The sequence below is a fragment of the Gastrolobium bilobum genome, unplaced genomic scaffold (genome assembly GCF_033153095.1).
Source record: "Gastrolobium bilobum isolate Gb01-03AN ecotype WA unplaced genomic scaffold, APGP_CSIRO_Gbil_v1 utg1221, whole genome shotgun sequence".
Taxonomy (NCBI): domain Eukaryota; kingdom Viridiplantae; phylum Streptophyta; class Magnoliopsida; order Fabales; family Fabaceae; genus Gastrolobium; species Gastrolobium bilobum.
The window spans coordinates 576,973-721,151 of NW_026897257.1; the positions used below are offsets into that span (position 1 = coordinate 576,973).

The 144,179-nt window shown below is 33.9% G+C and overlaps 10 protein-coding genes and 2 long non-coding RNA genes across 18 annotated transcripts in view; 7 read left to right on the top strand and 5 right to left on the bottom strand.

The window, feature by feature from the left end:
* The first annotated feature begins 14,104 nt into the window (after window positions 1-14,104).
* Window positions 14,105-17,591, top strand: LOC133305464 (probable receptor-like serine/threonine-protein kinase At5g57670). Its single transcript, XM_061505692.1, has 7 exons — window positions 14,105-14,376; window positions 14,486-14,740; window positions 14,873-15,030; window positions 15,153-15,232; window positions 15,350-15,485; window positions 15,664-15,813; window positions 17,372-17,591. The coding sequence occupies exons 1-7, from the start codon at window positions 14,166-14,168 to the stop codon at window positions 17,531-17,533; spliced, it is 1,152 nt and encodes a 383-aa protein (XP_061361676.1). The 5' UTR covers window positions 14,105-14,165; the 3' UTR covers window positions 17,534-17,591.
* A 4,017-nt stretch (window positions 17,592-21,608) lies between these two features.
* LOC133305332 (uncharacterized) lies at window positions 21,609-31,345 on the bottom strand. The gene is made up of 15 exons (XM_061505515.1): window positions 30,983-31,345; window positions 30,281-30,460; window positions 29,002-29,410; window positions 28,500-28,618; window positions 28,311-28,388; window positions 27,723-27,863; window positions 27,162-27,206; window positions 26,875-27,041; window positions 25,647-25,725; window positions 25,480-25,565; window positions 24,828-24,957; window positions 23,949-24,081; window positions 23,536-23,681; window positions 22,536-22,728; window positions 21,609-22,384 (listed from the first exon to the last, which is right to left on the bottom strand). Exons 1-15 carry the CDS (start codon window positions 31,274-31,276, stop codon window positions 22,179-22,181), a joined length of 2,406 nt encoding a protein of 801 aa, XP_061361499.1. The 5' UTR covers window positions 31,277-31,345; the 3' UTR covers window positions 21,609-22,178.
* A 2,001-nt stretch (window positions 31,346-33,346) lies between these two features.
* LOC133305305 (uncharacterized) lies at window positions 33,347-43,417 on the bottom strand. Of its 3 annotated transcripts, none has more exons than XM_061505476.1 (5): window positions 43,326-43,417; window positions 35,422-35,664; window positions 34,674-34,771; window positions 33,665-33,732; window positions 33,347-33,581 (listed from the first exon to the last, which is right to left on the bottom strand). In XM_061505476.1, exons 2-4 carry the CDS (start codon window positions 35,660-35,662, stop codon window positions 33,679-33,681), a joined length of 393 nt encoding a protein of 130 aa, XP_061361460.1. In that variant the 5' UTR covers window positions 35,663-35,664; window positions 43,326-43,417; the 3' UTR covers window positions 33,347-33,581; window positions 33,665-33,678. The 3 variants fall into 3 exon arrangements, with proteins under 3 accessions (XP_061361460.1, XP_061361459.1, XP_061361461.1); XM_061505475.1 differs by lacking the exon at window positions 43,326-43,417 and adding an exon at window positions 35,818-35,884; XM_061505477.1 differs by lacking the exon at window positions 43,326-43,417 and adding an exon at window positions 35,776-35,782.
* On the bottom strand, window positions 37,324-43,818 carry LOC133305304 (adagio protein 1-like). Of its 2 annotated transcripts, none has more exons than XM_061505474.1 (2): window positions 43,336-43,818; window positions 37,324-39,420 (listed from the first exon to the last, which is right to left on the bottom strand). In XM_061505474.1, the coding sequence occupies exons 1-2, from the start codon at window positions 43,562-43,564 to the stop codon at window positions 37,832-37,834; spliced, it is 1,818 nt and encodes a 605-aa protein (XP_061361458.1). In that variant the 5' UTR covers window positions 43,565-43,818; the 3' UTR covers window positions 37,324-37,831. The 2 variants fall into 2 exon arrangements, with proteins under 2 accessions (XP_061361458.1, XP_061361457.1); XM_061505473.1 differs by having other exon boundaries at window positions 37,325-39,440; window positions 43,326-43,818.
* A 12,730-nt stretch (window positions 43,819-56,548) lies between these two features.
* Window positions 56,549-63,151, top strand: LOC133305511 (homogentisate phytyltransferase 1, chloroplastic). The gene is made up of 13 exons (XM_061505750.1): window positions 56,549-56,757; window positions 57,094-57,144; window positions 58,578-58,855; window positions 59,007-59,090; window positions 59,202-59,276; window positions 59,657-59,740; window positions 59,837-59,926; window positions 60,736-60,837; window positions 61,200-61,295; window positions 61,404-61,475; window positions 61,565-61,660; window positions 62,243-62,347; window positions 62,905-63,151. Exons 1-13 carry the CDS (start codon window positions 56,706-56,708, stop codon window positions 62,944-62,946), a joined length of 1,227 nt encoding a protein of 408 aa, XP_061361734.1. The 5' UTR covers window positions 56,549-56,705; the 3' UTR covers window positions 62,947-63,151.
* Window positions 63,152-65,176: 2,025 nt separating this feature from the next.
* Window positions 65,177-65,872, top strand: LOC133305316 (uncharacterized). Its single transcript, XR_009750759.1, has 4 exons — window positions 65,177-65,314; window positions 65,404-65,472; window positions 65,583-65,730; window positions 65,815-65,872. It is a non-coding gene; the product is annotated as an uncharacterized LOC133305316 (long non-coding RNA).
* Window positions 65,873-78,888: 13,016 nt separating this feature from the next.
* Window positions 78,889-85,866, top strand: LOC133305337 (plasma membrane ATPase 4). Of its 2 annotated transcripts, none has more exons than XM_061505525.1 (16): window positions 78,889-79,069; window positions 81,064-81,183; window positions 81,281-81,517; window positions 81,767-82,528; window positions 82,630-82,752; window positions 82,835-82,939; window positions 83,032-83,176; window positions 83,295-83,459; window positions 83,585-83,823; window positions 83,918-83,950; window positions 84,050-84,131; window positions 84,234-84,430; window positions 84,474-84,641; window positions 84,758-84,940; window positions 85,027-85,208; window positions 85,348-85,866. In XM_061505525.1, exons 1-16 carry the CDS (start codon window positions 79,019-79,021, stop codon window positions 85,442-85,444), a joined length of 2,889 nt encoding a protein of 962 aa, XP_061361509.1. In that variant the 5' UTR covers window positions 78,889-79,018; the 3' UTR covers window positions 85,445-85,866. The 2 variants fall into 2 exon arrangements, with proteins under 2 accessions (XP_061361509.1, XP_061361510.1); XM_061505526.1 differs by having other exon boundaries at window positions 84,234-84,394.
* Window positions 85,867-97,894: 12,028 nt separating this feature from the next.
* On the top strand, window positions 97,895-101,724 carry LOC133305515 (transcription factor bHLH146). Its single transcript, XM_061505758.1, has 2 exons — window positions 97,895-98,250; window positions 100,749-101,724. The coding sequence occupies exon 2, from the start codon at window positions 100,780-100,782 to the stop codon at window positions 101,398-101,400; it is 621 nt and encodes a 206-aa protein (XP_061361742.1). The 5' UTR covers window positions 97,895-98,250; window positions 100,749-100,779; the 3' UTR covers window positions 101,401-101,724.
* Window positions 101,725-109,891: 8,167 nt separating this feature from the next.
* Window positions 109,892-112,322, top strand: LOC133305416 (uncharacterized). The gene is made up of 3 exons (XM_061505635.1): window positions 109,892-110,170; window positions 110,360-110,530; window positions 111,933-112,322. The coding sequence occupies exons 1-3, from the start codon at window positions 110,004-110,006 to the stop codon at window positions 112,174-112,176; spliced, it is 582 nt and encodes a 193-aa protein (XP_061361619.1). The 5' UTR covers window positions 109,892-110,003; the 3' UTR covers window positions 112,177-112,322.
* Window positions 112,323-134,045: 21,723 nt separating this feature from the next.
* LOC133305473 (uncharacterized) lies at window positions 134,046-137,472 on the top strand. Of its 2 annotated transcripts, XM_061505703.1 has the most exons (3): window positions 134,046-134,593; window positions 135,729-135,967; window positions 136,618-137,472. In XM_061505703.1, the coding sequence occupies exons 2-3, from the start codon at window positions 135,731-135,733 to the stop codon at window positions 137,245-137,247; spliced, it is 867 nt and encodes a 288-aa protein (XP_061361687.1). In that variant the 5' UTR covers window positions 134,046-134,593; window positions 135,729-135,730; the 3' UTR covers window positions 137,248-137,472. The 2 variants fall into 2 exon arrangements, with proteins under 2 accessions (XP_061361687.1, XP_061361689.1); XM_061505705.1 differs by lacking the exon at window positions 134,046-134,593 and having other exon boundaries at window positions 135,798-135,983.
* A 2,311-nt stretch (window positions 137,473-139,783) lies between these two features.
* On the bottom strand, window positions 139,784-141,437 carry LOC133305306 (uncharacterized). The gene is made up of 3 exons (XR_009750757.1): window positions 141,386-141,437; window positions 140,564-140,654; window positions 139,784-140,043 (listed from the first exon to the last, which is right to left on the bottom strand). It is a non-coding gene; the product is annotated as an uncharacterized LOC133305306 (long non-coding RNA).
* A 1,360-nt stretch (window positions 141,438-142,797) lies between these two features.
* The window catches only part of LOC133305538 (peroxidase 16), a 3,134-nt gene continuing 1,752 nt past the window's right edge, over window positions 142,798-144,179 (bottom strand). For both annotated transcript variants that reach the window (XM_061505790.1, XM_061505789.1), the window contains exons 3-4: window positions 143,532-143,697; window positions 142,798-143,428 (exon numbers count right to left, since the gene is read on the bottom strand). In XM_061505790.1, coding sequence (XP_061361774.1) covers window positions 143,022-143,428; window positions 143,532-143,697 — 573 coding nt within the window. In that variant the 3' untranslated portion in view covers window positions 142,798-143,021. The remainder of the gene's footprint in view (window positions 143,429-143,531; window positions 143,698-144,179) is intronic.

Below are 144,179 nucleotides of genomic sequence, written 5' to 3' on the forward strand. Positions count from 1 at the left end.
TAAAATCTATTTGAATGTCTGCTTTTAAAAAAAGTAGAAGTCGTAAAAAAAGTCAAAAACTTACTTTTTTCAGAAGCTAAAAATTTTAGCTTCTAAAAAAAAGCATAAGTCAAAAGCCAAATACTTTTTTTCAAAAATCAAATATTTTTTAAAAATCTAAGTAGCTATAACTTTTATAGAAAGTGCTTTTAAAATAAGAAAGTCATAAAAAGGACTTTTTTTACAAGCCAATACAAACGAGCCCAAAGCCTATAAGCACGTCACTAAAACAGCCTTCAAATTTAACATTGTTTTTGGATTCTCTTTTTGATAATGGAATGACATGAAACTATTAGAAATATTGAATATAGAGAATAAGGGCAAAATTGATTTCATTGAAGAGTAATTAATTTGTATATAAATGAGGCTCTTATACAAAGGAGCAAAAGAAGATTCTAGAATAACTATGAGATTTGCATTTGTCATTTAACATGACACAACAAACTTTCCTACACATACAACATTTTGTGGGGCCTACACTTTTTGAAGAAAAAAGAAAATAAAAAAATTACGGCACGCAAAACGAATCTCTATAACATTACACAATCACTTTTCCTACAACATAACTCTTATAAAACCCAATAACTATATACCAAAAATATCCTAAATAATATTTCTATTTCTAATATTCTCGCTCAAGATGGATATTAAACACATTGAACTCCCATCTTGAACAAGAAAAAAAAAAAAAAACAATTGCAAAATATAATGAAACGTCAAAAATCTCCTTCTAAATGAGGAACCAAAAACAATGATGCTAAAATGGCGTGAGAATGGCCATCGAAGAAATAAAATGGTATCGGGATGGACATCGACAAGATCAACAGAGTTGGAATGAACATCAGCAATTTTGAACAATGCTCCCCTTGAATGGAGAACCAAAATTTGCAGTGTGCTGGAATGAGCTTCAACGAAATAATTGATACAGATATGGACATCGGCAAAAGCAACAATGTCAGGATTACGAAAAGAAATAGTGCCAGAATGAACATAAACAATAATGCTGGAATAACAATAGCACGAGAAATCCAATAATATGACTAAAATGGCCATAATACAAGCCACAAGCCAACAAAACACCAGAAAAATCAAACACTACAACAACAAAAAGTCATGAATAAAATTCATCAAAAACTACAATGACACTAGTATTGCAATAAAATCCATGAGCTCCATAAACCTTCACGGGCTTACAAAATGAGAAGAGAAAGAGAACAAATAAATAAATCCGAAAATAAAAAAAAATGTCAGAGAGCCAGATAGACATGGCTGAAAGATGGCTAAGAAAAAAAATGGTGTGGGAAACAAATAGCAACTTCATCCAAAATGGCCAAAACATGGATGGCATGGCATTCATGAATAGTGAAATAATGATAAAAGATCATGCGAGGACCTCTAGATAAAGGGAAGTCTAAAAGCATCATACCGAAAAACTTAACTAGATAAAAACCATTACCTATGTCAATAATGGTGATAATATCATTTTACACCCACATCTTTTGTAGCTTTCCTTCCGATAACTTCTTAAACCAAATCTTTCTTTCAAGTAAGTGTGGATTGTTTTCATAACTTGAACACCCTAACTGCCTCTTTTATTTATCTTTCAATAGTTTGTTAGGTAGTTAAGGGGAGCTAAATAAGGGAGACATACCAATAGAATCCAGTAAATATCAGTGAGCTAAGCAATAATTTATAGTAAAGGTCTTGATATTTCATTTAATTCAAAATCTCGAAGTAAACAAGTTTTTGGATTTATTCACTTAAATTGTTCTTGTTTAATCCATTTAAAACCAACATAATATTTTATTGTTCACATTTATTTATTTATTTTTAAAAAAACACACACAAACACTTCAAATAGTAATCATATTCGTGTTCCACGTATTCATGTAAAATGTGCATTCCAAGGACATTTTAGATATTCTAAACTGTATGTTATAATTTTATAAGAATATAAATTAAAATATCATTTTATTATGTCTACAATGACTCGAGCTAGCTTTTAAAACATCAATACTCTCTTTTGATTTTAGATTTGTATCAATGATATAATTAAGGGTTTTCCCTATAATTATATACTTATATGTTGTACTAAACCATGTCAAATTAATATTAAAATCAGTTGAATTTATTCGTACAGATCTTATTATATCCAGGTCTGGTATTGTATTGGTGATATTTCACAGAAATATCTATGTTCTTGCTAATCCGTAGCTTTATCTTTTACCAATTCTTCATCTTCTTAAGAAAAGCAGAGAGAAACCACGTGCGAAAGGTTGAGCACTACTTTTCAGAACAAGTTTGACACATTTTTAAAAAAAAAACAATTAAAAGTTACGTTTAAGTTTAAGTTAAAAAAAATTACCAAAAAAAAACTTTAAAAATAAAGTTAAAAATTGATTGACCATTATATAAATTTTTTAGCTTAAAAGTTATTTAAAAGCTATTAATTTAAAAAAAAAGTTGATACAATTTAAAAAAACTCCTCCTAAAAGGAGAAACTTTTGACTTTTTTTCTCATTATAAAAAAAAAGCTCTTTTTATTATAAAAGCTTTTGTAAATACCTGTTTGATCTAGCTAGGGGTGTCAAAAAGGGTTGACACAACACGAATTTGACACGACATGAATACATCAACACGAACACGACAAAAAAATTTTACGAGTTGATACGACACGAATAACACGTAAAATAGGGGTCAAAACGGTAATTGACAAAAAAAATTAAAAAATGGGTTGAAATTAAAAATAAAAATAAAAAATATGGGTCAGCACGAACATGGCACGATTTTTTTTGCAGGTCAATCCGAACATTGAATTTTCATGTCGTGTCGCGGGTCGACTCGCATGTCATAACCTATATTGACACCCCTAGATCTAGCCTCTGCTTATAAGGAGAACAGAAGCAACAAAAAAACCCCTCCGAAACAGACACTTAATATTATTTTTGCATCTTCTATGGAGGTCTTCTTCCTCAATAAAGGATGGAGCTTGGTACTCTACCTGAGATAATAAGTTTTCAACTTTGAAGTTGTGTTTGCAAACCGTAGGCGAAATAGCATTTGCAAATTTGTGATAAGAAAACAAAAAAACTATAAAGAAGTTTAGAATGTCCATTCCAGTATTACAACAATACATTTATGTAGAGGTTGTAAAGATAATTTTTAGTACTCCTATATTACTAGAATTATTTTTTTTTACCCTTTTGGCCTTAATTAAATAAAAAATAACCATTATACCCCCGTTCCAAAACACATCGCTTATGTGCCCTTCTTCAATCGATTAACTGAGCTATGTAATCGATTAAGTATCGAAAATTTTAAGTTAACAATTACGTAATCAATTAACTTATTAACAGGTATAAAATAAGTGCCCCTGTTTATAGCTTAACTTGGGTCATCAATTCTTAACGTTTTGGAACCAAGAAAAACCTATTTCTTTGTTTTGATGGTTTTTCTTTCTGCAGAGAGTCTTGTCTAATCATGTCATCATCCCTCGAGTGCTTCCTCGGAGACCAAATTAGAAAAAGAGAAGAGAAAGAGTTTCTTGGACCATATATTGACGTGACTGTTAACTTTTGTCAATTAAGAAAATACGATAGGCAAGGCACGAGAAGCCGCAACTTCTTTGTTTTATTACTAACTCCTATGCTGCAGTTCCCTGCATTATTTTCTGATATCTTTCTTTTCATCGGATTTCTCAAGGAAATTAGCCTATATGTATTCCCTAATAGAATGTTCATTGTTCTGTGTCTTTGATTGTCTTCTATGCTCTCATTCCATATATGGGTAGAAAACTAAAGCATAAATAAATAAATTGATTTATGATGAATATTAATTATATCATGAAAAGTTTAACATTGAAAATAATGATATATAATTATCCATATTATAGTATCATTTGTCTTATACTCATTTTAACCAATGGAGCTTATTTGAGATGGTAAAGTATCTAATCATTCTTGTGCTTTATGTATTTTTTATGGCAACTAAACAAAACCTCGATCATAATCGATGCATCAAAGTATATCGACAAACTAAAGCGAAAAGTAGAAAGAGTACTGAATCAAGAAATAACCTTTACTCCAGAAACTTCAAGCGACCATAATACCTTACCTATGGTATTTTCTTAATTGACAAAAGAAAGATATCAGAAAATAATGCAGGGAATTACAGCACGAGAGCTAGTAATAGAACGAAGAAGTTGCGGCTTCTCATGCCTTGCTTAGGGTATTTTCTTAATTGAAAAAAGTTAACAACCATATCAATATATGATCCAAGAAACTCTTTCTCATCTCTGTTTCTAATTTGGTTCTCCAATCTCTGGTCCAGATTCTCCAACTTTGGTGAAGCACTCGAGGGATGGTGACATGATTGGACAAGACTTTCTGTACAGAGACGAACCACCAAAACAAAAAAATGGGTCTTTTTTGGTTCCCAGAACGTTAAGAATTGATAACCCAAGTGAAGCTGTAAACAGGGAAACTTATTTTATACCTGTTAATAAGTTAATCGATTACATAATCGGTTAACTAAATTTTTTTGATACTTAATCGATTACATAGCTCAGTTAATCGACTAAAGAGGAGTACATGTGTGACATATTCTAGAATGGGGGCATAATGGTTATTTTTTATTTAATTAAGGCCAAAAGGGTCAAAAAGCCATAAAAGTCCCAATTATTTACCGAAAAAAACAGTTGAAATTACTAACGGAATTTTTGACCGAAAACATATTTCGTCGAAAATAGAAATGGAAATAAATTCCATTAAAATTAGAGACAGATCCTTTGACAAAAAATAGATTTCATCGAAGATTTTCAATGCAAAAATGGATTTCGTTGAAAATTTATGACGAAAAAAGCATTATGTCGAAAACTTGAAAAAAAATATTAAAGAAATTATTTTTGTGAAAATCTTCAACAAAAAATGGATTCCATTGAAAATCTTCAGAGGAAAATAGATTCTGTAGAAAACCTTTGACGAAAAATATATTTTGTAAAAAATCTTTGACGAGAAAAGCATTCCATCGAAAACTTTTGAAAAAAATAAATTGTTAAAGAAATTATTTTTGTGAAACTTTGCGAAGGAAATATATTCCGATAAAAATTTTCGAAGAAAATAAATTGTTAAAGAAATTATGTACGTGAAGCTTTTCGGTTATGTACAAGGTATTAAATTATGGTTGTGAAATTTCACCATATATATTTTTAAATAAATTGTGTATATATAGAAATAATATCATATATTTTTTAAAAATGTAGGATGCGCATATTGGTTACGCAGCTATAGGGTACGGTTGCACAGCAAGAGGAAAAGAGTGCATAACAAGATAGTCTCATGTTTATGATGCAGAGGCGAATGGAACAAAAGGAGAAACTTATACAAAGGATTCCTGTGGAATTGTTAGATAGTGTTGATGACGACGAGACTCAGCCCCTGTCTTAGGACCTGGGCGATGACCATGATCATGCATGACTTTTGTTAATACTGTTTGGATGTATTTGATTAGTATATGACATGGACTTTTGTATATTTAATACTGTTTGGATGTATTAGATTAGTATATGACATAGAATTCTGAACATTTAATTATATTAATTAAGATGTTTTGATTTTGATATGTTGTTTACTTTGATTATATTTGTTTATCAGGTGCAATACATAAATTTGTATTAATTTTGTAGAGACAATTTTTTTAAAAAATATCAAAAAAAATTCGACGGAATTAGCTTTTTGTCGAAAATTATTATAAGAGTTTTCAATGAAATTTTATTTATTTTCTGTCGAATTTTTTTGACAATAATCTTTTTTCGTCAAAAATCATTATAATAGTTTTCGATGGAATTTCATTCATTTTCCATCGAAAATCATCATAAGTTTTTGACAAAATTTCTTTCATTTTTGGTCAATTTTTTTTATGGAATTTGTTTTTTTGTCAAAAATCATTACAATAGTTTATAACGAAATTTCATTTATTTTCTGTCGAAAATCTTTAGTCAAATTTTTTTATGAAATTAATTCCTTCGAAAATATTGTTATCAACAAAAAGAATTTCGACAGCTTGAATTTCGTCGAAAATAAAATTTTTGACGGAATTTTTACTATTTTTGAAGGAATTTTTCCGTTGAAAAAATGATATTTTTAATAATGCACTATAATATAAATGACTTTAATATTGTACTTATTTAAATCAGAAACACATGATCACCTAATTCCCAACTGTAATTACTCTTCCCAAATTATTTATTTTTTCTTAACGCCACCCGAGTCCATAATTTATAATTTTAGTGTAAAATTACTATTAAATTTACTCCACTAATCAAAAATAAATAAATCGGTTGCATATGAATGTTTTATATCAATTATGTTAGGTACGTTCTTGTCACTCATATACCACTTTTCCAACAAATGCGTGCATACGCAAACATGAAATGCACTACAATTAGGATGGCATGAGCCATGCAAGTCATTGACTCGATCATTGGAAATTTATGGAGTCCTACACTCAAAATCGTTTGAATTCCAAGTTCATTAAGTGGTTGCCACATCATTGTCTTCTTTCTTTTCTTGTCTTTTTTTACAATAACGCGTTGTCTTTTTTTATTAATTCTTGATATAAAGTATATATTATACGCGAGGATAAGATTAAATTAGATTTGAATCAATATTTACAATCATTTTACAGCATATATACGTACTATAATCAAAATTGACAACAACATATAAGATAATCAGTCCAACAAATAAAATAAGTACTCTCGCGAGAAACCACATCCAAATAAAATATTTGTTACCTAGTCATTTTGGTTATTATTATTTTTATGTAGATAATGTAAAATATACACCCAACAACTAATGTTTTATATATATATATATATATATATATATATATATATATATATATATATATATAGTATCTGCAAAAAAAAAAATTAAAAAAAAATTAAGAACATAATTTGAAAGAGGAGGCATCATCATGGTTAATCAACTTATAACAATATAAATATATATATATATTTAATTAATTATTGATTTTATTTATATCTAACAATTTAATTTATTAATTATAACAAAAATAAGAGACCAGTAGAATTAACGATTAAGTGTAAAAGTCAATATTTTAAGTCAGTGTAAGATTGCTTTTGGTCCTTACTAATTAAGCCACTCAATTGGCTTACTAACAGGTCTAGATTCATTGCACGGGTTCATCGTAGGTAATTTTATGGTCAAGTATCAAGAAATTGCTAATTTTGTAAAGCCCATGTTCAAGGGATGAGTTAGGCTGAAACTGAACGGTGCCTAAGTTGGTGTTGGGTTTCAGCCTTCAACTCTCCAACTTGGGTTGAATTGACCAATGACAATCTTAAGGCCCGAATCTACATAATATAATATAGAGAAAAGTTCAACAATGTTTATATGGTTTATTTCAGAATTATTTATGTCTCTGTTATTATTATATATATCCTTGTAATTTGTAAAAGAGTATGTTTTTTATCATATATACTTCTATAATTTTTTATTTTTTATAAACTACAGAAACATAGGTGATAAATAAAAAATCACAAGTTACAAGTGAATTTTTCCCTATAATATAACCCCGTCCCCCTACGTCGGCATGCAAACCAGCCAGCCTAGTTGACCAACAAAAGAAAAGTGAAAAAGAAAAACAAAGCAGGCAGTCAAGGATCAGAAAAAAGACACGTGTAAAAGAACTAAAAATAACATACAAAAGTTTTTTATTTTGTTGAGATATATAAAATTATTGTCCCGGGTTCCACTGGCGGACCGGTGTTGTTGCATGAGACGCACATGCAGACACAAAAATCTAAAAAAAAAAAATTTAAAAGAGTGGGTGATTTAGGTCAAATAAAAAAAAAATATTAAGAAAATTGAAAAGAAAAAAGTAAAAATAGGTCCAAGCCCAACCCAACCAACTCATATAATTAAGAGCTTAAAGCTTAAACCTTACCCATTGTTTTGTCTCTTCTTCTTTTTTTAAACATAAATCTTATTAGCTCCAAACCTTAATGGATATCAATGATTCCTGAAATTCAATCTTCATCACATGGAGGAGAATCGTATTAGATTTTTCATATTTTTTTGTGAAGCAAAATTGGTCAACTTTGGATCAAATAGACATCGATAGAGGTTGATTTTTGATCAATTAACCCCTACAATTAATACATTTAAAATTTTCTTTAAAATTTTTTTTTCGGGGACGCTTCCCCCGAACCATCACCTTAAATGTGCACACATAAATTTTTTTTCTAGGTCCGCCTCTGCCGAGTTCGATCCTCACTGTCCCCCACTTTCTTTCAAGTGGAATTTCTTTCTTCGCACAGGTAGGTGGGCCTGTGCATTGTCCACCCTTCAAACCCGGTGGGCTTTCATGCGAGGGAATATGTTGAGATATATAAAACCATTAATATAGCCTCACCCAACATCTTAAGCTTTTGAGTTGAATTGGTTTTTTACATATTTATTTAAAGAGGGAGGATATTATTACAATCTAAAAAATTTATAATTTCTCATTAAATTTTAATCATTGATTTCATCAATTCAATGATTATAATTTATTAAAAATTAATAATTAATAAATAAGGATGACCTAATAAATTATAACCGTTAAATTAATGAGTCAAGATATTATAAAACTTCTAAGTTATAAGCATATCCTCCCTTTTACTTAAGATTATATCTTTTTCATTTACTTTAAATAAATCTCTAATACACACACAGGCACACACTTGTGTTTTCTTCTGGAATGAGTTTATCAGCAATTATATGATACAAGTTTTTTCTTCTTCTTAAATCTGTCATTTTCGATCAGTGTAAATGTGTAATACATGTATATGAGATATATTTGGAGAAAATAAAATTACAAGTACACTCGTTGTTACATATGTTAGATAAATTAAAGTTAATGTACAAAAACTTTTTTGATGATGTAATTTTTCTTATAGTTTATTTGTCCGTCCTATAAGTTTAAAAATCAAAATGGCGAACTATCTTATGCCTGCCAAACAAAGGAAATTTCTTCTGTACATAAGATATATTTAAACGGGTACATTTTTTTTTTGAAAAAGAGAAAAATATTCTCCCATTTGATCCATATTTTTTTAAGAATTTCCTCTCAAATCTCAAATTTTTACTTTTTTTTTTTACAAATATATGGCACATCTGATACACCAAAAAAGCACTCGCCAAACAAATGCATCTTCTATAGAAGGATTTTGATAAATTTCAACCCTTCTTAATTTGCAGTCACGGGGTCAAACACGTATCGAATTTGGCATTATGCAAACAAACCAAGGTCTTTATTTTAAAAAGTGTAGACTGGGCATACAAAATTGTGTCTTGAATTGATTCACTGACAATAAGCATTTCTTGCACGCGTAAACCAGCCTCTTATCTTTTATTGGTTATATTGATAAAAACAAGAAACCAAAATCTTGGAGAACACTAAAGTTTAAAGGTAACACATATTTATCCATCCAACGCTTCCAACAACCAACAGTGAAATTATTTCATCAAAATTTCATTTTTTTTTCTTCTCGCTAAAGGTCCTTCAGCCAAAGATCTTTTTTGACCGAAGTACGAAAAGGCAATGGTATAAATGGAAAGAAACAAATGAAAGACAAAAATCACATTTTTACACCACAGTGGAATAGTGCATTAATTTCATCCTAGTTTGTTCTTATTGTTCTCGAGAATTAATCCTCGTTGAAGGGAAAAGATACCTTATTTAAGAAGCGTGCTTGATTAGTTATTGTCCATTTTTTCGGTTCTCTCAATTTTTTGTTCCTTTAGGATTAAAATAGAAGAAGGTACCTAGCCACCTACCTATAAGGAGATATGTGAAACTCGTGAAGAGGGACCAAAGCAAAAAAGAAGAAGAAAAAGAGCGTCTGAGCATGGCTAGCATTTCCTGTTTTGAATTTTCAATGGAGACTAGTCATGTGCTCATATAGCTGAGGAGCACTAATGGCTAAAGGTGACCACACGCGAATGTTTACTCATAAGTTGGCGAGAAAGGGACTTTGTTGCTTCCAACTTCCAAGACTATGGTGAAAGGAAAACTAAATATCACCATTGATATTTCAGTAGTGTGGTCCTTTCGATCATATGCTTCATGCACAAATATATTTACACGTATACTAAAGAAAAGTAGATTTGTTTTTGCTCGTGACTGCATTAATTTCAAATTAAATGTGACTCTAGAAAGATTTGATCATAAGTAATAGTCTTGATTTAGAAAGTCATGTTACAACTTATTTTACCAACTTTACTTCAAATTTAAACCTTTCACAATCCAAGAAAAGACCATTTTTCTGCCTTGAAAAAAGAGAGATGGGGGAGCGAAAATATCTTTGATACTATGGATATATTGAAAATTCGGTGTATCTTTCATTTATATTGTGATACGTATCTTATTTTTATTAAATAAATAATAAATAATTTATTTTAAAATTAGGAGAAAGAATAATTTGATAAAAAATAAGACACGTGTCATATTGTGAGTGAACTTCATCTCTAGCACCAAAGAAATTTTCTGGGGCCGGGGGGTTCACAAGATTGAGCAAATTCGAAGACACTAACACATGGGATCAATGGCTCGTGAAAGATTAATATCATGAAAACATTTGCTCTTCGGATGTTAATGCTTTCAAGTACCTTCACTTGTCTCTATAGCCTCTTATAAGTGCGTCAAGTACCCGACAATGCAAGAGAAGCCATTGATAAAATACTAAAAATGGTGAATATTTTTGTCATTGGGATATATAGCCATTCTGCCCATTTCGTCAAGATAGAAAAGACGTAGTCTATCATAACCGGTTCCCGCCAAGAAAAAAAGTGCATGGTTTTAAGAAAATTAACTAGAAGAAATGATTAATGAAAATATTGGATTATTTAAGTGTGATGAATCTCATATTAGTTGGTAATAAGTTAAGCATATAAATGGAAAAAAAGTTTATGGTGCACCTGGACCACTGTGGTCCTTCAATTGAAATTTTGACATTTGGCTTAAAAAAAATTTAATTTTTTTTCTCTCCTCTCTTATTAGCTTTTTATTTCTTTCTCACTCATCCGCCCCACTGAATATTGTGTGTTCCAGGAGAACCCATTAACCCAGGATCTGCCTGTGGCGGAAAACCACTACCAATGGGCTAAGGCAACACCACCATATCAAGTGGATCCGACATCACATCTTAATCGAAAATCTTAAAGCATTGGGTTAACGAGTCCTCTCACTTATATGTATTTCACTTAGATCATTACCAACCAATGTGAGACTCATCACACTTGAATAATCCAATAATCTCTCCCCCAAGTGTGAAATCCACCATTGATACGCTTCCCTTCAATCGAGTACTACAACCCGCCTCATAGCCAAACACCTGGCTAGCCTAGGCCCAATCCAGTTCTGATACCACTGTCACACGAGTCAAGGGAAGCTCGAGGCAAGAGTCTACCACCAATTGACTAAGTGGTCCAAATACATCAAGTAGATTCGATACCACATCTCAATCTAAAACCTCGAGGCATTAGGTTAATGAGTTCATTCACTTATATTCACTTTACTTAATCTATTATCAATTAATATGAGACTCATCACACATAAATATCGCAAGAGAAAACAACCACTGGTATATATATCATAATCCAAAAACACCAAATCACCATCAATCATCCACAGAAAATTTGTTTATGTATTCATTCTCTTTATAATATTAAATTTGATTCATGAGAAGTTCAAATCATATATCACATTAAATTTGATTCACGAGAACTTCAAATCATATATTGTCATCATTAAGAGCGTAGATTATGTCATGGGTGAAATCAACTTTTGTTTGTTTGTTTGTTTTTTTATTGTGATACACTTCTATTTGGCTTCATGATGAGCGGATGATAACATTTCCCATTGCTTAAAATGAATACATGATGACTGGACCAGTTCAATAACTGTACGATTTGGTTAATTTGAACTTGATCTTTATCCGGTGTTGTCATTAGCTAGTGATGACTCTAGAGTTTTTTAGTTTCGTGGTTTTGTACCCTAAATCCTGAACCAGAAAATAAAAATAAAAATAAATGTTGATAGTTCATTTAACATATGAGAACTGAGTATGTGAACATGAAAACATAAAATATTTATTTGATCATTTTTAGTATTATTTTTAAAAAAATTTAAAATCTTAATTCTAATTTTGTTTCGAACTTCAAATTAATCAATCAGACCTTATTAAATTATTGAAAGATATTTTAAAAAGTATATTGATTATTCTGTAACATGCCGTACTTGAGAAAAAGAAAAGATTTATGATTTAAGGGCCTGTTTGGTGTGATGTATAAGATCTGATAGTATAAGCTTATACTATACGTTATGACATTTTCAGTTGTTTGGTGTGACCATCGTATAGTATAAGCTTATACAGCAGGATCCCTTTATACATCAAAATGATGTATAACTTAATCCAGCCTAGGAGTGGTGGATTAGGCCTGATAAAGGGTTGATGTATTAATATTGCTTACAAGTACAATTCCTAAGAGCTAATATATCATTTCAATATTTATATATTAAAATAATTTTTTTTAATATATTAATTTTTAAAATATTGAAGGATATTATCTTATACAATATCATACCAAACGCTGGATAGTATTAAAATTTAATCAGATCTTATACAATCAGGTCTTATACTATCAGGTCTTATACTATCAAGCCTTATCCTATACTATGCACCAAACATGCTAACTGATTCATATATAAAGGGATTAGGTCTTTATCGGAAAAATAAAAGGTACAACTTCTTCAGCTTCGAAAAGAGCAAAGACTTCCAAATAAAAATTTATAAAAAATTATTATATAAAATAGAATGAAAAAGTGATGATATACCAAAACATGTGTCACGTACTAACAAAGAGCCAACCTAACAAACTTCTAATACTTAGATGCAACACCTGAAAACAAAATTTTGAAGTATAAAAAAAGTGATTATTGTGACTTGAATTTACTATTTTTTTAAATAATTTTCAATCATTTTAACCGTCTGGACTAATCTCAGTATGGTGTCCATTGTCCAATATCCAGAGAGACATTTCATAAACTGGAGCGGTGATGCAATAAATATCGATTTTAACATAAACTTAGTCTTTCCGCTGAAAATAATTTGTAAGTAATTATAGAAGCAACTTTGCATTTTCCATCATAAATGCAAAGTAGTTTACCTGAACCATTACTTTAATTTCACATGGCTAATTATATCTACTCGTACCAATAGTAGCGCACTCAGAAAATGACATAAATATTGGGGTGAAGTGACCATTTTTTTCTTTCATTTAAAAACAAGGATTTGTTTGAACATTGAAGTTAATATGGTCAAAGGAGTAAAAAATTAGTGAGAAAAATAAATAAACAAACAAAAAAAATTAAAATATTACAAAAATATTTTATGACATCACATATTGAAGTAAAAGGCATGGAACAACATCTCTCACTTCATTAGAGGGGACTAAGAAAGATAGTTAATTCACATGGCATGCTTAGCAACTTTGATTACTATTACATTTGTTGCAAACATGGGTCTCCAATGGCAATTAGCTAAATTAACCAAATTCAAATCTAATTAAATTGAGAGGATAAAAGTGTGATTCCAGTTTAATCCATATTTGGTTCTCTTGACATGTTAAATTTTCTTGTCATTTATATCTTGAAAAGTGAAGATATATTATGCAAAGCATTTAAGTCCTATCAAATCAAATGATGATAGTTCAGTTTAACATATTAAAATTGAATAAGTGAGGTAAGAGCATGAATTTGATCCTCTCAAGTATTATTATTAAAAAAAAATTAAAGTCTTAATCCTATACCACCACAAAAGATAATTATCTATGGTCAAAGATACATGTTGGTTTATCAAAAAAATAAAATAAATAAAATAAAGCATTTAAGTCCCTTTAACGATATCTTCCAAGTACAGTACATGGCTCTTCTTCACGCTATAACCTTGAACTAAGAAAACCTGCGCGTGTCTCTCTATGTTTGTGACACTCAGAAACATATTTATTTCACTTGTCCTCTGCTCTGCATGAAACAGAGTCCTCTGTTGGATATTCATTGCAATGAGGTTTATTCGAACAAACAGCTTGAAGAGGCTCTTTTCCTTGAGAAGACGGGGTTTGGAGGAACAAGTTCTCAGCCCGAACGGTTCAACTTGTGAAGAAAACAATGAGAGCTTGAAGATTCTTCCTTATGAAGAACCTTCTGAAAGACCCACTTGGAAATGCTTCTCTTATGAAGAATTGTTTGATGCAACCAGTGGCTTCAGCTCAGGTGATTGAGTCTTGTTTTTTAAAATCATTAGTATCTTTTCTTTTCTTCTTTTTAGTTTTGGGGAATGAAAGTTGATTTTTTTTTTTAATTTTTTTTTTTTTTGTGACAGAAAATATGGTTGGAAAAGGAGGCTATGCTGAGGTTTACAAGGGAACACTGAAAGATGGTGAGGAAATTGCTGTGAAGAGGCTCACAAGAACTTGCAGAGATGAGAGGAAAGAGAAAGAGTTTTTAACAGAAATTGGAACAATTGGTCATGTTCGCCATTCCAACGTATTGCCTCTTCTGGGGTGTTGTATTGACAATGGTCTTTACCTCGTTTTTGAGCTATCCTCTAAAGGTTCTGTTGCATCTGTTCTACATGGTACTTAAAAAACTGAAATCTCTTATTTTTCTCATAAAAACTGAAGTTTTGGCTTCAAAAGTACTTGTCATGTCATCTGGGTTTGCAGAAAAGAAAAAAGAGGGTCTTAATATTATATGAATCTTGTTGTAGATGAAAAATTGACTCCAATGGATTGGAAAACAAGGCATAAAATAGCTCTTGGGACTGCACGTGGCCTCCACTACTTGCACAAAGGCTGCAAGAGGAGGATAATCCACCGGGACATCAAGGCATCAAACATTCTATTGACACTAGATTTTGAACCACAGGTCCTTTCAATCTGCAATTTTTTTTATTTTATTTTTTTACTATTTGACTTGAATCAATGTTTCAAACACAGTGCTTTTGATGGATTATTTTTATGAAAGGTTATATGTTTTGATTGTATCAGATATCTGATTTTGGACTAGCAAAGTGGCTTCCATCTCAATGGACTCATCATTCAATTGCCCCAATAGAAGGGACATTTGGGTACTAACTATTCTTTTCCATGATCCTTCAGTCATAGCTATCAATATGTTATATTTTTCAAAAAAGGAAAAGAAAAAAATCTGGTTTGAAAATGGAAATACTCTCTATCTTTTGCAGGCACTTGGCCCCTGAGTACTACTTGCATGGAGTTGTTGATGAGAAGACAGATGTATTTGCCTTTGGTGTGTTCTTGCTAGAAGTCATCTCTGGGAGGAAACCGGTTGATGGGTCTCACCAAAGCTTACACAGCTGGGTAAGTAGCCCCCTTTTTAGTTTTGCATCTTTGTTCTTTTATGAACTTGGCATATTCCATTGGAAATATCTTGTTTGGTTTCTTCTTAGTCTTGGGCTACACTAATGGTGGCTTTTAACATTGATTAGTTTATTTAAACATTTTTTTTATGTATTAACTATTTATTCTGAATTAACAGGCTAAACCAATTTTGAACAAGGGTGAGATAGAACAGCTGGTAGATCCTAGGCTTGAAGGGGCTTATGATGTGACACAGTTAAAAAGACTTGCCTTTGCTGCCTCTCTCTGCATCAGGGCATCTTCAACTTGGAGACCTACCATGAGCGAGGTAACTTTCACTTGTTTCTTGTCTTACACTACTTCTTCAAATAAATAATATGTTAATTTATTTATTTGGTTGGCTCAGTCCTTTTTACTATATAGTAAAAGCCCCCAAGCCATCATGGGATTTAACCCTGGATTCTCAGGCTCTACTTCTTATAGGATCAATGCTAGCAAGGGTAGTTAGATATTGAATATTGATTTCTTATTGGTTACTCTTTTCTCATAATAGAATAACTTCGTGACTGGAAAATTAGCCATCCATTTCTTTCCATCTATTTTCTCCTTCCCAAGCAAACTATTACCAACTACATTTTGGTCATCAGAATAGAACAATAAAATGACTGGTATAACCACCATGATATTGCACAAGTTATACACATTTGATGTATAGGAAACTATATTCTGTCCATTGATACGTAGAACAGATTGCGACTCGTCCACTTGGCATTTTTTATCCCATTGCTTAGGGATATTTTATTTATACTTGATATTTTATGTCCCATGTTAGCAATGCTTTCAAGTATTAATACTTCTATGCAAAAAAGAATAGATGACTGCTTTTAATAACAGCTTAATAAAAATATATGTGATTTTGTGGAAATAGTTATCTAATTAGACATATGCATGTTGTTAGTGGATCAAAGGTTTCAACAAAACTTCTTTTAATATTGATTCTTTTTATATTAATGAGTTTTCTCAATGGCACATTTTATTTTTTGAGCTGATTTCACACTCGCAAGCTTTGTCAATTTGTCATATTATCTATTAGCATTTGTGGCGTGTTCACTAATCCAATTATTAATTCTTCTTAGCCTGTTGTCAAGTTACAAATAAACTATTATATTAAGATCAGTAATCGAAATTTCTAAAAAAAAAATACCATACTGTCGGCTATCATTTTATTTAATAATGATGGCCTTGCTTAGATGACTTTACTCATCGTTTTCAGCAGTCAGAAATCTGATGTAGGAATTAGATTCATTCAAAATTTTCATAATTTCATTGGCGGCCTTTTATTTTTCTCATGCAAATTGATTAATCAGTTGATGTTCTGTCTTACCTAATTTTAACCTTTATGCTAATATGACAACAGATAATAAATAGGGCAGTCTCATAATATTATTTTTTGTCATTCATATATATATAAATGGTAAATAATTAAAAATTAAAATTATTAAAAATAAATATAAAATATAATGCAATAGTAAAGAATGTGTTAAAAAAAATTATATATTATTAAGCTAACAAAGTGGTGCGTAGGTTCTGTCCGGTTCCATGTGTCACCCTTGTGTGCTGATTTAGACCTTTTATCGTTCAAAGAGGTGAAAGACATTCAATTCATTTGGGATTGTGGGGCCTCTTGTTCTTTCTTGTTGTGGTTCACGCAAAGCAAATAATGATTGACACTATGCACATAATGGTCAGAAAAATCTTAGCATATATAGATAATGTACAACAGTGACTTCAATTAATTGTTCCATGGTTTGAAATAATTTCTTCTAGGTTGTCTTTACATGTTAATAAAATAGTCTTTTAATATTTTTGTTTGTTTTCATTGAAAGGTATTAGAGATAATGGAGGAGGGAGAGATTGATAAAGAGAAGTGGAAAATGCCAGAGGAAGAAGAAGAGCAAGAGGAAGAGTTTTGGGGTTTTGAGGATCTGGAATATGAATTTGACAGTTCCTTTTCAATGTCTTTGCCTGACTCCACTGGAAGTACTTAGGATAAAGGAGTTAGATGCTGCTTTCAATTACCTGTATATATATATATATACATGTTTCAAAGATAAAGGTTGAGAGGAGGCTCTTGTGGCTGTGCTACTCCTTTATAACCAATCTTTATAACAAAAATGTTTTCTTTTGTTTTTTGTTTTTGTGGATGTGAAATATTTATCATAATAGAACTTTTTATGTCGGCAACTCCAGAGGAAAATGAAACAGCAAGGTTGTGTTACCGACCTAATCATCATTCACTGATAAACACGTTATGTTAAACAAGGCGCATATGATTGGTTCCAAAAGGTCCACTCTAATGCAATTTTTCCACATGATGTGAACTATATAAGAGTTTTTGGATACAGACAATGGAAATAAATTGTTTATACTGATGGCTCATACTTTTCAAGCTCACTTTGCAATGTTTCTGGTTATTATAGGACTGACTTACGTAGAGAATTTGTCTTTACATAAGGAACAAGAAAAAAACATCATCTCATGTTTCTTTCTTTTTCTTTTCATTACCATGTCATGCAATTCACTAGAAAAAACTTGAAAACTTTTCAGAGAATGTAATAAATTTTTAAAAATATATAATAAAAATTATTCAAGCGCTTTCACATATTAAGAATTAATTCTTAACAAAGAAGTGAATTTCAATTCTAAATAGAAGGCTCAAAATATAAGCATAATATAATAAGGGAAAAATGTTTCTGCAGTTAATCCAGATAAGTTATCTGCATTTATTCTTAAAACGACGTCGTTTTGGTATTGAAATCTTAAAAAATTATAAATAAAAAGACTATTATAACCCTGAAATAAATTAAAATTACAAAAACACCATGATTTTCGCCCTAAAACAACGTCGTATTGGCTTACTGCAGATAATTTATCTGCATTAACTACAGAAAAAACGAACCCAAATTGGAAAAAAAGTATCTAATGTTACTTTAGACAATTTTGTCTAATGTTCATCGAAACGACGTCGTTTTTGGTTGAAAAATTAAAAAATTAGAATGATAAAGACTATTATAACCCTAAAATAAATTAAAATTACAAAAATACCATGATTTCCATCCAAAAGCGACGTCGTTTCGATGAACATTAGATAAAGTTATCTAAAGTAACTTTAGAAAAAACAAACCTAACAAAATTTATCTGAGGTTTCAAAATATCTCATTTCAGCTTTTTCATATACATTACACGTGATATATATGCAAAGTCTCAAAATAATTTCATTGCTTTTGGCAATTTCATCTTAATTTGCTTTATTTCAATTACATTATTTTTCTTATATGTCTTCTATAATGTTATCTTTAAGAGGGGAAATGCTACCATTATATTTTAATAGTATTATTTTGTTACTTAATAATAATGAATTTTGATGGAATAAACTCTGAACTTGTAAACTACAAGGAGCTTAGTTTCTCATAGCCAAGAAATCTTCTCGAGGATGAATGTATTTTTAATGATAGGCGTAATAGAGCATAATAATAATAATAACTAAGCAACAAGAAATTTCATGGATTTATAGGCTGTCATGCAAGTTGCCATATGCACTATGCCATTATCCACTATTTGGAAATTATAAGGCCCAGTAGAGCTGTCATGTACTTCTGAATGCATGTGACCTTACTTTACTCATTTTCATGCATATATTCAGAACCAAGTCTTTAGACAGGTAGAGCTTAATATATTAATATTCAGGTTAAAAGAACCCTTGTGGACTTGTGGTTCTGTTACATATGCTTTTTGTTTTTAATCACGGTAATTTATTTACATAGGTGAGGGGCTTCTTTGTTTTTGTAGGTAGGCAAGATAGCGGGTAAAATAACTTATTTGGTCTTATTTTTTTTAAAGTGGACTCTGCTTGGGAAAAAAATAAAATGGGTGAATAATGATACTTCTAGTTTATTTTTAGTTGATATGTTTTTATTCATAATTATAAAAAAAAAAATCACTCTTGTTTTTATATTATATTTTATTTCTGGTGGAAACAAGTTTTTATTGTTCTCACTATCTCTTTTATAAATTCATAAAAATAAGAAACAAAACTAAAAAATAAAAAATAAGCCAAAAGGTGACTTAGATGATGTTATGTGTACACATTATATCTTAACAAGAACCATAATTGGATAATAGATAGTATTAAATAAATAAAAGTGGTCCAACGACAGTTAATGCGTTCTTAGGAACATAGATTCTATTCCAAATTATATACTTTCGGTAATCGCAATTTATTATTGTGAATATCTTCTATTAAACAGTTAAAATGAGTTAATGGTCAAGGGTATGAATAAATTCGCATGAGATAGTCATTGTGCCAAAAACAAATTGAATTTATGATATATTTATCTCCAAAACGTCATGCAAAACACTAAGAATATTATTAATCAGACAACTTTATTTTTACATAAAAAAAAGAAGATTAAAAATGAAAAATATAAGCAGATAACCATAAAGTAGTGGTAGTTGATAATGTGGTAGACCTTTTCGGACGGCAAATGTTGCTTCAAAGTTGATTTGATTCATCAAACGATTGCATTTATGGTCTGTGTTAGTTGAACGCTGCCCAAACAGCCCAAAAAGTTGCTAAGGAAGTAGGAGATTGAACCTTGAACTTGTTAAGCTTAAAAAAGACTTGGAGGAAAAAATGGTGTAACTACAAAGATAAGGCAAAGAAGGAAAAGTTTAATATTGCTTGACATTGTATACTATAGGTTATTATCTTCGTGGTAGTTGACATTGGAGAAAAATGTACTTATCAGTTGAAGCCTGTAATTGTCAAAACATAGGGCCATAGGCTTACGTACTTTGTTGCAGAGCTTCTAATATAGCTTGTATTAACAATTACCTAGCAGATAGGGCTGTCCAAGAAAGACTTCTACATACTAAACACAAACACAGAAAATCAACTTCCTGATTTAAGAAAGCAATTAATCATCTAATGCCAACAAATTACAATATTTTTTACGTGAATTATTGTTTCTCCGAGTAGCAATTCTAAATAAAATAAAATTATCATCAAAGAGGAGGTTAGTCAAGAAAAGCAAAGTGTTTCAAGAGTTTGCACTTTAAACATATGTCTTTTCATGATCACAGGGTCACTCAGAAATTCCTAAGCTAGCCTACAATAGGCAAATTTCTTTGGTGCTACGGTTGCACGGTAAATTCGGTACATCTTTCACTTATATTGTGATACGCGTCTTATATTTGTCAAATCAATAATAAATAATTTATTTTAAAATTAGGAGAGAGAGTAATTTGATATAAAGTAAGACATGTGTCACAATATAAATCTGTAGTACCAAAAATATTCTCCTACAATAGCCTAGATGATGTGATGTGCATCTCATTTCCTGGTCCCTTATAGTTTTATAGAAGGGCAAGCCTCAATCTCACAAATACCAAAATGAATATATAATTCATGGATTTTATTAATCTCATATTAAAGGAAATAAGTTATCTGATATTATAGAAATAAATTTATGGGCTTCACTATCTGGAAAAAAAAAATGACACAGTTATCCAACGGTATGTATGAGGAAAACCTTATCTCACGTAATATGAGAATAATTTTACCCATAACTCATTCACAAATCAAAGTGATAACTTGCGCTGAACAAACAGGGCTAAGGTAAGCCAACGAGTGCCCATATATATATGAGGGCAACTCTCCAAGGAGTAGGTGACCAAGACAGCCAATCAGATTGGTGTTAGCACATTGATATCAATTTCTGACCCGTTTTCTGGGAACCACAGGTGCCCTTGTCCAATGAATTAAATCAGTGTCTTAATGTCCTTGACAGCCATTTGCTATATCAGTTAGGTGGTCCTCTCCTACCTTTGCACTTTCTGTGGCTCGATCTTTATGATACATCCAGACACCAGGACGTGACTTTATTTTATTAATACCCTCTAGCTGTTGTCATACATGCTTCAAATCTTTTTTATGAAAAAAAAAAAAAAAAACATTGGGATAGCTTCATATCTGACCAACTAAAAGACAAATTAGACAGAGAAAATAGAAATTAGTTAAAAATGAATAAGTAGTTGTAAAGAAGGCAAAAACCAATTAGTCACTATATATTTAAGATCACGATTCACAATACTGTTACATATGAACTGTAGCTTCCATAGTATTCACTTGTATACTGCATAGACTCTCCCATTGCTTACAAGCCTACAAGATTGCTACATTGCAACCTTATTTCCCATAACATGATTTTGAAAACTTTTCACTCAACTACATTCATCACTGTCAAAAATTTCCTGTTCATCCAAGAAGTGATAACTAAAGAATATATACCTAAAAATAATTAGCAAGGCTAAATCTGGGGGGAGGCGGATCTTTCAGGGATACTGAGCCATCTGACCAACCCCTTAAAACTGAAATCTTTTGTTGACCAATCTCTTCCTGCATCAGCTAACTTGACAAACAGTTACCATCATATGTCAAAATACAAAATTGCTGATGTCAGACCAACCTGCAGCAGCTAGTAGGTAGTGTTTACACCAGTCACAGAGGGAACTAGAAATAGAACTGCCTCAACTTGAAGCCCAATCCTTATGGCCACTTGAGCTCTGCTGACAGGAAATGGTTTCAAAGTAACAAATATCATCCCTTGAACAGAGTTCCATGTATGTAGTATGTCATTCTACCATGGCTGTCCTTTTCTCCAGTAGGGACTCCAAAAATTCTGAACACAATTTGGTGAGGGGTGGCAACATATGCGATGACCCACTAAATATGGTTTCCCAAGGCCTCTCTGATGCAGAGGAGAGAACTGACGAAGCCTTGTTCCTTTTCAAATCAATCTTGGGTAACTCTCCATAAATTGTCGTGTATCCAAATTGTCCTGAAAAAATGGAGAATAGGAAAACTGAAAAACTAATCTTATACATGCATATAAGTAGAAGGTATTGAACTTATGACCTCTTCCATATATGTAGGGAAACAGTATAAAACATGAACTAAACATTATAGATGAAGCAGTACAGTCATCCCACCTGTTTCTTCAGGCGCAAGAAGATCATCCTGAGTAGTCATACTAAGCTCACAGGCTTCTTTGCCATACGGATCAAAGAGGACATACTCATGATCTCCATTTATATATGCAAGAAGTGTCTGAGATGGTTTTCCATCAATAACTGCTACTTCAGATGGATCTCCTTTCAGAAAAGCAAGGCCTCCTCCCTTGGCCTGAACGAAAAGAGTAAGACAGAGAGAAGAAACAGCCACACACTGTAAATCTTCTTCCACATTAAGGAATTCATGCAGGCTAAAAATTTAAATAAAAAGTCAATTTTGGAAGATATTTCTCATTGCAACTCGAAAACAATCTTAAGTATCATGTATTTGTATTAGATATTATCATACATCCCAAAATGTTGCCAATAGTGGAGGGGAAACAGAATCAAAATTTAATTTAGTTTCCATCTCAAAAGACAATGTGCAATACTAAATTGAACTTATTTCTTTATTGCAGTTGACATAAGATATTTAACAAGTTTGGCTCCAACAGTTCTTTTCCTGTAACCTTTTTTCTTTTGTACCCAGTATTTATTTCAACTTGGACTGAGAGGATGAAGTATGAATAGTTCAATGTGACTCACACTACTGTATTCACATTGAATATAACTTCAGTCAGTAACCTTTAATCTATGTGTCACAAACACTTCACAAGAAAGGAGTTGTCCCCTTTGTCATACATGATGCAACACAACGAAAAGCATGTGGACACTTCAAATTTTTGTGCGTCTCGTGTCATGTAAGGTGTCAATTCTTCTTAGCTTTAAATATGTTAGTGAAAGTTTAAGAAATAAAAATGCAATAAAAAATTACAATCCTTCGCCTTTCTTAGTTAAATAAAGATATGCAAAACAGACTTCCTAAGAGTGCTAGCAATGTGCTTTTAAAAACCAATCTAGATGCTTGTAGTTGATAGCTCAATTGGTGGCCTATAGTCCAATTTTGTAATAAAGACAGAATTTTGGAAAGAAACATTACCTTTGTTACAGACCAGGAAGCCACAGGAATGGGATCTGTTACGTTGAATAATAAGATCATTCCATCACCTCTAAATGTATGTTCATTTGATCCAGGAAGGAGAGCAAGGATAGCAAAATATGATAAATCCATTGCACAGGAGACAGCTGCACGAATATGCATAAAAATTCTGTCAGATCAAACACTATTCCCGTTCACGGAGTCATTGGTTTAGAAACAAGGAGTATCCACGGATATGCAAAGAACAAAAGTGAAAAATATCAACCCCAGCATTTAGACATGTGCTAATGATTGCAACACTGACAGGCTATAAACTTGAATGGCATGCATTTTCCAAAATTGAAATTACAAGAGACAATAAAATCATTGAGTATAGTAGAAATTATCATAGAGAAAATATTGAGTCTTTAGACCTTCAATTTGAATTCTGTATGACCAAGATGCAGCTAGCTTTGACATACTCCAAACAGAAAGCTGCGGTTTTGAACCACGAGATACAGACAGAAGATACTCTGACTTTCCAGCAAAGACGAGGTTCACAATTGGCTGCAAAAAAGAAAGAAAAAAAGAGAAAGAAAGAAATTTAAAAAAATAAGAGAAAAGGGGGAAATGAGTACAGGTGCAAATTAATGAATCCTAAAATTAAGAACCCATAATCAACACCATATCAGGCATGTACGCTAGAATACAACAGAAAGAAATCATATTGTTGTGCAGTGTTTTCTTTCTTCTTTGTTTTTCTGTGGGAAACCGTAATTGATGCAAATATGGTATCGGGAAGATGAACCATCATGATTAGTAATTAATAGACATAGTGGTGCACTAGGAATTAAAAATGCATTGAAAATAATCATCTAGGAGAGTAAACGTCTCTTGCAAATATTAAATGCATTTATTCTTTGTATATAAATAGATGAAGAGTGCTTGGTTAGAATAAAACCAAGCATTTCAGTCAAACATTGCAAGCATTCTCTCTTGTTCACAATATTCTATTTTCTTCGCATTTTCTTTTCTTACTCTCTCTGTCCTGTATTTTGATGCTTTGATGCATGCTGTCAAATAAGGACCCAATAATCACAGGCTTTTCTGCCTCCAACAAGTAGCCTTAAATCCTCATGCAAACTCCAGAAACTAATCACGCAAGTGCCGGCAAATAAACTTCACAAGTCTCTGGGTTAGGGGTTAGCATGTCTTATTTGTTAAAATGGAACACATTTAACAATATAGTGTTTTACTATGAGGAAACATTTAAAAATAAAATAAAATAGATGAGTAGGGTTCAAGAAAATTACCGTAGTTGTCTCTCCTACTACAGCCATGAGCACATTCTTATCAGGGTCCCACAATGTAATAACAGTGTCTGCTGCAACTGCCAGTACGGAACCATCAGCTGAGAAAGCAGCAGCTCTCATTGCTTTATTTCTGCAAAGGAAATGATGCATCAACATGAGAACGAGTTAGTCATATCATCAACTTAACATAATCTCAAACAGAAGCAATCAGCAGTCACATCATTTTTTGCTTGTCCCGCCTAAGATTAAATGTACATTCTTCATTTATGAACATAAGTAATCTTACTGAAGAGTAGCAAAGGTACAATGCCAACAAACAAAATAATAAATAAAATACAACATCTGCAGCCAATTAAGAGGGTTCAGCAAGGGATCTGGAAAATTCAAAGAAGAGAACTTCACACCACCAGTAATCCTCTTTCTTTTTTTTCAAATAAAATCTAGCAGAAAGACTTTGTTCTTATCTCATATCCACAATCTGTTACCCTTTGATTATTTAGATGACAACTAACTACCTTGTTCAATAAAGTTATTCCACTTTATTACAAACCAACAAGTAAGAGGTGACTTGGGGTTGGTGCACCTTGCATTTTAACATCTATAGCCTACACAAGCAAATATTAGTTCTAAGAATTAATGTAGGATTGTATACTTGTATGACCCAACAGCATGGCACATCCAACCAGAATTCTGAAGCATCTGGCCATTCTGCTGAATATCTTCTTTGCAGACCCAAATCTGAAACATGAAAAAGAATAAATAATTGTCACCAGAAAAAAAATTCCTAAGCATGAATAACAACAATTTATCTAAACATACCTTGAAATCTCCACCATAAGATGAGCTGACAGCCATATGACGGGTTGGATGAAAAGCAACCGCAGAAATATGAGCATCCCTATCAACAAGTAGAAATGTGTCAACCACACCCCTTCTAACATATATTCTTGAAATTATAGGGATTTAGGTAGAGAAAGAAGAAAGAGAGAAAAATAGAGAGTAAAGAATCTAAAATTGCTATTGATTTGATGTGATATGATACAAAAGACAAAGCATAAACCTATTTTTATACTCGTATCAGACTCCTAACCTTCATCAAATAAGGAAATATCATAATAAAACATGGAAACTAGTCCTAGGAGATCATCCAATATCCTTTAAAATATTCTAAGATACAATAATGATATTATGAGATATTTTCTAGATATTCTAACACTTCCCTCAAGCCAAAGCTTATTACAAATGAACCATACAAAGAAAATAATAAAAATCTAGGCTCCACAAAACATGTCTGGAAAAGCAAATCAGGGATGTTGTAGAAATTGGAAAGATGAGCATTGTCGGAAGGATAATTCATCAAGATGGCTGAAATGATCATTAGTTTGAAGAGATAGTTGGAATGTTGCATGAACAAGGAAGAAAAGACTTTGCCAGAATGATAATCAACAGAAATCTCCTAACAAGCCAATTATAGAAAGCAAGAATTAAAATTTATCCTCCAAGTTCATCTGATACCATGTAAAGAACCAATTCAACCCAAAACCTTAAGGTGTTGGGTGAAGGCCATTTTAATGGTTTATATTATTCTCTAACAGTCCTCTATTCAGATCGGCCTTTACTTCGTTCAGCAGAGATTATTTGGGTCGCGGCCTTCATTTCGTTCTTCTCAGATCCATCTGTTTGCATGATGTAGCGGCGCAACAGCGCTGCTATTCAGCCGCAATAGCGGCTGCAACAGCTGGCCGCCGCACCGCGAGGCAACCCCGCTAAAGCAGCGCTATTCACAAGCATGATTATGAGATATTTCCTAAATATTCTAACATCTAAAGCCACCACACACCTAACATTCAGCTAGAGAGGGAGAAGCACTATTCTGGAAATGCTATGAGATAGTAGAAAAAAGCAACCACAATACTGAACACCTGAATAAGTCATACTATTCTATTAACTACCTACATTAAGTAGGCACACCGGGACTAAAAATATAACCATTATATAGCTTCTCAGATTTATTTAATTTTCTAGCTAAAAAAATCCATGGACATACCTGTGAGGTTCATAAATAAGGGTGGATACTGAAAATTTTTTGCTATCTGAATCTAAATCCCAAAATTTCAAACAAACAAGACCTCCTATTCCTTCTTCAGGAAGCTTGACTTCAACAGTACTCATCATAGAACCATCAACAGACAGCTCCACCAAGGTCACTACCACCTATAACCACAATATACCATGACAAAAATTTAATCATCAATCAAATGCTTAATAAGTTGAGACTAGATGTGAGAATACTTTTAAGCAAGATTGTCTACATATCATATTAACTTCACATACCGTGACCTCATCAACTGGTTGATGGTTTCTTTCAAAGACTTGAACCTGCAAAAAACAGATGTCAACATTTTACATCCCATGTGTTTAATGTTAAGGCTGCTATCACACCTAAAAAGTAATTATAAGTCATGCTGTAAACAACAGACCAAACACCAAAACAATATAACTTATATTAAAACACAATGAAATACATCAGAAGATTGTTGAGAAATTAGTCTATATGGACTGTAATCTCATCATATCAAAAAATACAGGGGTAAATGGACCAAGGGAGAAAAGAGGAAGAAATGAAGATCCTCAATACAACCAAAAATAAAGTTTATCCCTATTCTGCACCCACGTATATAGAGGTAGAGGCAAGAAGGTATCTTTTATTCCAATACTAGGTTTATAACTTAAATTAATTGTATCTAAAATTAGTGATAACTGATAACTTCCCTTACACTAAAAAGGAAATATCCCAACTTCAGTTTTTTTTTTTTTTTTTTTTTTGGAGGGAGGGGGGGGGGGGGGGGGGGTTGGTCAACCCATTTCAAAGAAACTTGAAGAAAAAGCTATTACCTCATAAAGTCCCCGATTAGCAAACAAGCTGTAGAACTGGATGCCATAGTTCTCTGTTGGTACAGCCACTAAACCAGAAGTGCAGTCAAAGGCAGCTCGGCTAGAAAGAATTTCACATATTTCTTGACATGACAAAGGAGGCTGAAAACAAAAAGCATAATGCAAAGGTTATATCAAGCTCCAGCAAACGCAAGTTTTATGCAAGCAACCAGAAAATGTATTATATATTGATATAAAATGAATAAAAAACAAATTCATTTTGTCATTTTTCTTACAGGATTTTTTCCTTTAACATAAATGTTCTTATATTTTCTCAGTACAGTTTAACGTGGAAATGAATTATAAAAAATTCACCACATCAAAATCAATAGTTTGTTTAAAATGGTCATTATTTTGCAAGTTTGCAAGCCTAAATTAAAGACAAATCTTATAATAATGGTCAATAATTTATTTTTCTAAAGAATCAAATAATGTCTAAAATGTAGTCAAATAATCAACATGAGAGGCTTTTCAATGAATTAGGAATAATATTAGGGACACACTGAGCCGAAAAACAAGAAAAAGAAGAGAACAAATATAGGAACTAACCTTGATCCCTGATATAGACCTCATTATTTCCATTGAAGGGGTCTTTAAAATATGAATTTGATTATCTGTACAAGATATCTGCAGACCCTTAATTAGTTAGACAGTATAATGAGCTAGTTTGATGTCAGGACAGAGCAAGAGAAGTCTAAGTTCTAACTATATGTTTGACTTCACATAGGTAATCCTTACCGAGGAAAGTGAGGGATCTGGAGAATCTATGAAATACAGAAGCGGTGATCCAATTCTTGGTAAAAATTTCTTGTTTCCGGTGTCGAACTGCCAAAGCACAAGAACTCCTTCCTCCCCACCTAATATATAACAAAGCAATAGAAACAAAATATTATATTGCTCAACAGAGCATAGAGAATTTCAAAGCGTGCATATAAGATATACACATTAGTATTACTCAAACAGTTTTAAGGGTAACTTGAAACTGTAAAGACAATTACTAAGTAGATCATTAAAAAAAGCCTAATTGTAGCAGATATTTCACATATGAGCCATTGAATAACATAGGGCACGCCACATCTGACACACAAGAAATTAGAGTCCACTTAAGATTATTGGAAAAGTTTTCTAACTAAACAACATGCAAAAGAATTATATTCAAAACTACTTAATTCTGGCTTCGCAGACACCCAAATCCCTAGTTCGGTGACTTTTACAATTTATTTCAGGCAATATAGTTTACCTGAGTACAGGTAGGCTCCATCTGAAGAGAAAGATAGAAGCCTCACTCCAGCAGAGTGCCAATGCCATGTGACGCATGATTCAGCGTCATCATTTTCCCTTACCCCACCCTTATCTTCCCCATCGTTCATTGATCTTCCGTTCACTAGTCCACTACTATCCAGAAACTTCTGAGTACCAAATCCTCTCCAAATTAAAATTCTTCCAGTTACATCACCTGCAGCCACTATTCTCTCTGTTGGATGGAATGCAAGAACTGTAAAGGTCTTTGTATGATGCAGGACAATCTTCTTGGACACAGTAGAGTCAGAGTCGGTTTTAGGAACTTTCCATATATGAAGTTTGCGTTTGTCTTTTATGCCAAAAAAATTTCCCGAGGGACTAATGGTCAAAGATTCTGGTCGTTTAGTCTGTCAAAAGGAGAGAAAACATATGAGCACTTAAGCAACAACAACAGATAATATTTAAATTGTATTCTCATATATGTTGGCAACGTACTAGTATGAACAGAAATCAAATTAATTCTGTTCTGGTTAGAGGAAATATAAATATAAATAGACATTGCTTTAGAAGTCACCATCTTTAGGGATTTTTCAAATTATAAAGTTTGAGTAAAAAATATAAAACAAGCAGTCCAAATGAGATCATGCCTGGCTATTGCTCTCTCAATCCCTGTACACCCGCTCTTTGTGGGATTAGGTACTCAACAAAAATGACCCTAATTATATTCTAACGTGTTTTGCAATAAACGTAGATAACAAAACTGAATACACTGCAAAAACAACAAAACAAGCTGTGTATATCTAGCAAATACATAGGAATGCCCATGACTGATTGAAAACTGGAAAAAAATGTTCTTGTTGAGTTTGAATTCCACATAATTTAAGCTTTTGTTCAATATCCATGACATGTAAGAAGCTGATATAGTCATAATTCATAATGTTATCACATTAACCAAGGATCCATTAAGAAGTAACACCAACATAAGCAATCAGGGTCAGTGAGAATCAAAGGATGGGTTGCAGGCAATGCTTAAGTGCTTAACAATTTCAGCACATATAGGTTTTCAAACCTGTCCAGCTAAATCAGCACATTGCTATTTGGACAGGACAGGACTATACAATAATTGATATGTATTATATGAGTGTGAGCACTTAAATGAGCCTTGCATATTTCTACAATCCTCAGACTATACTATTATTCACAACGTCCGCAATCACAAGAAAATCTTTTTAAAAGATAAAAAACTTGCAAAGCACGAAATTTTCATCAAATTTTACCTCTTTCAAAATTAGGTGGCTAACCGTCTGATAGTTTTTCAAATTACACTTCCTGATCTGTCCACAAAGAGGATTGGGCCGGTTGTCCTGGGCATTTCTATCTTGAACAGACACATAAGCAAAAATATTAGGCGCCTTTGCATTGTTTTCTTCTGGAGGGGATAAGATTGAAGGTATCACCTAAAAGATTTAGAATTTATTAGCCAACAAGACAGCCATCATTTCCCTATATATAAAAATCCATGAAAATAAATAAATAAACACAGCAGTAGTTCCTAATCAACAATCACAAACAGATGGACTAAGCAATGAAAACATTCACCACAGCGATATTAAACCATTGTTTGAAGTTTAAACACTTAGAATTGTAATCTTTGTTACTTTAGCAGACCCAAAGAATCACCTAACATGTCCTAGTTTGCATTCTTAGTTCTTGGTTTTTAATCTTGAAAATTAAAAATATTATTTTTAAAATTCTGTTTTATTAATTTGAAATATTGAAAACCTTTCACTACCATCCTTACTGATTGATACATGAATCCTGGCGGGAACAACAATCCCCACTCTTTTACGCTATATTAGTTGAACGACCGCTGCAATTGGCAAAGTGGCAACAAGTTTTTATATCCTAGTATCAGTTTAGCTTACTTCTTTAAAGACATTTGAATTTTCAAAGTTATAAACTTTACTGAAAAGGGTTACCATGGAGAAAATGGGCAAATGAAGATCAAGTTTCTTGATTGATTCAGGAACGGAGAAGTCCCAGTAGCGAATGGTTCCATCGAGAGAAGAGGTCCAACAATAGCATAGAATCTTGGAAGCGGGAACGACGATGAGGGAGGTGACAGGTGCAGTGTGGCCTTCCAAAGAGGAAACGCGCAAGCCAGTGGAAGTGCTGAAGATGGAGACGGTGCAGCCACTGCAAACCAGAAGACGCTTCCCGTCGTTTGAGAACGCCGGAGCACAACCCACGTAGCTTTCCCCTCCTCTCATCATGCTATTGCTAGGGTTTCCGCGTTTTCCCGAACCAAACGGTGCGTTTTACCAGCAACTGAAACTTACACACAGAAAGAAACAATGGAGGCCCTGTCGACCGTTTTCGAAGTTTTTATACGGAACTAGGGTTTAATTTGGCTCTTATTTTGTTTTTTTAATACCAACCCTAGGCCCTTATTTCATTCCTAAATTATGTTTAATAATTTATTAATATATTATTATTGTTCTAGATTCCCATAAGAGAGAAAAATTTAACACAATCACATATAGCATCAAGAAAATTAATCCAACATTTTTAGAAATATTTTAGTCTACCAATTAATTTTTTGATGACATTTATCGCAAATTTTTTTTCTCACCATATTTTTAGCAATCATAATTTCAAGATAAATTGTTTTTTCCTCTACCAAATATCCATCTACTCCTAGGCTTGTCTGTTTAACAAGTAGAACAAGATTGAGCCTATTTTAAATTTTTGTAAAAAAATCAAGCCATGAGTCTATTTTGCAATGCCCACTTGTATTTTAAAATACATTTTTTTATTAATATTTATACATAATATCATTAATTGAATAAATACCCTCCATATAAGATGATGTACCTCCATAAATAATTTATAATTTATACATAATAACATTAATTGAATAAATTTTAAGGATTCAGATAAATTGCAAATATAATTTGTACGTTCAGTGCACATGCATCATTGAAGATGAGTTTGAATTTACAAATTGGACTACACACTTACATTTAAAAATATGAGGACTACCAAAATCACAAACTAGCCAACATTTATTTTTTATATATAATTTATTGAAAATAAAAATTTGCACATATATAATTTATTTTCCATATACAACTAATATTTAAGTGTATAATAACTCTAGAAAATAAGTTTTTACTATAGAATGGTGAGATTATTAAATAATGAAATTATACGGTTATAGGAAGGTAAAGAAAATTTCAAATCACCCTAACAATAATTTGGTTTAGATTATTTATCTTTTATTATTTCTGTGTGTATCTTTAGTGTCATATATCGTAAGTGCTTGAAATTTTAATATTATATATTATATATATAATATTATATTAAATTATAGAGTAAATACCCATTTTCGGTCCTCAGCAAATTTTACGATATCCGCTTTAGTCCCTGACAAATAAAAAGGCTATTCGTGGTTCCTAAGAAATTCAAAGTGGACCCATTCTAGTTCTTTTGAGAAACTAATATGGGTCTTTTTTGAATTTGTGAAGAACCACGATTTCAACTAAATGAGTTCATTTTGAATTTCTTAAGAACTACGAATAGCCTTTTTATTTGTTAGGGACTAAAGCGGACATCATGAGATTTGATGAGTACCAAAAAGTGAAAAAGAGTATTTACTCTAAATTATATTGTATATAATATTATATTATAATATATTATCTACACATGCTTGGAGAAATCGTTATCACTCATACACAGCAGAGTTGTTGAGAATGCAATCACCACATGATCATTTGTTGGTGATCAATAAACGTTTGAAAATGAAAATAGAGAGTCAACAACACCCTTATCTAATTTTCATCCTTCTTCCATGTTCTCTATGAAACCGCTAATCAATTACCAGTCATCATTAGTTTCCAAATCTGAATTTGATGTATGTGGTGGTATAAGGTAAACAGATCTCTCCTAATTATATGCATTATGCTCCAAATCTAGCTTCAGTCTAAAATCTCGAATTCACGCAACGATGTACTATAATCTTGTTCTTTTGAAGGCGAGGCAACTTTTTTATATGTACAAGAATCAAATATAAGCCAAACTTGAGAGGAGGACAAAGAGGAATTTGAATGGAGCATCTGACTAGAACTACAAAGGTTAGTTTCTCGATTACTATTTGAAGATGATAACTACTACGGGAATGATATGCGTCTTTGTGTGTGATTTGACCCTTCGCTATTTTCCTATTTTAGGAATTCATAGGGCACACAATATGCTTCGGAGATAACCCTGCTATCATGAGAAGGCACAGAAACAGAAACAACTCCGAGGTACAGAAACTAAAAAACACGACTAAAACTAGAACACAAGAACAAAACATTTGCCCAAGAGAACAACTTGATAATAATAGGATCACATGAACAAACTGTCAAATAATCGGACTCAACAGCAGGAGTTGAAAAATAACCATTGAATCAGATCAATGGATGTAGGTCAAAGAACTCTTTCACATATCAGACTCAGTTGTTCTACTCCACATGTAAATACAAAGGTATAAATATATTCAAAGCAAGAGTCTTCACACCTCACTTTTGATTAATCCTGCATAATGATACCCATTGCCAAGTTAAGATTCATACATTTCGAGGATAACAAATATTGCAAAGCAAAGGGAGCATTATTACCAGCCCAAGGCAAGTCAAACACTCTGTACTTTGTTTGATATTTCTTTGACTTTAATGTCTCCTTTTTCCTGCAGTCATTAAGCCTCAAATTGACTTTAATTATAAAAAAAAAAAGGGAAAAGTCCCCTGTTTAACATGATTTTTAGGTTCAAGTTGCAGCTTCTACAGTAACTTGCACATAAAGCATGGCAAACTTAACTTAAAAGGCTATTCATCTTTGAAAAACTCAAACAAAAGGTCCCTCTCGATTCTTCCTTCATCAAATAGCACAGTGGAAAGGATCCCTCCGATGAATATTAATTGTACATAACATAAAACCCACAATGTCAAGACCACAAGCTAAATTTTCTGAGTTCCTTCATTGTGACGTCACAAAAGCAAAGATACTCCTCTTGTTACATTAAATTTGATGCAACTCCACTTGGAAAAAAAAGGAAACAAAAAAATGCGCTGCCAAACCCCCTCATTAGCAAGTCAATACAAAACCTGTAATACTAATGCTCTCTGACACTCAACACAACTCAACTACTCCCAACAAATTTAAATTATTAGCGGAAACAAGTATACAACTTATATTTACTTTAGAGCCATTTAAATAGTCTTTCTAAAATGAGATTTTTTATTTATTTTTTATTTTTGTTTCCCAGGGTGTCCCTGGCCATTTGGATGAGACTAATCCCCTTCGTAGCATAAGGCGTGGAGATTTTTGCTACTAGCCCCAAGTTGGGGACGTGGCATAACTAGCAAACTACTGGTGCTTGTGATATCAGAATTCCACAGAGAAAAGGTTCTTATTGAAACAAAAGTTCACTAAAAAGAATATAAACTATTAGTCTAGAACTAGTTAAGTAGTCATGTCAAATCAAAGGGAACCACAACAAAACAAGTAGAAGAATATCCAATTCTAAAAGCATATAAACACTCCATCAACAACACCAAGCCAAATGAAAATTACTAAAAGCATATAAACACTAATCTTGCAAAAATTAGTATCCAATTAATTGCTCACCATTCCCTTGCTCTCGTAATAATCATCGAGAGCCCATTGATACTTTGACTGATTCAACCCAAACCAACGTGCCAAATGATCATCCAAACTTGAGTGGGCTGTAAAAGGAAAGGTAATGGGTATTTACTTAGAAAATAAACAAGAGAAATAATAATAATAAAAAAAAACCTCAACTAAAGACCAATAAAAAAGAGGGTAATATATGCTTACTCATAGATTTTTGCAAGAAATGCAAAACACCAGAAATAGACAGAGCACAACCTCAACCAGATTGAGACCATTCCGCGTGTAGGAATAATTACTTAGATCCGTTTATTTAAAAAATATCAGGCTTCTAATATCAAATATTCAGTACATCAAAAAAAAAAAAAAACTTGTTCGAGACTTATTTTTTTGTCAGCACGTAAAGAGAGCAAAATGGGTTTTGTCCAAAAGAGCAAACACTAAAAAGAATCCTAGAAACAAAAAAATAAAATAAAATAAAATCCCAGTAGACTCAGTCATAATAATAATTGTTGAGTTATATATATTTTTGGTTATCAAATCAAAGTGTATCTAAAAATAGAAAGCATAAATCAAGTAGTAAATTCAACAATCCATTTCAAAATTCAAATAATCTAAACGACTTAGACCAAGTCCAGGTCTAAGTTATTGAGTTATCTTTTTCTTTTATTTTTAATTGTGACTCATATCATTTTCAGACACACGCAATCTAAGCATGTATTGAGTAAAAGAGCAAAGCATGTACCAGTTTGCACTTTGGTAACAGCATTTCTGAAAAACCCCAAAAGGGACCCATCGGAGACGGGTTTCTCAGGAAGAACGGGCTTCTGAATCTGCGGCGGCGGAGGAGCGATCTTGTTCGGAGAATGAAGAACGACGGGGTCGGCGACGGCGGGCTTCGGAGTAGAAGGCGGCGTCATGAAAACGGTGTAAGGGCCGATTTTTCCTATCACAGGTGGCGGCGTCGTTTCGCTGTTGATAGACATTGCTGCAACCAATGAAAAATCAGAGAAAATCCGAAGCGATTTGATTGGAGAGTGTGAAGAAGAAGAAGAACAAAGAGTGAAAAGTGAAGAGTGAAGAGCGAAGGGAACCCAACCCCAAACCCAACACAGTACAACACAACAAAAACTAGTTGGACCTTTGTGTCTTCCTATCCTTTGTACTTTTGTTGTTTTGTTGTGCAAACACAATGTGCATTCTTTTCTTTCTCCCAACTCTACATTTTTTTATTTATCTATTTATTACTGCTTTACTTTACATTAAAGCGAAAAGCAATTCGCTTTTTTCGTTTTAGCTCTATATAATAAAGGCATTTACATAGTCATCTAAAAACTTCAATAAAATTCGCCATTACTTTTTAATTGAGAAATATAAAATATTTCATGAGATGATGATGCATCCATGGATCGTCCCCTACACAAACTAGCAGCTATGAGCTATTTACTCAGTTGATAATTTGAACATTATTTAAGTGGATTTCTTGATCGAATTTTTCTATGATATATAGCTTTCTTTTAAAAAAAAATTTGGGTTTAATGTTTTTATAAGAAATAAATTTATCTTCAATACACATATAAATCTGTATAGGACCCATATAAAAAAATAAAGAAAAAAAGAAAACATGAATCCCACATATTTTTATGTATATATAAGAGATAAATTTATCTCTTGTAACATGAAAAATATTATTTTTGTTTAATATTCCTTCTAACATATTATAAGAAAAAATATTACTTTTTTGTATTTTTATTTTTTTTTAAACTCAAATTATTCAATTATCATTAAAAATTTAATCACGTTATAAGCATCATTAGTTTTTTTTCTTTAAAATATACAAACAAATCGTTGTTAATTTTAAATTCAAAAAGATGGAGACACCTAGTAAGTTTACATAAATAAGTAAATAAAATAACAATAATAATAAGCAATTTGATAAAAATCCTCCCCAAGGTAAGTCTACTTATTATAATGTGTTACCTAGAGGTGTATATGAGATAAGTTAGATTAAGCTTTGATCTAAATAAATCAGATTTATGCAAAATATTTTGAATCTAACTTAACTTATTAGCCTCGCGTAGGCTATATTTAAAAAAAATATTACTTCATAGTTTAAAAAAAAAAAATTCACCAACTGCCCAATTCACTCCATGGGAGGCAGGTTAAAAATTTCAACCCAATCAGAGGTTAAACGTGTCAATTGTCAACCAACAACACATTGGACCATTTTACAACCTCAAGTCACTCCCGTTAGCATAGGGTACACCAACGTTAGTATAACTTATACCACGAGGAATACCCGCAACAGTTCTTTTGACCTATGTTAAGAAATCCAACAGAATCGCAATCACCCAGCATCAGCATGCCACCCCGGCCCACCGCGACAACGGCAAAAAAAAAAAAAAAAAAAAAAAAAAACTAGGTATTAACTGGCAGTAATCTACTCAATAAATAAACAATATACAAAGCTTTTAGGCATTCCTATGTAACAACGTTGATTTAGGCTTTCCATAAATGTCAGCTCACTCTTGTTCAAAAGCATATATTAATGAAAAAAATATATATCTTTCTGAAGGACATGAACTTGGGTCTTTTTTAACAGAGAAATAGACATAAAAAAAATGTAAATTCCATCTCTTTTTGTCTATCTCTCTAAAAGAACCTAAATCTATATGGAGACACATTTTTTCTTATATTAATAGTAAAGACGTCCGTAAAATATAATAGACCTAATAACGTGACTGAACATACATTTTTTCTTTTTTTCTCTCCTGTCGTGCTTTAAATTACAGAATTTGAAAGAAAAAAAACACATGGCAAATCAAGTGAGGAACTACCCTAATACATTACCACTACTAATCTAATCGGGAAGAATAATTCACTGTGGGTACTGAGGGGCAAAGTCTTACAACCTTACAAAAAACATTGTCTCATGTCACTGGTCGAGAAGTTCTTCTCGAGCCAGAACCAACCATACAAGCAAATGCATTGTAGAAACTACTTAATACACACGTTCTGACCAGAGCAATGCTTGTCAAGTTATCTATCAGTGACCAATAAGTCCTTCCCCGCCATCTTTTACTCAAGATGTTTTCACAACTTCATGCGGAGCCATATAGCATTCCATTCACTACAGCAGTGTTTATTCACTGGATCTAGATGACAGAACTTGCCAAAGAAAGTTCATGGAGCTCGCTAAGCATCCATTCTTCTCCAGTTTGACCACCCAGTACAATAGCTCTTGTCCCTCCAACAACACATGTACTATGTCCCCAAGCAAATCTCGGAGGGCATCCAGGTACATTAAGGACTCTCCATGTAGGGTTCTCATCGGTTGGATCAAGGATGTAAAGCTGAGAGGCAGAGTGAAGACCTGCAACAGACCCGCCAAATATCAAAATTCTCCCACCTGGAAGACTAACAGCCACATGATCAAGTCTAGGAGGAGGAGCTATGCCCCCAGGATTTCCAGCACCAGGCATTCCACTCCCTGTTACACATCTCCAGCAAGGTTCCTCCTCACTTAAATCCATCGTGAATACATCACTCGAACGAAAACGCAAGGGCCCACTCTTGGCCAGACCCCCAAACATCAGTATTTTCCTACCACCATAAACAGACAATGTGTGACCCAGACGAGAAGGCGGGGTCCATGCCACTGGTATCTCTCTCCAGACAGGCCTCTCCATTGACAAATCAAGGAGGAAAGTGTCACTCAAGAGTACTCCAGAGTCTGCACATCCCCCAGAAACTATCAACTTAGTACCATCTAGAGTACAGGAGCTATGCCATGATCTTGGAAGTGGAGGTGCCAATCCAGAAATTTCCCGCCAAGTTGGGGGCTTTGCATCAAGATCCAGAACAAACACATCGTTGAGCAAGCCCTGTCTTCCACAGCCTCCAAATACAACCAAAAGAGAACCATTAACACAAGAAAGCGTGTGGCCCCAACGACCAGGAGGAGGAGAGCCTACCTGGACGTGTTGCCACTCAGGATTACTAGAATTGAGATCCAATACAAATGTGTCATTCATAGGTTGCATGTTAACCCCTTCACCACCAAATAGAACAACTCTATTACCAACTGCACAAGCACTAAAATTACAGCGTGAGGGTTCAACAGCACCTCCAACAGTCAACTTACTCCATGCTGCTGCTTCAAGAGTGGTCAATTCCCTTGCTAGCCGAACCCATCCAAGTCTCCTTGCCCCGGGCACAGTCTCTAAAACACGTGTGGTCTCACTGCCCCATGCATTTTGGCACACCATTCTCCAAAGGTCTTCATTTTTTGTCAGCTCATACAATAGCCTAGAGACAGAGCTAATAGATGCAATATCTCTAGGAGTTAATCGAGCAAGTATCTTGAGAGAGAGTACCTCATCACTCAATTGCAATATCCCACAAATTCCACGAGATACATTCCGATCCCCCACTGGAAGAGGTTGCAATGAGGATAGCACAGAACGAAATCGATCAAATGATTTAGCAGATTCCTTAATTGTAGAACCCATAACAGGGCCAAGATCAATGTTTGCCTCAGTGAAGAACTGGATTCCAATGACATGTGTTATAGTCTCATCATCTCCATATATAGGTGTCAGCCGCAACCTGTTCATCAGCGGAGATCCATCTTTCCTGAAGTTCAACAATTCACCTTGGAATTCAATCCCCTCTTTAAGGCATCTTCTAATTTCTGAAACTACTGTTGAGTCCACCAACGGATGCCTTCTCTTGGCATACGGACCTCGACACTGCAAGAAGCGGCTGCAAGATATTTTGATATGATTAAAACAAAACCACATTGGATCAGAAATACCAAGCAATAGACTGATAGAGACTCAAGCGAGTAACAGATGTGCTAAAGGGCCAGCAAATATTGCTTGTTTACTCATATGGAATGCTTTTCCGCTTTCTTTTCTTTCCTTTATTTCCCAAAGGCAGTAAAAGATTACTCACTCTACATCCTAAAAACAATAACTTCAAGGCGAATACTTCTCTTTGGTAGATTAGAGATATATGGGAAAGTATCCATCAGAGACACTTGTCCCATAAACAAGAGCCTGAAGTCTCAAAGAAAGGGGAGAAGGAAAGAAATGATAAACTTTAAGCAGATCCAAAATCCTGTTCTAATATGGAGAATTGGAATCAATCATTTATATTTTTCTAACTAATAGTACATAACATAACAATTTTAGAGCTGTCTTCCTTTTAAAAGGGAAGAATAAAAAAAGTGAGCATCACGTAGGTGCCCCGACTTAATCCTATTGAGAATTGGAGACCATCCCAATAAATACGGACAATTGTAGTGATCCTGCTATGCAAAAGCTATGCTAGATGTTCTCATTTGGTATAAATCTTTGTTATTGGACTCTGCTATTAAAACATTTAGTGTTTTCCATTATCCATACAAGTCCAAGAAGTTGCTTTACATAGAAATATGCTTTGTTTGCATTGTTGGACACCACAAAAAAAATTCCCCAAATGGGTCTACGCAGAGGAAGATTCAAAGGCATAATTTAATATAGTGAAGATACCATACTTAAGGAAATAATAAGTGTAAGTGTGTAACACACTTATAACATTATGCATTTAATCACATCACAACCAATCACAAATACCATTGTCTTAAATCAGTTGCAAGCAACCATAACAGTAAATGTAAACACATCACTGCCCCCACAAAAATGAAGAAATTATAATGCAGACAATTACTGCAAGCAGCGGGAGAATATGAAACATACAAGAATACCAGACTAGTAGTTGGTAGGTCATAAGGAAGTCCCAGAAGGTTGTAATGAATGTGAACCCCCCCCCCCCCCCCCCTTCTCTCTCTCTTCTTTCTCTCCTTTTGCTTTCTAATTCATCATGACATTCACTAGCAACTTCTACTTTGATGAAGACCAATATGGATTCTAATGTAATTAAACCTGAACCAGTGCAATTGGATTTGAAATGCTAACCACCCACTTAAAATTTCAGAAGCCAAGGTCAAGAAACCTGACATGCATCAACCAACATATGTTGGCCAACTGATTCAAATTTTAAAATTTCACTAAGTGGCAGCTTGCATATATTAATTTCACTGAAGTAGAATAAGGCCTTCACCACCTGCAGAGGCTGTCAACAAAGTACGGTAATGGACCTTCTAAATGGAGGAATGAGCTCCTCCCCATGAAAAGTCATATGTTCAGTGATCAAAAATAAAAATTAACAGTTCATCAGAAAATATTAATGAGAGCATCCTACAACCCTAAATTCCATTGTCAAAACCTGTTGCACAGTGCACACCATTTGTAAGTATTAGTCATTCAGAATCTTTCAATACACAAAGCAGCCAGCGGCCTTTAGATTCCTAACCCTATCTTCAATGAAAAAAGACTAGAAAATAATGAGAATCTCTCAATACATAGACTTGGTACAAGGCTTTATTCCGAAAAGCTATCTGGAATGACCATATTTGCAATGTCAACTATCTCTTTTTAATTAGCACTAAAATAATTCATAGTTATCGAACAGTGGAGTTTCAGAATTCAGTATGAATCAAAAAGCTTCTAGCACATTTGGTAAAAAAGGACCGTTGCTCGATATCTTATCATGTTCCCTATTAGTTTAATTTTTCCTAATCCCTTGAGCACCAACATGGTAACGCAATTAGTCACCTTTTACGCGATCTGTCACAGTTAGACTTGATCAGTGGCGGACCCAGAATTTTTTTTTTATGTCTGCACATTTAGACTTGATTAGTCACCTTTTATGTTATGCAAATTTAAAAAAAATAAATCTGCCCCCGAAGATTTTTTTTAAAGAAAATTTTAAATGTATTAAAAAATATATAAACAATAAAAGAAAACTTTAACTTAACATACAAAAAATAATGATAAAAAATCCACCTCTGTTGATGTCTATTTGATCCAAAGTTGGCCACTTTTGCTTCACAAAAAAACGTGAAAAATCCCGTACGATTCTCCTCCACTTGATGAAGATTGAATTTCCGGAATCATCGATGTCTATTAAGGTTTGGAGCTAATAAGGTTTATGTTTTAAAAAAAGAAGAAAAGACAAAGCAATGGGGTAGGGTTTAAGCTTTAAGCTTTTAATTATAGGGATTGGTTGGGTTGGGCCTATGTTAGTTAAAATCCCGATTTAAATCTGTGATTTTATGATTTTACGATTTTGTTTAATCAAAACGATTTTATCAAAATTCCAAACACTTTTACAATTTTATGATTTTTTATCCTCCTTCTAATTTTAGGTAAGATCCCAATTTTAACTACCATGATTGGGCCCATGTTTACTTTTTTTTTTCAATCTTCCTAAATCTTTTTTTTTTTTTACTTACCTAAATCACCCACCCCTTTAAAAAAAAAAAATGTTTTGTGTCTGCATGTGCAGACATAGGCACTAGTGTCAGTCCGCCACTGGACTTGATGATATCCATAATACCAATGATTTTTTCATCAAGATTTTCATAATTTCTCGGGTATTTTCAACATTATTACCTTAGTGTTTCCTGACACAGACCTCATCATATACTTCTAATTGACTTAATCCTGACCAGAGCAGGAAATGTATGGAATCTAACATGTTATACACCCCTGCCTGCGGCATCAACAATGACAAAATTGATCACTTTTAAATATGCCCTAAAATATCTAAAAATAATACTTACAAGCTCCAAACAGAATCGAAGCAATGCTTATTTCCAATGAAATCATCAAGGGAGAAACCTGAACATGCACTAACAATCTTTTCTATTACTAACCCACAAAGAGGATAGGACATTAATACTAAAACTTTGCTGACAATAAATAATATACTTTCAGTTTCAGATCATGGATACAGAAAGTAAAAGTCACCAGGACACTTTTGATACCCAGAGCATCTTCCCGCCTTCAGATTCCCAGCCCTTCACCCAGCAGCGTAAAAATGTAATAAGGTTTGCTCAATACAAAGAAACAATAAAATTCCTAAAAGCTATCTGGACTACAGGAATGACCAAATATACATGTTCAATCTCCCTCATTAATTGGCACTCAATAGTCAAAACTAAACATCTTTCACAGGTTACATGATAGTAAAAGTTCGAAAACTGAATACCAATAAAAAAAAGTGTCTAAACTAAACAATTAAAAAAAAATAAGTTTGTAACAATATATAGTAACCTCCATTTGGTAACATGTAATTTCACTTTCTCCTAAAAGCCACCAGTGAGCCCTTGAGCGCCAAAATAGCAATTTGTAAGTTAAGCCAGGGAGGGGCCAAGCCTCCCTGCTGACCCCTTCTCTATTTGAACCCTTCTCACCCCTACACTCCTTAAGTCTTAACCAATGTTTCTTTTCATGTGCTGCCCCTCTCACCCTTATTTTTACTTCTTCATCCTTCCCCCTCCTCATCTTTACTTGTCCCTACTCATAATAGCAACAAAATCACCTCCTATTCCTATGGATAATCAAAATAGTTAAGAACAGAGTCTTCCCTACCAAAATTCATTTCAAAATCGCAACACGCTCTTTATTGACTTACAAACCTGCCTCCTCACAGCACACACGGGGTATAGGAATGCCAATCAAATTCAAGACCTAAACCTAAACCTAGCATGTGATCGAAGCATTGAAATTGAGTGGAAAAAAAGTAGTGGTAGAGACTAACCAGTTGTGACCTAGGACATCCTCGGCACGGTAGCCGGTGACCATCTCGAAGACGGTGTTGACGTATATGATAGGGTGATCGGGCTCGAGAGCATCGGTGACGACGAAGCCACACGGCGACGTTTGGAGAAGGTTCTCGAAGGGGAAAGGGAAAGGGAAAGGACAATCGGCATCATTGTTGAGGACGAACACTTCCTCCTCGTCGTCTCCGCTTAGATCGGAATCGCTATCCCACTCCATTTCCAAAATCTCCCTTTCTTTCTTCTTCAACCCATACACAATGACATGAACGAATCAACCAGAATCAGTAACACCAGAAAGGAGTAGCACTAGAACAAGAACAAGAACGAAGCGAAGAAAGAGAGGGTGAGGCATAAAAACGAGTGGCGCAAAATAAACAGGTTCTTTCTTCCACATACAATACAATACACAATACAAGCACCACGCCCTTTGGTTTTAGTTAGTTCAAAAGAAAAGAAAAAAATCTGGTTTCGGTTAGGTTTCTTCAATTTTTCGTTTGGACACTTAAACCCTTTATATAGACACCGCCCTGCCCTTTGATTTTTTTCGTCGGATATATGCTTGTAAAATTATAATGTATTTATTAATATAGGGAAACATTATTTAATAAATTTGTTTTAAAAATTTTAAATGTTACACACATCATTTTTTTTTTCTTTTTTGGGGCACATGATTTTCTTACATTAATATTTCATCCGAATCGATTTTTGTTGATGAAAATTTTTAGTATTTTTGGCATAAATAGGCATGCATGTCACTTTGTGCACGCGCCTTATTGGACCATTCCATGTGCTTGGCGCCCCCCTCCCTCGTTTTTTTCTAATAGTTTTTCTATACTCTCCTCTTTTGTCTTCACTCTATTAACTTTTTTTGTGGAGGGAGAATTAATTGAGATAATTCACTAATTATCTCAATTAATGGGTAGAGGAAAAATATAATTATTGGAAAAAATAGTAGGAAATTCAGCTTGATAAAAAAGTTTTAAAAAAGATGTTTGGTTGACCGAAATATTACCGGGTAAATTTATTTTAATTTGCAAAATTTATGTTTGGGAGGAAATTCGTTCTAGTTTTTTTACTTTCTCATTTATCTCAAAATATTATATCTCAAGTGATATTTTGTAACAGTAAATTTCACCCAAAAATCAATACCAAAGTCATTTACTAGCCTCCCTATTTGTCTAGTATTTTTTTTCAAAAACTTGAACTAAACATGATATTTTCAAATATTTACTCACACTTTCCCATCAAACCCAAAATAAAACTTGTACCAAACACACCATAAATAAAATAGTAATGATGATGATAAAGTATTTAGGTTGTGAAGTTTGACATGACAAATTTTTACTCTTTTAAGCTTTTGAATAACTAAAATGCTTAAAGTGCGGATTTAGCGAGGATTCAAGGAAAAAGTTGCCATGAACGAGTCATCCTAACATGTGCCCATAAGGAGATTTCGTGCAGTGTGTGTGAATGCAAATGTAATTCTCATTGAGTCCGAAAGTTCCACGTTTGGTAGTAAAAAGCATAGGGCTGCACAGGAAACAAAATGTACTTTTCCCTTGTATTGCCTTGTAATGTAACTACTTTGCGTGGTTTAAGGCAACGTGATTAAGTGATCATAAATTTGACTCTTATTGTTTTTATTATAATAATTAAATATTATGAATTTTTTTAATAATACATTATTCATCTTTCAAATCAATCCAATGAGCTCTGATGAAAGACATTGAATTAGAGAAATATAAAATACTTTAAACTTAAGCTTTTGAATTAAAATGATTCATACCCTAATTTTTTGAAACTTGGAAACACAATGTCTATTAAAACCGATACAAACATTATATCTAAAGGGACCATTGACCCGGCTCTTTAACTCATTGAGGTTTTAATTTATTAATGTGTTATTTGATTCACGGTATTTATCAACGAGGGTCAGTTAATGACGCAAGGAGACCGAGCATCACTGAGTGCCGCGACTTCCCCCGTTTCATTCACACATTTTTTCAATTGAGTGACGTCCTTCCTCCTGTGGGGCACTCATAGGATTGTGCCAAGTGGCACAATCTCATTAATATTGTTATCGTAAAACTTCGGAATGCCATAACTTTTGACTCGGGTATGCAAATCAGATGATTTTTTTTTTATTTCACATAACTTTTCGAGATCTACGCAATGATACCTCATTCGACATATTTTATCTTTCATTAACATAGTTCAAATTTGCAACAATAGTTCCATTTTTTTTTACAAATTTAAACTATGTTTGTGAAGGATAAATATGCCAAATGAGGTGTCATTACGTAGATCTTGAAAAGTTATGTGAAATAAAAAAATTATCTGATTTGGATACCCAAGTCAAAAGTTATGGCTTTCTGAAATTTTACAGTAACATGACTAACGATATTGTACCACTTGGCACAATCCTATGAATGCCCCAGAGGAGGGGCGTGACTCAATTGAAAATAAAATAAAAAAATGTGTGAGTAACGCGGAGAAGGGTCATGACACTCAGTGCCACTGGGTCCTATCACATCACCCTATTGATAAATAATATGAATCAAATATCGGGAAAAACACCATTTTAAAATTTTTGAGCAAAAGAATTGCCCAGTTAAAGTTGATTGGATAAGTTTTTCCAAAGTAATGTAGTCAAACATGTCACATATGCTGACGAGACTAGTCTCGTCACTGACACTGACCGGACTCGTGTCACGTCAGCACCACGTAGGCAGTTTTGTTACCATAAAACTTCAGAAGACCATAACTTGTGACTCAGGTATCCAAATCAGATGATTTTTTTTTATTTCACATAAATTTTCGAGATCTACGCAATGACACCTAATTTTACATATTTTATCTCTCACAAACATAATTTGAATTAGTAACAATTGTACCACAATCACGCGTTCAAATCCAGAAGATCTTCAAACTATGTTTGTGAGAGATAAAATATGTAAAATTAGGTGTCATTGCGTAGATCTCGAAAATTTATGTGAAATAAAAAAAAATCATCTGATTTGGATACCCGAGTCACAAGTTATGACCTTCCGAAGTTTTACGATAATGAGACTGCCTACGTGGCGTTGACATGGCACGAGTCCCGTCAGTCTCTGTGACGAGACTAGTCCCGTCAGCATATGTGACATGTTTGATTGCATTACTTTGAAAAAACTTATCCAATCAACTTTAACTGACCAATTCTTTTACTCAAAATTTTTAAAATGGTGCTTTAGCCATCAAATATCATATTCAAAAATTAAAGGAATAAAAATTCCAAATGGGTCAAAGAGCACATTGAACCATCTTCACCAAAGCCTCCAAATTATGCCTTCTGGATCAACTGGCACCTCCATTATGAATGTGTCGTGCCAAATTTCCTTCTCTACTATGCTTTCGATGTCAGTACTTATGGCAATGGTTTTACATTTATATCAAACAAGTTGAAAACTACGCTATCAGATTTACGTATTTATTATTAGGAAAAAGTGTTTGTCTTTTAAATGACACAATTTGTGTCATTTCACTCTCACAAAGAGGTGAGATCCACACCTTTATATTTTTTTGTCAACTCTCTTTCGTCTTTTATCTATTTCTTTCTTTCACTTAAAATAACACAACTTTGCATCTTTTAAAATGATACACACTTTTCCCTTATTATTATCCTTCATCTGGATAACTATGTGCAATGATGCAAGTGTTATTAAAGACACAAATAGTATGCGAGAAAGTAGATCTGAGATGGAAACAGAGGAGGATGGCGCGCGTGGAGCGCGTGAGAGAATGGTGGAGGAGGAAGACTTGATCCTGAGAGGTTTGAAGAAAGCGAAAGGTGAGGCTATGGCTGATGTGAGCATGGATGATGAGATGCTCGATAAGCAGGAGGCTGGTGACAGTGAGGGTGCCAAATCTTCCTTCCCGGAGAAGGTGGTGCTCATGCATGAAGTGCCTGATAAGAAGTTTATCTCTTACAGAGACAAGCTAATCAGGTTAAATGGAGGTGACAACATATCAGAGACTGACGAAGATGACTGGAAAGAGGTCCAGCGTAGGGAGGAAGAGGAAGATGGTGCTGAGGAGGTTCTGATCCAAGGTGCTGAGGATGATCCTCTTTGCCCATCGCTGCAATTTTCCAAGAGTCAGCATAAGGAAGACTGTCGTCAATGGAGGAAAGCCCTAATCATCAAGCTATTGGGGAAAAGGATTGGTGCGAGGTTCCTAATGGCTCGGTTACAGAGGCTGTGGAATCTGGTATCAACGTATGAATTGATTGATCTGGATAATGGTCATCTCCTGCTGAGATTCCAGGATGAGGGAGATTATCGGCATGTGCTGGAGGAGGGACCGTGGATTGTCGCGGATCATTATGTTGTGATCCAGAGATGGCGTCCATTTTTTGACCCTTATGATGATGGGTTTAAGAAACTGGCCGTATGGATAAGGGTTCCTGGTCTCCCTATTGAATTCTATACTGCTCAGTACCTATGGAAGATTGGGAACCTGTTTGGAAGGACTCTGAAAGTGGATAGAAATTCACTTCGCAGAAGTGAGTTTGGTGATAATGTCATTACAGAGAGAGCAAAGTTTGCTCGAATCTGTGTGGAGGTGGACCTAAGAAGAAGCTTCTTGTCGAAGTTCAAGATTGGGGAAAAGGTTTACCAAGTGGGTTACGAAGGTTTACATTTAATTTGCTTCAGGTGTGGCATGTATGGCCACAGGAGTGATCAGTGTGTGGACAACCAGCTTAGGGACCAGGGTCAACAGTTGGGTTCTGCACCAGGGATCCAGAATCCTAAGGAGGGAAAAGCAATTGATAGTGCTAGGGAGAAAGGGAAAGAGGAAGAAGCGTTCGGCAGCTGGATGGTTATCCAGAGATTTAAAAGAGGGGGGAAAGCCAAAGTTGTGCCAATGAAAAAGGTGGTTGGTGTGAATGAGGATCCTGGGGTAGTCACGGTGAATCAGGATGCTGAGAAAGTTGAGGCCACTATGGGAGAGGCTAGGATTGATATCCCGAGTGTTAATATTACTGTCATCAAGGAAGAGGCTACTATAGTTCAAAATCCCATTGGTGCTCCTAGTAGGGGTTCTGAGATTATAGAGGGTGGTCTATCTACTAAGGGGGACACTCCTGGTAACTCCAGTCCTTGCCCTTCCCTTCAGATCAATAAATTGGATGCTGGTAGACAGAAGAAAAGTGTGCTTAAGGAGAACAGGAGCAAAAATGGAACTGGTGGTGTGAAGAATAGTAAAGGTGGGTCTCAGAAAAAAGGTGAGATGGAGAATATGCCACCTAATGTTTTGGTGGGCGCCCCTGATTCTGGGCATAAACAGAATAGCAGAAACAAAGATCTGCCAATGGGATGTGGTAGTCCAATGGATGAATCTCAACAAGCTAAGGTCAAAGGGAAAGGAGTGGGGTTAGCTGCTGTGTCTAGAGAGGTCCATATGGTGCAGGTGGATCAGGTGCGTGAGTTGAATTCTAACTCCCTTAGGGGGGCTAGAACTCTGAATTTCCATTAATTGGTTGGTGTGGGTTCCCTCTTAAATAAAGTCATGTTTATTTGCTCTTGGAATTGTAGAGGGGTGGGGAAAAAGGAATTCCCTGCCTTAATTAGAGACATGCGATATAGGTTTAATTTTAGTATTCTGGCCTTGTTAGAAACTAAAATTAGTGGCAATAGAGGGGACAGATTAATAAAGAAACTTGGCTTTGCTAGAAACTTCAAAAAAGATGCTGTTGGATTCTCAGGGGGTATCTGGTTACTCTGGGATGAGAAAAAGGTGAAGGTGGAAATTATTGATGCTCAACATCAATTTATTCATACTAAAGTGCTTTATTTGGATAAGATGAAATCTGAGTATGTCACATTTGTGTATGGTAGTCCTAGAAGGTTGGAGAGACAATCCTTGTGGTTGAGTCTGGAAGTTATTGCTCAGGAAATAGCTGGCCCTTGGTTAGTTTTAGGTGATTTCAACTCAGTTTTGAATGCTTCTGAAAAGATTGGGGGCAGGGAAATCACTGGCAGTAACATCATTGACATGCAGAGTTGCTTATCTAGCTGTGATATTGGGGACATGGGGTTTAAAGGCCCAGATTTCACTTGGAAGAGGGGTAAAATCCAAGAGAGACTTGATAGGGCTTGTTCGAATGATGCTTGGAATTTAAGCTGGCCTAATAGTTTTCTATCTCATCTGCCCTATTTTAACTCTGACCATAGGCCTATCTTATTAATTCAAGATCAGGCCAGTAGGTTGGAGGATAAGGATAAGCCATTCAGATTCTTGGCTTCCTGGATGACAGTGGAAGGTTTTGTGGATGTGGTGAAGGATAGTTGGAGTAACCAGCCTGACTGGATTTTTGCTAGGAGTAATTTTGAGAGAAAGGCCAGGGAGTGGCATCTTAATGTCTATAGGAAGAATATCAAAAGGAAGAACAAAATCTATGCCAGACTTAGTGGCATTGATAGTTATCAGTCTGGATGGTATGATCACAGCATGGAAATTCTCCAAAAAAGGCTTTGGTCAGAACTTCAAGAGATTCTGGTGAGGGAAGAGCTAGCCTGGTTCCAGAGGTCCAGGTGTAATTGGCTAAAATATGGTGATAAGAATACTAGGTACTTTCATTCATCCACAGTGGCTAGGAGGAGACACAACAGAATTATTGCTCTTAGAAATGAAGAGGGAGCCTGGATTGCTGAGAAAGAGGAATTAGTCAACTTGGCAGTTAAGTATTTTGAAAATTTGTTTTCTGCTGAAGAGGAAGAAGTAGATGCTTACCCTGTGAAAGGCTTCTTTCCTAATTTGAGTGGTAAAGAGAAAGATGAATTGTCCAAAATTCCTACTGATGAAGAGATCCAGAAGACTATTTTCAAAATGGGGAAGTTTAAAGCTCCTGGGCCTGATGGGCTTCAAGCAGTATTCTTCCATTCTCACTGGAGTATAGTGGGAACCTCTGTTTGTAGCTTAATATCTAAGATTTTTCTGGATCCTAAAAGAGTGGAGGAGGTTAACAAGACTCTAGTGTGTCTTATCCCCAAGAAGGAGAGTCCAGAGACTATGAAGGACTTTAGACCAATAAGTCTTTGTAATGTAGTCTACAAAGCTGTGACAAAGATTATAACTGAAAGGCTGAAGGGTTTTATGTCTCGGCTGGTGACTCCTACCCAAGGCAGCTTTATCAAAGGGAGGCAAAGTGTGGATAATATCATCATAGCTCAAGAAGTGGTCCATTCTATGAGAAAGAAGAAAGGGAGTAAGGGGTGGATGATGTTGAAAGTGGACTTGGAGAAGGCCTATGATAGGCTTAGCTGGAGTTTTATCAAGGAGACCCTAGTTGATATAGGATTCAATAATAGACTTATTGATCTTATTTGCAACTGTGTGTCTACTAGTAAGTTGAACATTCTATGGAATGGTAGCATGACCAGGGAATTTAAACCGAAAAGGGGTATTAGGCAAGGAGATCCAATATCTCCTTACCTGTTTGTTTTATGTATTGAGAGACTTGCTCATTTAGTCCAGCTAGCTGTGGACTCTAAGGCTTGGAAACCTGTTTTCCTTAATAAGAGGGCTCCTCCTTTGTCACATCTGTTTTTTGCAGATGACATTATTTTATGTGCAGAAGCTTCTGTGAACCAAGCTTTTATCATTAACCAGGTGTTGAAGGTGTTCTCTGCTGCATCAGGGCAGAAAGTTAGTGTAGACAAATCAAGAGTCATGTTTTCAAGTAATGTGGGTGTGGCTAGAGCTAAGGAGATTGGTGACAAGCTCGGAGTAAGGATTACTAATGATCTGGGGAAGTATCTGGGGGTCAATTTGAGTCATAAAAGGGCTTCTAGAAGTTCTCTCATCAACGTAATAGAGAGGGTAAGCAGTAGGCTTTCATCTTGGAACCAGTCTTCTCTCTCTTTGGCTGGAAGAATTACATTGGCAAAATCTGTCTTGGAGGCTCTCCCTGCTTACACAATGCAGTCCACCATCATTCCTGCTAATGTGTGTAATGAGGTGGAGAAGGTGACCAGAAAGTTTATTTGGGGATCAAATTCTGAGAAAAAGAAGATGCACTTGGTTAAGTGGAGTAAAGTTTGTAGACCGAAGGAGGAAGGAGGGCTAGGATTGAGAGATCAGAGAACTGTCAACAAAGCCTACTCCATGAAGATTGGCTTTGGTTTGATGACCAACAAGGATGCTCTTTGGGCTAAAATCCTGCGAAGTAAATACTTGGTGAGCAGTGATCTGGTCCCTGTGTTGAAGGAAAACAGGAATGGTTCTAGCATCTGGAAAGGGATCTACAATAATTGGAGTTGTGTTCAGAATGGGTCAAGAATTTGTATTGGTAATGGCTGCAGTACAAAATTTTGGTGGGACTGCTGGGTTCCAGAAGTGGGAAGACTAATTGATAAAGTAACAAGTCCAATTCCAGAAGGTGATAAAGAGTGGCTGGTGGTGGACTGTATAAATCAAGATGGAGATTGGCATTACTCTAAATTTGAACAGTTTCTTGATGATGGGATTATCAGTATTATTAAAGATGTTCACCCTCCTTCAGTTGATAATGGTCCTGATCGGGTTATATGGAGCCAGTCTTCATCAGGTATATTTACAGTAAAATCAGCTTATGAGTTCCTATCCCCCCCTCTGATTAGTAATGACTGTATAAAGTGGCATTTGGCTTGGGACTGGGAGGGACCCCAAAGAATCAAAGCCTTTCTATGGCTTCTGATAGGTGGGAATCTTCTTACTAATGACAGAAGGAATAGAATGAATCTCTGTGTGGATGCAAGATGCAGTAGGTGCAATGACCCTTTGGAGGATTGTAATCATATTTTCAGAGGCTGTGAGTGGACCCAACATATTTGGAGGTTGGTCTGCAAGGGGAAGAATACTAGTCTCTATAATGCTGGAGGATTTAAAGATTGGTTAGAAGAGAACCTGAGTAGGAGGGAAGCTAATTTGGAATGGAGGAAATTCTTTGGGGTCATGTGCTGGTTAATTTGGCAGGAAAGGAACAATTTTATTTTCAATAATTCGAGATGTCTGCCCATTGATTTGGTGTATCGAACCTCGAAATTTATTTTGGATATGGTGGTGGCTGATGAGTTGTTTTTGAAGGTTGGCCTCCTTCCTGAAAGAAGAAAAGTGGTAGTGTCTTGGAAACCTCCCTCTCCTAATTGGATCAAAATCAACTCAGATGGAGCTTGCTGTGTTAAAGGAGGTGCATCTAGTTGTGGGGGTGTAGTTAGAGACTCTGCTGGTCAATGGGTTGCTGGATTCTCAAAAAAGATTGGATATGGGAATGTGTTATTGGCTGAGCTTTGGGGCATGGTTATTGGATTAGAATGGTCTGTAATGTTGGGTTATCAGCAGGTTAACCTTGAGACAGATTCTATGGAAGCTTTGAGGATTGTCCAGGAAGGATGTCCTGCATATCATCCCTGTCACTCGCTGCTAGACAGAATGAAAGATGCTCTTGGGAAAATTTGGAAGGTGAAAATATCCCATACTCTTAGAGAAGGGAATAAAGTTGCAGACTGGATGGCTGCACATGCTTCTCCTTTGGACTGGAATACTATTTGGCATAGTTTTCCCCCTGTTGGGTGTAGTAAATTAGTGGTAGATGATTGTTTGGGTTTTATGGACCCAGACTGTAACTAGTTTTTGCTTGCTTTAATTTTCATACTTATACAAAAAAAAAAAAAGACACAAATAGTATGCAAAATATTGTAATGAGGAGATTCATATTTAAAATTAACTAAAATTGCTTACACCCAATCCCTTACATATTGAAGCTGTGTAGCTCTTAAATGGAAATCAGGCATTGAAGCAGCTGCACGAAGTTCAACAAATATTTCGAGCATCAATTCTGACGAATGTAGTGAGACAGCACCATCGCTGCCGTCGCATTTCTTAGGTAATCCGTGGCATTTTGAATATTCATTTGATACCCTTTATTTTTTTAGCAATATAAATATTCTATATTTCCCCCCTCCAAATTTAACATATAGACAGCTTGATCTTACGGATAAATTAACTTATTTTAGGAGATACTCCGGAGGATTGGTATGTCAAACACAAATATTTATACGGATGGTGAGTCTATGAAAGAGATACCGTAAGAAGTAGCGAATCACTATACACGATAATAATATTGAGATATAGACGTCAAAAGCGTGGGTGTGCACAATAATAGGCAAGAGAGCATGAAATTCACCTCCAAAAGTTAAAAGACAATTAAACTTCAGTATTATTAAAATATTAAAAATATCTCATAATATAATATTTTAAAGTATCTTAAATATTTTTTAAAGATTAATTTTTATATTTTCTTACATTCCTGATCTATTTCTTATTTAATTAGATTAAGAATTTATTATTACTATAAGTAAGAATATTTTTTTATACACATAAAAATATTGTTTGCAATACTTATTTTCTATATTTTTTATTTCTTACTTAAATTCCTTTTTTTTCAGCGCTATAAACTTATGTTCTTGGTTCTTACTGCAATTAGTAGTATCTTTGCTTCAGTTTAAGCAAATATCATACAGTAACTTATCTGTGCAAAAGTGCCCGCTGCGGATGCGTTTTTTTATTTAATTGTTTATCTGTCCATTGAAAGTAAAAAATAAAGGATTTTATAATTCTTATGTTAAATGAGAATTGAAATATTATGTTATAGAGATAAAAAAATATGTGAGATCCATGTGTTAAAAAAAATTATATGTAGAACTCATGTCAGCACAGAAATTGAAAAGTGTGTAGAAAAATTTTAATTCTCATATTAAATGAGAATTATAAAATCCAAAAATAAAATCAACTATCATTTGCCAATTACATTGTTCTTTGGGTAAATTATACAAAACCACTCTGTACTTGATTCCTTTTTCAAAATAGCACTTTAAATTTTAAATTGAAACAATTCACTCCCTCGTACTATAACATTAACGCAATTAAGCATACTTGACCAGTTAAAGACAAAATTACCCCTATTCCCTTGATACAGCCCTCTATTATTGTCGGTCACCTATTACAGCTCCATCATATGTAGGTCCGCCGTTGTTTAGACACCACAGCATGTCAAGTGACACGTTTATATGCATTAATTTGATAATAAATTTGACCAGTAAATTAATCCGGTTAAAATTTTTAAAAAATGAACTAGTATATCAAAAAACCCAAAATCCATTCATTTAGGGAGAGAAAATTAGATAAGTCACAACATAAGAGCCAACATACGATGATAGGCAGCAACAAGTGACTGACAACTACCGGGAGATGGAGAGAATCAGGATAATTTTGACTCAAATATATTTAAGGGTTTTACTTCTCTCATGTTGTATGAGAGAAGTTATCTCATGTTGTGAGATAAATTAAGTGGGATCCATCAATTTTTAAAAAAAGAAAAAAGAAAAAAAAAGAGACAAGTCTTTTTATGTGAGTGTAAAATGAGAGAAGAGTCTTATGTGACATAAGAGTATAATTTCTCTATATTTAACTGCTATAATATTATAGTATCTGGGGTAAATTATTGTAATTAAAAGTTTAGGGTGCTATTTTGAAAAAGCAATCAAGTATAGGGTGATTTTGTATAATTTACCCTTGTTTTTTCTTTCTTTCATTGGGTAAAAAAAGTAATAAACAGGGCAAAGATGCCGCAAGAAAAGTAGAAAACATTCACTATCAAAAAGCCCCGTTATACTGAATTTCCTTTGTAAGTTGTGTATGGAAAAAGAGCCAGTGAGGTTACGCATTTATATCATAGACAAAACGCAACTTTCAAATCAAAATCTAAAAGGTAGCATCATTTTCAACGAGATTTAACGTGTAGTAATACATTATACAACAAAATAAAGTTATTATTTTTAAAAATAAACAAATTTTTTATTATACTTTTTAAGACACGTTATTTTATTATTGATTTTTTTCAAAAAATATTATATTAATTACTTTCATTTTTTTGTGATAATATTTTTCTATTTCTTTTCAATTTTTGATTATTTATACTCTTAAATCAATTTAATATATTAATTTAGAATATATTTTTTCAAATGTGACATATTATCTTAGCATATTTTTTAAATTTCAAATTTAAATTCTTTTAAATTAAGTAGGCATGCATTTGTTTTAATTTTTTTTTACATAAATTAAATATAAACTTTTTTAAACTTAATAATATTATAATTTTATTTAAATTTAAAATTACTCGTATGATACACGAATGCTTGCTAGTAATGAAACACTAAAATCACTAGTTTTTAAAGAAACAATCAAGGATAATTGATGGGTAAAATTAATAAATTATAAAAATTTATAAAATCCTAACTCCCTAAGTTTACCTTACAAGGAAAAAAAAATGTATAAGACGTTTAACACCTGCTTGAATTATTACTGACCCATTAGAAACTGTTTAGGCCTTCTTTATGGTTAGTAGGTGAATAAATTCACACGTATTTCAATCCAATTATTTTTTCGATTTTTAGTCAATTGTTTACACTAGCATTAAGAAACTTTCAATTTTTTTTTTTTATAATTAACTTGGACTTCAAATAATTACCACAATACAAACTTATATCTTACATCAAAACCTGTCATTTAAGGATGAAGTACATTTTGGAGGCAATAGAAGTAGGTATTTCCTTACAAAAAGGAAAAATAATCATGAAAATAAAAATAATAAAAATATATTATTTTTTCATATTTGACAAAGATATGCGGTACCGAAATTTTGTTTCATTTGAGGAGGGTATATTTCTCATGAAGATGTTATTAATACTCCAGAATCACAGAATATTCCATCTTCTTTTCACCAAATATAATAAAAAACAATATTTTTGTACTACCCTTACCTTTATATTTATTTTCACTAATATTCTATTTTTTTGTTTTTTGATCAAGAACCATGTGGTGCAGTAGGCAGTAGCACAGAAAATTCTCACATTTCTCATGCTGGTGGACAGTACACACTACACACAGAGCCGCACCGCACTTACTTTTATTTATATTTATATATTATTGGTGGAGCAAACGAAGTATTTGTTGCGTGGAATAGAGAATCTAGTCTTTTGAAACCTATTTCCCGAGAGGACACACACGTGTTGCCCTGCTAGCTTGGTTTTAGACTTTTCAAGTAGTTTTGTGTTTTGACATGTGTTGACAATGACACTGTGTCTTCGGAAAAATCTGAGATTAAAAAAAAAAACAAAATAAAAAAAAACCCATTCTGGTTTTATTGAGGTGAGAAGAGTGGTTTTGAACGCTTTCTAAGGGCGAAGGGGGAAAGTGTGTTTTGTTGGTGGCTCCATCAAAACTCAACTGAACTGAACTTCAATCCAACTTCAGTAGAATTTATATACACATTTTAGATGGATTCGGTGCTTATTGGATCTTTTCCTAATGTCTCTTCAATTACGGCTGGTAAGTATGCTCTCACATCAGTAACGTTTATGCTTCTTGAATAAAAAATGCTAAGACCTATCAATTCTTAAGTTCAAATGACAAAGGAAAAGGGCTGTTCCATACTTCCATTGAGCTTTTCCTCATACCCATCTTCTGTTTTGCAAAATGGCTACTGAATTTTCATATTTGAATGTGCTGATAAGAGTAATTCAAAGTTATTCCTTTTTTTTTTTTTTTAATATCGGTTCTTTTTAGAGGGTATGACTATTAAAGATGAACCACTGATCCATTTGGTCAATTTTTTCATTACAAAATTATTTGCTGACTAACACGAGGAACCATTGGTGGTGGTAGGTGGAAATTTCTGGAGTAGTAATAAAAATTATGCCAAGAATTACTATGCAGGTTTGTCTGATATATCCCCCTTTTTCTTTAACTTCATTACTATTTTAGTGTTTCATATTTACATGTTTTCTCATTCCTTCTTTATGCATAAGGCACATAGCCAATGACTATTGGCTCAACCAGTAGAATTGAATAGCGTTAACAACAAGGTTTCAGGAAGGATTCCTGCTGGTGGTCTTTCATTAGTAGGTCATGTGTGAGTACCACTGTAACCCCTTGCTAAGGTTTGTGGCATGCCCTGACCTTGGAATGAGGCAACCTCCCTTACCCCTATACTTTCTTCTACCCCAAAAAAAAAAAAAAACACATTCATGGTGTGCACTTACGCTAGTCATTCTACTTCTAGGTAGCTTATGTAGAAGTCTAACTTGATCTCCCACCCTAGTATTATTTTGAAGAGATTTTGATATAAAATAAGGAATCTTATAAAAATGTCAAATCCAGTTTCTTTTGGATATGAATTATCAGAGTGGTCCACGATATGAATTCTACACATGTTTTTATAATGTATGGAGAAGTGGCATTGTTGAAAAAACTTTCTGTCTGCAATTTGTCTAACGTTGGTTGCATGCCTTTTGGATCTTGGTAATTCTGTTGCCGTGGAATCTTGTGTTGTCAGTAGGAGTGAAAATGGGTGTCATGGACGGAAAGGACCAGAATTAACACTGCATCAAATGATACATTTTGCCTATATATTTTGGCAATTCCCATCCCTTCCCTTTCACGCCTCCCCTTTTCATGCCCAAAGTTATGTTGTTGTTGTTTCTGTTGTTCTTGTTCTTACACCTTTGCTAATCCTCCATTCTTCAAAATGTGTATACAATGGCATCCTTAGCAGTAGGAATCACTTTTACAGTTTCTGGATGGAACAGCATAACTAGTTATATTGTAACTTTATAAAGCCTTGAAAATATTGACATTGACATGAAAATGATAAATTACATTCAAATTTTGAAATATGATAAATTGCAGAGTCATTTCTTTGGATCACAGTAAAGGGAATGTTGAAAATCTTGATGATTGCTAGAAGCATGCGTGCATTAGAAATCTTCCCTTCTATGGGAAGAGCATTTATGAATATATAACTCTCCAGTTGTGATGATCCGAAGCAGTATGTTATCAATTGGTAATGAACATGCTTTGTGATGTTAATTGTGGTGTGGTAACTTTTTTGTGTTTCTTTTGAGAAGTCAGCATAGATGATAGTAATCTCAATCAGTTGACTCTCTTATGTCTGTCTATATACCGAGAACAGTATATGTCTTGGTAGAGTTGCAAGTAACATGTACCCTTTCCGGAAGTTTGGACATTGATTGTAAAATTCTCCCTTAATAGATTTCTCTTCATTTCTGATTCATTCTAAAGCAAGAAATGATTTTTATTTTTTGTTCTGCATGGTCACTGACACTAATATCTAACATTTGGTTCTCTAGGTTCTTATGCACCAAAAGCTTCATTGCACAAAAGGAAAATCCAAAAGGAATGTAATTTTTTGAGGTTTAGGCTGCAAAGTTTGAACCTTTTTTACAAAGGCATTGAGGGAGTGTCTGCATGTCAAGAATGCAATAGAAGATATGTTGTGAAAGCGGCCTCTGGACAATCTTTTGAATCTGAACCTCGAGCTTTTGATCCAAAAAGCATTTGGGATTCTGTCAAGCATTCTTTGGATGCTTTCTACAGGTTTTCCAGGCCGCACACAGTTATTGGCACAGTTAAGCTCAAGCTTTTCTATAATTACTCTTAGAATTAATACTTGAATGTTATGGTTAATACCGAATACAATTCATTTGTATGAACCACTTTTTTGGATAATTGTAATATTCTGGATGTTTTAAAGGGCTCAATTATTTGTGTTTGGGCAGGCATTAAGCATAATTTCTGTCTCTCTCCTTGCAGTGGAGAAAATTTCAGATTTATCTCCACTATTTTTTACTGGTGTGCTGCAGGTGAGACCCCTGATATGTTGTTTCTCTTCAAATGGCCAATTGCTCTCCCCCTCCCCCCACCAAAAGAAAGAAACTTCATTAATACTTTGAGTTTTTTTCTTAATGTTTCAGGCTGTGGTAGCTGCCCTGTTTATGAATATTTATATCGTTGGTTTGAATCAATTGTCTGATGTTGAAATAGACAAGGTATGATACTTACTGATAGAAATAAACAATCTGGATACCTAATCAATGATTTTTTTGTGTCTTTTGGGTTTCTGGATTATTCCACTAAAAAAAAGATGATCGTGGTAGAATTCATGTCGGTTTATCTGAAGTTGGATATTTAGAGACATATATAGACTAGGTGTATACAAGAGTCTCTGTGCTCAAATGCACAGTTTGAGCCGTTTATTTGATTTTGACCACCAAACTGTGGTTTATATATTAGTTTATCAAGCTTCCCCAATTATTTTAGCCTCTGATGCGGTGAAGAAAATATGCAACTTTTTATAGCTTACAAACTTTCCTGAGGAAACAACATTGGGATGTCTTATTATTGATCCGTGCTACATGTTTTACTGCAGATAAACAAGCCATATCTTCCATTAGCATCTGGGGAATATTCCTTTGGAACTGGTGTCCTTATTGTTGCATCTTTTTCAATTCTGGTACCATATAGATTCATCCCTTTTTCCAATGATATTTTTCAAGATGAACTTTACTGACAGGTAGAAGGAGGCTTATTGTTTTATTCTCTTTTACAGAGTTTTTGGCTTGGCTGGGTTGTAGGTTCATGGCCATTATTTTGGGCTCTTTTTGTCAGTTTTGCGCTAGGAACTGCTTATTCAATCAATGTGAGTTCTTTTGGATTGCAGTTAAACTCCTTCTCCCCCCCCCCCCTTAAAATAAAAAAACACCAATATTATTTAAAGCATAATTATGTAAAGGTCATGATACAATGTTTTCATTTTGGAAATCTATATGAGCGGTATCGTACTTGTTCAGGGTTCAGCTCAGTACTTGTATTGTCAAATGTCATCGCAATAAATGTCAAATAGTATCAATTTCTTTTATTTTTCCTTTAAGGAGGAAAACTATGCGAGTTGGAGGTGGGGATTTAAGAGTTGAAATTGTGTAAGAGTAGTATCTTTGTTATTAACATGAGATTCATATTTTAGCAATAGCAATTAATTCAAGTAGTAAATTCTTAATAGATTAATAGGAGACAATTGCTGCGCTGACTGATATTCATTTTGTTCGGATAGAAAATTTGATTGCATTTTTACTGGTTATTGAATACTTTTCAAGAGGGCAAGCTTTGGAGCTGCGATAAGGTTACTCCTTGTGACCAATAGGTCACAGATTCGAGTTTGAGAAACAACCTATTTTCTAAAATGCAAGGGGTAAGACTGTGTACAATCAACCCTCACCTCCACCCTCACAAGTCAGAGAGCCTTGGGCATCGGGTTTGCCAAGTTTATTGAATACTTCTCAAATTATTTTCGAATGTCCTAATTGATACAGATTTTACTCTACCCATGTTCGAGCATGCAGGCAAAAAAATATCGTATTTTTAGAGACACTATGAAGAAAGCTTCATTTTGCAAAATTATTTGATGGTGACATCTTTTTTTATAACTATCCGTCTTTTGAAAATTTTCAGGTGCCCCTGCTTAGATGGAAAAGATTTGCAGTGCTTGCAGCGATGTGCATTCTAGCTGTTCGGGCAGTAGTGGTTCAACTTGCATTTTTCCTTCACATGCAGGTTTTGTCTTAGCTAATTATGCTTTAAAGACTTCTAGTTCTGGATTAGCATGCATTAGCAGCAATAACAGATCCTTATACCAAGTTTTCAGGTTTGGCTTGGCTGGATTATGATAAAATATTTGAAACCACCTTCTGTCTGGACTAAACCATTTCCACCATCTAGTCCTAGGAAGGCCTGTATTCTTTAATAACCCTTCCACGGTACTAAACTGAGAAAGATGAAAGGAACAGATGTATTTTAACAATTGTAGTGTTGATATCATTGGTGTCTGACTAGTCTGTCATAATTTTCCATCCAACAAATCTATCTTCCTGGAAGTCTGATGTTTTTTGGTTGCTAATTCATGGAACAATGTCCAGACTTATGTGTACAAGAGGCCGGCTGTCTTTTCAAGACCCCTGATTTTTGCTACTGCATTCATGAGCTTCTTCTCTGTAGTTATAGCATTGTTCAAGGTAAAAGCCTCTAGTTTCTTAGAACATGCGATTGTTTTCACTTTTCAACATCAAACTTTTGGTTCAATGTGTATACCTAATGTAAACCTTTTACTGGATTTTATATAGGATATACCTGACATTGAAGGAGATAAAATATTTGGCATCCAATCTTTTTCAGTACGTTTAGGTCAGAAGCGGGTATGTTCTTCAAATGCAACATATATGCAGACTTGGTTGTGTCCATGCCGTCTTTTATCCCTTTCTTGTCCCTAACTAATCTTTTCCAGGTATTCTGGATTTGTGTTTCTCTTCTTGAAATGGCTTATGGAATCGCCCTCCTGGTGGGAGCAGCATCTCCTTGCCTTTGGAGCAAAATTGTTGCGGTAAGATGCTTATTACATGTATAGGTTGCAGTTATAGGTGTGCTATATCCTTCTTTTACTTAAGCAGTTATTTTTGTACCTGGGGGGGTGGGGTGTGATTTTGATTAACAAGTTTTAGACTAGTGAGTTACAAAGAAGGTGACCTATATACTTGCCTTCCTTCTCATGCTGCATTTTTACTGTATATTGGTTGGTTAATATCAACATTTGGCAATGGTCTTTTTTCCACAAGGGTCCCCTGAAGTACTGAATTAAGCTGCTCAGTCACTCTTGCAAAATCGGCATAGAGTTTACAAGAGTGCAGAAGACTTCAGTTTAGTTTAATATTATAAGCTTGAAATATGACATATATAGATACTGGACTGGAATAAGGAAATATCTCCCTAGGAAAGCTGTCTCTGTTGCATAGAAAATTCCAACTTTATAATCTTGATATTAGTGTGAAAGGTAAAAATTGATCTTTAAAGGCATTATTTTAGGAGAAAGCTAAGGTCTATCATTATACAGATCGATATCAAGTGTATGTAAACTTGTTTGAACATTTCAGCAATGTTTGAAATTTATTCTCTGCCAATGTGTTAGGGTCTGGGACATGCTGTTCTGGCTTCAGTTCTCTGGTATCGTGCCAAATCTGTAGATTTGAGAAGCAAAGCTTCCATAACATCCTTCTATATGTTTATCTGGAAGGTAATCACCAAAAGACTGTTTTATCGTTTGAGGAGTTCATGATCAAGATTATTATTCAAAAGAAATAGCTATTTGATTACTATTACCTTGTTTTGACACATTATGGTTGTTTGATTTCTAATGACTTCCAAGTTCCAATTGAACTACAAACCGGGGTACAGTAGCCACTGTGAAAGTATTTTTGTGAATATGAATCTCTATGTAAAATTATTAGGTCATTATCTAATTTATAAAACATGATATTTTTCTCATAAAAGAAAAGCTACTAAACTTAGTCTTATATTGGTCAAGGCAATAAATTTTCTTCAAACATTACGAGGTCCTACCTAAAATAAATTTATTTTTAATAAGCTGTTCAAAGTATTTTGATCATTAAAGAGAAAAGAAAAGCTGGTGAACTTAGTTTTATTTTCTGGTGGAAAATTCAACACTGTTCTGGACATGAATCATTGCCAGTTTATCTGTATACTTATTTCCGAATCGTTTGCTCTATGTCATGTCCTTTCACATATAAAGTGGAACATGATCTTGTATTGATATCTTGTTTCTTATTGCAGCTATTTTACGCAGAGTACTTGCTCATACCTTTAGTTAAATGAGAATGAAGCGGCATTGTTGACTTAAGAATTAGTTTTGGTTAAATGGTGCTGGCTTTGTCGCAGGCCAGCTTTGTGTCTCAACATTAGTTTTAAGTTTTTAATTGGCAATTGTAAATGAAGAATTATTTCTTTTCGGTATTTCTATCTTTATTTTAATTGTTTACTGCTATTTTTTATGGATAATGTTATATATATTTTAAATTTCCCCCCCTCAATGTATTCATATTTTTTATTTGAGTTCATCTTTAATCGGCCCTAATTAATTGTGAATAAAGATATTGTTAATGTTGATTTTAAAACAAACAAACAAGTTTTTGCTTCGAGCATGATCATTTCTCTTTATTTTATTTTTTTGTTCTTTTCTTATTCTTTTCTTTATTGTTTTCTTTAATGTCAGTCTCATTGCTCTTCATTTTCACCCTCTGCATGTATATAAATTGAACAGCTGTAAGCCCAACCTTGGAGAAATTCTTATGAATTACACTCGCATCACTGAAACTATAACAATTGGGTAGTATAACTATACATGTCGTTAAATTAAACCTAAAGTAATATATAATATAAAATTTAGATAAAATTTTGACTGTTGAGCGGGTTACTACAGAAATATTAAGTTATTTTTTAAGTTGTGGTTAAGGTCTTCTGTCAAGCTCAGCCCATTCTGCAATAGAATTTTATCTGGCTGCGATACTATTGACATAAGGATATATTGATATTTTTAACAGAATAATGTGTTATGATATAACAATATTAGGTATAATAACTTTGAATATTTATAAATATAGAGTCATATATACAAGAATTGTTATTTAATTAGTGATTGATTGATGGATATTCTTGTAACAAGATTTACAGATTGTAATAAAAATACTTCTGCCGAAAAGAAATTCCAGCGCGAATAAAGATTAATTAGTTCCTATAAAAATGGTGAAAACATTAACAAGGGACAAACTTTTTATTTTTGTTTTTTGTTCACATGGCAAAATTTGCTTATTATATATGCCAAATATACCCAGTTTCGGATCTAAACGCTGTTCTTGGATTGCAAATGAATTGAACGAAATCCAATGACGGAATGGGTGAGACGGTTTGGCAGGACCTACTGTGTGATTTGGCTTGAACTATTTTAGTACAAGTTTGGGCTCATTAAAAAGTATCTTTAAAAATTAGGCTACAAATCAATTTTTAAAGGGCTAGCCTTCAAGCCTATTTTTTAATAAAATAATATAAATGCAAATAAAAATAGAAAAAGTATTTCTCGTGTTACTGAAGATAAATTTATTTCCTATAATCCCAAACGATATTATTTTGAGGTTTAGAATAAAAAATAAAAGATATTTTAAAATTTTTACTTTCCTATAACAACATTTATTCTACTGTTTACCAAAAAAAGAAAAACTACTAAAATACTCTCTTTTTTAATCTAAACACCAAAATGATATTATTTTAAGATTGCAGTATATAACTTTATCTCGAGAAATGTTAATTCCATAAAAATAATACAATACAAATAAGTAATTTTTTTAAAATATACATATAAATTTTTTTAAATATATTCTAAATTAATTCATTAAAATATAATAAATGTGAATCTAAATAATTTTATAAAACATACTTAAATATAAAGTTAACTTTTAAATATAAGTATAAATTAAGTGTCTATTGTATGATATAAATTTGACACCTCATCTAAGAGCCATTAGATCAAGAAAAATCAACGGCTCTGATTTCTAAGCATGTGACATCATTGATTTTTTTTTTTTTTATCTAAGGGCTCTCAGATAAGGTGTCAAAATTTAAATTTGACACTGGTGTCAAATGATCCAACCTATATATATATATATATATATATAGGGGCAAGATATTCTTACATCGGTGTAAGAATTAGAAGTCTTACACCCAATCTTGACCATTGATCCACTTATATCCAATGACTCACATTACTAAAAAATTAAAGCCTTTAGATATAGGTGGGATCAACGGACAAGATTGAGAGTGTAACTTAAAATGATCTTCACCCGTGTGTATATATATATATATATATATATATATATATATATATATATATAATAATTTATTGCACTTGTTCTTTTGAAACATCATTACAGGTGTCAGTTGGGCTTTAAATGCTGTCTATTCTTGTTCATCTGGATCTTATTTTTTATGTTGAGCCTCTTTAGGAGGTGTCTGCAAGATACGTGATGCTATGCTGGTCATATTGCAGCTTGTGGGGCACTTTTTGGAAGAAACGTGTGTGAATCCTACATTCATCATAAATCATCCTGAGATAACGAGTCCTTTGGCAAAGTGGCACAGATCAAAACCAGGCCTGACGGAACGTTTTGAATTGTTTGTTAATAAGCATGAAGTAAGATCATAAAACTTGGGTGATTATCATTAAAAACAAGTTACTCACCTTTTGATTCTTATTACTCACTTTTTTCTGTTACTTTTCAGCTTTGCAATGCATATACTGAATTGAATGACCCTGTAGTACAACGTCAGAGATATGCTGAACAACTCAAGGTAATGAGATATGATACAACTGTACCGTACTAAATTGATTTTGCTTAGTTTGTTTGATAATTTTTACGCATAATAAGAATAACGGTTTGATGTGCGTTCCTGCATGTCAGGATCGGCAATCAGGTGATGATGAAGCAATGGCTTTAGATGAAACATTTTGTACGGCTCTGGAGTATGGTTTGCCACCAACTGGTGGTTGGGGTTTGGGTACGTATTGATCAGTTGACAATGTTGCTGACTGATTCACAGAATATTAAGGTTCTTGCTCTTTCTCTCTATCTCTCTGCATGCTCACTTTGTGTTTTGCAACCTCTTACAATCCTCATTCCTTTTGGGTGACAGGAAGTTCTTCTCTTCCCTGCCATGAAACCTCAAGTTGAACCTTCAACTAAAGGTTTGTATACTATTGCACATACTTCTCCCTTCTTTTCAATAAAAAACGAGGGGGTAGAAAAATTATGTTTGTTCAGATATGTTGCTCGTATTGCTTTTCATGCTATAAATCCATTTTTTCTAGGAGCTTCAGAGTTTGATATTTTTTTTCCTCCATTGATTTCAGGACCTTGAGAAATTAAAGGTGATCAAGATGGGAATTCATTTTAAATTTGTTTATTTGACGAGTAGACATATTATTGACTGCCCTACGCATCATCTACACTTGATGGCCCCTCCTTTAAGGGGGGAGGCGTTGGGAGGAGGGCCTCTTTTTTTTTTTTTTTTTTGGTGATTCTAACGTCGTAATCGCATACCAAACTTACTTGTTGTATTTGAAATCAAGGCTGAATCGTTTCCCCTTTTTTTCTTATTAGTTGAGTGTTTTCTGTTAAACATGTCCATACGATTTTTATGACAGTCCGCGTGGTTTGACGATATCGAAACCGTATGAAAATATTTTGGTGAACGAAATCATGTATTGAAAAACGAAATAGGCAAATTTCAATACGAAAATTAAATGCTACCGCTGTTGGATTACATCGTTCGGGGTTCAATTAGCTACTTGTTCATTTCCCTTGTATGGTACAAGCATAATTTTTTTTCTTATCGAGATAATAATGTTAACACAAATAACAACCAATACATAACATTCTGTAGGCATAATTTAACTACTAATATTATATTCCTCATTTCAGTTCTGCTCATTATCCTCAACTTCTTCCTAAAGTAATGAGTTGTCACTTTGTAACCCAGAACTTTCGTTACTCCTAGTGTTAATTTAACGTATGCGAAATATCAATTGGTGTTTCAACCCTATACTTTTACCTATATTTATCATATCTATTTTTCCTCAAAAGAAACAACTGGTCTATCTTTTCAAATTAAACTAAGGGATCAATAATTTGCTCGGATGTTTTGTTTTTATTTAAATTCACATGTGAGGGCATCCTCCGATTATTATTATTATTATTATTTTTTCATGAAAGGTACTCTACTGTATAAGATTTTAGCAAAAAATCAACGTATAAAGCATCTGTATCAGTGCTTTCAGGGGATTATTTCTCACGGTGCTATTGATAAAGTTGTCTTTGATACTAACATCTCGTGTGCATGTTTTCTTTTCGTAATTATCTTTCTAAGTTTAAAAGGTTGACCCTTTTCGCCGTCAAAAACTTCGAGAAACTCGAAATGATTAGGATTAAATTTCAGTTTTGATTATTTTATTTTACCTTTTTTTTTTTTTTGGGTCTTCTTGGGGAGAGGAGAGGGGTCTTTGATTTGATTCAATAACAAGTTGACTTACCATAAACCAAAGCCAGTGTGGACGTGGCGCAAACATCAAAACCTCAAAAGCTATTTGGGTCTAACTCTAGCCCTGATTATGAACAGCACCATTGAGCGCAATTGGACGTAATGTTTGGTAAAGATGTTTCCTGTAGACTTTTTTCTTCTTTTTTATACTAAGACATAGAATAAAAGTTCCTGAAAGCAAATTGATTTTCTATAACTCCTTCATGTACAACTTCATAATGGGGAAAGCTCCTCATTGGGATGGGGTGGTTGTAAAAATAAATAGCGTGTGCATACGAACAAAATGGTCTTCAGGTCAGTGGTCTTACATTTGTTTTGGTTGATTTGTAACGTGTTAGGTGAGGTTGGTGCAGCAATTTCCTTGTAACAATTCACAACTGACTCAGGGCCCTATATACGAGTCAATAGTCTTTTCCTCTTTGATCAACTCACCTAGAGACTGCTTTCACATGAGTTTCATGAGGGGCAAACAACTAAAGAATTATAGAATGATTTAGCCGTCATCATTTTATAGGATGAGTTCATGGAAAAGCAAAACATAAGAGTGAAAATTTATTGACTTACCTTTTTTTTTTTTTTTTAATGTATTTGCCTTGGCTTATGACATGTTTGGTCGGCATTCCCTTCCCAGTGATGGCACCAAAAGGCCAACCTGTTATGTCATTGTACGTTTATTGAGTTTAATCATATATCATTTGCCGCATTGCCACTATAATTCATAGGCTTGAAAGTCTTGTGAACCCCAATATGTATAATAATAATAATAATAATAATAATAATAATAGCTAGTTGTGCTTCAATGGATGGATCATGGGTTATAACATGTTTTAGCATTTCAACTGAAAAATTGAGAGGCCCACTTGAAAGAAGGAGAAAAGGCGTAGGCAGGGTTAGTGGAATAATGGCATTAATGGGCAAGAAAAAAAAAAAAAAAAACCACTTGGAAAACATTCACACTTTCTCCAAAATTTTCAAAGCCGTAAACATTCAAATTATCTAGTTTAATAGATGATAATGATCATTAAAATTTCATGATTTTATTATATATAAAAAAATTATTATGAGTATTTCTCTTTTCACTTAACAACTTAATTTCTTTTTATTTTTAGCCTCAATTTATTTCTTCTATATTGTAAACTATTGCCATACCCGAATTTAGGAATCTGCCAAAATGAAAAGCGGGTAAAGAAATGATGCCAAAAGGGAAGAGGTAGACAGAGATGAGTGCGGACACGATCACCTGAGATTCCTATTGCACATGCTTTGCTTTTTAGAGGCAATAACTCCCACTTGGTTTTCCTTTCTTTGTCATCGATCCTTTATTTTTATTTTTTTTATATAGCTGCCTAAGAGGAGTTTGCAAAGCCAGAGACAACTAGCTAGGTCCAACAAAGGTACAAAAAAATACAACAAAGTACTTTCGTAATTTCATTGAGTTGGATGAATCCACCAAGTGTAGAACTTTAAAGAGTGATGAGGATCGATATATGGTATTGTGGATATGTATGCAATATTTAACAAGAAGAAAACACACCATTTACTGTTGTTCTTCGTGTGTGCCATCTCATGCACCCAATTTGAGATTTGTGGAGGAAAATGGGATTGAAGGAAGCTCAAAGGATACCAACTTTTCCTTGGTCCTTTCTTTTTTTGGGGCTCGCATGATTGGATTTGGAAAAAAAAAAGAACGTAAAAAGAATAATAACAAGAAAAGAAAACTTGAAGTCAAATGGATTTTAAAAAAAGTTGATACTATTTTAAATAAACTTAATACTACTTTCAGATTATTATTTATTTCTATTATTTAAAGTGATTATTTAATGATAAAATATGATTGATTATTCACTTGTAATATACTCTGTTTATTTTATCAAAGAATGCGATTAGAAAGAAGCACTATGAAGGAATATATATAGGAGAGGATCTTTTTGACTTGTGATTTATTATAAATTAATAATTAATTATTAAATATAACTTAATAAATTATGTCCATTCCTCTTTTATCTAATAATTTTGTTTACATATATATAACAGAAGTCTTCCCCACGCTATGTCTCGTTATAACTTATGATGGACGACTTTTTTTAACCCTCTTTAAAACTGTGAAGCATATAATGATATTTCGTGACTTTTTTTTTTATAATTTTTTATATATTGTAAAAATTTAATCCAAATATTAACTTATATTCTGTATGATAGCTCCTCAATTATCTGCACCAAAAAAAAAAACTCCTCAATTATATTAATAACTCAACTTTAAATAATAATTACTATTTTTTGGTTGAGTAATTTTTTTTTTGGTGTGCATTAGTTGAATAATATTATTTTCATAAACCAGGCGAGGGATTTAGGTAATTATAATTTTTTATAAAATTATAGGTTCGAATCTTAGTGCAGTTATTGTATTCAAAATAATGTTAATTTCATATAATATTGAGAGTCACATAACTCTCATAATTGATTGTAGACCATTGAATTGATTATACATATCTTTGTTATAATTTAAAATTTTTATATTAATATATATATATATATATATATATATTAGATTTTTCTAAATCAATTATGCATATATCTCTTATAATTTTAAATAAATTTTTAAATATTTTGAATTTTCCTAAATTTAAAGTATTGGTATAATACATAAGATATTGTAACACAAACCTAGGCAGCAAGGCATAACCCACGAAAGGAAAGTTTTGCAACGTAAACATTATTATTTCTCTTACGTTTTTTTTCTCTTAATAAAGTTATTTTTTATTAAATTTATGTAAGTTGTATATGGGCTATGTTTTGTAAATAATAAAATATTGACAAATTTCTGAAGAATATGATGCTTTAAAAGAAGGAGAAGGTTATATTTATAAATTTTTTGTTTATAAATTCTTACAAACCGATTATACTTCAATCAAAAGTGCATGATCGGTCATATTTAGTGTAATTTATAAAAAAGTTTGTAAACGGATCCTTTTCCTTAAAAGAAAGTGATTTTTTTTAAGAAAAAAAGATTTGTCCTATAAAAAGATATAAGGTTATTTCATTTAAGTAAGTAACACCATGTACTACGGATAGTACATAGTGTTAATTACCAAAGGACACATACTTAACCTTTTTTTTAATGATAAGACTAAGTATTTTTTAGTATTTTAAAAATATAATTCTTAAATCAACAATAATTGATTCAAGTAGTACAAAACTTGAACTCGTTTCCCTTAGCAAGAACTAAGAAGTACAGACGTTTGAGCTAAAATAGCTTGTGCTCTCTTGGATAGCCATCCCTATATGTAATACTTAGGGTGTTCATCAACCGATCCAAATCGATTCAAATCTCGGTGACCGAATTCAAAAATTGATAACCGAACAAATCGAAAACCGAAAAATCGAAAATCGAAAAAAAACTGCAACTTTTAATTGGATTGGATCGGTTTTCGGATTGCTTAATGAAAACCAATCCAATCCAAACCGATCCAATATATTAATTTCCATCTACTTACTTTGGTCTTTCTCCAATCATAATCCAAGAATTTCTAAACCCAAGACTCATTAACCCATCAACTAAACCCAAGAAAAAATCTAGTCACATCTCATCAATAAAATTTCATCTGCGTAGAGCTTCATATCTCATTGCCCAAAAAAAAAACCTATATTATCGTTCACTGATGCTTTTGTATTTCAACTTTTTTTTTTACAAAGCCAATATATATACAAAAGATGTTATCTGCATGAAACAAATTTTAGGATTTTCAAAAAACCGAAATCTGATTCAATCCAAACCGAAAAAAATTGGATTGGATCGGATCGGATTTGAAAAAAAGTCCAAACCGAATGGATGATTACATGGTCAAACCGAATGGATTGGATTGAATTATTTTTGCTTCCAAAACCGATCCAATCCAGACCGCGCCTATGTAGTATGATACATTGGCTCTTTCACCCATTTGGGGTTTTTATTCCTTTAATTTATTAATTTGGTATTTGGCTCAAAGTATTTATCAATGGAGGTCATTTAGTGACGCGAGGGGGACCCAGCGTCACTGAGTGCTGCTATCATCCCCTACGTCACTCACACTCTTTTATTTATTTATTATTTTTTCTATTGAGTGTCACCCCCTCCCCTGGGGCACTCACAGGATTGTGCCAAGTGTCACAATCTCGTTAATTCTATTACAATAAAAACTTCGAAAAGCTATAACTTTTCACTCGGGTATCCAAATCAGATGATTTTTTTTTGATTTCATATAACTTTTCGAGATCTATGCAATGACACCTCATTTGACATATTTTATCTTCCATTAACATAGTTCAAATTTGTAACACTAATTACACTTTTTTACAGATTTGAACTATGTTTGTGAGAAATAAAATATGTCAAATGAGGTGTCATTGCGTAGATATCGAAAAGTTATGTGAAATAAAAAAAAATCATCTGATTTGGATACCCGAGTCAAAAGTTATGGCTTTCCGAAGTTTTACGGACTAACGAGATTGTGCTACTTGACACAATTCTGTGAGTGCCCCAGGGAGGGGGCAACACTCAATAAAAAAAATAAAATAAAATAAAAAAGTGTGAGTGACGCGGGGGGATGGTAACGGCACTCAGTGACGCTGGGTCCCCTCGCGTCACTAAATGACCCCTGTTGGTAAATACTTTGAACCAAATACCAAATTGATAAATTAAAATCACAACAAACCCCAATTGGTCAAATAGCCACGATACATTGATACCTACCCCAAGAGAGTGTACATGTGAACAAATAATGAATTTCTTGTGAGATACATAGGCATATATCTCCCCACATGTATACATGTTAGTTAGTGTGTGGAGCAATCATATTTAACAGTTTGTGCTACAATGAGGGCGCCCTTTTTTTCATCAGAGAGGCAATTTGTCTCACGAACGTTATCTAATGTATGTGCTGCGGCAAGTTTTTATTTTATAACAGTTCTTTGTTAACTGAGCTTCGAATTAATCATGTTCATAGAATCATGGTTCAAGAATGGCCATGTTTAAGCACTCGCTTCAATGGCTAATTGCCTGAATAGCAGAATCGGCCATGATTCCTATTTGGAAATATGGCCGACCAAAACAAATAAACTTGAGTTTGACAGAATTATTGCCAAATTATATTTACATGTATAATGGACCTCTATGATTACATTTTAGTCACTATAAAAGGATGACTATGCTGTAATTGATAACCTTCAACCATTTTGGAATTAAATCGTTGATCCTCCACTCTGTCCACCTGGGGAGGGGAGTGTATTGGTCTAGATGAAATGAATTATCTTCTCTATTTGTTTTATAAAAATTGGTTAGCATTTGAGTTTGTGCATGCTTTAATTTAAAATCCATGAGGTATACCACTCAACCACTTTGATCTCTGAGTATGGTCTAGAGCTTGCTCCTAATTGAAATAAAAGGATATATTAAATCGGAGATAAGGTGAGATTAATCCTCTATCAAAACTTAGAGCGCAAAGATTTTGCCTCTAGATTCAAAGAATCTTTCCAAGTGAATCTAATATTTCTTTGAAATATATTTCGCTAACCAAATGTGTCAACTCTGGGAGTTACTTCTAGTTTTTTTAAAAAAAAATTTAATCCAAAACAACCTACTTATGTGAAGATTACTATATTTGTAAAGGATATACATATATTTTCACATGACCTAAAAAAAACTAACTGAATTAACATTTCTATAGTATACGTAAAAAATCAATTAAATCCAAAATGTTTAAATTGTTGGATGAGAGTTTTTTTATAGTTTATATTATTCTCTAACACACTTATTCATGCAAGAGCCATTTGAGCTTTAAGTATGGATATTGCACAAGCTCAATTTCTAGTTTATATTGTGCTTATTTAATTTCACTAGAAGGTGGGGTTGGTGAGAATTGAACTTATGACTTCGTGATCACTGAAGCTCAGATATTATGTAAAGAACCAATTCAAAACAAAAGCTTAAGCTATTGGGTTATAGACTTTTTTTTTTATGGTTTATATTATTGTACTAGTTTTCTACGGTTCATCGAAGTCCTTTGTTTTTGGCCGCAACTAGGATGAGTTTATTTTTTTTGACTATTAAACCTTAAAGACAAAGAATAAGGTAACTAATGAGCGGCAAAGATAAAGTTGTATAGAAATGGGTTGGTGAATGAATACAAATGAATACAAAAGTTGTCCATGTGCGCATCAACAAATTGACCTTGGCATAAAGAGGCCAATAAACCAACAAAAAAGAAAAAAATAAACAAACTAATTGAATAAAGGAGAAGCTTGCAAATTGTCACTGATTGAACTCTCCACAAGAACAATACCTTCATAGAAATTGCAACAATATTTGCAAATGCCTGCGTGAGACTTTAGTTGTGAAAACCCATTACAAGTTGAAAAGGAAAAGAATTTGTTTTTCAATTACTTGATGATGGTATATATGAGAAAAAAAAAGTGTGCCTGGTACATTCAAGTCATCCAATTCCTTCTTTCTTAATATACAAATGTCATACATTTTTGTGTCTTTGTCATGTGTTTGTTAGAGATAGCACCACGGATGGTTTGTACTAAAAGTTAACCATTGAACTTGATATGAAGTATATTATATGACACACAGAGATTCCTCTTGTAGAAATTTAACCACCTGTCCCGTTTATCAGCATTTTTTTTTCTTGTTCCAGAAGTGGAGGGTTTATAACTACTTCTTTATTGTTCTATGCGTGAGCTACCTTTCGTCGATATAAAGAAATTTCGCGCTGATATTTAATGAAAGAGGACCACGTAAATTAAAATCATTGGATTACTAAAAAAAATATAAGTAGAGATGAGTTGTTATCCAGTGATTAAAAAAAAGCGTCATTTAGACAATTATTATTATTTACAATATGGGAAAAAAGTTTCCGATGTTACTTTAGATAACTTTATCTAATGTTCATCGAAACGACGTCGTTTTGGGTTGAAAAATTAAAAAATTAGAGTGATAAAGACTATTATAACTCTATAATAAATTAAAATTACAAAAAAACCATGATTTCCGTCTTAAAACGACATCGTTTTGATGAACATTAGATAAAGTTATCTAAAGTAACATCAGAAAAGATAAACCCTTACAATATAATTAACAAGACCCTAAAAGTCAAAATTTATTGCATCATATATTTCTAGCTTTTTTCCTTGTTTTTTTTTCTTGGTTAAAGATTAAGTTTCAATGTAAAGTTGAAGAAATGAATGATTAAACACAATTGAGATTCGAATATATACATGGGATAGGATCCGTTTACAATTTTTTTTTGCAAATTATACTAAGTACGACCGGTCGTACACTGCATGATTAAAGTATGACCGGTCGTACTTAGTGTAGTTTGTAAGAGTTTGTAAACAAAAAAGTTTGTAAATATAACCTGCCCATATATATATATATAGAATCATAAATGGAATCACGGGCATACGAATACCCTACATTGCTTAAGTTAAGAAAACTAGATGGTTATGCAAAAGCCAATGGATAATTGGAGAGGACATAACAATGTCTGCATATTTATAAATATAACCTATCTAATTTAGGGTAGTTATCTGCGGCTGACATATAACTTTTAAGATACGGTTTTGTCTCCTGAAAAATATTGTGACGGCTGCACGGAACAATGTCTTTGCAATGATTGAAGAAACATATTTCCTTTTATATAATATACTAAAGGTTAAGTCACAATAATTAAGTTAGATGGATGAAATTTTGAAGATATTTCAATTGATTGATCGCTTTGCAATTAGTTCGATTTAGGGCGGGTCTCGATATTAAGACTTTAAACTCTTCCAAAATATATATAAAATTTTAGTTATAAATTCTTACTACGAAAATAATGAATTTCGGAAGAGCAATTTTACACGCTTAAGTTGCTAAAAATAACCCAATTGTCAACTGATGCTTCCGTATCTCAATTGTTTTTGTCATGATTACTTTCGTATAGTCAATTTAGTTTATGATCTTAAAATTTTATAATCATATCGATCATAGTTATCCATATACATTTTACTCACAAAACAACCAGTGGAGTTGGGAGGGGTTATTAGGGGAAGGCTTTAGTATTATCTAGCTAGCTCTTATAAAGACCAGATGTGGCGGAGGGAGGGGTACACGAGGATGGTATATAGCTCTTGCAATATTTTTCTTTTATTAACTAAAGTGCATCATAATTTTATAAGCAACGATATGTATATATACTTGCTATTATGATTTCATTACTTTTTTAAGTGTCTTAAAAGTCAAGAAAATGAGACATGTGTCTCATTTAGATACACGTACACGTCATAAGGTATGAATCAAATAATAAATAAGTTTGAAACTAATATACATACATTTATATAATGTTAGAAGTTTAAATTCATAAGAAAACGGTAGCCTTAGTAAAATTTTCTTCTTGTTCATCTGTTTACAGTAGGATTGATAATGCCAACGTGGATGCAGTAAGAAATAATTATTGTACTTATATTCCACGAAACGCAGACACAAAAGTCAAGGAAAAAGAAATAAGTTAAGAAAGAAAGCAAACACCCAAAGGAACGAGTTTGAGAAAATGGCCAGTAAAATTGTCTCAATGTCAAAAAAACGTGTGTTTCAGCAAAAAGGAGGCGGCTATATTCCTAATTTCCCAACGAGACTAGAACTTTTGTTCCCTTTTCATGATTTTTCAATAAAATAAAGTCAAAGTCAAAGAAAACAAATAACCTTTCATTTTCCCTAAGCACAAGGGGGCTGAAGCCAGCGAAAGGGCGGTTTTCGATGGGCTTAACCGCATCTGATTCTTATCCTACTGGGTAGCGCTGTTATAAAAGAATCACAGACGTTGGAAAGAATAACGGTGGATAAGTACAGGTTGTGCCCACTCAAGCTTCCTTATTGCACATTGAAAATCTGAATTCGACTTGCCGACCAGTTCAATTTATAGTCCAATCTCTCGCTATTTATTTATGAGAAATGTTTTTCTCCGGTTACGTAAAAAAATTTATTTTATGTCACAGACACATAACAATCTGAGTCAACATTTTTTTTCTTTTTTCTTTTCGTTTAACCGTAAGACCCACTCAATTATGTCTCTACATGAGATAATACTATCTCATGTAGCATGAGAAAAACATTGCCCTTTATTTATTACATAAAAACTCCACCTAAATAATTTTTAAGATTCAACCTTTAAATTTGTTCTTTAGAATTTATGGATTGGATACACTATTTCCCCCCAAAAATTAAGGTATCCAAAACTTATAAGACTAATTTAGTTGTTATTTATGTTATTTTTTTAAATTACGGGTGATATTTTAATTATTTAAAATAATATTTTGTTTGTTGCGTAAATAAAAATAAAATGAGATTTTATCAGAACTCAAAATCGACAAATCTTTTAAGTATTGAAAAAATTGTACGTGCTGAGTTTTATACATACCAAACAATAATTTATCTTTTAAATAATATAATTTTTGTAACGTGTGAGTCAATGTATAAATTAAGATTTAAAAATAATATTTAATATTTATTTTAATTAATAAAATAAAAAATAAAAATATTGGTAATTTAAATATAACAGTTCTATTTCTTATTTTCTAACTGCCATTAAGAAAACCCTCAATATATATATTGTATATGTTTTATTAGTTGTGACCAGAGATATATTGACATAAAATGGTTGACTAGTCTACTTATGCACACCGGTTTTATTTGCTTGTTATATTAAATGTTGCTTGTTGTTTTTTTTTTCTTTTTAATTTTATTTTAACTATGGCCTACCGGTGAAATTTATTTCAGAAAATCACAATGGTAAGTTGTGACTAATCAAAGTAAAGAAATTCAATAATTGTTAGTATCTTAAATTGATCTACTCTATGGGGCGAATTAAAGTTTGGATTCTGATACCATAAATGTATAATGAAATTTAGACATAACAAGCATGACTGTAAATTAGAAAATAACTTACTTGAATATAATTTTATGACTTTTCCTTAATTTCTATTTCACATGAATGATGATAAAAAGAAGGATTTGGTGTTGGTCCTTTTTTTTTTTTTTTTTTGATACATGATGTTTGTTCTTTTAAAGAACAAAGAATTATGTTATTTTAAATAAGAGAAAGAATTACACAGTAAAAATTATGGAGAGATAAAGTGGGAGATTTTTTTTAATTTACATTTTCAATAAAAAGTTAATTTTAACTAAAATAACTGTACTTTAAAAGAATAAATAATTTTTCCTAAAAAGAAATACATTTATACTCCTAAAATAACTGATAATCTAATAAATTTTAGAATTAAAAAAGTAAATAAAAATTCTTAAATAAGTTGCTCAATTACGTCTAAGAATCGAATCATAATGGCAGTGTAAAAATCAATGCTATGAGATAACAATGGAAACACAACAACACATAGAAAGGAGTGCAATCATAGGAAACTAGATATCTAGAACAAATCTTTGGTGTTAGTGGAGTACCAAAGATTCAGTACATTTCACCAATAAAAATATTACATGTCAGCTAAAATTTTATTTTCTCTGACAAATTTTTTTTTCTCTCCTATGTTGTGTAATGCTCTCATTGGTGAATGCACTGAATCTTAATGCAACAGTAGTACTAAAGATTTATTCCAATATGTAAGGAAGAAAAATTGCAAAATATTAAACCTGAGTCTAGTATTTAATATTGTGTCCTTAAGACAATTCTGTCCCCTCAACGATGCCCAAGGTTTATGAACAAATGTCTCCAAAAAAAAACAAGTTACCTTTGTTTTGATAGTGGCACAACCGGAAGAAATAACATCGGCGGACACAACGAACATTGATCAATAGCACAAAATGAATGCAAAAGATTTCAAAATATATTTTTTATGGAGTTTTGGTATGGGAGGAAAATTAGAAAAGTCTCTTATTTTTTTTGATTTCCTTCCATTATTTATAAACCACTAATGGTCGTGATGAATGATACTTATTGATGATGAAGACTTGTGTCTGTTCCGGAGTGAAAAGTCATGTTTGTTCACCTATAAATAGTTATGTTTTTTCAACAATCAAAAAACATATTTCTTCATATCCAACTTTTTATTCACAACATTTTAAATTTTATAAGAATTCCAACATTGGTTTCACATTCATTGCATCATATGATCACTAATCACACAATTATTCTTTATTTGGATTTTTAACTATTGAGTAACCATCAAACAAAAGGATAAATCACATCGGGACCACTATATTAAATGCTTTGTTTTCAATTCAAAACACGTGTAAAATTTTCCGTTTCTATTTAATTTAATATATCAACGATTTATCTTGCAAGACACTAATAATCCTTCAGTTAATTTATTAAATATTCATTGATTCTTTTTATTAAACATTTAGAATCTGTGATAATTGAAATTAGAAGATATGACAAGAACTTTAGAAAAAAATAATTTGTTGTTGTTATAGTGTGAAGTGGGGGATGAGGCCTAGGCAACTCAACCATAGTCCAGAGAGATGTGGGACCGTCGTTAAGTTAATGAGAAGGTTTTGAAACCCAAGACATCACCATGGTCAACATTTATAATTGTGAAGGAGAAGTCGCATTCATTAGTCTTAATTGTGAGGCTCTCTTTGAGGTATAAAAACATAGGCATGTAGCTGTGTTTATTTCCTCACTCTCTCTCATTCTCATCCCTTTCCTTTTGCTTCTCCAAGAGACAGAATCCCCATGACCCTTCTATAAACACACACAACCCCCCTTTTCTCTCTCTCTCTCTCTCTTCTGTTCCTCCATTGTTATCACTATTCAGAATCTGAACACCCATGGCGGGTGCAATCAGCCTCGAGGAAATCAAGAACGAGACCGTTGATCTGGTACCCACTTTTATTTATTCTTCTACTGCTATGTGTTTAGGTGTTTCTACAGCAAAATCTTTTAAAAAGTTTTGATTTTTCTGTTTATGCATCTTTGATTGCCTTCAGAGTTACCTTTCCCCTGTTCCTTGAACCAGAGAAAAGTTTAGATTTCTTAAAATTTTCATCTCATTTAACTTCTCTGGTAACTCAGTTCACTTCAACCATCAATTTTAATTTCTGGGTGTGAATGGTCTAAACATGTAAATTTTTTTTCTTATCTTCGGATATAATTTTATTTTTTTTCTACCCCATCAGTTTCATTGAGGAGAAAATTAAGGAATAATATTAGGTGAGGTAACATGCACCGAAAGGCCGGCGAAAGGGACAGAGTATGATTCCAAAAGCAACCCACAACTATAGGATACTAATTTTTTTAATTTTTAATTTTCCTTCATTTTCTCTGCTACCAAACAGATGAATTTCAATTTTTATTTTTTATTCATCTGGATCTAAACGTGTTATCGGCAAATAAGAAGATACAGTGTTCAACACGCTTCATTTTCTTCCTATTTTGTCCAAGGTTGTATACATAATTATTTTCTCTGTCTGTCATCTGTCTCTTTCTGTGTCTGCGCCTTGTTTGGGAGGAGATAAATCTAAGTACTTTTCCGTGGTACTTTCGGCTTTTTTTTTTTTTTTTTACTCTATTCACCCATGCCCCCTCATCGGATTAACCGTTTTTATGTTAACTCAAGTTTATGATTTAACGGTCCTGATTCCTGACACAACAGGGTCCACAGACCACAGCATTAAACGCTTAATCTGTTTGTCCAATTTGCCCTCGATATCTTTTGTGATTTTCGACCGAGACCATTATTAACGGAAAAAATTATATTGTTATCTCAATTTAAAAATTAATTTTGGCGTTAAGGATGTGAACTATGAATTGTGTGGTTATAAGACCCGCAGTTTTATTTTTACTGGTTTGGCCAAACGGATCCTAATATGTGGAATGGAAGCCGGTGCAAGCTGTAACACATGGAGGGTTAGTTGTCCTGTCTCGTCTGACAGAAGCACTTTTTGGATTGTGCGAAGTGCGTTAGTCAACGCTTTCGTGATTGGCTGGCTGGCTGGCTGGCTAAGTAGGCTGGCGCCGTTACTCAGGGGCCCAAGGGCCTGTTTGGCTTATATATTTTTAATTAGACTGCTTTTCGCTTGGGAATGAATCAAAGTGATTATGATTATGATCAAATAACATCATCACATGACAACTTCTTCGCATGTACTTTTTGCTTAGTTCTAACTTTGGTAATCAAAATCATCGTCAAAATAGAAAGCTCTTTTTTAAAATCTTGACATTAAATTTGCTTCTTCTTTAGGACACTCAAAAATCAAAATGAATCTGTGTGATTCTGTTTCCATAAATGAATTTTAGAAAGTAGAAACTTATTCTTTTATAGTATGTGGCGGTTTCTGATTAAAAATTAATCCGGTTTTTAAATATTTTGTAAAACATTATCTTTATTAACATATTCCTACACTCGTACCTTGAACTTCTTCACTTTTTACTGATCTTATTAGTATGATATTTATATTATTGTATTTCTGTATTTTTGCCAATGTTATTGTCAACATATAGAGGAAAAGTAATTTGATGTAGCAGAAATACAAGTTTGAAATGCAACTCAATCATGCGTAATAGTTGTATCAAGGTAGAATCGTTGTGCCTATACACAAAAATGCAATTCCAACGTCTCAACCCCAAGAAGCGTGATTCTTTTGCAACAAAGGGATCTCAATTCTCAAATATATATCTAATTGAATCTTAGTAATCTACACACCAAGGGTTGCAATAAGCAAAAATAAGTACAAAATCAAATAAATAAATAAAAAAGGAATAAACATTGCATTCATAAAGCTTTGAAAAAAAGAAAGAAAGAATGGTGGTAATTAAGGAGTAACTGAATTTGTTATTGCAGCATTAATTTTTGATATCATTTGTTAATTTACAGGAACGTATTCCTATTGAGGAAGTGTTCGAGCAATTGAAATGTACCAGAGAAGGATTGTCCGCGGACGAAGGAGCCAATCGGCTTCAAATTTTTGGGCCAAACAAGCTAGAGGAGAAAAATGTTCCTTCCTCTTCCTTTACTATACATTGGATAATATATTTCTAAGATACAATTACTAAATGCAATTGCTAATTGGTAACAATTTTGAATGATATAGGAAAGCAAATTACTCAAGTTTCTTGGGTTCATGTGGAATCCTCTGTCATGGGTCATGGAAGCTGCAGCTATAATGGCAATTGCTCTTGCAAATGGTGATGGGAAGCCCCCAGATTGGCAAGATTTTGTGGGTATTGTTTGCTTGTTGGTCATCAACTCCACTATCAGTTTCATTGAAGAAAATAATGCTGGTAATGCTGCTGCTGCTCTTATGGCTGGTCTTGCTCCCAAGACAAAGGTAATAAATTAAAGTTTGTGTCTGTGTCCTGCCTCAAGTAACTCTGGATGCATCTGATGCTATTCATACATGTGCCTAATGATTAAGCGAATATATGTGTATTTTAACTAACTATATGCAAGTGGTTATGAACTCTAGAGTCATTGTTTTGTTACAAGGTTATATACTATTGAACTCTTTGAGCATGTAGAAGTAAAAGGTTTAAGCTTGTTTTAATGACTGATTCAAAATTCTTACGCCTCGTTGCAGGTTCTTAGAGATGGTAAATGGACTGAGCAAGAAGCTGCAATTCTAGTCCCTGGAGATATCATAAGCATCAAACTAGGTGATATCATTCCTGCTGATGCTCGTCTTCTTGAGGGAGATCCTTTGAAGGTTGATCAATCCGCCTTGACCGGAGAGTCACTTCCTGTGACTAGGAATCCTGGGGATGAAGTTTTCTCTGGCTCAACTTGTAAACAAGGTGAAATTGAAGCTGTTGTCATTGCAACTGGTGTCCACACATTTTTCGGGAAAGCAGCTCACCTGGTGGATAATACCAACCAAGTTGGACATTTCCAGATGGTGCTTACAGCAATTGGAAACTTCTGTATTTGTTCTATTGCAGTTGGTATAATTGCTGAGATTATAGTCATGTACCCAATTCAACACCGCAAGTACAGAGATGGAATTGACAACCTTTTGGTCCTCTTGATTGGAGGAATTCCCATTGCTATGCCCACTGTGTTGTCTGTGACAATGGCCATTGGTTCTCACAGGCTATCTCAGCAGGGTGCTATCACCAAGCGAATGACTGCCATTGAAGAAATGGCTGGTATGGATGTCCTCTGCAGTGACAAGACAGGTACACTCACACTTAACAAGCTGAGCGTCGACAAGAACTTGATTGAGGTCTTTGCAAATGGCGTGGACAAGGAACATGTGATGCTTCTTGCTGCAAGGGCTTCCAGGACTGAAAACCAGGATGCAATAGACGCTGCTATTGTTGGAATGCTTGCTGACCCAAAAGAGGTTTAACTTCTCTTCAATTGCATCAATTACTATATTTCAGTTTACTTTTAGAAAAATGTTGATTTGACTGATTATCTTGAACAAATCTATGCCTTGTGTAGGCAAGGGCTGGGATAAGAGAGGTGCACTTCTTACCATTTAATCCTGTTGACAAGAGAACTGCTTTGACTTACATTGATGCTGATGGATATTGGCACCGGGCAAGCAAAGGTGCTCCTGAGCAGGTAACTTCATGATTCTGTTTGTTCAGGATATGTGAGATTTCTAGTTACTCTATCGATGCTAATATATTTACTTGGCGAACAGATCATGACCCTGTGTAACCTCAGGGAAGATACTAAGAAAAAGTGCCATGCTATTATTGACAAGTTTGCAGAGAGAGGGCTTCGTTCACTTGCTGTTGCTAGACAGGTTTTTATAGCTAGTCTTTATATTTGAAGTTTGTGTTGAAACTCTGCATTTCCTTTCACTAAGCCTTTGGTCCTTTTGTGCTACTTCTGCAGGAAGTTCCTGAGAAAACAAAAGAAAGCGCAGGTGGTCCATGGCAGTTTGTTGGTTTGTTGCCACTGTTCGACCCCCCGAGGCATGACAGTGCTGAAACTATTCGTAGAGCTCTTCATCTTGGTGTAAATGTCAAGATGATTACTGGTAACTAATCTAAGTCATTCCCTCCCCCCATCTCCCTCCCTTTTTCAAAAAGAGTTTACACTATGAAAGATTATTTTATTATCAAGCATCCTCAATTTACTTTTGTTCTACTCTTCAGGTGATCAACTTGCCATAGCTAAGGAGACTGGTAGGAGACTTGGGATGGGAACTAATATGTACCCATCTTCTACTTTGCTTGGTCAAGACAAAGATGCAAATATTGCTGCGCTTCCAGTAGAAGAGCTGATTGAGAAGGCAGATGGATTTGCTGGAGTATTTCCAGGTTCACTCTCTTTACCTCTTCCACTATGATGATTTTTTTCTTCTTCTTTCCTTTTCTACCTATGTTTTTTGAAATGGTATACTTTCTAGTTCTGTCTTAATCATCTCTTATCTATGTACCTACAGAGCACAAATATGAAATTGTAAAGAAGTTGCAAGAAAGGAAGCACATTTGTGGAATGACTGGAGATGGTGTCAACGATGCTCCTGCTCTGAAAAAGGCTGATATTGGAATTGCTGTTGCTGATGCTACTGATGCTGCGAGAGGTGCTTCTGATATTGTCTTGACAGAACCTGGATTGAGTGTTATTATTAGTGCAGTCTTAACTAGCAGAGCTATTTTCCAAAGAATGAAAAACTATACGGTTGGTTGCTGTCTGCTTTCTCCATAAACATAATCTGTTTTGCTTTCGCTGTTTCTAAATTAATACTGTTTGCTTTATTTTCTTTGTATTTCAGATATATGCAGTATCTATCACTATCCGTATAGTGGTAAGTGGATGGTAATGTTATTATGAGTCTATGTAATTCATTATGACAAGGAATGACTGAATATTCATCAGTTTGGGTTCTCTTTTTTTCTGAATGCAGTTTGGCTTCATGTTCATTGCACTGATCTGGAAATTCGACTTCTCTCCTTTCATGGTTTTGATTATTGCTATTTTAAATGATGGTAAATCTCTTAGCAGATATTCCTCTGAATTAGACTTTAATTCTCTTCATGACTATGCTGATTGGCAATGGATGTCTGACACTATAATTGTCATACTATCAGGAACAATCATGACAATTTCAAAGGACAGGGTGAAGCCATCTCCCTTACCTGATAGCTGGAAACTGAAAGAAATATTTGCTACTGGGATTGTTCTTGGAAGTTACTTGGCACTGATGACTGTCATATTCTTCTGGGCAATGAAAGAAAACACCTTCTTCCCTGTAAGAAATATTCAACTAGCATATATTCAAGTTCTTGTGTTGGATCAAATATATAACATACCCTTGATTATTTTTGCAGGACAAATTTGGAGTTAGACACCTGACTCATGATGAAATGATGTCTGCTCTGTATCTACAAGTCAGTATAGTTAGCCAGGCTCTGATATTTGTAACCCGTTCCCGTAGCTGGTCCTTTCTAGAACGCCCTGGATTGCTCTTGGTCATTGCTTTCATTATTGCTCAGCTGGTAAGGATGATACTACATTTAGTCTCTCCCAAGATTATGCAACTAAAATGTGTGTGTTTTCTAACAACTAATATGAGAGAAGGGTTAAATAATGTTTTGACCATATGGTCTTGCAGATTGCTACAATCATAGCAGTTTATGCCGACTGGGGATTTGCAAAGGTCAAAGGAATTGGTTGGGGTTGGGCAGGAGTCATATGGCTCTACAGTGTTGTCTTCTATTTTCCACTTGACTTCTTGAAGTTTGCTATCCGCTACATCTTGAGTGGCAAGGCTTGGCTAAATATGCTAGAAAACAAGGTATTTTTTAATTAACTTTTTTCTCTTTCACGAATGGTGAAAATTTTCATGAAATAGATTTGAATTGTTGTTTCTATGCGTGACAGACTGCCTTCACCACCAAGAAAGACTATGGTAAGGAAGAGAGGGAAGCTCAGTGGGCTCTTGCTCAGAGGACCCTGCATGGACTTCAACCACCAGAAACTTCAAGTATTTTCAATGAAAAGAGCAGTTACAGAGAACTCTCTGAGATTGCTGAGCAAGCAAAGAGAAGAGCTGAAGTTGCAAGGTAAGCAACCATACCCTTGTCTTCTGAGATTATTAGAATAGAAAGATTTATTCCATGTCTCATTATTATTGACATTTAGAGCCAGTCTTGCAGTGGAACTAATGCACGAAATTTCTTTCTTTTCCTCCTATGCTCACAGGCTTCGTGAGCTTAACACACTTAAGGGACATGTTGAGTCTGTGGTGAAGCTTAAAGGTCTGGACATTGATAACATCCAGCAGCACTACACTGTGTGAAAAACACTCGAAAAGTGTAGATAGCAAAGGGGCCAAATTCAGTGGCATACCTGAAACAAGAAGAGACAAGGAGCAGGCCTAACTACTTAATGCTTACTTGGAAGGGAGAGTTAGCCTGTGATATAGCTTTCAGAGTCTGTTTTTACCTTTTTCCATGTATTTTCAGTTCTGGCTTTATGTCTTTCTCTTATTTTTGCGTGTCAATATAGGGGCAAAATAGTGTTAGTTTCAGTCCTTATTTATCCCTTGCTTTCATATGGTTTTGGGTGCTTCCTAATTGTATGCTACATCAAGGTGGCATTGATCAGATAATGTCAATATTGGGATTTTTTAAGGTGGGAGAATAAGAGTTTTTGAAAGGTTTTTCTGTCATCATGCAAAATGATTAAAACCCTGACTTGGTTTGTCAATATAATTTTAATTTGGGTCCCTTTTTTATATTTCCCTTTTGATGTTTGTTTACCTATAGGAAACACTCATCAGAAAAGATCTAACAACAGGTATTGAAATAAGGTATGCATTTATAAATGCTTAAAGATAAATCTACCCTTAAAAGAAAGGGAAAAGTTCACCAATGCCCTTGTGGTTTGCTTTAGAATCACTTATGCTCCTGTGGTTTTTTTTCTATCACATATGCCCCTGTGCTTTGTAAAAAATAAGAAACCACAGGGGTATATGTGATAAAAAATATACCCTTTTACAAACCACAGGGGCATATGTGATAAGAAAAAAACCACAGGGGCATAAGTGATTCTGAAGTAAACCACAGGGGCATTGGTGAACTTTTCTCTAAAAGAAACTAGGGAGATTGTGCTAACTAGCTGTTGTGTGGAGGAGGTTAGCTAATGAAGTTATCACACTTCGGGTAATGAGTATGACAGTATTTAGATAATGCTTTCATAAAGTTTGGCATAGTTTTCGATCTTCCTTTCATGAAGGAAAGTAACAAATTCCAAATTAAGTTTTCGTCAAACATACAGAGAGACTTATTGATTGCAATTAAATAGTCTCTCAGGTAGTGTTTGGTTGAAGGTTTATTTTGGGATTGATGGGAATGTGTAAGTGGATATTGAAAAATACCACATTTGGTTCAGGGTTTTTCAAGAAATACCAGACAAATAGGATAGATGGGAAAATGACTTTTGTGTTGATTTTTTGATGAAATTCACTGTTACAAAATACCACTTGAGATGTGTTATTTTGAGATAACTGGAGAAGTGAAAAAATAGGAGCAAATTTTCTCCCGAACATAGATTTTGCATATTTAAATAAATTTTCTTGGTAATATTTGGGTCAACCAAACAATTTTTTTTTACATTTTCCTACCAAACTCACTTTCCAACCATTTCTCTATCAATTACATTTTTCTAATAAAAAAAAATTTCTCCCAAACCAAACACTACTTAAAGACTTTCAAGTACTAATAATGGCTGCTGTTCTTCTAACCTTCAAAACGTGGATTTGAAATAATGTGCCTTGAAGAACTGGAGGGTTCCATTTCCGTAATAAATAATAATACTTAGGGAGTGCGTTTGGTACAAGGATTTTGGCCGGATTTCCGAGAAATTGAATTTTTCTAAATTTTAAATTTTCGGATATTATCGTAAACTGAATATAAAAATTATATTTTTGAAAATTGAGATTCTCGGATAAAAAAAAATTTCTCCTCCACCAAATGCCTCCTTAGAGAAAAGTATCTCATCGTATGTCACATTTTCTTCGCTATTTAGTTTTTCTTTTTTTTCTTCTCTGCCACTTTTTCTATACTTTCCACGGCTCACCTTAATTGTTTTCGATGTTTGTTTAAGAAACATCATCGATTCCAGTATACCTGCGCATTACCTCCACTTATGATGCACCAATACTTTAAGGATACGTTGAGTTTTAGCTCCAACCATTAGATTGGTTGGATTATATTTATTATTTTATTGAGTTTAATATAAATATCTGTGATATCTTATGTTTTTTCGCAAAATTGATAGGTATTACACGTTTGATTTCATTTTTTTGTTAAATTATTGAATATTAAATATAATATACACTATATAAATTAAAAATATTATTTAATATTAAAACATGTCCTAACATGTCGAAATCTAATATTTTTTTTATAATTAACATGTCGTAGTATCGTGTCATGTCTCGTATCCTGTATCGATGTCAGTGCAATATAAATCTCGAATACCATAATTAAGGCTTCAGATTCTTTGTATGTTTTAGTGAATCTGAATGAATTATCCAAAAAGAAGAAGAAGAGAGAATCTGAATGTAAAATCAAATAGAATTTTGTTTGAATTTCAAATTCAATCTTTCAATTAAAATTTAGGGTACTCGGTGCCTTGGTTTGGTTTGGTGTTTGAGGAGAAAACCTTACGAGCAGCGAATGTATTTATAGACACCTTTCCATACTTTGTGTCTGGAGTACTTCATTTAATTTCTTCTGCAGTATTGGGTTTTGGCGGTATTTATCATGCACTTCTGGGGCCATATTTTTTATGATTTTATATTGAAATTTATACTATTTTTTTCTTTTATCTAAATTTATTTTATCTGTGCATCTGGTTTACATCCATGCCAAAAGAGGCAAGATTTTGGGATGCGAAGGGAAATTAAAAAAAAAAAAGCAAGGATAAAAATAAAAAAATTCTCATTTGGTAAAAGGAAGTACCGAATTCGGGATAGGTGAAAAAAATTTCAGAGTAGAGAAAATTTTCTGTGCAATGGATGTATGTACATTCCTATCAAAAGAGATGAGATTTTGGGATATGAAGCGAAGTAAAAAAAAAAGCAAGGATAAAAATGAATTTTTTTTCTCTATTTGGTAAAAGTTTGTACTCCCGATGAATGGAAGAAATTTCGGTGTTGAGAAAATCTTCTGTCTAATAAATAATGTATATACATCCCTACCAAATGAGTAAGATTTCGGGATATAAAGAGGAATAATAATTAAAAAAAAAAAAGCAAATAAATGTGACCCCACTCCAACCCTTTACTTGTTGAACTGAACACATCAAATTGTCAATCGTTGAAAAGTGTGATTCAACCATTGGTTGAGTTCTTCCTACCAAGATCAAACTAAACATGCCAGAGTACTATTGATAAACAATAATTGGCTTCGTTTTGACTTGCATAGTTTCATATGCCTTAAATCAAGCGAATAGGATAAGCTTGACAAGTCCAATTGACTTACTGTCAATTTCAATTGCTTTGTGACGGTTTTATTTTAGCAGTAGTTGTGTTTTGTTTGGCAAAATACATTTATGTATCCTATTTGCGGCATCAAATTTGTAAAGAATCAATTTAGCTGAATACTTGTGATCACATGATTTAACCAAAAAGTTTATATTACTAACTCAAGCTTGCTACTTGAGAACTTAAATTCGCAGTTTAATTTGCAAAATCTAATACTTTTGCATGGTTTCAGATGCACTTAGGTTTATTAATCAGGATTGGGCTCAAATTTGGCTGGACAACAAAACAAGTTTCTAAATAAGACCTGTCGCCTCGTTATAAGCACCAGCAATTTTGAGCTTTATGGAGTCATCTAGACAGATTTTTGGACCTTTTTAATTTATTTCATAGTTTATAGCATTTTAGTAATTGTTCGTTATTTTATCTTTCGGTTGTTTCTTTGATTTCACTTTTGATTATGTGTTATCTATTTGATTGTGCATAATGCATACTCCCTTTTATTCTGTTCGATTTTATTTTGTTTGTCTTATTTAAGGCGTAAAGAACTCTCTTGTTATTTGGTTGTTTATGTTAAATAAAATTTAGACAAGAAAAATAGTTTCTCACAAATTCATTATTTCTTTCTATTTAGCTAATTAATTACTGCTTTGTCATTACTTCTATTAATAGTTAGTGTATTTTTTTTTTTGGTAAACTAATGTATTTACTCTTACGTATGGTAGCTTGGAGGGTAAGTATGGCAAATCCATTCCCTCTCTTATATGATACACTGCCTGTTTGGATGGACTTTTGAAAAAAAAGAACTTTTCATAAATTACTTTTTTTAAAAACCAAAATTATTTTACGTTTGGATGCAATATTTGAAAAATGCTTTTGAGTAAAAATATTATTTGGATGTTAAAATAAAAAGCACTTTTTAAATATAAAATGACTATTATGCCTTCTTTTTTTCTTTTTTTTTTGCTTCAGCTGCCATTTCCACCGTGTCCTTTGTTTTTTATCTTGCCATGAACTTCACACTTTCTAGCTCCAAATTATCAAATTTAACTTTCTTCAAAGGCACAGTCTTTCCATTAAGAAGGTCTTTAGCCAGAACAATGCATTGATGGTCCGATGAAGAATCCGACCCCAAGTCGAATCCTTGGTATCAATCAATTCCCTTAACTCCAAATTCCCTAATTTCTTCTCCACTGGAGTATCATCAACACCACCACCCGATAATCCGAACCCTCTTTCTCTTGAAACCCGACGCAGATGTGATTGTCCCTGGAGGGGTTGAGAGACCAAAAGGTTGGTCATCGTCGAATCGTCGTCGTCGAGCTCATGTATGTTCCATGGCAGAGGTTGTGGTTGTCGCGCTGGAGTCTGCAATCCTTGGCTGTCGTCCGTGGCGCCGTTCAATCTCTTTTGGCTTTTGAGTGAGGATTTGAGTTTGTTCTTGAGAGAGTGAGGGTAAAATGAGTCTAGCAATTTTGTTCGATGGCTTTTGGCTTCTGCTTTTTCAAGAAGCCACAATTTTTAGCTTTTTAAAAAAGTAGAATTTTAATTTTTTTAACCACCATCCAAACATCACAAAAAATCCAGAAGTCCTTTTTTTCAAAAAAGAGAGAGCAGCTTTTGACTTGAAAAAGCCCATCCAAACACCAAGACTTCAAGGTTTGGAGTCACTTTGTTTGTTTTTTTAATATTATTCATCAGTTTATGATTACTCGATTAGTTCGGTTCGAGTCGGGTAGGACCAAATTAGTTAAAAACTCATTTTAAAATGTTTTTTTTATGTTTTTACGATTTTTTTTTAATCAACATTCAAAGCACTTTTACTTTTTTATGTTTTTTTATCCCCTTTCATTTTTAAGTAAAAATTCAATTTTAATTACCTTAGATAAGACCATATGGGTGACAAAGATCTCCCAGCCAAATTTTAATACATTTAATTGTTGTAGTGCAAAAAACGGATGCCTACTAGAGGTACGTTTTCAAGTTATGGTAACGACGTGTCTCTAGAGAATTTTCAGATTTCCTAGAAATTATATTTTCTTTAAATTTCCAATTTATTAAATCGTATGCTTTAATTTAAATAATTTATTTGAAATAGAGAAATAACTTTCAATTTTTAATACATGAAATGACTTTCTTTTAAACTAGTAAGTATCCATGTATTATATGATTGTTTTTAAATTCAGGTAAAACATAAAAAAATTACAAAAGAAATAAACATAATAAATTCAATTAAAATATAAAAAGTATAAATATGAAAAATATTTAAAATTATAGATAAGATATGTATAGTAAAAGAAAATAAATTAAGAATGACGTGTCTAAACAAATCTTTTAGGAAGAGTATGCTATGAGACTTAACCACTTTTAACATAATAGGCTCTAATTTAATATATAAGAATGAATTTTTAGTGTTAAACTAATATAACTAGAATTTTTTTTTATCTGAAAATAAACTCCATTAATTCTGAAAAATATATATAACTTCAATTTTATTGATTAAACTCTGGGATATATCTGACTTTGACTTTGAATTAATCAATGCATATGTTATTCATCAAAATTGCTGAGTTTATTGCACTCTTTTAAATGAGAATAATTTTCACTTAAATAATAAAATTTGATATATTGTTTAAATAAAAATCTAGTTTTGATAAATTGTTTAAAAGGGTTAAAAAATTAATTTTTATAATTGTCAAACTCTTTAAAAAATATTACAATACGGGCTTAAATGATGTATATATAAACAATATGATAAATTAAAAAATTTAAATCCTTAATACGGTAAAGAAATAACGTATTATAATCAACAAACACATCATCTGAATACTTTTAGAAGGGATTTTAGATTTATATTTAGCAAAATCAAACATATGAACCCCTTCTATGCTATCAATATCGAACCTCAACCACGAGGATAATTGCATAGTCCACTTACCACCAGGTGATTGTTTTATATTTGTCATTGTTGGAATAGTACGGGGAGGAGTTCATAATCTTTTGCAAGGAATATCTTTCTCTTTTTTTTTTGTAAGCACAAGGGATATCTCTACTAATGAGGCAAACAACATATCGCATTAAGTGGCTGATACCAGATCTAAATCCAAAACTTTAAAGTTGATAGTCTGTAAGACTTTTCTATTTATATAGTCATCACTTATTCATTTTAAACCGATGCGAGAGATCATCATCATTCACACTTGTAATACCACAGTTTGACTGGTACATAGGAGTTTGTAATACCTTGTTCTAGAATCGGTTTGTTAACATCAATAATGATATTAAACACATTATATTTAATTAAATAAACGTGAAAGCTTGCTTTATAAATCACTATTAGTCTTAACATAAAAATGTGAATAAAAGTTTATTTTCTTTTGTATTGCAATCAACTAATTATTTCTTGTTCAATTAAAGCTACATGATAATTTCTTGCACCCCACATCTTTTAAAATAAATCTGACGGCATTTCGTTTTAATTCGGATATCTAGGGATAATTTCCACCGTCCTAACATCACCTGATAGACAATATATCCCATTTCTTCAATCTAGAATCCATCCATGAATTTTATATCAAAGGATTCATGCCAATGACTTATTAAACAATCTTTTTCATTATAATAGTCTTTTTTATTATGATTTTTTAATTTTTCAACCCAAAACGACGTTGTTTTGGGAGCAAATGTAGATAACTTATCTACATCCACTTCAGAAACATTAAAACCATATATATATATATATATATATATATATATATAGGGAAAAACATTTCTCCGACAACTTGAGATAAGTTTATCTCCGGCCTCCTTAAAATTACTTCGTTTTGTTTATTTATTTCCTTATATTATTTGATTCACCTTTGAATGGTTATGATTCCTTTTTTCTCTCTCTTCCTTCATTACCATTGATCCATCTTTGTACGGTTATGATTTATTAGCCGGAGATAAAATTATCTCCGGCAGCATGAGTGTAAAGAACCTTGGGATACACCACTCCAAAAGCTAGCTCAAAGGGTGGGAGTGCCCAAGGTCTTATAAACTCCACATTAGTTGCTCTTCAACCAATGTAGGACTATATATCTCAACACGCCCCCTCACGCAAGAGCCCTCTTGGCTTGAAGCGTGGATTATGTAACAGGCCCAATCTTTGGTTTACCTTTTTGTGCTTCCACTTTAAAGTGGGGGCGGTGAGGATCGAACCTCAAGCTCTGATACCATGTAAAGAACCTTGGGATACACCACCCCAAAAGCTAGCTCAAAGGGTGGGAGTGCCCAAGGTCTTATAAACTCCACATTAGTTGTTCTTCAACCAATGTAGGACTATATATCTCAACATTGAGAAACGATAAGCCCATATATATATATATGGGAAAAACATTTCTCCGGCAACTTGAGATAAGTTTATCTTCGGCCACTCCAAAACTACGTCGTTTTGTTTATTTATTTCCTTATATTGATTGATTCACCCTTGAATGGTTATAATTCCCTTTTTCTCTCTCTTCCTTCATTACCATTGATCCATCTTTGTACGATTATGATTTAGTAGCTGGAGATAAAATTATCTCCGGCAGCTTGAGAAATGATAAGCCCTATATATATATGTGTGTGTGTGTGAAAAGTATTTGTCATTTTAAATGACATAAAGTTATATCATTTTAAGAGAGAGATAGACACAAAATAAATTTTTTTATTTAAAATTTAAATTAAAAAAAATCAACCACTTTCTCTTCCATGATTTTCGTTTCTTGTGTCTATCTCTCTCTTAAAATGACATAACTTATGTAATTTAAAATGACAAACATCAAATATATATATATATATACATGTATATATGCGGTAAATATTTTTACAATCACTTTAGATAAAACTATCTACAGCTACCATTTATAACTATGTTCTCACGATAGAACATAGTTATAACATGAGTAAATACCCTTTTTAGTCCTGGAAGTATTTGCGAAGCACAATTTAGTCCCTCGGTTTAAAAAAGTCACATTTCAGTGTCTAATTTTTGAAAAAAAGGGACACGTTTGTCCTTCTGTTACATGGATTGTGACGACCCTGTTGACGGAGGCCAGGTGGAACGTTAAGTGGCTGACTCACTAACATCCTGGCCACGTGGATAGAAAGCGACGTCGTTTAGGTAGATGTCTTGTGTCTATCCCAATGTTTGGACATGTGACCCTTGCATGAAAGGGTCAGTGACCCAAATTCGTCCCTGTCAAATTAGGAACCCAGCCTAAGCCATGAACAAAAAAAACCCCAAAAGCTCCCCACGATGAAGATTGAATAGAGTGTCAAGTAGAAGGTGTTTACTGGCTATTTTCTGGTGCGTAGAAGAAGATGAGTATGTCATCTGGCTTGGGGGGATCAAGTGGGAGTACGTCTTTTGGTTGTAGAACAAAGGGACTACCTGGCGGTCGAAGGTGCAAATGTGGGAGGCAAACAATCGTCTATACCTCCAAAACAGAGAGAAACCCAAATAGGGCATTCTTTGGGTGCCCTAATTTCAAGGTATACATTTGTAAATTGAGTTTTGATTAGTTGTATGATATTGTAAATTAATATGATGGTAGTGTAAAAAACGATTATGTTCTGTTTTCTATGCAGATGGAAGAATATATAGTCATAAGATATCATCACGGGGGTGTGTTGGTTAGGAATGACAAAGGAAAGCTGACTTATGTAAATGGGAGAGTGGATGACTTACCTAAGATGGATGCAGACTATGTCAACTTGTGTGACCTTGATACTCTGTTCAAGGGGTATGGCTATCAGGGGTGTAAACAGATGTTGTGGCTGAAGCCTTCATATGAGACTGATTTGGATGTTGGGTTATGTGTTCTTGAAAAGGATTCAGATGTTTGTGAAATGGTGAAGGCTGCCTTAAGTAATGGGAACAAAATATCTATATACTTTGATGATCGCATTGCACTTCCTGATGTATTGGCTGGTCCTGGAGAAGGGTCACCTTCTGAAAGTGCTGATGAGGAGGGGGTCTCAGGTGATTCATTAGGAAGTTCGTGTGAGTTGAAATCATTCTCTGCATTTTCTGCTGATGAAAGCGAAGAGGAAGAGGGAGAAGGCAATGGACTGTCATCTGATTCATACGACAGTGTAGAAGATGAGCCTTACAAGCCTCCGCCACCGGGTGTTGAATGATTGTTGGATATAGTTTTTTGTATAGGGGTTCACTTTTTGTTTTATAGGCAACAATGTTCATGACTGTATTAAACTTCATATGTTTGTGTACTATCAAATTTGCTGCAATATGTCTCTCCATTGCTACCATTGTGTATTTTTGCTGGTTTATGTTTGTGTACTGTCAACCAACAAGACTATAATTTCACTACAGGTCATGTTTGCTGCCTTGGGAATTCGGTTCTCAAATTTTGTCTATTGCATATGCAGGTCATATTTCCTATCAATGCAGGACTGTTAGTTTCTTTGTTGTTTGTTGTTTGGTGGTTGCTACTTATGCAGGCCATGTTTGCTGTAAACAGGTCATGTCCATTTTTTGACTATCAGGGACCAAATAGGGCCCCGATGGAATTTTTCAGGGACTAATTTAGCCCCTGATGCAAATTTTCAGGGACCCAATTGGGTTTTATTTCCATCATTACATACCACTATCCACTTCTCATTCTCCCAGTTGCCACAAGGATTTGACTGGATATTTCACTACATGCAACTGTCATTTGTATGTAATGTCCATGCACCACCACATAAGGAATGTCCACCCTCAATATACAGATAAAAAAAGCTTATGCCCCATCATGACAGTGTAATCATAACAGTATTAAACTTCATATGTTCATTGCCATGTGGGCTGTATTACTCCAAAACTCAGTAACAATTGCTATTGCCATATTTTTAGTATATCATGAAAGGGTCGAGTATACACAATTTCACATTTTATAGCACATAAAACAGAAATACAAAGCCATATAATCATGGCATCTTGTGAATTTTAATCATCACCAAACAGAACTACATTGTCATTACATTTCATTGAAGAAAAAAAAACATTTCGATCACTACATTTAATTGTTACAACAATTGCAATCAAAAAATAAATCATCAAAAACCCTACACAAGTAGTAACTAAGACCCTAGCTGCCCTACCAACATGCCTAATTTCCTTGTCCATCCTATCTAACTCCTCCACCATCTTCAGGTATAGCTCATTCAGCTTTCTTTTCTGCACCTTGATATTCAGTTCTTGCTCACTAATCTTCACACCATGGTCATTCAACTTAGCTTGCAATTGGTCACTGATTATCATGTCCACATGCTTCAGCTTGAAATCCATTTCAGCAACATCCAACTCCACCTTGTTGATTCTTCCATCTTCAAGCTCCAAGCTTTCATTACATACATCATCTACCCATCTAAAAAAATTACAAAAGGGCCTCTTATCCTGCCAAAATTTCAGTCCACCGTAAGCAAATATTCCAAGTTATCAAAACTCAATTTACAAATGTATACCTTGAAATTAGGGCACCCAAAGAATGCCCTATTTGGGTTTCTCTCTGTTTTGGAGGTATAGACGATTGTGTAATAGCCCCAAACCCTGTAGCAGGATATTGTCCGCTCTGCCCCGCGCACAAGCACCATCGAGCTCACGGTTTTACGTTTCGGGTTACCCCGAAAGGCCTCATACAAGGAAAGGTATCCACACCCTTATATAAGGCATGCTTCGTTCCCCTCTCCAACCGATGTGGGACATTACATCCTCCCCCACTGGGAATACAGCGTCCCCGCTGTACACACCGGTCCAGGGCCAGGCTCTGATACCACTTGTAACGCCCGACCACTTGCAAGAATCAATGACTGTCCCCACACACTAACACGACACTTTTCAGTGTGCTTTGTCCTCACTCGCACACTTCCCGGGAAAACTTCCCAGGAGGTCACCCAACCCAGAATTGCTCCAAGTCAAGCACGCTTAACTGTGGAGTTCTTCCGATCCGGGCTACCAAAAAGTAGATGCATCTTGTTAGTATAGGTAGTACCAATTAATTCTTATAAGCCATTCCCAACTGTACCGTCCCATACCAGCACAACCTCTGGAATCCCTCTCTTTCGGGTGTTGATTCGATTCATTCATGTACCCCCGTCCCTAGAAGCCTGCCAGGAGCCGCTCCTTGTCCATGCCCTTTCGCACCGGCGATCACTCCCCGCCCTCGTCAGCGCCCGGGATATTACATGCCCACCAGCTTCCGCCTGGTTCGTCCTCGAACCACACCGTACTGGAAGAGAGGCCCTGCTCTGATACCACTTGTAATAGCCTCAAACCCTGTAGCAGGATATTGTCCGCTCTGCCCCGCGCACAAGCACTGTCGAGCTCACGGTTTTACGTTTCGGGTTACCCCGAAAGGCCTCCTACAAGGAAATGTATCCACACCCTTATATAAGGCATGCTTCGTTCCCCTCTCCAACCGATGTGGGACATTACAATTGTTTGCCTCCCACATTTGCACCTTCGACCGCTAGGTAGTCCCTTTGTTCTACAACCAAAAGACGTACTCCCACTTGATCCCCCCAAGCCAGATGACATACTCATCTTCTTCTACGCACCAGAAAATAGCCAGTAAACACCTTCTACTTGACACTCTATTCAATCTTCATCGTGGGGAGCTTTTGGGGGTTTTTTTGTTCATGGCTTAGGCTGATTTAGGGTTCCTAATTTGTCAGGGACGAATTTGGGTCACTGACCCTTTCATGCAAGGGTCACCTGTCCAAACATTGGGATAGACACAAGACATCTACCTAAACGACGTCGCTTTCTATCCACGTGGCCAGGACGTTAGTGAGTCAGCCACTTAACGTTCCACCTGGCCTCCGTCAACAGGGTCGTCACAATCCATGTAACAGAAGGACAAACGTGTCCCTTTTTTTCAAAAATTAGACACTAAAATGTGACTTTTTTAAACTGAGGGACTAAATTGTGCTTCGCAAATATTTCCAGGGACGAAAAAGGGTATTTACTCTTATAACATTAAAGTTATTTTTTTTTTCTCTCCTACAGAATTTGTTTCTTGACGCGGAGAGAGAGAAAAAACAACTTTAATGTTATAATTTCTCCCGGAAGAACACAGTTATAAATGATAGTTGTAAATATCCTTATCTAAATATTTTTCATATATATATAATTAGCTCACGGGTGGAGCCATTGCAATTGTAAATCTAAGATATCCAAGGAGGTAGAGGATGTGGTCATACTTGGATATGCCGCTCAAACAAGCTTCGTGTGAAGTCATTAGCAAATCAAAGTGAGCAGAGCAAATATTATATATATTTTACCTCTTTCTGGTTTTCAGGCCTCACATATCAGCTGGTGAGAAAGCATTGCATTGTCGTTCTCAATCTCCTCCACCGAATAAAAGATAGAGTCCGTACAGACAACTTTGTGATCCTGAATTGGAGGCCGTGGTGCAATCCCTGCCTTTCGTTTGGAGGGCAACACGACCCTGTGTTGAGCTACAATATGCTTCAACTGTTCCCATTAATGTCAACCTGTATACTTTACACGTGAAGCCACTGTTCCAACTACAACTACACTACCCAATTAGGCTAAAGTACAAAACCCAACTTCATGAGCCAAGTTCCACATGGTATCCCTCTAAATCCAACCGTATCTTGTAATTTTTATTTTTTTATTTTTTTTGTGTGTCACTGATATATATAGATGGATTATTTACATATAGTGGAAAAATAACCTGGTTGCATATGCGACTATACTATTTCTAATGGTTATTATTTACTCGTAAGAACGAGCTTTATATATGGTTAGGTTGGTAGGAATTTCGGTAAAAGTTTTTCAGTCAAGTCATAAATCTGCTTTCCAATTTCATTAAGAGAATTACTTATTAAACCAAATTCTTATGATCACTACATCGTTGATAAGTTATTCAATTATTTCCTTTGATAAGTAAATTAATATTACGCTACTAAAAGTATATATAGAACAGAAAAATAAGTATGCATAACCACTATTGACTTTGGGGTGACATTGAGCTGGTATGCTGAAATTAATTGAAGAGGTATGAAGAACTAATAAATTAAGATGAAATTGCTGAAATCACTGGTCCACTTGTGAAAATCTCCCCATCTATATATGTCACTTTAATTACCATCTCTTTCAAAATTTGTTTCTTTTTCCCAATTTATGTATATATGATCTGATTACGAGGCTCTTTTTAATGAGTATTGTGTTGCTATTTATCCATCCTCACATCACAATTCACGAATTATGCTATCACCATAGTCCATAGACCAGTCAATATCTCCCTCTGACAATTTCACTAACCCGTTAATTGTGTATGACTCTTCAATGCATTCTCATGTACTGATCCAACACTCAATTAATGTTAATGCCTCATCTCTTTCCTAGCACGGCAAATTCAATGCTTGCTTTTGAACTTTGACATGGCAATAGGCCACACCCAATGAAAAAAACACAGTTGGTTATGTCATCCATAGCTATGAGATGTAATACAAATGAATATTTTCCTAGTCTTACTGTTTCTGCCTCAGGTAGAATAACATCATCAATAGTAGTAACAATTATTAACTATGAGAATCAGAAGCGTACCTTATGCTAATTATCTGAATTCTGAGACTCTGCACATGCATACGTGTCCCCACAAATGTTCAAAGGGTGGTTGGCATTTAGTTTTACTCTAGACTTGGAATCTATCAGGTATAGGATCCTCTGAAAGCAAAAGGAGCTAACTTTCTTCTTGATCTTCTTATTCTTCTTTTTTCTCATCTTTTATTACTTCTTTATTATTTCAGTTTCCCCTTTGGAATAAAAAATACATATATGGGTTGAATATTCTCATAGGACGAGTGATTATATTAGGAAGCAAGAAGATCAAGGATTTGATCAAGTTATCTATCTAGCTTCCTCATGAACCTTCTTTTTTTCGCTTTTTCTCAATGAAGACAAGATTTTTTTGACTTTATTTACACGACTCCAAGTTTTAGATTTATAGCTTTGTGTCCATCCCATTAGAGTAGGAACATTTCGGTTTTGGACTTTAAATTTTTTGTGTACCCTTTCAAAGCATACACTTTCTTATCATGCTAAATTTATGGTACTAGCTATTATATACAGTCCCATATATATTATGAGAATATACAGCATAGTGTTGATTTGGGATTATTGCTGGATCACTAATTATGAAACTTTCATACTGTGGTGGTGTGTCTATTGGAACCCGTAGCAATTAAAAAATATTCGAACGGAAAACAACAATTTGGAAAAGGAAACAAAAACTGTAGAGAGAGAGAGAGAGAGAGAGAGAGAGGAAAAAGGGGTAGCATAGCAGGATGAGCTGGTTGATTTGAAATAAGGGGAAAAGCTTTATAAGTAGGGGAGACCCTGGAAGAGCAAAGGGAAAGAGTACACCACTTAAATAGGTAGAGTCATGTGAGGGCATTTATAGTGGGGTTTTAGTCTCTTTGTTTTCTAGTGCACATGGGAGAGAGTACTCCGTTCTGTGAGTAGTAGTTGTGAAAAGCAAGAAGCATGTGAGGCCATGTGCCTTTCTAAATAAATATACCGCTCCCAACATTTTGCACTCAAAATCTTTGTGATGACTCCCTATAATCACTCTCACATTGGATTCAGTTTCTAGCTAGGCCTGTGGTCATCTTTCTCTGCTTGTGCCTACATTCTTACTTGGTTGAGGTTGTAATATTCATAATTGAATTTCCTTATCACTCCAATTATTTTGTGGGCTAGCCCTCCTATATATGAAGGACACTTTGGTGAGCTTCAGTTCCTGAGCCCATAACTTGAACTGGCTTCAAGAGTAACCTCTCTAGAACCAGCACTATCTAGTTATAAGCTTGTTTTACCTCCATTCTGTTTTAGCATACCAAGCTCCAACTGTGTCTCTACCTTACTTTCACTATGTCCTATTACTTTGCTTTGTCTTAGCCCCTTTATATATCCCATAACTTCTTCCACTATCACCAACAATCCTTCTTCTTCCTCTTCTTTAATATTCCCTTTTACTACTTAAACTTTTTATTTTTATTTTCTTAGAGAACAAAAAGGTCTTTCTGATTTCATCACCCCCAACCTTCTTCCTCTTGGTGGCAGCATTATTGTCCAATTTCTTGGATTAAATTAAATGGAGGGACAACCAGCTAAACGCAGACGTGTTTACTCTTTGGAACCGAACAAAAGAGTGCAATCTATGTTTACTAGAAACTATATGAACTATTTAGTTCCAGCTTTGATGAAGATAAGGGAAAAGGGTTCTGCAGAAGATAACAGCCATTTTGATATTATGAATGTTGTCAAGTATGAAGTGGACATGGCAATGGTCTTCTCAGCCCAAGGTTTTGCATGGAGTAATGGCCTTAAAGTGAAGATTCAAAGGGATCATGTCAATGTAGCTACAAGCACTAGCTTTCTTGAAAATGAGGCTGGTAGTGAAGGTTCATCAAGGATTTATGACCAAAATGAAATTGTCCCACTGGATTTCTCTTCAAACCCTAGCTCAAAGTCTCAGGAGGAGATTTTGGGGAGCAAGTCTAAGTGCAAGGACATGCCTGAAATGAAAAAGGATTTAACCAAAGAAGATAATGAAGATGAGGACATCAACAACCAGTTCAAGAGCCTCAGAAGGTTGATACCTGGAGGAGAAGAGATGTGTGATGAACAAATGGTTTCTGAAGTAGAAAGTTATATAAGCTGTTTGCAAATGCAGGTGAACGTTCTTCAATGCCTGCTGGCAGAGACACGTTGATTAATATGTCTTGCATTTCCACAAAGCCATAAACTATGTTAAATTCAAGATATATTGTCAAAGAAACTATAGCATGCATATTTTATTGTTGTTGTAATTTGAATATGGTTTTGGAAATTTTGGGTATTTCAAGTTAACATGTTTAGGAGAGAAAAGAAGGGAACAAAAAAAACTCGAAGAAAGAATACTAAGGTTCTTTCTCCAGTTATCTCCAATGCAATGAAGAGGATTTAGTTTATAAATATTCTTCTTACGCATATGCACACACAAATGGCCACATATAAGATGGATGACAGTGCAGTTTGGTTAATTTGAGTTTTTAGTTTAGATGGTCATTTAGAACTGCGAATATTTGTCTGTTTAAAGTAATAGCAGGTAACTTAATATTTTTCATTTGTATGATACTTAATAAAAATAAAAATAAGGTATTGCGTGTAATATTCTTCTTTGTTTTCCCAGTACCACCTATCTGAACACTTGCTTTGGCCTCGTTTACGCATTCTACAAACTGTCCTTTTTGGACCAGCAAAGTCATGCATAATTAATGAGACTGTTTGAGACCTTTGTCAGCTGGTAAAATGTTGCAACCCAAACATACACAAGGCCCAAGAGAGACACCAAACCACCCATGCACTTCAAGGATTACAAGATGGGCTGATTATATTTAGTTTGTTTATATTATCTTGCTATTTGGACTTATCACAATTAGTATATATTTACTGCGTTTGAATTCTATTAGGATAAGAACTTAACTTTGTTGCATTTAAATTCTGTTAGGATTATTAGGATAAGAGTTTATCTTTGCTGCATTTAAATTCTATTAGGATTATAGTTTATCTTTACATAATCTCTATTTATTGAAGTTGAATAATCAGAAAAGGCATAGGAATTTTGCCACAAATCTCTCTTTTCCTCTCTGTGATTCCCTTCTCTCTCAATTTTCCCCTTCCCTCAAAATTTTGGTTATGTGACAGTGCTACATTGGTGCTTTCATCTTGATACTCACCTTCCATGGCAGAAAATACACGTCTTAAAGACGTTTCCCAACATTTAGACACACTTGAACAAAATTTCAACGCCTCTGAACTGCTTCGTCAAGAAAGCCAAACTCGATTACAAGAAAGCCAAGACCATCAATTTGCCCTTATTCATCAAGAGCTAAACCGCCTCACTGAAGCCCAACAAACATTCCAGAACAACGCTGGAATACTTGGCCATGGACCCCGCATGGCAACAGATGGGAACAGAAACAGATCCATAAAATTGGATTTTCGACGTTTTGCGGATGGAGACCCTACAGACTGGATTTTTGTTGCAAATCGTTATTTTAATTATAATAACATTGCACAGGCAGACCGTTTAACAATAGCGTCCTTCCACCTGGATCTACCTGCTTCCAGATGGTTCCAAGGAATGTTTAGTGATGGATTGATTCCCGATTGGGATTCTTTTGTTGCCGCACTTCACCATCGATTTGGTCCTTCAGAGTTTGATGACACTGCAGGTTCCCTGGTGAAATTACAACAAACAGGATCAGTTCTTGCATACCAATAAGCTTACGAGGCCCTTGCTTGCAGAGTACCAGGCTTATCTCCTACCCTTCGTCGCAGCATTTTCATCTCTGGCTTAAAACCCCACATTAGGCGTGCAGTTTTAACTCACCGACCCAATGACCACCATGAAGCTTTCGGATTGGCAAAACTCTACGAAGATCAACTAACAGACTCTAAGTCATTCAAACCATGGAATTCTAAACCAAATTACCCAACCATCACCATCACAGCCTACTTCTAAACCTAGCAATTCCACAACCACCCTACCAATCAAAGGGCTTACTGCTGCTGAGATGCAAATTAGACGTGACAAGAACCTCTGCTACAACTGTGATGAGCAAAACATATTTGGCCATAAATGTAAAGGGAAAGCTGTTTTGTTATATTTAGAAGGCACAGAGGAAGATTCTAAAGAGGACCAACCCCCAACCATTGACCAGGATGACTTACCCCAACCTGAACCTGTCCCGAAATTAGCCTCAACGCACTGTTTGGTCACCAATCAACCCGTTCCTTTCGCCTAACAAGTTCTATCGCTGGTAAACTCGTCCAAGTTTTAATAGACAGTGGCAGCACCCACAATTTTATTACAGCAAGAATGGCTACCCATCTATCTCTAGTAATGCAACACATTAACCCTTTTGTGGTTCAAGTCGGAAATGGAGAAGGTCTCTCATGTACCGTTGCTTGCTATTCTATTCCATTATCCATGCAATCCCATACATTTACCGTTGACCTCTATGTCCTCGACTTAAAAGGAGCAGACATCGTTTTGGGTGTACAATGGCTATCCACTCTAGGACCAATAGTAACTGATTACTCTCAGCTTACAATGTCTTTCCAAATTGCCAACTCTCCAATTACTCTTCAAGGGGAAAACCAGCACCACCTCAATACGGTATCATCTTCTCAATTAAATCAAATGGTTGCTGCGAAATCAGTCTCTGCTTGTTTTATGTGCCTCTCTACCCCACTATCACTTACTCAACCACAAATCTCCCCTGACATACACCCTTTACCAGCAATCCAAGCCCTCTTAAATGAATTCCCAGATATCTTTGTCACTCCTACTTCCCTACCTCCAGATCGCCCCACTAACCATAAAATCCACCTCCACCCCAATTCCAAACCAGTGCAAGTTAAACCATACCGTTACCATCACTTCCAGAAAAATGAAATAGAAAAGATGGTAAATGAACTTCTCCACTCCGGGTTTATCAAACCCAGCCAATCAGCTTACAGCTCCCCAGTGCTCCTAATTAAGAAGAAGGATGGCACTTGGAGATTTTGTGTTGATTACCGTGCCTTAAATGCAATCACCGTGCGTGACCATTTTCCCATGCCAACCATAGACGAATTGCTAGATGAGTTATATGGGTCGAAAGTTTTCTCAAAATTAGATCTGCGATCTGGCTTCCACCAAATTCGCATGGTCCCCTTAGATATCCACAAGACTGCATTCCGCACACACGAAGGTCATTGCGAATTCTTGGTTATGCCTTTTGGCCTATCCAATGCTCCTTCCACATTTCAAGCAACAATGAACCAAGTTTTTGCAAACTTCCTCCGTCGTTTTGTGGTCATATTCTTTGACGACATATTGGTGTACAGCACCTCATTGTCTGAACACTTAAACCACCTTTGACAGGTTTTTGGTACACTACGTACCCACTCATTGTATGCTAAGCGTTCAAAATGCTCTTTTGCCACTGATACTATACAATTCCTAGGTCATATCGTCACTGCTAATGGTGTTTCCCCTGACCCTTCCAAAGTACAGGCAATAACTGACTGGCCTATCCCCACAACAGTCACTCAAGTGCGGGCATTTCTTGGTATCTCGGGCTATTACAGACGCTTTATAAGCAACTACGCTAAAATTGTTGTTCCTTTGACAGATCTTCTTTCACAGAAAGATTTTTCTTGGTCCACTACTGTACAGACAACATTTCAAGCCCTCAAAGACCAACTGACCACAGCTCCACTCCTTGCTTTACCAGATTTTTCAAAACCTTTTGAAATTGAAACAGATGCATCGGGTAGTGGTATAGGTGCAGTGCTACTGCAGAATGGTAAACCCGTGGCTTATTATAGCCGCAAATTATCTCCACGAATGCAGGCCCAATCAACGTACGTACGCGAGATGTTTGCCACTACTAGCAGTGTCGCCAAGTGGCGACAATACCTATTGGGGTCTCATTTCATCATCAGAACGGACCACAAAAGTCTGCATCACCTGATGTCTCTGGTAATTCAAACCCCCGAGCAACAGAAGTTTTTAGCCAAGCTCATAGGGTACTCGTACTCTATTAAATTTAAATCCGACAAAAGTAATGTTGCAGCCAATGCGCTATCTCGGCTACAATCTGGAGAAAAGGAGCCTCTAGTCCCTCTATTTGCAGCCCTCACAGGACCACTTTCTAACTATGCTACCGTCATACAGAAAGAATTACAGAAAGATGACTATGCAACGGGGATTATAGGGGAAATACAGTCATCCAAAAATAAAAATGGGGAATGGACAATGAAAAATGGGATACTATTCCACAAGGGCCACATCTACATTCCTTCCCAGTCAACGTTGATCGAGTCGTTGCTCCAAGAGTTTCATTCATCGCCAGTTGGTGGTCATGCCGGTGTTAAACGTACTCTGGCCCGTCTTTCCCATTCTTTTACCTGGAAATCAATGACGAAAGATGTTAAAGAGTTCATTCATACATGTGATATATGCCAAAGGACAAAACCACCAAACCACTTACCATTTAGCCTTTTACAACCGTTACCACCGCCAGAATCCATATGGTCTGATCTCACCATGGACTTCATCACTCACCTTCCTCCGTCCAAAGGTTCTACTGTGATTTTTGTTGTCGTTGATCGCCTCACTAAAGGTGCTCACTTTGTGCCTCTTCCTACATATTTTTCAGCCGCTAAGGTTGCGTCTGCCTTCTGGGAGAATATTGGCAAGATCCACGGCCCACCAAAATCCATCATATCTGACCGAGACCCTATTTTCCTTAGTTCTTTCTGGAAGACGCTTTTTCAGCTACATGGAACAACATTGAGTTACAGTTCATCATACCACCCAGAGACAGACGGACAAACAGAACGTGTTAACAGAACATTAGAACAATACCTCCGTTCGTTTGTTTTCGAAAATCCGAAAGATTGGATACGATTCTTACCTTGGGCTGAATACCACTATAACACGGCTTTTCATCGATCCATTGGAACATCCCCTTTTCAAGCAACATTTGGCCGAACCCCACCCTGCTTGTTGCCGTACTCCATGGGCATAACCTCCATTGAAGCCATCGATTCAGAGTTGTCCAACAGATCACATATACTCCAGTCATTAAAGGAAAATTTAAGAAAATCTCAGACTCACATGAAAAACCAAGCTGATCAAAAGAGGAAAGACTTTACCTTTAACGTCGGTGACATGGTTCTTCTACGCCTGCGCCCCTACCGCCAGCTGTCTGTCGCTCGACGTTCATCACAAAAACTTGCTCCTCGATTTTTTGGTCCGTTTGAAATATTAGAGAAGGTTGGCTCTGTTGCTTACCGCCTCCGCCTGCCGTCGGGAAGTCGAGTCCATCCAGTCTTCCATATTTCACTCCTTCGTCCATTTCATGCTGCTCGGACTTATAAGATCCACAACCTTCCTTGTTCCAATGAGACACACCCGATACACACGCCAGTAGCAATTGTTTCTCGTCGGTCCGTCTGGCGCCGCGGGCGTAGCATCCCACAAGTTTTGGTTCAATGGTCAGACCTCCCACCGAAAACTGCAACATGGGAGGATGAGGCTGAAGTCACCCTTACTACCAGTGAAATTGGCAACTTGACCAACCCACAAGACATGATCATGACCACCCATCATGTATCAGCTAATCATACTCCATCCGTTGATCCAGATGCTGAGAGCAATTCTTCTAGAAACATTCAGAACCTTGTGGACAAGGCTCTCTTTGATGGACCGACGGATGTTGCAACCCAAACATACACAAGGCCCAAGAGAGACACCAAACCACCCATGCACTTCAAGGATTACAAGATGGGCTGATTATATTTAGTTTGTTTATATTATCTTGCGATTTGGACTTATCACAATTAGTATATATTTACTGCGTTTGAATTCTATTAGGATAAGAACTTAACTTTGTTGCATTTAAATTCTGTTAGGATTATTAGGATAAGAGTTTATCTTTGCTGCATTTAAATTCTATTAGGATTATAGTTTATCTTTACATAATCTCTATTTATTGAAGTTGAATAATCAGAAAAGGCATAGGAATTTTGTCACAAATCTCTCTTTTCCTCTCTGTGATTCCCTTCTCTCTCAATTTTCCCCTTCCCTCAAAATCTCGGTTATGTGACAGTGCTACATAAAAAATGATGATACAACTAGCTAGCATTTACGTGAATTGCTCAAATGATCTTTTCTGAAGGCCCTTATAAGGGAACCAAACAAACATATATATATATATATATATATATATATATATATATATATATATACAGGTCCGTCGCTTCTCATGTGACTGCTGATGAGAAAAGTTGCAGTAAATTTTTAACACTAGGATACACGTGCGGATTCTATAAAAAAAAACCAGTATTCGGACGCGTATCTTGATAAAAGTAAGTGTTGCTGCACTTTTTCCCTTCTGCAGTCACATAAGAAGTACTTTCCCCATATATATATATATATATATATATATATATATATATATATATATATCATTAATCATTAATGCTCAAGTACTCAACAAACTTTCCATAATGGGGCTGGGGGGCTAGACTTTTGGATTTTGGGTTTTGGAAGGTAAGACATTTTTAGCTGAAGGGTTGGGGAATCAAAGATTTGCGCGACTCAAGTTACCACTAACATTTTGGATTTCAAGTTAAATAGAAGCAATCTTCAATCAGAAAAAAACAAAGTAGTTTTAATTCAGCATATAAATGTAATGGTATATTGGTAGATCCAATTTTAATTTTTTTGGTTGCTATCGTCGTTATGCAGTGACTCAAATTTCGTATACCTCTACTAATCCAGCTCTTCTGTCCGGCGAGGAAATCCATGTTAGGATTATAATTATTATTAAGTTTAACTTTATCTTTGAATATTGCACGCTTATAAACAATAATTATAGTGGAAAAAATATTTTTTTTTTGACACATTCAAATAAAAATTGGTGGATTCTATTTTTTTTTTTCTCTTTATTGTGAGATCCATTCATTTTTATGTGAGTATGACAGAAATTTTTTTCTGCCAAAAAAGCAAAAACATTAAATCCAATTATAATAGCATACTATTCATTATATAATCGATTTCATATTGCAATGTATAAAACAAAGCACTATATGTATACTTGTCCTAGCTTAGATTTAGCATATGTTGAATATATGTGATGGTTACAACGTGTGAATTAATTTATAACAGATTAAATATGACGTGCCCTGGTGGTTGTGGAAGAAATTAATCTCCTACGGGTGGTGTTTCTCTGTTCTCTCGTGCAATATTCGTAGTTGTTAGGGATGTAAATGAGTTAATCGGTCTAATAAGGATTTACGGCTTCGTCTATATCAAGTCGGATTTGACCTATTATATATAGTTAAATAAAACAAATTGATGCTTCAAGAAAAGCCTATTTATAAAGCAAGTCATAGGCTTTCTTTTTCCTGCATATTTTTACATCGCAAGTATGCGAAACTGCACAATCGAATAATTCTATTTTTGCCGTAAAAAGGGTGGAAAGGGATAGATCAACGTATCCCGTTAACACGACACTGCTAGTAATAATGTGTAGTGGTGAGAAATACTCTCTTTATGTTGGGCTTTTTTACTATTGTATCCTTTTCGACCAAAATAAATATTACTTTGCCCCTATTTCAATATATTTCATCAATCTACTCCTATTTAACCGTTGACCGATCCATATACTCGAGTACATGATCTTATACTTGAGTATATTTTGCATTCTGGATTTTTTTTAACATTTACTTGAGTATAGGACCCGGATATTCGAGTATTTGCTGTTCCACGCAATATACTCAAGTATATGGGTAATGTTTTGAGTAAATGTTCAAAAAATTTCCAACGAAAATTTTTCAACACATAGCTCTCGAAAAGTTATGTGGAATAAAAAAAAAAAGTACCCAATTCGAATACTCGAGTCAAAAGTTATGGCCTTTCAAAATTTTACTCTAAAATTTTCAAATTTTTTGTAATGCCAATAGGTTTTGTGATACCCACAAAGCTTCCTCTCAGGTTACGCGAGTCAAGTTCACAATATTATGAGTATATGACTATAGAAGCTTGTTTGATCCAAAAAATCTTGTTTAAAAAAATTTTAACCGTAAAAAGTAAAAGACCTTATTTTTTAGATTAAACAAGTTTTTATAGTTATATATTCATAATATTGGATTTGGCTCTATAAAAAACTTTATAGGTATCACAAAATATATTTTCATCCAAAATTTTAGAAATTTTACGACAAAATTTCATAGGCGAAATTAAAAATGGTCCATTTACGCCACATGCCAACCAAATTTAACAAACGTTTAATAATAGAAGAAGGAAGGCCCATTTTAACAAACTTTGGATTTATTTTTTCTCATTTCTCAAAATAATTAACAACGAAGTAAGCCCGTCGTAAATGGACCCAGATCAAAATTAAAAGCCCAGGAAAGAACGAGTCCAGTCCTTCATAAAAAATATTTTGGTTTTTTAACTAGGATTCAATTAATATAATAATGTGTGAATTTATACATGATATTATGATGGTATAAAAATCTCTAAATTCAATTTGTATTAATAGCAGTTAATAATGATGATAATAAACAAAGTGGACATAGTGCCACGTGGCAACTCGAGAACCAGGGAAAAGGATGATATATATCCGTACAAAACAATTGCAAAATGAAATATCGGAAGATTCATTGTTTTGTTTTTGTGATAAAAAAAAAAAAGATTGGTTTGGAGCACAGGAAACAAGAATCACTTATTCACATTCACATCTTACAGCAAGAATTTTGGTGATTGCAGAAATGTGCAGCATAGCCTCTTCACAGCAAAGCTTCCTCACCAACGCCCTTATTCCACTAACCCTGAAGCCCATGTTCAGCAGCAGAAGCAGCACCGTTACTATCTCTTCAGTTAAAACCGTTTATTGCAGTTGCCCACAACATGACCAACAACAACCTCAACCTCCAAGGTATCAATAGTTTAATACTAATCAAACACACACAACAACACTGTTTCATTATCACTTAAGTTCAGCTGGTCCCGATTTATGGTCTTTGATGTATTCTTTTTTCATTCATTTTTGAATCTAGGATGAATTTGACTGAATTGGTTATGAATTTTTTTTTTTGCTGCTGTTTTGGGGTGTTGTTATTAACAGGAAGAATGAGAACAAGATAGCAAAGTTAGCAATAGTTGCACTGGCTGCTGGGGTGTTAACACTGGGGTCAGTTCATGATGCATCGGCCGCCAAGACTGGTGGTAGAGTTGGTGGCCAGGCCTTCAGGTCATCAGCCCCTCGCTCCTCACCGAGAATCAACAACAACTCTAGGTAAATTTTTAGTAGGAATATTGCTGATATTGATTACTGCAAATCGATGCTCTATGTTTTGGGTTGATTATGTTCCTAGAACCAAAGTTGAAATTGTTCTCATCATCCTAGGTCATACTCTTTTGGTTGGCTTGAATATGCTTGCCTGAAATCTACTGGCTTCTGAAAAGTATATCATAGGCACTAAAGTTTTATGGATAGACACACGGTTATGATGTCTTCAGTTTGCCGTCTGTTAGAAAAGTGTAATGGGGTTCGGTTTTTCTTCAGCAGCGGTAGTCAATAGAAAGCAAATAAGCAAATATATGCCGCAGGCACAAAAAAAGAGACAAAAGCGAGACCCAATGTTTTTTTTTTTTTTTTAATTATCAGGATCAGATATCGTATTCCGGAAAATATGTGTATATGACAGATAAATTATTTCTGCCGCAACTACAAAAATAATTTTGCCATAAAACTATTAAAGTGATCCGTATTTAATAGCTTTAATTTTTAGGTGTGATAGTTATATAATATGGTATCAGAGGGGCACCAACACCACCTCCATTCTTCTAATAAATACTTAAAAGGGAAAATATACTCTTATGTTGTAAGAGAGAATTTTTCTCTCCTACACATACATCGATTTTCGTGTTACTTTTTTATTCTTTTTTTCTTTTTCTATAGGGGTTGGGTTCCACACATGATTATCTCTACTGCATGAGAGAGTTCTCTCCTATTGCATGTGATTAATAAAGCCCATACTTAAATGAGGAATTTCTTAGTATAGATAGGTAGACTTATGCATTATTTATTCTTCAAGCCCAATGGACTTTTGTCCAATGGGATGTGTTAGAAAATCTAATCTGAGAAGCCTTGATTTAATAGCTTGAGCTTTTAAGTGAGATGATATTCATGACGAAACCATTAAACTAGCTCCGGCCGTGCTCTTCCCAAATTGGTTTTTGAAAAATTCAAAGAATACTATTGATCTGTTTCTCTTAAAAAAGCACATAACGGTTTCCCCTCGTTTTTGCCTTTTGAAGTATCAATATTAATAGTATAAGCAGTGGATTAAGTTGTTCTGGTCATGAATATGTCTTGATTAGTCATTTCTAAGTAAATTGTTTTTCACTCTTTGCATATAGTGTGTCTTACCGTGGCAATTCTAGCAGAATGTTATTTGAAGGTTTCTATATAAAAATATAAAAATTTAGTGTTCTGCTGAAAATAGATATAGATCTTTTCTATTTGGTTATAGTCAATGGATATATATTCATATTCTGGAGTATCATTAGAGATCATAAATGAATGTCTTTTATACTTTGGATGGAATTCTTGTTCAGTAATTCCATATGAAAATGTAAAGTTTCACACGTCTCATCTTGGGAATCTTATTTCTGAAATTTATGTCAATTGACAGGACCAATATCTATGTCAATCCTCCAGTGGCGCCTCCACTAGTTGGTGGTTATGGCTATGGTTTCGGTGGGCCATTCTATGGTGGCTGGGGATGGTCTCCATTTTCTTTCTTTGCACCAGGTCCCAGTGTAGCTATAGGCATTGGAGGTGGATTTGATACTATAGTTCTGTTTTTGTTTCTTGGTGCTGCTGCTGCAGTTGTGAGGAGATTCTTTGGGTCAAGAAATGAAGATGATGACTACTAGCAGTACAAAAAGCTTTTTAATACTTTATGAGAGATTGTTAAATAGATGTTTAAAGAATGGCACAGTTACCATGGTGATCAATTAATTTGATGTATTTTTAGATATTATACTTGAAAGAGAAGCAATATTGTGCTTTCTAATGAAATAGTTTTACAAAGAGCGTTGGAGTATAGCTAACACGAAGCAACGAAGCTATAGAGATACATCATGTTCATTCAGGGGAAGTTTTAATTTACACTAATTTAAAAAGAATCAAGAAAATATAAGATTTTACAACCACAAATTCACGGCCTTAAATTTCTTGATGATTCTTTAAGCCATTCAAAATTGATAGCAATTAGAAAGGGAAAAAAAGATATGTTTGGGGAGTCATCATCTAACTTCTCTGCCCTACCCTGCAGACTTGTTATGTTATTTTGCTAATTCTTTTCCTTCTATGGATTTATCTCACTAGTCAAACCTGCTAGATTAAAATCTTCTGAGTTGAAACGGAGACAAAATCTACTGAAGACACCAATTTATGACGGTTAGAATGGAGAAGCAGTTTCGGGTTCAAAAAGCATCTTGTGGTCAATACCATGTTAACACTCGAAGGGTCCAGCTAATATTTTGGGTTTGAATCTCGGCAAAAAAAAAATTAAAATATTACTATTTTAATAAATAATTATAGATAGATGGTAATTTAGAAACTAATTTTGGATCTGTAGTAGTCAGTTATACCCAAAAAGGACTCGACAATTTACGTCCAAATGAGACGTGAATGCCACGTCATTCTCGCCCAAAGTAGGTGTGACTAATCACGCCCCATGAAGACGTGAATTACTGTATTTTTCTGCCCCATCTGGGCGTGACTCAACCCCATCTCCTGTCCAATCTAAGCGTGATTGGCACCCATATTCCTTATATAAATACCTACCATCTCCACATTCATCACAACTCTTCTACATCTTAACTTCTTAGTCTTCGATACAGTCTCACTTGCTTATGCATACTCTGTTTTGTGTATTTTTATTAATATAGTTAATAATGAGTTCACATTCTAATTTTGTTCGTGTTGTTTTATATTATAATGGTAGGAAAATGGAAGGTCGACATGGTGTCATATTTTAAGGCTCTCAAAGGCCAACCCGCATCATGCGGAACTCAACACTTAGCGAACTACATCAAAAATTTAGTTAAAAATTAGCGCTTGAAGGTATGAGAGCTTAACATCCCCATAAGGCTGCTTTGCATCGACGGGTGCCTGACCAAACAGCTCCTGGCACACGACCCGCCAGTCCGTAGATGTAACCCTCGTAACCACTCTCCCATCAGTCGGCAAACTCAATATAGCCGCAACATCCTGCAACGTGATGGTCATCTCGCCCTGGGTCATGTGGAAGGTATGTGTCTCTGGTCTCCACCAGAGCACTGATCAACATGGGATCAATATGAAATAAATGCAGAAAAACTATCAAAATAAACGATACTATAAAGTACACTAAGTTTTTCACATTTATTATTAAATTAAAAGGCTCATCACTGGTACTTTCTTATATGCGTACTTGAATATGTCGCATGCGTGCGACATGTAGGAAGCCAGCTTGTGACAGGTAGTCCGCCACAATGTCGGGAATAGCATCAGGAGATGGTCCCCCTGCTTCTTACCGCGTCTAGTCCTGCACTGGCGACATTTCTTCATTCTACACAACCTGTGAAATATGTGTGTGCTGCGTGTGCCTCCGAAGTACATCCCACCTGTATGGTTCTGGAAGCACATGTGTCCTGGGATCTGAAGGCTCAGGCTGAGTCTCAGTATCAGATGGAGACCGAGGTGACTCGGACGATGACGAGTCAGCCATAATAGTGTACTATACACAATTACAAATTAATTGGTTTCATTAATATATTCAAAAGTCATTACATTAATTAAATGTGTTACAAAATATATTAAATTACATGTGTTACAAAAAATATTAAATTACATGTGTACAATATTCCTAAGTCACTAATATATTCCTAGGGTTTAAGACACTACTTTAACATATTCCTAGATCACTATAATAACAGTTATATGCGCAAGTCCCTAAATTACTATTATAACATGTATGATACTATATTTAAAAAATTGATAAAGCATATATGAGGACTTGCTTGTTCGACAGGGCTTCGCCGCGCGAAATTCTCCACAAATAATCTAGAGAGAAGTTAGAGCAACTTTAGAGAGAAGGTAGAGAGAAGGTGTGAGAAGGAAAAGTGAAAATTTAGGGGTTTATATAGGCCAGGGCGTTCACGCCTGGCCCGAGCGTGAATAGTCACGCCTAATTTAGGCGTGAATCATTCACGCCTCATTTGGGCGTGAATGGCTGTTACATATTCGAAATTAGTTTCTAAACTGTCATCTATTTGTAATTATTTATTAAAATAGTAATATTTTAATTTTTTTGCCTTTGAATCTCTCCACTTTTTATGGGAGTTGTGACTCTCAGAATTAAACCCACTACTATCCTTTGGACACTTTAAATTTGATATCTAACTAAATCGCTACTAGACCATTAACTCTTGAGTTGCTTTCTTTCTTTCTTTATTTTAAAAAAAACACCCTTTATTAAATGCATGAGTCAAACTAATGCTCTATTGTTACAATTATAGGAGCAATTAGATCATGCAAAAACGTTTAGACCATTGCAGTTTAAATGTATAGGATCATCATTGTTTACAATTACCTTTTGTAGCACAGATCTGAGATAATGCTCCAAAAACTAGAGTCTTTGCGTCACAACACAAACTAATCTCCTCAGCGCTGCAGTACGAACAACCTCCTTAAGCTGGACTATGGCAGATCTTCCAGACTATGTTTCAAGGGGAAATGGGAAGTGTGTGGGCACTCTCTCACTTTCAGAAAGATGACCTTACCTCAGCCTCTGCAACCACCAAGTGAAGACTAGAAAGGCTGAGGACTATAAGTGTAGAATATATATGGGTTCCAAGAAACCCTAACCATAAGCAGAATGGGCTTTAGGTTTTTTGGGCTCTTCTTTCACACTAGGCCCTATTTGACTTTAGTGAAAGAGCAAAATCCAACAATCTCCTATTTGCTCTTGAGTACAAACTTGAGCTCAAAGTCCAAGTTCATATATCTCACTAGTCATCATCAACTGAAATTGCCCCATCCCTTATCTTGAGCTAACCTGAGGATCTACTATTTGTTATTAATCAAGGCTCTTGATAATCAACAAATGGATGAACGAACAATGGGCCTTTCTCTCGACCATAAACAATTCTCATACCAAAGGTAAAGAAATGTTTTTAGGTAAATATATGAATTTTTGAAACGGGCATCATATCACACAATGTAATCAAAATCGAGTTTTTACGCAGAAAAGGAAAGAATGGTAGAAATATAAATCGTATAAACCATACGAAACATAAAGTTTCTACTATTTAAGATCAAGATACAAATATATATATATATATGTAAAAAAAATTGCACAAACTACTATTCAAAATTCAATGAATAACTTCATATTCAAAATATATGACACATAACTATATAAGACATAAGTCAAAAAACACAAAAAGAGAAAATTGAGTTAAAATTTTTGGAAAAAATGTTGTTTTTTTAAAAAAAATAAATAAATTTGAGTCTAAGTAAAAACTTAAAAACTTGTGTTTCTACGTGCCATTTTTACCCAATTTTACTAAGAATCATTTTTATTTACGTTTTAACATATTTTTATACTGTGTTTCTACCTTCTTTTTTTTGGAGTTACTCTACTTTTTTATATTTCTATTTTTTTACACTAATTTTTGACAACAATGATATCACATTATGGGAAATAATCAAATGACTACTTTACGAGCTATCCTATACTCACCGATCATTCTTCCAAATGGAACAACTACGTGCGCTATGCAAGAAGGAACTTTAATTATTGGGGCCAACTTAAAATAATTATTGGGGCCAACTTAAAACTACACAATGTTCTTTACATGCCCCAATTAAATTGCAATTAAATCTCCTTGGCATCTTTAATCAATGACTTGTAGTGCATAATTACTCTAATTGATAAATTATGTGTGATACAGGATCACATTTTGAGAACTTCCATTGGTATGGTTGAACAGAAAGAGGGTGCTTATTTATTCCGAACAGCAGTGCCGACCTACCACTTATAACACATGCTTCGAATCAAATTAGTCTTTCTATTGCCTATTGTTAAAAGCAACCAAAGTCATCTGTTTCTTGATGAATCTTATGATATTTGTTTTAAGGCTAAGCAAACTTGTGAAGTCTTTCCATAAAATTGATGATTTATTTAATTCAATTCATTATGATGTTTGGAGGACTTTGTATTGGAGGAGGTAGCTTGATGTATTGGGCCAATGAAAATTTCTTTGGGCCATTTCCTTGAAGACCAATTTTGCGCTCATTGTTATGCTTACCTTATAAACCATTTTGGTGATTCAGGGTAAAAAAATTCATTAGGAATCCTTGATGAAAGACAATGATATAGGCAAAACGATCCTACTATAATTATTTTGTAAATGTATCGTCGGAATGAAACACATTTTGAAAGTATGACTGAAGTAGAGCAGTCAAACACGTTAGTTTGACTGACGGGATCAGTCTCGTCACTAAAGAAGACGTGATCAGAGACCACGTTGGATTGTGCAGTATTCACGTCGAGTAAAGCGACGAGTTCTCCATTAATGCCATCAATAATATTGACATGTTCCATTCCTACCAGGAAACTTGACGGGACCATCAAACACAAACACCAAGTTTTTTTTACCAAAAGGCAAATTACATTGTTTATTAATTATTACGAGCGTTTTTTTATGCTTAAGGTTTCCAAAAATATTTTTATTAAATAATGCAGAATATTTGAAAAGGGATTTAATAACGTGCCAAATATGTTAATTATGACACTAATGATGACATTGTTAACACATGCAGGTTTTATTTTAGTGAAACTATTTATTATGATTACAAAATATTTAAAATAGTTATTACGATTTACATAATTACCACTTATACAAACAAAAATTTAATAACATGATTCATATTTAATTATAACACTAATACTAATTACTGTTTCTTTTATAATTAATGATTATTTATTTTACTTAACAGATTTTTTCTTAGGTTGTTATTTATTTTAATCAATTCATTAATTATTTGTATCAAAACAAAAAACCTTCATTAATTACAAAAATAATTAACACGTCTTTAGCTTTTTTATATGGACCACTTCTAAAAGCCGAAAATATATTACAACAAATTTACTAATTATTATATTTGCTTAATATTACTAATTTGCTTTATATTTTGTAACTAATGATTTAATCATAATAAATAGTTTCACTAAAATAAAACCTGCATGTGTTAACAATGTCATCATTAGTGTCATAATTAACATATTTGGCATGTTATTAAATCCCTTTTCAAATATTCTGCATTATTTAATAAATTTTTTTTTGGAAACCTTAGGCATAAAAAAACGCTCATAATAATTAATAAACAATGTAATTTGCCTTTTGGTAAAAAAAACTTAGTGTATGTGTTTGATGGTCGCGTCAAGTGTCAAGTTTCCTGGTGGGAATGGAAGATGTCAACACTATTGACGACATTAGTGGAGAACTCGTCGCTTTACCTGACGTGAATGCTGCACAATCTAACGTGACCTCCGATCACGTCTTCTTCAGTGACGAAATTGATCCTGTCAGTCAAACTAACGTGTTTGACTGGTCTACTTCGGCCATACTTTTGAAATGTGTTTCATTTCAGTAATACATTTACAAAATAATTATAGTACGATCGTTTTGCCCAATAATATATGATGAATGTTAATAAATAATAACAAAAAGAAAAATAGTAATATTAATTGTGCATGAAATAATTAAAGTCCAATAATTAATTTATATATGCTTAGTTTGAGGACAGAGTTGGGAGTAAAGGCCAAAAGGGGTTGATGAGTGAGTACCAGTCATTAAATCACAGATGTCATGTTGCTTTTTTGTGCCTGCTGTTGTCCATTAAATGTATATTACTTTAGTTATAATATTAAATTGTAGTTGAAATAATAAATATGAGTTTTATATGAGTTATATCGTAGGAAAAGTGATTGTGTAATGTTATAGAGATTCGTTTTGCGTGCCGTAATTTCTTTTTTCTTCAAAAAGTGTAGGCTCACAAAATGTTGTTTGTGTAGAAAAGTTTGTTGTGTCATGTTAAATGAAAAATGCAAATCCCAATAAATATATATGATTCACATAATTAAATCGATACAAATTTTTTAGTAAAAAATTGATACATATTTAATAATTCAGAAAAGGAAAATCACTTAAACTCCAAAATCACGAATAAATTTTTGGTGTTATTATTGCACCAAAATTCAGTACATCTTACTAATGGAAGCATTACATATCATAGGAGAGAGAGAAAATTTAGCAGAGAAAAAAATTTATCTGACATGTAATATTTCTATTAGTGAAATGTACTGAATCTTTAGTGCAACAATAACACAAAAATTTATTCCAAAATCACTAAGAATTTTCGGTGACGTGGATGAAGATGACCAGTGGAACACTTAACCACAAGGGTCATACTCATTCCAGTTAGCCATTCAGCACTCTTCATTTACTACCGCACTGGGGTTTGCCACAACAACCAACCAAGTGAGTGACTTGCATCCAAATAGCGCATTTCCTCTGAAGCACAATTGCAGATTCACCCTTCACTCTTGATTGAACTCTTTGACATTTTGATATAGTTTCTGTTTCTTTCTCTCTCTTTTTTCTTTAAAGAAAAACTATATTTTAATAAAAAATAAAAACTTCTAAAAGATAATGTTATCTTACCTAGCAGCTTAAATTTTTGGATTAAAATAGTTCCTTACATAATATCATAGTCTTAGTATTTCGGGTTCGATCCTTAACGTTTCTTATTTTGTGTGTGGAATTTCTTTGCTATCATCCACAATTCAAATCCAATAAACTTTCTTGTGAAGAAACGTGTTAAAAATATATAAAGCTATTAATGTAACTTTATCCAATATCTTAAGTTTTAGGTTGAAATGGTTCTTTACATATATCATAATTTTTTTTGGTTTAATGAGTATAATATTGCATGATGTAAGAAATTTTTCTTACACTCACAATAAAAAGGAGAGAGAAAGTAAAATGATGAAAGAAAAAAAAAATGTGAACCCGCTTTTTAATTGTGTATGTAGAAAATTTTTTTTGGGTGATGCTCATAAAATCCATTTTTTTTTTTTTAAAGTTTGTCTAAATACACCCTTCTAAAGGATAATCCAAATCAAGGAACAAGACTTCTAGCACATATATCTTTTGACCAAGAAAAAGCAATTCTATCCTATGCGCAAAAAGAAAGCCTTTTTCTCTTTTTCATCTTTATTTTCATGGCCCTTCCTTTTCATCTCAAATAAAGCATCACAGTTTCTTTCTTCTAATATTCTCAAGGTTTTCCTTCGTCTTTTTGGTTTATGATTGCATGGAGAAAAGGCCGAAAGGCATGGGAACAACTGTATATCTGTGTGTGTATGTATGTATATGTCTCTCTCTCTTTTTTTTTCTTTTTTCTTTTTTGTATTTTATGTATATGTCTCTCTAGTATTGTAGCTGTCCTTCTTCTTTTCGATCTCCTTTAAAACCGAAAATTCAGTTAGCTTAAAATTTTAAAATGTTAACCTTTTAAAATACCATCTGACATGATCTAGATCATTTTATGTATATTTACATGCTTCAATGGCCTGATTAATTACCAATTAAGTTTAGATTTATTTATGCAATTGGGAAATTAATAATTGATAATCAGATATGATTGTAAATCAACATATATGATAATGATCTTGGGATGAGTATTATTATGTATTGGATCTTCTGTAAATTCTCAAGATCTTAAAGCTTATCTTAATTTAAAAAATCTAAGAAATTATATTTTCAATTTTAGGATAAATATAGTCTCAATGAATTAACTTTTAACTATCTTAAGAAAATTTGATCTGAATTAAAAAACTAGGACTTGCATGAACGTAGTACTTTTGGAGAGTTGGATGAAATCAAACCCTAACATTATTAGTGAGTAGTGACTATTATCCCTCACTTCCTTTTGCTTGAATTTGTGAACTAAACCCGAAAACTTATTGAGTTTAATTTTTTGCAAGCTAAAGGTGGTAATTAGTAGAGCTCCTTTTATTTCGAACTTTAAGTTCTAGAAGTAATTACAGTTGTGAATTGATGATTGAATAAAAAAAATCCAGAGGAGGATACTTGAAATTTCACTTCAAATACTTATTACTTGCCGATGTCTTATTACTGACATGTACAAATTAATACTTTGTGCGCACTATTTGATAACAAATGGAAAATTAATAAGGTAAAGTAAAATATAATAATTTCGGCAATAATGATTGAGCGGGGCTTAAAAATATCGAGGAGCAGCGAATAATGTTAATATCAATAAGCACTGGAATAACACATTAAAAAAAAAAAACAATAAGCACTAGAATAACGGGGGAATGAGGATATTGTTAAGAATGAGGAGAGGGTATTGGATCGAGAGAAGAGATAAGCCTTCGACCCAAAATGGGGAGATTCTTTTTGTCCTTTATTTTAAGCTTATTGATAGGAAGTCATACTCACAAACACAATGCTACGAATCTGATGCATTGAATGTGGGAGCTGAATTGGATGCAATCTTTTCCTTCCCTCTTAAAATTTTAAGAGCCATACTTTATTTATTTATGTATGTTACAGAACCCGAGAACCGTGCTTATTTTTATCTCTTGTTTATTAATGAACCAACCTGTAGGATTCCCCTTTCTCTCACTCTTTTTTATAAAGTTTTTTTTAATGAAAAACAATATTAGGTGGCCGTATATCGTCGTGGACTATATGTCACATTACATTATAAAAAAATAAAATAAAATAACGTCATTTTAATTTGTTATTCAGTTATTGAGATCGCTGAAAGTTATCGGAAACCACAAATCCGTAATATTTAGACATTCCTAGTACAGAACTTGAATATGACGTTTGCAGAATATCAAACTTTTTTTTAATGAGAAGGTTTTTGGGCCTTTTGACCTTGATGCTGTTGTATGTGTAATGTATGACCGGAATGATTTCACGATGGAATGAATTACTGGAATAATGCATGACGACGCGGTTGGTTACTGACCGTTTTCAGACGCGTCACGATGGTTAACGCGATACATGCAATTCACAAACGACCAAAACGATAGATTTTGAATTAGATGTGATGGGACTGAACGTGATACTTTGACCATCACATTCCAGTCGTGTCAGGAGGCACCTGACGCGTTCCCCGTACAGACGCGTCCTACCAGCCAATGGGGGACCACCTTCTCCTGCATCCTTCGCGGTTGGCTGACAGCCGCGTCCCCAAGACGTTACAGCAGGTACCGCATTCAGCCACCCATGCAGCTTGGGGCAGCTTCTCATTGTCTTCCAAGTTGAATCCTGTCCCAGTGAACGCTGCGTCTGATTCTTGTGGGGGCTTCTGGTTTGATGTTGTCTATTATTTCAAGTAAGTAGTATTTATACTTTAGCTCCTCATGCAATGCATTATTTTATAATCTGATATAAATGTATTATAATCATATGAAGGTTAGAGTTTTGATATAATTATTATTAATCTTAAATCATATTTTATAATCTAGTCCACCATGCATTAAAATATTAGATCTCTGACATGATATATGCATAAATGTATTATTAGGTATTTTAAATTCTTTCTTTTTGACTAAAAATGTCAGAATAGTGAATTTAATTGTGATAATTTGCTATTGTTTATAATATTACTATTTTGTATTTAATTGCAAGAAATATTATTATTATTATTGTATTAATAATTTTATAAAATTTGTTAAATATGCTATATTAATTTTATAAAATTTGTTAAATATGATAAAATTAATAATAAAATTATATCATAAATCAAAAATTTTTGGCTACAAATCATAAAATTAATAATAAATTATAAAAACTAAAAATACTCCCCTAAGATTTGTAGCCAAAAAAATCGGACCTTTACAGAACATTACAATTATGCATATATTACCATAAAATATTAATATATCATATATCATATTTAACAAATTTCATAAAATAATTAATACAACAATAATAGCATTTATGCAATCGAATATAAAACATTAATACTAATAAGGCTAAAACCAATAACATAATAATAATAATAATAATAATAATAATAATAATAATAATATAATATTTTTAACAAATTTAACAATATAAATATAGCGTATTTAAAAACATTAATAGAATAATTATTACAATAATAATAAATTTTTATGCAATTAAATATAAATCAGTAATAAAAAATTGATAATAAATTCTAAAAACTAAATATACTAACCTAAGATTTTTAGCCAAAATAATGGGACCTTTAAAGAACATAAAAATAAAATTATGCATACAATAATATAACACCACTCCCTAAAATATTAATATAGCATATTTAACAAATTTTATAGAATTATTAATACAATAATAATAATAATAATATTTCTTGCAATTAAATAAAAAATAGTAATATTATAAACAATAGCAAATTATCACAATTAAATTCACTATTCTAACATTTTTAGTCAAAAAAAAAAATTAAAATACCTAATAATACATTTATGCATATATCATGTCAGAGATCTAATATTTTAATGCATGGTGGACTAGATTATAAAATATGATTTAAGATTAATAATAATTATATCAAAACTCTAACCCTCATATGATTATAATACATTTATATCAGATTATAAAATAATGCATTGCATGAAGAGCTAAAGTATAAATACTACTTACTTGAAATAATAGACAACAGCAAACCAGAAGCCCCCACAAGAATCAGACGCAGCGTTCACTGGGACAGGATTCAACTTGGAAGACAATGAGAAGCTGCCCCAAGCTGCATGGGTGGCTGAATGCGGTACCTGTTGTAACGCCTTGGGGACGCGGCTGCCAGCCAACCGCGAAGGATGCAGGAGAAGGTGGTCCCCCATTGGCTGGTAGGACTCGTCTGTACGGGGAACGCGCCAGGTGTTTCTTGACACGACTGGAACGTGACGTTCAGTCCCATCACATCTAATTCAAAATCTATCGTTTTGGTCGTTTGTGAATTGCATGTATCGCGTTAACAATCGTGACGCGTCTGAAAACGGTCAATAACCAACCGCGTCGTCATGCATTATTCCGGTAATTCATTCCATCGTGAAATCATTCCGGTCATACAGTACACATACAACAGCATCAAGGTCAAAAGGCCAGGTTTTTGGATATATATGTGTGTGTGAGGCTGTTGATTGTGTGTGCAGAGTAGAAACTCAAAGCTAAAAAAGCCATATTTGAATATTATTCTAAAAATAATTTTTTGGTTCCCAGAATAAAAATATAAAATAACATGTTTGATAATACTTGTTCTATAAAAAAAATATTACAATTTGTATTTTTTTTATTTTTAGATTCAAATTTAGAGAATATATCTAAGTTATTTTATATTTTAATTTTAATTTTCAAAACAAAAAAAAATAAAAAATATTTAATTCCACAACTATTATACGAAACAGTTTTAATCAAACAAAATCAAACAGACTTTTCCTTCCATTCTTTTCTTATCTAATAAATAGATTCTATGATAAGTTGACAACTTCCAATTCTAATATTTAGATAAATCAAATTTGTCTTATTTTTCTTGCATTCAGATGATGCAGTAAATAGATTCTATAATCAGTTATAATAAAATAATTTACTAGTTTATATTGAATTAAAGTATTTTTGTTTGAGAATGCTTTAATTTTTTTAAATTTAATTATATAAATTCTCTTTTAAATTTGTATAATTTGCAAATAAATTAATTTAATGTTTTTTAATAAAATAATTACGCATTTATTACAATTTTGAGAATAATTACGGATCTATTGCACAATGTGACGCCCAAGTGAGGGGGAGACGCCTCAATGGGGCGTCACTCATCAAGTGTTGACACGTGTCATTTTTTTTTCAAAAAAAAAAATTAATTTAATCATAAAATTTCTGAAGGCCATAACTTTTGATTCGGGTATCCAAATCAGGTAATTCTTTTTTTGATTCCACCTAACTTTTCGAGATCTACGCAATGACATCTCATTTTATATATTTTAGTTCTCACAAACATAATTTAAATTTAAATCAGGTAATCCTTCTTCCTTAGAGATTTAGAATATTTATTTAATTATTTCCTTTAATGATACAGATTTTTCAAATTGATTTTTGAGTTTAAATCACAAATAAAGTCTTTATTTTGTTTTCCTTATTAATAATAATTTTTACTTTTAATTTAAATCATAAACCAAATTTGTTTTATAATAAAAAAAAAATTATTTTTTTAATTTAAATCACACATCAAATCTTGATTTATTTTTTATATTAAATCACAAACACAGAACTCAGAGGCTTCTGATTTTAAAAATGTGACACATGTCAACACCTGACACATCACCAATCACGTCTAAATTGGGTTTCAATCAAGAGGCAATCACACCTAATCAAGAGGCAATCACATCATTAATTTCAGACCACGAATAATAAACCAGAAGCTTATAGCATTAATCATTAATTTCAAAAATAATATCCTTCTTCCTTAGAGATTTAGAATATTTATTTAATTATTTCCTTTATTTCTATAGATTTTTCAAGTTGATTTTTTAGTTTAAATCACAAATCAAATCTTTATTTTTTTCCTTATTAATAATATTTTTTTACTTTTAATTTAAATCACAAACCAAATTTTTGTTATAATAAAAAAAATTATAAAAAAATTTAAATCACAAATCAAAATTTTATTTATTTATTTATATTAAATCATAAACCCAGAACTCAGAGGCTTCTTAGTTTAACCGCTCTTATAATATCATTTTTGCAAATTAAAATTGTGTTTGTGATAAATAAAATATGTCAAATGAGATGTCATTGCGTAGATCTCGAAAAGTTATGTGGAAACAAAAAAGAATTATCTGATTTGGATACCTGAGTCAAAAGTTATGGCCTTCAGAAGTTTTATGAATAAATTAATTTTTTTTGAAAAAAATGACACATGTCAACATCTGATGAGTGACGCCCCAGTGAGGCGTCTCTCCTTAGGGTGAGACGCCTCAATGGAGTGTAACACCTCGTTCTAGAACCGGTTTGTTAACATTGCTTTATGATATTAAGCGCAGTTACAATCACATTGGTTCAATTAGAAATCCGGATAAATTTTTCTTTTTAAACAAGCCGAATTTAAAATAACCAATTGCGTGACCATAACCATATTACTTTGCGGAATAGTGAAACTAAGCTTAACATCATATTCTCATTTTATTAGACCATACATCGTTAAATGTCTTCATCTCTTTTATTATTAAATTAATTCTATACTTTCTTTATAGTTTCCATCTCCTACTATGTTATAGATCTCCTTGTTAGCTTCCAGTGGATTCAAACCGCACTCAAATCGGAGCTCCGTAGCTCGAGTTATGCAAATTTTACTAAACTACGTTTTTGCTGATTTCGAGTAGCGCGTTTTGGCGCCCAACTGGGCGTTAAAACGCCCATAAGCAGTGGATTTTGCCCTCTACAGGTCTCCAGAACGTTTTGGCGCCCAAACTTAGCACTAAAACGTTCTGTAGCATTTTAGCGCCCATTTTAGCGCTAAAACGTCTAAGGGCAGAGGCTTTTCCTCCATTTTATGAACTTATAGCGTTTTAACGCCCATTTTAGCCCTAAAACGTCTAATGGCATAGGCCTTTCCTCCATTTTACGAACTTAGAGCGTTTTAGCGCCCATTTTAGCGCTAAAACGTCTAAGGGCAGAGGTCCTTTCTCCATTTTACGAACTTAGGGCGTTTTAGCGCCCGTTTCTGCGCTAAAACGCTCTCCAACTGGGCAAAACATGTCCTCCCCTGTTTTCATGTGACACCATGGGATGTTTCCTCCCACTTTCACCATTCTCCTTACACCTAATAGACATTATACAACTTTGATACATGATCCTCAGTTCTTGCAAGGTACATATACATCAAAAGAAACATGCATGCTATTTCATCATATACATATATCCAATAATTACAAATCATGAGACTTAGCTACAAAACACTATGATCAATCCCTTGGCTCTCATCAACAAAAGAGGTACCAAAAGCGATGAGCATAGGCTAAGTCCATCAAAATAGAAGATGACATAGATATAGCAATTGGCTTTCAAATGAAATCCTATACAAGGTACAACTACATGTCATGTATAACCCAAAAGAATGCAACATCTTCATACATATACTAATCCAAACATGGCCACTTGCCACTGGAGGCTCCTGCAGCATCCTTACCTGAAAGGGGGTCCCCACAACACGGGGTGAGATATACGAATATATCACAGTAAACCAGGGGCCCTTGGAGCATCTCTCCACCCCATAGTTCAATACAGTGTAATAGCAATAACAATAATAATGCAATAAATACATATCTATGCAATGTGTAAACAACATCTCTAGGAGAAATCCCTCGAGCCCTCAAGCTGTCCTAAGGATACTCAGATGCAAATAGTCCTACTGGCCAGCTAAACTACCAAGTATGATTTACGCATCGTCATGCAACATACCAACATAAGGAAACACCATCCTATGCCACACCAAAGCATACATATACGTATAACAAAGCATTAAACTATTTCATTGCATTTATATACACTATCACTACCACTACCCATTCAGGGCTTGGTGGAACAATCAAGGGAATTACACCCAAGGTCCGAAGGCTTACCTCAAAGTTTCCGTTCAGCCTTTGTTCTTCACAATTACAATTCTCAACTTCACATACGACCACCTATTCCAATGAGCTAATCAATTTCCATAGCTCCCTCTAACGGTTGGTCTCTCAATGTTGGTCCAATTGCCTCAATCCTAGACAACACAAGGACACAATCAATATCCTACCAAACCCAACCATTGATCACAATTGCAAGGAAGTCCAACATCAAGTATTCAATCTTGCAATTTTCAAAGTATACACCAATGACTAACTAAGCTCATTTTCACCGATTAAATGTCATTTTTAGCATTTTTCATAACATCCACTAAGTCTCAATCCTCCTAGAACATAGCCAATCTACTCACATTTTCATAAAAACCCTAAACACTATTCATCATCTTCCTCAATCATGCAATCTCCATGAAAATAAATGGTTGCACAATCAAGGAGTGATGATTCTTCAAGCTTCCAAGGAGCCAAATGCTCCCCAAACTCCTTCAACCTTCAAAGGGGCGGATTTTTGAGAGAGAAAATCTCACAACACAAAGCTCCCCACAACAAACCTAGCTTGGATTCAAGAAGAGAGAAGGATTTGGAGTGATTTAGGCTTTTGAATCAACAAAAACGGTTAAGGATTGGATGATCTAGGGTTTCCCTCTCCTTTCTCTCTTCTCCCTCTCTTCTTCTTCTTTCTTTCCTTGTTCGACGGTTTTGGGGAGGGGAAATGGATTTTCTCACTTTTAAGTCACTTAACATTAGTTAAGTTGTTTTGAGCGGGTATTAGCTCATCTATCTATTTAACTCCATTCACTACCAAACTTTACCCATAAGTCTGAAGTATTTTTCTAGGAATATTTCCACTTTCATTTTTATATTTTGGGTACTTTTGCCTACACCCATTTATATCCCTTAATTTTTACTGAGTACACTTTTTTACCTCGAAAGTGACCCCAATTCACTTAATTAGGTCCTATACTTAATTTTACTCACTAATACATGCTTAATTATTTAATTACATGTAATTTACTAATTAATTAGGTTAGGGCTATTATATGGGGCGTCACATCTGACGCCCAAAAAGGACGTCACATTGTGCAATAGATCTGTAATTATTCCCAAAATTGTAATAAATGCGTAATTATTTTATTAAAAAGCATGAAATTAATTTTTTTTTACTATAATTCAATGTATATTTGTCTTGGAAATATGTAGTGGCATTTAATATGAGACTGGGGGAGTCAATCTGAAGTCTTCTACCAATGAGAAAGATCCACGAATCAGTCATGTTGTGGGTGCATGATGCTCTTGCTGTATGAGGATTAACTATTAAGACATAAAGTAGGCATGATGCTGATGGGATTCATTTATATGAAGAAATGAGCTCCTTTGGCCTTAATCAATCAATGAAAAGGAAAAATAGGCTTTATAGTGGCATGCTTAAGGGCAAAGCTCAATCTAGAGTCAATTGCTTCTTTAATCAACCATCTAATGGCTTATCAGTGAAGCCCCATGGAAAAATATCTTAACTAATCAACAACTGATCCCAAAACAGGCCAAATCACAAAGTGACCACTAGATCTTCTGCACTCGGTTGAAACTTGGTAACAACTTGATAAGAGTACTAAGAACCATTATTTCCATGGTTGGGTGACAAACAATTGTCATCCCCGCAATTCTTGGACCCCATATCACACAACATTTTCTTGTCATACCTTATCAACAAGCTATAAAAAATATATGAGTGTGGATGTGACCTTATGAATCTAAGGATCATGACCGCACTTAATGTGGCAACCATTTGTGGAAACTCAAGCAACAAATTTGAAGTGACCAATCATATTTAATTTTTTATTTTTCTACAATGGGCCCCGCCAAGAAGCATCTTGAAGATAGAAATATGCTCGAGATTGAGATCCAATTGAAGATTTATTATGATGGGATTATTATTAGATAGTGGGCACCTTTTGTTTAGTTAATGGGTGTTGTTTTTTTTTAACCATGTTCTTCTTAGACTTAAGAAAAGCTATTTATGGTGATGGGGGCAAATACAAGGCAGATAATGACCGTCTCTAATGGTTCATTATTTAAGTGTTATTTTTAGAAACTGACAAGACTTGAAGCTATTACGAATCGCGAATATAGACAGAAGCCACTAAAAGAAAAAACAAGAGAACAAAGTAGCAACAAGGGGATGAGAAGGCTTGTGTGACGAGTAACTACGTAGTTGTTTGGATTTAGCATGAGAAAAGAATCTGTTATGGGTTTGGATGATCATGATTGATAAACTTAATTATTTGATAAATAAAAGGAGTGTCGGTACTATTATTACTTAGTCCGTACTAGAGTTAAGCTAGTAAAATTGAACAACTTTATGATCATTTTATATTAGTACAACTCATATTTTTAAATTTCACAGTTGATCTTATACATATTTAACATTTTAATTTTTTTTTTTGGTATAACTTGGAGGTATCTCCATTCAATCTCTTCCGATCACCTTGTCCACGGAATACGGCTCCGAAGGCTATCACCTCATTAGAATAATGAGTGCATTGAGATTCGTCACCGAAGAAAAGATGAGACTAATCTTTCCCATTCGAGAAGAGACACGTCCTCTAGTCCTCAATTTTTTTTTCAAGAATTTGCTTAAGTAGAGTTTAAATCTCTAGCCCAAACAAATTCAAAGGAGCTCAATTGCCAACTGTGCTAACTTTGAGGATTAACAATTTTAAAATTTTATTTATATGAAGAATTAATTATAAATGAATTCATAATAAAAAATGAGGTCGGATATTCTCATTATCGATTTTTTCTATTATCACTCTAATCATCATTGGATTAGAGAAAAAGTTGAATGAAGACACAAGGAAAAGAAAAGTAATTTTTGAATTTAATGATGATTAGAGTAATAATAAAATAATAATATAAAAACTTAATAATAAAAATATCCTATCTCATAAAAATAAGTGTAATATTTCTTAGTATAAGAATAATCTACCTTAAATCAAACTAAATTAAAAAAAGCATAGATGAGTAGTGGTTGGTGGGTCTACTTTCTTACGCCGTGTGCCTTTGTTAGGCTACAACGCGTGCCTTTCCTGACCCAATATGAAGGTACTGCAAGTTGAAGTCTAGGACTGTTCTTTAATCATGCGTACCTTCAGACGTATATAATTATATATATATTTGTCCCCCAACCCCCGTCTCTGAGTTTATCTTCAAAGCCCAAAAAGGGTTTACCTGTAATTTTGAAAATAGCCAAGAAAAAGGTGGTTCGGGTTATTTATGGGTAGGCCATTCGGTTGTTCAATGAAAACATCATGAATAGGAGTTCTGTGTAGGAATAAAGTTCGGCAATAAAGTTAAGTGATTCACACACACACACACATGTCGTGTGTGGATCTGAATTTCAACCAAAAAACAAAAACATATAGACCTAACCAAACTACTAAAATAATTGTGATATCTGGGAGAACTTGGTTTGATTACCGTACGTCATGCTGAGAGTAACTCATGACAGCAGAGAAAGAAACACCGTTTTAGGTGAAGCTGGATATAAATCTCATCTTTGATTTTGACAACCTTTTATGTCCACCACTGGTTGTTGTTTGGTACGTGTAACATATCTGTCTATTGGTGTGCAAAGAATATGAAGTAATTAATTTTATTAGAAAACGGACAATATATATATATATATATATATATATATATATATATATATATATATATATATATATATATATATATTGGTAAACGAAAACGGACAATATAATCACATAGGTAACAACATCATTCTCCAAGAAAATTGAAAATTCTCTCTCTCTCTCTCTGGTATTTTAGTCGTGGTGTTTCTTTGACAGCCTCATTTGTGACGAGAGGGTTCACGGTATTTTAAAATCAATTTATTTTTAAAATAAATAAATAAGAATGTGTTTATTTTTGATTTAATTACAAATAAATTACAAAACTAGAACTTAAGAATAATTGTACTATTATTTATTAATTTTAAAGATAATGTCATTTTAAATAAACTTTATCTCCAACAAATTAAGCCATCCCTAACGCATCAAGTTGTTACTCGTTCACACTATAATCTTAATGACTTGAAGTAATCTCATGAGATAGATTCATTAATCACCAGGAAAGGTGAATAGAAGTTTGAAAGCGATGCTATTTAATTCGGTACGAACTAGGAAATACGTACAAACACGTGGTAGTCAAAAGATTGAGTTTTTTTAGAAAATAATTACTTACATTTACTATCCATTACTATCTTACCCTTTTATTTTCGCAAAAATTATGCGAAAATCTTTTTGTACCAATTAGCATTTTTTCAATAAAGCATATGAGCAACAAGGAATGGACAATGTTTTAAGGATTTAACATTTTTTCTTTTGTTGCATAAATATTTTTTTGTCACACTCACATAAAAATAAATGGATTTAATTATTTTTTTCTCTCATTTCTTCATAATAAGATTTATTTATCTTTATGTGAGTATGACAGAAAAAATATTTCTATAACAAAAATAGAAATATTTTTCTTATGTATTATACTGTGAAATGATAATTTCGACCGACCCTATAGTTATGTCATGGTTCTTCATCCTTAGGCAATTTCATCAAAACTGTGATTATAAGTTTCTCATCCTTTTGAAGGTGTTGATGCAAATAAAATGAGGCGATTTCTCGTATACTTATTATTGATCAAAATGAAAGGGCTTATTTAAGTTAAAAAGTTAACCAAATAAGTTAGGCTAATTTTGCAAAAAATATTAATAAAACATTTTAAAATGTATTAAATCATGTACAATTCTTTTTATAGAATTGTAATTTCTGAGAAAAATGTGTAATTTTCAGTTATTATAAAAATTAAATCTACATTTTTTATATATAGAAATTATAACTTTCTTTAAAAATAAAAAAATTAAAGCTACGTTATAAGTGATTAAAGGTACCCAGTAGGAAAAAAAGAAGAAGAAGAAGAAGTCATATTAATTGAAGCAACAGATTGTCATGCGTGTTCATCAATTTGCCTAACCAATTGTGGCCTTTAAGGCTACACCATATAAAACTAAAGGCAATCTGGACAAAAACTAAACAAGTAAGAGACAAAGACAGCCATGCCCACGTACATGATGAAAGTATATTGTAAATAGCAAAATCTATGCATTGTTTGGTGATCAGAATCCTTAATTGGATAAACATATATTTGTGTGTGGATCTGATTTTTCCGGATCTGAATTTTGGAGTCTTGGAAGCTTGTAAAGTCTATGTGATGGGGTGTGTTCCACCATTCAATGTTTGGTGACTAAGTATGCATCACATTTGTAGGTACATGACTCAATGTCTAAACAACCACTTCAATGAATGCTGCTCATCTCATTATTGATGAAGATTCTAGAAGAAGGTGTAACGTTCTTCATATTTATAAACATATGAAACCTTTGTAATAGGTTACCTAAGTTGAGACAATTTTGAGAATGTAAAATCCTCTAAAGAGAAGTTTGAGTGTGAAACCTTTTTAAAGAAGAACTTGTAACCAACATTATCGGTGAAGTTTAAGCGTACCTCCATTGTGATTAAGAAAGTTTAATTTTTTTTAGAACTCTACTATTCTTAGTGGAAAATTTTCTAAACTAGATCCTGTGGATTTTACTTCTTTGCATTAGAGAAGGTTTTTCATGTTAAAATTTGTTGTGTTTTACTCTCCATCTCTCATTTTTCTGGCATTTTCTTTGTTTCTGCGATTTAGTCGACCTGGTAATTTCAGATTAACCTTGAAGTGCCGAGTTGCGAGCTTGACGTGTCAACCTGCGAATCGTTTCTGTGTTGATTGAGGGACCCCGTCCCAACACTACGGAGGTATATGGTATTTCTTGCCCTTCGACTTTTAGGGAGAAAGTGATGGGTGAGAAAGTTTCTCTTCTTCTGTTCTTATCAAGTAAGCTATTAGATGCAAGTAAAATTAATGATAAAGAATGAAAATATAATTTACACTAAGTTTAACATTGGTGTAAATTAGAACCCTTAGTTACAACTAAAATTAACATCTAATAATGAATGCTAGAGGTCTTATTCTTATGTTGTGAATCTTGTGATAAGTTGATCATTTATATTATTACTTAATAAAATAAAGTTTTTTTTTTTTGGAAAAAATATAAATTTTTAAACAAGATAAGAATAACAGATCTTTAACGAAAAATGCAGTAGGAAAACTACAAAAGAATGAAGATGGGGGACAAGTGGGAACATCCATTGGATGCATCATTAGACTATGCTTTCTGTTTCTGGTTCATACATATACATCTTTCAAGGTATTGGACATATCGTTATGAGCAGACACATAAAAGTTATCAAAGACTTCTCCATTTTCAATCAAGGCATTATTTCATTCTTTTTCTTCATGGGGAAAATACAAAATGGGTTGGAATTCACTTTATCATTTTGATATTGAAAGCAAAAACTTTGTTTTTTTCCCAGAGGGCTGTATTTGAATTGCTTGCAGTTATTAGTTAATAACAACCAACCTGAGGTTTTATATATAGCAGATTATAGGAAGATCATTTTTTTTCTTTTGGTTTTGTTAGAAAATAAGAGTCCAATCTTTTCATTCGAAATAAAAGCAAATTTTTTTGAGAACCTCTAAACAGAAATTGTGATTATCTGTATCACCCTCCAGTGTATGAGGACAGAAGTAGTCATTATCAATCTCAAAATTCCAAGCCCATGGAATTTACTGCTGTCAAATGAAATTCATTATATGGAATCCTAGTAACACCTGAGACTGGCATTCTGATGAAATCTCAAGCACATCAAAGGATTGTTCCGCATATACGGAAAGAATAATCAAATCCCAATCGTTGAATTTCCAAAAACAAGAAAGTTCAGAGAGAGAGAGAGAGAGAGAGAGAGAGAGATTATAGTGCTATAGTAAAGAAGCACTAACTTTCATTGCTCATGCATATCTTGATCAAGTCTTGCAAGACTTTGTCTGGAATATCTTGTTCACTGGCCTACATTGGCTCATGTTTAGGAGTGTCATTTGTTTTTATTATACAACTTTGTGGTCCCCTCTCTCCTATCCTTTCCCATGTTACAGTGAAGCAACAATATATACAAAAACACAATCAATTACAGTAAATGTTACAAATACAAAATATTCATATTATAAACATACATCTCTCTCTCTCTCTCTCTCTCTCTCTAAATATCACACAGTCACTCACACATACACACACACATTGCTACTCCAGATTTTCTCTTGCCTCCTTGCCTCACAGCCTGTCAAGCCTGAATTATTAACCCCATGATTACAGTTTTAAAATTGAGCTGGTTCCTTTGTTGTTTCTTAGTAAAGGGTTGAATGGTTCTTACCTTCTAAGAGATTTGATGCTGTCTATGAGCTTTCTCCGGATTCCATAGTTGGTGCACTGTTTGGATTGATCCCTCCTTTGTCTCAGAAATGATTCAAGGAGGATCATGAAATAATTGGCCACTTGTAATATTGGTCTTATTTTTAAGGCTGAGTTATGGGTAAAAATGTTGGCATGAGGGAGGAAGATGCTCAATGACCATCATCAGAGAAAGCTGCAATTTTGGTACTTATTTCAGGTATTAGAGCTACAGCCCACAGATATGTTTCCATTATCTTAAATTGGGTACCATATCTTAATGAATACAGTTTATTTTCTTGATGTGGAGTCTCCAAACATATGGCCTGTGAAGGTGTTGCAGTTCTGAGATTTAGTGCTTCTCAAGTATTTCATCACATTGAAGGCCATCTTTTTTATGTTTTAATTTCCATGGAAGTGATATCAAATTATCAATTATCCATCCATAGTGATACATCAAAAGTTTCAAGAATAACATAAAAGAAAATAAGTTGACTTGCACTATTGCTTGACATGTAAACTCTTCATGTCTCTGCGATGCGTGTAATCTTTGAATTTTCTTGAATTCTTCTTGAGTCCCTATTTTGGCTTCACCGGATATAAAGTTAAGTTGTTGTCTTTAGAATAGCTCAAAAGAGCCTAGCTTTATTAGAGTCAAGGAGAAAGTGGAACTTTTCTGGGCCTTATGGTTAGTGCCTAGTGCTGCTGTCATCACACAATCACAGACCCACAATCTTAGTTGGTTTCACTATTGCCTACAGGCTACATCTAATGTTCATGTTACACATGCTGCTACACAGTCCTGGCAATATTTGATTACACGTTTGAACATTTCAATGCAAATTATCTTGGTCCCCTCTCTCTCCACTTTGGTTACTAAAGTGGAAGCCCATGTTTTGACAAATTATCTCACAAAACAAGCTAGAATCTTTCCTATATATTGCCTGCGTCTGTGCACCAAAAAGGTAAGCGACAGAATCTTGCAGGATAATGTCAGCTTATTATGACTGATCCTGTTGGATTTTCTTTTCAGTTTCTTGGCATGGAATTGATTATGGCATCAAGTTTGGTTACCTACCAGTTAGGATGTCCAGAATTCCTGAATTCTGAGTTCCCTTAATCTTTGTTGTTTAGATATTAAATCAAACTCTCCAACCTTGGTCAAACTGAATTTTGTCCCCACCTTCACAGATCATAACTCTATTAATTAGCTTAAAAAACAGAGAAAGGAACAATATGTTTTATTCATTACTTCTCTCAAGGATTTGCACAATTAAAAGCAATTTTCTAAATTGTTTAGGCATTACTTTACACTTACATGGTGTGGGAACAAATGGTATTTATTTTCTTTTCAGGCATGGGAACCAAAATTGAATATTCCATAAATCTTCTAGCAACCTTTGTAGACAGCAACAACTTAGCTGTGGGCGGTGTGGATGTCTGGGAGCATTATCAGAACAAAGGGCTGACCAATAACTGTCACAGGATTGGAATCAATAAATTGGGAGGTCCCATGGATAGGATGCTTGATAGAAACAATATAGAATCCATCAAAAAGACAATGCAGATGCATGAGGACATCTTCAAACACCAGGTATCCTGAAAATGTGGTATGATTGAACTTCTCATCTTAACAAATACAAAATTCAGGTTGCCATTCAATAGGTGCCACAAATGTTACATTATGTGTCAAGTGTCTTAGTAGGCTTCTTTGACTGCAAATTCGTGAGCATTTCAGATTGAAGGAGTGGCTTTACATTTCTGTGTTTGTTCTTTATCTTTGGAGGGCCACTTTATTATGGGCCAGGTTATATTTACAAACTTTTTTGTTTACAAACTCTTACAAACTACACTATATTCTCCCGGGAGAATACAAACTTTTACAAACTACACTATGTTCTCCTGGGAGAATACAGTGTAAATTGTAAAAAAATTCAAAAAAGTTTGTAAACGGATCTGTCCCCTTTATTATTATTATTACATCTTGCATGTAAAATGCAGATGCAATCATGATGTTTGGACACTGAACATACTGGTGTCAGAATCATTTATTGCATGAAGTCCTTCATTCTGTGACATCGTATCCATGACCATATTTTTATCATTGTATGAACTTCATCAATTGTTCAATAATTCCAAGCAGCCACCATATTAGTGTCAACACCGTTGAAAGAACATAGTTATCTGCAAGAATTTGAATCTTTTTCTTACTAGTTAGCAATTATGAGAATTTGGAATTTGCAGGTAAGAGAACTACACCGGGTATACAGTGTGCAAAAGAAGCTGATGGATGAGCTCAAAAACGGAATTAGACAACAGAAATTTTGGAACCCCACGAATGTCATAGATGTAAGGCATCCTCATGCCATTGAACAGCAGCATCAAACAACACAAAATTCATATGGCTATGATTTCAATATTAAAAGTTTGAGAGAGGATATGAGCTCAATAGAAAGGAGTGAAAGCTGCTCTGAAGACACAATCAAAATGAGAAGAGGTTTTGATCTCGAAAAGCCTGCTGAGGAAGACATTTTTATTAGAGTGCGTGGCTTTGATGAAGGTGAGGCAGGGCCTAGCTCCTGTACTGCATTTCAGAGTTGTAAAATAAGTTCTGGTGGCTCTGATAAAGAAATGGAAGTGGATTTGACACTAAGTATAGGAGGTAGCCAGGTTAAAAACTCTCATCTACCTCAATTAGCATGCTCAGACTCACCCAGTGGGAAAACTAGGGAACTCAATTCATCTACCTCCCACAAATCAGATAGAGTAGGAGAATGCAGTGACCCCACTACCCCAATAAGCAGTTCCACTGTGACTTTTACACAGGAAAGAAAGGGGCCACATTGGCTTTCTCAAGGTTTAAAGCTTAAATAGCAGTTTAACTCGTTTGTTCTTATCTTTTCAACTCTACACATGGACCACCGAATTTATATGGTTCATGCATTCAGATTCCTAGATTAGTTTCTACTTTATTCCAATAAACAAAACAAAGAGTTTATACACCTACTTCTGTAAATAGATAGTTAATTTGCGGTACTTCTCTAATTATTTTCATGTCCAACAGGTTCTTTTCTAGCCTAATGTTGTTGTAAAGGTTGAACTTAATGCTAGTGAGCGCTTTAAGTGTATCTAAGAAAGTCCATTCTCAAAAGACTAATAAACTCAAAACAGAATACAATACTCACTTGGAATATGATATGCACTGTCACCAAGTAGGCTAAGAGCATCACATCACATGGCAACATCTAAAATATAAATGGCTATCATTGCTTTCCAGTGTGTGTTTCTTGCAAACTGAACTGTGTCCCAGCACAGTATGCAGGTAGGTTCACGATTTTGTATACCCAGAAGTTGTGTCTTTTGAATGATAATGCGATTCTTATTTATGTTTCATTTCCACACACTCTCAATTCAAGAGGGAGTGAAAAGATGCTTAGCTACAGTATATTTGGAAGTAAACGAAATCAATTGTGCTATATTCAATTATTTTGAATGCCAACGTCTGCTTGAGGGTCCAAGAATCTAAACCAAACAGGCACTTATACACATGCACTATGCTTTTCTAACTTTTTCACTGTTTGGACTCATGGTATTGGTATCTACTATCCACAAAATATTATTTTTCTAAAAAAAAATCATCTTTCTCATATAAGTTGTAAAAGATTTTGATTAAAAGAGTAAATTTGTTCAATCAGTCCACCCACAAAGTAAAAGAACATGATCCCACCCAATATAAAAGCAACATTAATCCCTTCACTCCAAAATAAAAACACTCGTCATTGTTCACTATATCTCAACTCCTTAAAAAATAAAAATTAATCCTCTTAAAGGAAAGAGACAAATCAACTGCATAATCTCTTAATTGCAAAAAAATAATAATTTAAATTGTGTTCGTCTTTAAATGAAATAATTTAAATAAATGTATAAGTAATTCTAATAACTATTAAGTAGTGGCTGATACACAAACTACATGTAGCGAAAGAGCCTAAAAAAAAATCACAGCATATACCTATGATCTTCATTAGGAGGAAAAGCCAGGAATCTCATGGGTACAAGAATGCACAAGCAACTGAGTGCAGAGGATTACATGGCTTTTGTGCCAGAGTTAACCAAATATGATGTAAAGTAAACTGTAATAAGTTATATGCATGTTCTTGATTATGGTTATAATATTGACACGTTATATAAGCATTAAAAGCTTACTTCAAATCTGAGGCGATTGAGTAGAAAGACTATGGTATTGGGAAATGGATTGTCTCTCGTTGTTGTGAAAAAAAATATGACAATGTGTCATAATTATATAAAAGAATAATCGGTTATGATTTTGTAATTATTTATTTTAATATATTTTTTTCTCATACTTTAATATCATTGATTTATTTTTATATGATTATGATTCTCCACATGATCATATCATATTTTTTATATATGAGAGAATCCAGATTCCTACTTGATCATGTTATTTTTTTTTTAAAATGAGAATATCCAGATCTATGATCGATATTGATAAAAACAATTACATATTGATATTATACACACATTAAAAGCAACGAGGTTTGAATAGAGATATATTAAAGGGAAATTATTTTTTTATGTTGTTGAAAAAAATTATCTTATGTAAAAAAGATTATGTATTACGGGTAGTATGTAGTTATATTTTATCATAACAATTTTACCATTATAATATTACCATTATTTAAGCAATTATTGAAAAAGACTGGAACCGTATTTTCTATTTTGTGCACTCTTTATTCTTCTTGAGCAATCAAAAGTTGAAATTTTCATGTACAATTGTATAATCAAGCCACATTTAATATAATGAGTGTGAAATATATTGAGAAAGACTGAATATTCTTTTGATCTTAGACGATGAGATGGTTATTTATCATCTTTCGAAGCATTGAAATTCTCCTTCTCAATTTTTTTTTTATAAATTTAAATTTGTTTTAAAGCACCGTATAAATTTAAATGTAGATTTAGGAATTGCATATAATTTTTTAAATAAAATGAAACTGGTATAGGATGTTGTTTGATAAATTAAGCTGGGCAAAAAAGTATAGATACTATCGTTGCACTATAGTGTCTGCAGTCTGCATTGTCCAGTGTAACATCCCCGTCTCGAGCCGGTTCAATTAACATACATATGATAAAACAGAAAACAGCGGAAGACTTAACTTCTGAAAATACGAGCTAACTTTTTTCTTTTTATTTTTAAATTCTCATTCGTCGTAAACGAAAATCGGGCAGAGTTTCCTCTATAAATTGGACAACTGGGGATTTTCCAATCCCACACAGAAGCATTTCCTGATAAACAGTTTATACAAATATACTCAAATGCCCATCCATGGGCGCATGCATAACTTGGCTCAGTGCCACTATATCTAACAGCATGCAATCCAACAGGTAAACATATCTGAATACTACCTCATCACATAACGTGCCTGAATACCCAAATGTACATGCATCAAAGCGACAGACGTGTACAAAACATATACAGGCCATATACAAAATAAAGGATCAATATCATGATCCATCAAATGCGAAAATACTAAAATACATCAAACACTCCAAAAAGGTAGTAGCCTACAGCCACTCAAAATCCGATCTGTCAACTGCCTCAGCCACGTGTCGTGTCCCTGCCTAGTGAGGACTCACCGAGAATCTGGGCACCTGAAAATGTGTCCCCAAAGAGGGGTGAGATTACAAATCTCAATAAGCTCCAGGTTTATAGAGAATTCTCCATACCCCTGGCTCACTCCTGCATGAAATTCAGATACAAAGTATACGAATACAACATATAACAGATATCATAACAGAACAGAGCATATATCCATATCATATCAGAGATGTACGCCGTCATTCCCAAGGGAGGACCCCAAGCGGAAATCAACGCACGTGTTCCCGAGGGAGGACCCCAAAGCGGAACCAGACATATCAGAGGCGTACACCATCAGTCCCGAGGGAGGACCCCAAAGCGGACGTCCGGGTACTATACAATCAATGGCCAGAGATTGTTACAGAAATCATATTACAGAAGTCATATCAGAGCAAGACATATCATGTTATCAAATAACTCTATATGAATGCATCTATACAAAGCATCTAAATAACAGTCATACAGTCCAACCATAGTTCACTAACCATGGTGGAGCACTCAAGCAGGAAAAGACTCCTTAAACATAGAGCTTACCTCTTGAAGCTTTAACAATCAGCTTACTTGTGGCTCAAGTTACTTATATATCTTCAAGAGATTCTGATTCCTTTTTAGTCCCTAGGTACACCTAGAGCAAGAATCCACAAATACCAATTAATAAAATGCCATCATGCCTAGTTTTCACATAAGGCATACATTTTACCGCTTCTTTTCATTTCTTTGTATTTTTGCCAATCCTATGCCAATACACAAGTCTAGACCGTTTCACTATATAATCTTATTAATTTCATACATTGGATACTCAACACTTTAATAAAATAGGACATAATCTAATTCTCCTTATTTTTACCCTATAAGGCCGAATTCCTAAAGGAAAGGCCAAGGGTGCTCTTTCTTTTCATTCCATTTCTTTTCCTTAATTTTGCAACTTGCACCTACATGCATATTTATACATTATGTCCAATTAAATTTTTTTTTAAACAATAGACCCCTCAATGGCACATTATGGCCTAGCCTAGAGGCATGACACCCTAATATTTTTCTTATTTTTGTATTCTTACTCATTCATCAATTTTCCACTTATTTCAACACATGAAGCCTTCCAACTACATGGATTACAATTTTATACATCATTTCCTCATAATCTTATGAAGGCCGAAATTAAAAGGAAGCCCACACCGTGGATTTTTTTCCATTTTAAACATATACAAATACTTACTTCCATTCCTATATAACACCCCTTCATAATCTATCATCAATCCAAGTGGTGAACTACTTTATTTCTCACTCAAAATATGCTCACAATATTTTTCACAACATAAATCACAAGACTAAGTCATAGGGTTAGAGTTTTGTTACCTTAAAGCAACTACCCAAAGCCTAGGAGACCTCTCTCAAGCAAAACTCCATGGAAGCTCCACTTTTTTTTCCTTGGGATGAATAGTAACTCAGATTTGGGAGGAGGGAAAACTCACCCAGCTCTCAACAAAAACTCAAATTGATGGTTGGAATAGCTTCATTGGACTTTTTCCCATAACTTTCATGTAAGGCATAATTCCTTTTGATGACCAAAAGAGTGAGAATGGAAGGAAAGAAAATTTGAAAACCCTAGGTCTCCATCTCCAAGCAGCCACGGGTTTGGGAGGGTGAGAAGAGAGAGAAAATGCTTTTTGGGTAATGAGAGATGAGTGGTTTGGTTCTTTTAAGCCCATGTGGCATTATTTTAATCGGATGTTTTTCTCTCGCGTATTTCACTTAAACTAACCCGGATCTAACTCAAAGATACTAATATATTTTTATTTTTTTAAAGTCATTTACATTAACTTTTATTTTCTAAGGAGCACTATTCATAATTTGCAGTGTGGTTTCTGCACCGTTTTTGACGAAATGCACAAAAACCCACTAACTGTACTTTGTTTATTTATAAAATTTGAAACTTATAAACTTATCATTTTCTTGGGTCTATATTGACTTGCTTGGCATATATTGGACTTTCTTATTCTTATTTCATCAATTATTTATTTCTGGACTCTACTGGTTGCTCAAATAGCAGTACAAAATACCCGGTAGAAACACTATTCACGAGATTTTCACGGAAAGTGCCAGACTATACAATTTTTCATTCTGAACTCATATTTATCGTCAGAATTGTCAAATTATGTCTCTAAAATAATTTTGCTTCTTTAAGCTCTACCGGTTAATTCACGAGACTGCGAATTCTCCGACAGAACGCACTGTTCATAACATAGTCATGATTACAGTCAAAATACTCGGAATCACTCACTGAATCTAATTATGACATTTAAATCCTTAAATTAAATCTCTAATTAAGATTTACCATTTAGGGTCATTATATCCAGAGACTTTGGTTGCACTATAGTCTCTACACTATCCAGAGACTTTGGTTCACCTCTCTACCACGTGTCAAAAAAGTTGACATTTTGATCACAAAAGTCTCTACACTATTTAACGACTTTTGTAGTCTCAATAAACACGTCACATGGCCAAACAAAAGATGCTACAATAACCAGCGACCTTGATGACCTGATATTTTGAAAAAAAATTTGTGTTATGTGACATTGAGGTCAATAGTATTTAAATTGTGACAGATGAGTCAATGTCCCAAAAATGAAACCCTATATTAAAACTATGATTTAAATTCCATTCAGAGCAGGAGTACACAAATATTTTTAGCGGTTATTTAACTGAATAGAAGGTAATTTAGTAAAAAATGTAAAATAAAATAAAAGAAAAATTCACAAATAGAGTGATCTAATAACATGAAACTACAAATACAGCTCAAATAACTCCTTCAATTATAAATAAAAACGATCAACTATACATAACTGATATAAACCCCAAAAGGGGAATGATGATAGCATGGGGGCTCAAAGAACTCCATCAATTATTAATAGAATAATGAACTATCAAATGAACATAACTACTATAAACCCCAAAAAGGAATGACGATATCACAGTAGTGCAGAAAAAATTTCTAGTTGGGCCGAGTGCAATCAATCCTAATTTCACCTTGATGTCCAGTTTTAACACCAATCCTTCCCATCTTGGTAATAGCCTGAACAAAAGCACTATCAAAAGCTCCTTCATTTGATGCAAATAAGTTAACTGTGGCCTTTGACCTTGCATCTGTAAACAGCACCTCATCAGAAGTGAATAGACCCTTTCCTTGCTGCAAATTCTTGAAGTACTGATTGTCAAACGTTTGAGGCGTGACAGGGTCCATGTTTATGGCAATTCTAGGATCAACTCTTAAAGGGCACATTTGTCTAAGCTGGAAGGCATATTGCAAATTTAGTGTTGGGTCAATTGTTCTTCTGGGGCTAAAGTTGTAGATTCGTCCTGAGAATCTGTTGCAATGAGAGAACCCAATTGTATGTGCACCTAACACATTAAAACACATTACTTTTCAGGCTTCGTATTAAAAAAAAAACTGGTTTAAGATTGAAGAAAACAGAATCTCTCCTCTTTATGCTAATGAAATTACCTGATAATGCAATCATATCTGTCTGAGAGAGGCCATTAAAGCTAAACATGGAATTGAGTTGATTCAAGTTGAAATCAGGGTGAGGAAGATGATGTTGAACACTAGCAATAGTAGATAATCTCCCATCACGCCTTCCTAATTCAACATTATAAAATGGCCCCCCTGCCTACAATACGCAGTTATAGGATTATTATTAGTAAATAGTAAAGTAATGCCAAATAGTATAATCAGAGTTTAGTGTAGTAAAAAGATGTTTAGCATGCATGCATGCAGAGTATTGTTTTTGAGCATAGACTTGGAAATTAAGGATTGTTTATTGACATAATAAGGTTATAAAGTTGTTGTCCCCTTAATTTGTTTCATTTTGAGTAATAATGTTTAATACACATTGTTGGAGTTGGCTCATTATTTGGCTTGGAGGTAAACTAATAGAGATTTTGGTCTGTAAAGAACTATTTCAACCCAAAACCTTAAGGTGTTGGATGAGAGCAATTTTAATGATTTATATTATTCTTTAATACACTCCCTCACGCAAGAGCCCTTTGACTTGAATTGTGGATATTCTTTGATACTATGTAAAGAACCATCTCAACCCAAAATCTTAAGGTGTTGGATGAAGTACTTTGTTTATATCATTCTTTAATAATA

Excerpts from the sequence above, each read along its gene's own strand:
- LOC133305337 (XM_061505525.1), top strand. The coding sequence starts at position 79,019 with ATGGCGGGTGCAATCAGCCTCGAGGAAATCAAGAACGAGACCGTTGAT. Across the intron at positions 82,529-82,629 it reads TGCTTGCTGACCCAAAAGAG|GCAAGGGCTGGGATAAGAGA; the intron begins GTTTAACTTCTC and ends TGCCTTGTGTAG. Across the intron at positions 82,940-83,031 it reads CACTTGCTGTTGCTAGACAG|GAAGTTCCTGAGAAAACAAA; the intron begins GTTTTTATAGCT and ends CTACTTCTGCAG.
- LOC133305473 (XM_061505703.1), top strand. The coding sequence starts at position 135,731 with ATGGGAACCAAAATTGAATATTCCATAAATCTTCTAGCAACCTTTGTA. Across the intron at positions 135,968-136,617 it reads AGGACATCTTCAAACACCAG|GTAAGAGAACTACACCGGGT; the intron begins GTATCCTGAAAA and ends TGGAATTTGCAG.
- LOC133305511 (XM_061505750.1), top strand. The coding sequence starts at position 56,706 with ATGGATTCGGTGCTTATTGGATCTTTTCCTAATGTCTCTTCAATTACG. Across the intron at positions 56,758-57,093 it reads TGTCTCTTCAATTACGGCTG|GTGGAAATTTCTGGAGTAGT; the intron begins GTAAGTATGCTC and ends TGGTGGTGGTAG. Across the intron at positions 62,348-62,904 it reads TCTATATGTTTATCTGGAAG|CTATTTTACGCAGAGTACTT; the intron begins GTAATCACCAAA and ends TTCTTATTGCAG.
- LOC133305332 (XM_061505515.1), bottom strand. The coding sequence starts at position 31,276 with ATGATGAGAGGAGGGGAAAGCTACGTGGGTTGTGCTCCGGCGTTCTCA. Across the intron at positions 29,411-30,280 it reads GCCACCTAATTTTGAAAGAG|ACTAAACGACCAGAATCTTT; the intron begins GTAAAATTTGAT and ends TCCTTTTGACAG. Across the intron at positions 27,864-28,310 it reads GGTCTATATCAGGGATCAAG|CCTCCTTTGTCATGTCAAGA; the intron begins GTTAGTTCCTAT and ends TTTTGTTTTCAG.
- LOC133305464 (XM_061505692.1), top strand. The coding sequence starts at position 14,166 with ATGAGGTTTATTCGAACAAACAGCTTGAAGAGGCTCTTTTCCTTGAGA. Across the intron at positions 15,233-15,349 it reads CCAATAGAAGGGACATTTGG|GCACTTGGCCCCTGAGTACT; the intron begins GTACTAACTATT and ends TATCTTTTGCAG. Across the intron at positions 15,814-17,371 it reads GGAGACCTACCATGAGCGAG|GTATTAGAGATAATGGAGGA; the intron begins GTAACTTTCACT and ends TTTCATTGAAAG.
- LOC133305515 (XM_061505758.1), top strand. The coding sequence starts at position 100,780 with ATGGAGGGACAACCAGCTAAACGCAGACGTGTTTACTCTTTGGAACCG.
- LOC133305304 (XM_061505473.1), bottom strand. The coding sequence starts at position 43,564 with ATGGAGTGGGATAGCGATTCCGATCTAAGCGGAGACGACGAGGAGGAA. Across the intron at positions 39,441-43,325 it reads GATGTCCTAGGTCACAACTG|CCGCTTCTTGCAGTGTCGAG; the intron begins GTTAGTCTCTAC and ends AATATCTTGCAG.
- LOC133305305 (XM_061505476.1), bottom strand. The coding sequence starts at position 35,662 with ATGTCTATCAACAGCGAAACGACGCCGCCACCTGTGATAGGAAAAATC. Across the intron at positions 34,772-35,421 it reads TGTTACCAAAGTGCAAACTG|CCCACTCAAGTTTGGATGAT; the intron begins GTACATGCTTTG and ends TTCCTTTTACAG. Across the intron at positions 33,733-34,673 it reads ATTACGAGAGCAAGGGAATG|GAAAAAGGAGACATTAAAGT; the intron begins GTGAGCAATTAA and ends TAATGACTGCAG.
- LOC133305416 (XM_061505635.1), top strand. The coding sequence starts at position 110,004 with ATGTGCAGCATAGCCTCTTCACAGCAAAGCTTCCTCACCAACGCCCTT. Across the intron at positions 110,171-110,359 it reads CAACAACCTCAACCTCCAAG|GAAGAATGAGAACAAGATAG; the intron begins GTATCAATAGTT and ends TGTTATTAACAG. Across the intron at positions 110,531-111,932 it reads AGAATCAACAACAACTCTAG|GACCAATATCTATGTCAATC; the intron begins GTAAATTTTTAG and ends GTCAATTGACAG.